The sequence below is a fragment of the Hirundo rustica genome, chromosome 9 (genome assembly GCF_015227805.2).
Source record: "Hirundo rustica isolate bHirRus1 chromosome 9, bHirRus1.pri.v3, whole genome shotgun sequence".
NCBI lineage: Eukaryota > Metazoa > Chordata > Aves > Passeriformes > Hirundinidae > Hirundo > Hirundo rustica.
The window spans coordinates 16172127-16283474 of NC_053458.1; the positions used below are offsets into that span (position 1 = coordinate 16172127).

Here is a 111348-nt window from a genome sequence, read left to right on the forward strand (position 1 = left end):
TGTTCAGCTCCCTTACCTCGGGCCAGCGCCAGCAGCTTGGGACCCGCTCCTGTGAAGTGGGGTTGGCTTCATCGTGCTGCGGTGTGCCCGCCGACACCATTGCCCTAGGACAGAGGGCAGCAACCATTTACTAGAGAAATAAAATCTCTGAGCCCTAGGTGATCAACAGATAAAATATTCTCCTCTTCCACGAATATTCCAAGCCCGGAGCACCCCAGCCACCTTTAGGCTTTGCCTGCCCGAAGGGGAGAACAGAGCTTGTCAAGAAGGTGCCTCGTGCTTCCGCCGCTGTGCATTGGTTGGTTAGAGAGGCGCGTCGGCCCGTGGTTTCCGTCAGGGAGCATCAGGCCCTTCGCGCAGTGGTTTTAAATGGTGTCCCGTTGGCCTACCGACCCTACTCTTCCTTGTCGCGGTCCCCAGGCAGGCTGACTCGGGTGTTGGATGCCTCCGGAGAGCCCGGGCAGCCCGAGGAGAGGCCAGGCCCTCATCTGAGCTAACACCAGGCACGACACCTGGGAGACAGGAAGGGGAAGCCGAGCTGCCCACAGTTGCAACAACGGGACTAGTAGGTTCCAAAATAAAAGCCTGGCAATTGGGAGCGATTTAAACAAGGGCAACGTGTCATGGAAACGAGGCTCATCCCTTAAACCAAGGGTTAACTGCCACAACAAACTCTTCGGGACAAGAGCAAAATCCCCGTCTCTTGAAACCTTCAGGACCACGAGACTTCGACGTTGGCACGTTTTACTCGAATACAAATTATTTGGCTTAATGCCTAAGGCCTGGATGGGATAATACGGCCCCGTAATGCGGAAGGTCAGGCAGATGATTTAATGGTCTCTTCCGGCCTTAAGAGACGCTAACTTCTTCCCTTTCCCGCCCGCCGGCACCGATTCACCCCCTTGGCCGCGGTGCATGTGCGGGAAGCGCCGCCCTTGGAGGGGCCCTGCTCCGCCCTCTCCGTGCCCACCGAGGAGCACTGCCCGGCAGAAAGGGGCTCGGAGGCGTCCCCTCCCATCGCGGTGTCGCGGCCATTGCCCCCTTTGCCCTGCGGGGAGCGGGCAGAGCTGCCCGGCCGCGCAGCACACGAGCGGTGCGGGACGCCGTGTGCAGCAGGACGGGGGATCCCCAAGAGCGAACCCCGGCGCTGTTCGGTGCCCGCGGGGCTGCCACCCTGAATGACAGCCAGGCGGGATGTCCCTTCGGCACGGTCTGCCCCGGGAACCCTGTGCCCATCCCCGCAGGGCCAAGCCCTAGCAGACGAGACGTCATTTAGCATCGCCCCCGTCTCCTTGCAGGGAGCGGGCGGTGGGTCTGAGGTTGCTGCTCCAGGGAAGGGGGAGGACTGTCGGCGCCACCGGCTCCCACGGCCCCGGTCCCGGGCGGGGAGGGCTGTCCCACCGAAACGGGCAGGGAACCTGCGGCTGAAGCACTGCACGGAAAAACGGGGGCAACCTGCCGGTTCCCCCGGGCGGAGAGGGGTGTCTCCGGCGGGGAGAAGCCCAGGCGCCGCTGCCCCCAGCTCTCGTTGCCCTGGACACTTCCAGGGCTGCTGGGGAGTGCCGTGGGGCCAACAGTGGCTGCCCGAGCCCGTCCTTACCCAGCGCTCCCAGGTAGCGCGAAGCGCTGGCACGGCTGTAGAACGAGCGATTACGTTTACAGTGCCCGGACCGGAGGGACGTTTACAACAAAACAGTCCGGATTCCTTAGGACATTTTCTCTTCCAGCTGCTTTCTAAATATAGTGCACGGCAATGCACTACCCAGCACCGTATCCTCGCTCTGCCACTTAAGGAAATTCAAAGTCAAGCTAGAGGGGGAAAAAAAATAGATAAACACAAGACAAATTTAAGAAAATCAAAATTAAAATTAGCATCGAGTATTTAAAATCCGGGTCTACATTGGGGTCAACAGAATAGCGAAAAGGACCGACTAGTCGTATTTTAAACCAGCTGTCTTTTCTATAGGGACTGTTGTATACCTCCTGACCCATCGATAGCTTATTAATACTATTTAATTCTGCAGTTGTTTCTGTTTAAAGAGTATTTGGAGCGAAATGTTTCTTTTGTTTATGATCAAAGAAACGAGGTCTGGTAATCTTATGTTTTATCTTCCTAACATATGGAAAAGCTATTTATCCCAGCCAATCACAATAAAGTGAAGAAAACCCCATTTTATGGAAAGGTATATATCACAAGTTTGTTCATCATTAAAGATATGATTACCAGTGAAAACCCTCCGAAAGTGGCACATTTATGATTCCAGGAACAGATGGGGACATCCATTTTCCTTGCAAATACTTTTGAAATTGCTCTACTGGTAGCAGTATAAAAATGATATACAGATGCCAGTGCCAACGAAGCCGGGACAAGAGGTCCAGATTTACACAGTAAAAGCTTCACATGCGCTCTGTCAGCTTTGATTGATCTGCGCTATACCTCAGAAACTTGTTGACTGGGAAAGGAAACAGCGCAAATAATTCACTGCAACAAGGCAGATAATTCACCCGGCCAATCGCTCCGCTCCGCTCCTCCGGGCGGTGACATACGAGTCCTCCTGCCGCACAAAGAAGCATCATTCTCCAGCGTGAACAGCGGTCGGTGTCACGGAGGGGGGAAGAGGGGGAGAGAGGAAAGAAAGGTGGGAGAAGTGAACACAAAAGGAAAAGCGAGAAAGGAGTCGCTTTCGGGTAATGGGCACAGCCGCCTACCTTTTCCGTGCTGAGCACAGGCCGAGCCATTCAGCCCCAATTGTCATTATCATATTGATTAAGTTCATCAGAGAGCAATTTTAGGTTTAACGCCAGCGGATTGGGAGAGGGAGCAAAGAATTATCTAAGAAAAGCACAACATTCTTACCTCAGGGACGTTTCCCTGTTCCAGTTCATTGAGGGAGTTGATTAAGTTTAAATGAAGCAGACACTGGATAAAAGTAAGGGTATTGACCACTGGGCAGCGCGGTCTGCGCTTGAAAAGGCCTGATACATGCAGAAAAGCAAGATTTGCTAAATGCTCTAATCTTCAATCAAATCTTACATCAATACAGACAAAGTTTGGTAATGAGAGATTCAATGAAGCATGCGGGAGAAAGAATTAATCCTCTTGGTCTAAACTGGGTTCAACTTTGAAGCCCGCTCCGAAGGAAAGACAGTTATCTAAATGCTAAATAAGAAACTTATTGTACTTTTCATGGCATGCTAATCTTTTGTCTATTTCATCTCTATTATTTGTATGCTTATAGGCGGCAGTTGTCATGGTGATTATATCAAACCACTTCTGTGCGGATGGCTGCGAGGAATCAGGGCCTCCCTCCAGCCGCCCGCCGGGGCCATCCCGCCCGCCCGGCGCTCTGCGCGCCCGCGGCAGCGCTCCGCACCCGCGGCCGGCCCCGCACCAGCCCCGCCGCTCGGCCCGAGGGGACACGGGCGGGGCAGAAATCGCCTCCCTGGCACCGGCGGCGTTTTGACAGCACCGGCCCCTTCCTCTCTCCCTCCCCCCCTGCATCATCCAAGCCGCAGGAATGTCCCTCCATGAAGAGGTACTCTTTTCCCCATTCTATGTGGGGTTTTTTTGTTGGTTTTTTGGTTTTTTTTTAAATTTTTTTTTTCCTGAGCTTGCCTTGATAAGCTTTTGATGTCACAAATCAAACACTCGCCAGGAGGTAGATAATGGGGAGTGTGATCTCCTGTATTTGTACATAGACAGCGCTTCTGCACCGGCGCTGCCTCGAACCAAACTCCCCGGGCTTTGTTGGACCATGCCCGCCGGCCCCGGGCCCCGCTCCCCGCTCCCACCCGGGCCGGGGCAGCCCCTGACAAGGGGAATTCAGATTCATGTTATGCAAATGCCGAGGTGAGTGCAGGCACTCTAATCGCGAAGGGTTTGAAGAAAGAGAAGAGGGGCCGGGGATAGGGGCGGGAAGAGAGGAAGAGCGCAAGGATTTATCTTTTTTTTTACTGCACGTTGCGGGCACTTGAGGCAGGCAACCGGCCCAAGGGCAGCGCTGCGGCCGGGCTGGGGCAGCGGCCGCCCACGCCCAGCAGAGCCGGGTAGAGCTGTCGGGGAGGAGGTGGAAATTCCCAGGGCATCGATCTTAATTTCTCTGCCGGTACCCATGAGGCGCTCACAGAGGCTTTTTGCACAGCCCCTGAGGCGAGGGAACCAACTCAAATAGATGGGTGCGGGATAGAGGGGGCCTTCCCCCGGTTTGTTCCCTGAGACATTATAATCTGAGCGCACAAGGGTAGCACCGGAGCTTTTATGTTTTTTACAAAAGTTGCCAAATTAAGGTCGGATTAGGGCTCCATTCAGGATTTGTGGGCTCTTTAGAGCCTGGGACCTACCCGTATAGCCCGCAATGCTTATGAACAGCTTAAAAAGTAATAAAAGAGGGAGTGATCCCGATAGAAAGTAACATGTATAACTCTTATTAAAGGAGCAGCGAGCGGGGCTGTGAACTTGAATAACTGTTTGAACTTTAATTTGTTCATTAACAGGATTTGCCCCTGACTGTGAATGTTATTACTTCCCTTAAAAGCGAGGTGCAAATGCAAAGCCATAATGAAAGAGCCTGGCAAAAAGTTAAACGCCTCGTAATTACACCAGCCTCATTGAAAACTTAAAGTAACACAAAAGTGAAGAAAACGGGAGCCGGGCTGATACTCCACCAGCGCCCCAGCCTTGCACGACGGTGGCGTTGAGCACCGGGCCCCAGCTCCCGACCCTGCCAACTCCCGACAGCTCATTAAATCCGTCGTATGCACAACAGTTGTGTTTAAACAAGTTTTAATCCCCTTAAAACATTAGAAGAAAATTCCATGTTTTCCTCGGTAGGGGAAGCCCGGTTTATTCCTCTGACTGTCCTAAGCCTGGAGTGAAACGCGGTATCTGAAGTCTGAGATAATCTGCATGTTTGTATCCTGAACAGGGCACATCAGCTCCTCTTCTACCCCATCACACCAATAGGAAACGAAACTCCGGAGCACCGGAATAAAACAAACTACTCCTCCTCTCAGATGGTATCTGACTTTGTACCGATGCGTTTGCCAGTTAGCTCCGCGCCGACTCTCGTTTCATCTGTCAGTTATCCCTTTCCCGAGCTTGTCAACTGCGTTTTTATAGATTCGCTTGTGATCTGCATCCTTCCTCAACAGGAACGTGTAGCCAGGTCGCAATTAAATATACAGATACAGGAGCTGTTAGCAAGATTCCACCCTCCCATCCGCAGCCGAGGAGATGATTGCCCTGTCACTTCCCCTTTAGACTTAAAGCGCCTTAAAAGTCACCGGCGGAGCGCCGCGTTCGGTAGCCCGGCGCTTGCTTTGTCCGCCTCTCCTCGCCACCGACGGCTCCTTTGAAGCGCTCGTTCAGCGGCTGCCGGCCGCGCCCGGGCCCGCCCCGCCTCGCACTGCCCCTCACTGCACTGCCCCTCACTGCACTGCTCTGCACCGCACCTCACTGCCCCTCACTGCACTGCCCCTCACTGCTCTGCTCCGCACCGCCCCTCACTGCACTGCCCCTCACTGCTCTGCTCTGCACCGTCCCGCACTGCCCCTCACTGCACTGCCCCTCACTGCTCTGCTCTGCACCGTCCCGCACTGCCCCTCACTGCTCTGCTCTGCACCGCCCCGCACTGCCCCGCACCGCCCCGCACTGCACTGCCCCTCACTGCACTGCACCGCCCCGCACTGCACTGCCCCTCACTGCTCTGCTCTGGACCGCCCCGCACTGCCCCTCACTGCACTGCTCCTCACTGCACTGCCCCTCACTGCTCTGCTCTGCACCGTCCCGCCCTGCCCCGCCCCGCACTGCCCCTCACTGCACTGCCCCTCACTGCTTTGCTCTGCACCGCCCCGCACTGCCCCGCACCGCCCCGCACTGCAGTGCCCCTCACTGCACCGCCCCGCACCGCCCCGCACCTCGGCCGTGGCGCGGGCTCAGTGACGGGTTTGGCCGGTCTTGGGGCGCTCCCCACGCCGGGGAGACGCGCCGAAAGCGGTGGACAAGAAATGCAGCCGTGCCCTGGCAAGGCCTAAAGCTGCCGGACAAGCGGGGCTCTGCCAACCCCCGCGGCAGGCGGCACCTCCGCCGGCCGGTTGCGCTGTCCAGCCTCGGTGCGTGTGCAGACTGTTCCCGATCGAACCAGGTTTGCAGTCGTGTTTAAGACCAGAGGAAAAGCAAGACGGCGCCTCATTGAGGAAGCTAGTGTGAAAACCCTTCTATTAGTTTAAAATGCTTTCCTACTTCGACAGCTGCCTCATCATAAGGAGGTTCTACTAAACACTAACAACTGGAGCCGCTTCAATTAGACCACTGAAACAAATCCCTATTTTATAATAGGGTTTTAAGCACCATTAAACTAATTAAAAAAAAAAAAAAAACAAACAAACCAAACAAACAAAAAAACACACCACTCCACAAAACTGTTTTATCGAACTGATACTCAGGAAAAAAATTACCATATTATTCACAAAGCAAGTAACTTCCACACTACTTGCCGATTGCAGCGTGGACAAGTCAGTACTGTCACCCCAGGGAAGACCTTAAAACCCAGCAAACCCAGCTACCATTTGGGAAGCAATAAATACAGCCTAGGCTTGACCAAGAAGACATCAGGCAGGACGGGGATACCATTTTCTGTACTTCAACTCATCAGAATCTTTGTATTAACTTGGATGTGGAATGAAACTTTCTAAAATAACCAGGTCCCAAGACGTAACATCTTAACCAAAAAAACCCCACGGTTCTTCTACACCATCTTCGTCTACATCTGTAGATAAAGCAGCAGACTGGGCAGGCCATGAAGCATGGAGCACGTTTCCTGCAAGAAACAGGACAAACACAGTGCCATTCAGTACCACACCTGAGCGGCCTTCAGCTCCCACCGTCCTGCCGCTGTATCACAAAACTCTGCGCACAAGCGACGGGACAGTTACCTGATAGCGTCCTTGAACGGAGAGTCCCAGCCTTCTCACCAAGCAGACAAAAAGCGTTCGTGGCAAGGGTTGCTACACTGTAATCTGGTTAGAAAACAGTACGAGAGCGTGCTGGGAACAGGAGCCTCACCTTGTCCTTGAAATGGCCACACGCCAGCACAGGCTGCTGTGCTCCTGTGGCTGTACTGCGATGCAACTACACAGCACTTCTCTCAGGATCAGGGCAGGAACTATCACTGCGTTGTTAGTTCCCCCCGTCCAGTCTCTGACGACTGCTTTAGATTTGAAGACAATTTGATATACCACAGATACATCCAAGGCTTCATCAGGCACCGATTAAATTGTTCAGCTTCACCACGTGGGCTTGATTGACCGCAACCTTGGAGCTGGATGTGGCCCTCATAGGAGCACCACAAGCCTCTCTGTGAACAGGAGAGCCTACCTGCAGGCTGGCGGGAGGGAGCGTGGCACAACGGAGCCTGCAGGAGCACGCCCCTGCCTGTCCCCAGAGCCCCCTTGGGCACAGACGCTACTGAAGCTCCTCAGAAAGCAACCGCTCATGGGAAAACAACACCCTCGGGGGTTCATAGGCCCGAGGATGTGTCACCTGCTGGTCAAGAGCCCGTCAAAGTCAGAGAAGATTTTTAAAACTGAACAGGCATTTTTTGGCTCGCAGGAGTTTGTTTTTACCATGGGCACGCCAGGGTGCTTACCGCTCCCAGCAAGGCTGGGGTGAGGGTTAGGTCTTGGGGGCTTGTAATCGTGGTACAGGATTGCTTTGCCACAGCTCCTCCGGGCTGGGGTGGGTTGGAAGATGAACCTTCTGGCTTCTGCTCCGGTATGTCTCTGGCACCCGCACCTTGAGAGACAACACAATGCTTTAAAATAAGCACTGGAAGATTAATCCTCTATGTATTTCTGATAATATAATGCATGCAATTCGACCGGCAAGATAAATAGATCGTAACACATTTATCAATCAGCATTTTACACAACACATCCTGCTTCTGTGAGCTAACCTTGTCTTCAGAGTTGACAGTTCCCAGCACCATCACTTTGAAGCAATGAAATAGTGAGACAGCAATCTACTGAGCCATAATGTACCTCTGAAAATAAGTATATAAATACTGTTCAATGCATCTGGGGTGGATTTATGAAATAGTCAGGAGTTAAAATCTTGATATATTAGCAAAAATAACTAGCCCTTTAAAGCCAAGAAGCCCTTAGGCTGTAGTGAAAATCACTGATGTAGGAAAAGCATCTGTATCTTGATGACAGTACTATCACACACAGGGAAAAAAAAAAAAAAACCACACCAACATGAAACTGTTTTTTTCCTTTCCTGTGGGTAAACAAAGCGAAAAATCTTGCGATTTTGCACCAGATGTGTGGAATGCTTCCTAGTGAAGGGTTTGCATTTTAACGTTCGGTTATTAGCGATCCAACTTTATACTGCCGCATAAAAACGCCTGCTTCTTCACAGAGAAAATAAACAAGAATAATAACAAACAAAAGCAAGCCCCCGCCGGGCAGGGTCTGCAGCCTGCGCCCCGGGGGTGCGGCAGCCTCCGGGGCTCCCGGCGCTGCCCGCGGCACGGAGGGAGATCCGCGGTGCCACGGATTTACCCCAGCGCCCTCTGCGCGCACAGCCTTTTATTTTGTTTTAAATAAAAAGACTATTGCGCTCTGTTGTATTTATTTATTTATTTATTTATTTTTTTGGATTTATTTTTTTTTCCCGCGCGGGAACTGCAGGCCGCAGGTATCGGTAGCAGCAGGGTGGCACCTGCGAGCATCGCCGGCGCTACCTCGCCGCCCGCCCCAGCGCCGGGACTGCTGTCCGCGGCCATCCGAGTCCCCGCTCTAGCTCAACAGATTTATATGTATTTGTTAGGGATAATGAATCTATCTATCTATCTATCTATCTGTCTATCTATCTATCGTTAGCCAGGCTCCCAGCAGGTTGCGAGGGGACAAGGGAGCCTGGCGGGGCGGCGATGCCCGCCTCAGCGCCGAGCGGCGCGGCTGGCGCTCGGCGGGCGCGGGCCGGGCCGGGCGCGGCGGCAGCGGGAGCGGTACTCACGGTTCTCCCGGTACTCCCGGCCCTCCCGGTACTCACGGTTCTCCCGGTACTCCCGGCCCTCCCGGTATCCCGGCCCTCCCGGTACTCGCGGCGCTGCGGGCCGGGCCCTGCCGAGGGACGCGCAGCGGAGCCGCCGCCGCGGGAGCGGCGCCCCCTGGCGGCCACGGGCTGAGGCGCCGCCGCTGCCGGGACCGCTGCCACCGCCGGTGCCGGTGCCGGTGTCGGCGCCGGTGTCGGTGTCGGTGTCGCTGCCGGGGTCGGTGCCGCCGAGGCGGGGCCGTCCCGCCGCCCCCGGTGTCCTTCCCGTGGCCGCCGCTCGTGCCGCACTGTCCTCGGGCTGTGGCGATCAATTAGCGCCACCAGGTTAATTGCCTCGCACCGCGTCGTGGGGGAACACGCGCATCGGGCGCCCGGGATGTGCCCCAGGGCCGCGCCCGCAGGCCCGCTACTGTCCCCGCTACTGTCCCCGGTGCCAGCTCCCCGCCGGGATCCTCGCCCGGCCATGACCCAGCTCGCCCGGCCCGCTCGCCTCCCTCGCCTCGGCTCGGGGAGCCGCCCGCTCCCTCCCCCCTCCCCGCATCTGGAATCAGCAATCAAGAGCCCAATTTTGTCATTTGGAAACACTAATTATCTAATCACGCCACGCTGCAGAGCGTACTTGTCTGCCCAATTAGCTAGGACAATTATTAAAATTCGGGGGCCTAATTATGTCTCAATTTAATGCTGGCAAACTCGCGCGCAGCGCAGTAATTAAAATCCTCCCCTCGCCTCTGCCTTTAGGGCAGCGGCTGATGGGACCTGTCAGGGGCCGCGCCGCGCCGAACCAGCCGAGCGGATTGTGCTACATGACCCCGCATTGTTAAGTGTGTCAACATATTAACCTGAATTCCCTTCAGCCCCCGTAATCACATTTGGAAGGAGGACGAAAAGGGGCTAAAACATGAAGCATTTTATTAAAAAAACATAAATTCTTTTAAATTAATGCTGTAAGAGATCTGACGCGGCTTGAGCTACCAAACGCTGCAAGTCATATAAGAGTGGTGCTTCTAATTACCAGTAAAGGAAGGTTTGCTCTTCTCTGTTAAAAAGACTTCCCTCTCCTCTCATTTAAAGCAAATGATCTTTCTTTTGGGTAGTGTATTTTTAAAAACCCAGCTAGTTGGCTTCCAGTGATAAAGTTGATTACCAGTTTTTTGTTTGATGATGGAGCACAAGTGAATATTGACTTCTGTGAGAATCAAACAGACGACCGGAGGCATAAATAAAACGGTCAGGATTTAACACTTGAAAGAAGTTAATAAAGTTGAAAATTAAAAATCATAATATTGGGATAATTTCCAAATATTTATTTTTGCTCCGTTCTCAAATTTGATAGGAAGTCAGTGCTAAAACACAGGGAAGGAATGGAATTAACCCTGTGATCTGCATTCCTGCCCACGGTAGCACAGGCGCCTGCCGTGGACAAGAAGCCCAGAGCCCACATCTCCTGGCAGTGGGCACTAGAAGGCTGCTCCTCTGGCCTTGCTGGCAGAGGCAGTCCCTTTTAGCACGTCCCTGACTGCTGAGGAAGGTGGTACCCTCATCTCCGCTTACTGAGTTCTCTGGTGTTTGGGACTACAGAAACAAACCTTAATTCCCTGGGCAGGGAAGGGGAATTGGCCTGGTGTGTGGCAGGGAGGGGGAAAAGGGGCCTCTTCTCCCACAGTGCGTGCCCTACATCTTGGGAAAGGCCCCACTCCCAGCCTCCTCAGATGGTAAACCAAAGTGCAAATCTGTGTTCTGGCTTGTTCCAGTGGCTGTCAGCGTGTTTTCCTCTTGTCAGCAGCGATTGACTGGTCAGGTTCACCCTTGTACAGCAATTGTAACAGCTCATTGACAGACTAGTGACCCAGCCAGACCTGATAATGGAAAACTATTGATTTCTGTGGGCTCAGCAGTTCTAAAATGAATGCCCAATATAATGTCATCAGCTGTCTCGGACTCAGATATCCCTCGGACTTGGATGAAGAGACCATTGCCTATCCTGAAAATTTACTCACAAAAACCACACGGGATACAAACGGTGGAGTGGCCTCTCTCAGTTCTCCCCCTCTCCCAATAAGCCACGAGGGATCGATGTCCAGGAAAATGTCAGGAAACCACAGCCCAGATGTGGTGGTGACTCCAGCTGTCCCTTTAACCGAGGAGGCCTGGCAGTCTCTCCAGGTTTTAACCCTTGCCCCTGGAGAAGGAGCGTGTAGGTGAGTGACACCGCACTCCACACCACCCACCAGCCTCCGGAGAGCGAGTAACGCAACGGGCACGGGGGCTGCCGCGAGATGTAACCCACAGGGATGACAGTGAACTCCCACCTGCGGGAAAGCAGAACGGCTCGGACAAGTCCAGGGTGCTTAGGTTAATCATACCCCCTCCTGTGTCACAACAAGTGCTCTGGGCTGAGGAGGATGTCAGGTAACAACGATAAAGCCTGGTTAATAAAAATCCAGTAATGCAAGGTGGAATTTTAAATTTTTACAGCAGCCCTCATAGAGTTGAGATGATTTGGGATAAAAAAGTATTGCAAGTCCGGTTGAAATTTTGGGAGGGGGAAGATCAAGGTTTAAAGATTTGTAGAATTGGATGTTTGCCATAAGCAACATCATACATCATTTTAAAAAGGAAGAGACATGGGTATGGGTATTCTTGGAAAATGTTTAAGTTGGGAGGAAAAAATCAATATCTCAAAGATTCAAAACCTCAAAGCGTTTTTTGGTCTTAGGGAGCCGAAGTGTGGTCTGTCCTTCCTTAGTAGCTCATCGCACACAGATAAAGCAGCTGTGACTTCTGTGTCCCTGACAGAAGTCAAACCTCACTGACACACTGGCACGTCAGGAAGTCAGTGGGAGGTTTACCAGCACAAGGTCTACAGAAATTTGGATCAGACAGATACTGGTTTTCTGTGGTATACCAAGAGCTTGCAGGAGAAGTTTTACTATGCCCCAAATCTCTTCCTCTGGGGCTTGGAGCCTTCCAGAACTTAAATTCTTCCAGATGAACTAAGCTTCCTGTAAGGGGTGGGAGGAGGAAACAAAGATACTTACCCTGGCAGATGTCAGCAGACATTTAATTCAAGCTCTAACACCAGTGGAGATTAGAACAGCTTTGTGATCCTGGCAAAAAAAAAATCAAGTGACCTTGGGGAAACGTATTTTTAATTATGAACAACTGGTCAGTTTTATCACAAAAATACCAGCCCTTCTTGAATGCACTTTCATCTTTTGTAGCCTTCTGCTCAGTGTTTTCTCCCCACACATGCCTCATCCCCTCGTGCCGTTGCTGCCCATGACGTGCACATGTGTGTGCTGCCTTTGCCTTCCCCGGAGAACAGGCCCAGCTCCGTGATGTGCTGCATACTCTCGTCAGGAGGAGATGACTGCACGGATTACTCTGACATGACTGCTCCTGAATGCCTTCCAGTTTCTACATACTTTCATTTTCTACACGCTTCCCACTGCGTAGCCTTGGCTCCCTCTCCTGAAGACAGCTCCTGAACCCACCTATCTCCACTCAAGCTTTTACTTCGTGTTCAATTTCCATATGTTGCTTTCAAGCGTTTCTCTTCTTGGCATCCCCTCAGGGCCTGATCCTGTGAGAGTAACTGTGCTGCACCTGAGAAGTGTTAAACAAGGCTGTGAGAATTGCCAAGTATACTGTGGGGTTTGCTTTTTCAATGATCATTTTGAATTAAATGAAATGTAAATTTTTCATATCTTTGTTTTGTTTATCCAAAACGACCCCTGAACTTTTCCCATTAGCTAGAATGAGGAGCCCAAATCCCTCTTATTCACCTTGGAGAAGAGTTTTCCAGAGCACCAGAACCTCATGGGTGATGCTCAGACCCAGATGTCTTGTCCCTGGAGAGGCCCAGGTCTATTCTCAGCTCCTCTTTCTGCCCATTTCTCAGAACCCCACATCTCAAGTTAGGCCAAGCGTGGGTAACATCTCCACACGACTCCCTCCCTAAGTATCACAAATATGTTCAGGCCTTCAGATAAGAAGCTCCTGAGGCAGGGATTATGCTCTGTAGTATTACCGTTGTCATATTTTCCCTGTTGTAATGTTCCATGTACATTTATGTCATTTATAAAATACAATTAACAGAGCGGAATCCACAGTGGCCCAAAGAGGGGAATAACAGACACAGAGTAAGCACGTGCATTCCCTTCCTACAGCTATGCTGGCTGGGGTGACTCCCAAGCAGCAGAGGAGTAGTAAAAATGAAACGCAATTCTGAATATTTAAAAAGTATGACAATGTTGTCCATACTTCTTTTTCACTTAGCAGAGGCTTCATAACGATGTTCAGCTTTTCACCGCCTCAAGACACAGACCTGGCTCTGTCCTCACAGCACACCTCATCTCCTTCCAGTGACCTACAGTAAGTCAGAACTTCTGTGCCCTACTGTCCTGTGCAGCCACCAAACAAGCGTCCCAGCAGTCATCCAAAGTGGGCCTCGGGAAGGATTGCAGCAGGCATCCTCCTTTCCCGAGAAAGGCCACTCCAGTGTGGACCCAGCCGCGCTTCCTGAGGAGAATCACTATGGGACTAGCTGTCACTTGTTTTCAGTGAAAGGCATCCAGGGAATATAGAGCGGCTCTTATCTACTAAAGTTTCTAAATCAATATAAATATATATTTTACAGTGTTCACTATTTCAGAAGTGTGTACACACACCCCTCTACACTCATGCCTATTGTACCACCTCAGTGAGCTCTGCTCTGCTGGAAGTTATTGTATTGGGGTCACAGTCTGCCAGTATGGGCTGAGATTTTGTAGGCAAATGTCCCCCAGCAAAGCCCAAATTGTGTTTTTTAACATTTACAAATTGGTTTGTGCAAATAATTGATTATGCTCTCACGCAATGGATTGAAACTTAAGGGAGAAAAAAACCCATAATCAGATCAATCTGAAATATTATTTTCTGGTTCTCTTTGCTGAAACTAAAACAAACCCCATACATTCTGCAGTGAGGAGAGTGCTTTGTTTCATCCAAAATGTTTTGTTTCAGGCACATGAAACAGAAGGAAAAAAAAATCCTCAAAGATATAAGAGGTTGGATTCACCACAGCTGCTGTCATTCCCTTCTTATCCCCTAACCCAGTAATTAGGGCAGTGACCCAGGGTGTGGGAGATCCATGTTCAATCCCTTTTCTGCCTGAAGGGATTTGAACCTCCATCTCTCCATCTCCAAGGAGAGCTTTAGAGCCACAGTGCTGGAGGGGCCCTTCCCCGCTGTCTCCTTTCAGCTTGTCCCTCCTGCACAGGTGCTGGGCATCGCTGTGCCGCTTGGGTGCCCCTCTCAGCCGGCTGCAGCCCAGCCCCAAAGTCTGGCCTTCCTCCCCCCCCTCAGCCCTGTGCCTCAGTGAGGGCAGAGATGCTCTGTTCCTGAAACTCTGGAGGAGTCTCAGTGGGTCAGACCACTCTCAGCTACACTACACCAAAATGTTTAAGGTGCATCCATGACCAGACCGCTGAGCTGATCCGAGGTTTGGGCATTGATGCTGTAAGGCAGAATGTGAGTCCTTCCTTGTTCCATACCATAATACCAGGGCCTTCCCCCAGTAAATGAGAAATAAGCTAGTATTTTTATATATATATATATATATATATATATATATATATATAAAATTTACGTAAATGTCGTATTCCTCTAAGCCTAAATCTCTTCCAACATTACCAAACACACTTTGCTACTATTTCGATTACTGCCCTAATGAATTTTTTTGTCTATAATTATAAATTTCCCATGATGTTAGGAAGGATTGACCTTAACACGACTTTAGTAATGTGACCTTATTATGTTCTTGCCATCTTTTCTTGTACCTTTTAACTGTAATTAGCTTCATAAGCAGCTTACACTCACCCAGAAATTAGTTGTACAGTACTGAGTCTAAAGCTGAACACTTGAAACATTCAGCCTTATGCATATCTTTGCAGGGAAGTTCTGCACATAGTAGTTCACATGCATCATTTTCATGTCACCAGCGATCAGCTGAAGTTCTTTCTTCAGTTAGGAAAACTTGGCACCTTGACACCACAATTTTTCCAATTTTTAAATTAGAATAATTTTAATAGTGGTATTTAAAATTACTTTCTACTATGTATTGAAAAGATTATCCTCCTTTATTTGGTTTTTGTTCTATTGTTTCCAGAAGATAAATAAATTACAGGCACTTCTTAGGAGCAGACTTTGATTACTGAGAAGCCTATAATTTCTTGGTATTTGATAACCTTGTATTAGGGCTGACCTCTGGGCACTCTCCAGACAAGTGGCCACACAAGTCACAGTCAGAAAAAGGGATTCACCCACCCAAGTGTGAGAAGGACTCCTTTGTAATGAACATTAAAAAACCCCTCTACTTTCATCTTGCTGTAAGAGCCTCTAGCACAGCATATTTACAGAATAATAAAACAGAGCTTCAGGCCTTTTCTTCTCATACATCACTAACAGGATTCTCATACCACGCTTACATGCTCTGTACACTGCATAGTTTTTTGGCATCTTGCTTCTCATAGCGAATAGTCTCAAATACACCGAATGAAATAAATCTTCTGCTACTGTTCTCACACAAGAATTTAATCAGGGCACAAAACTGGCCGAGAATATCCCTGTGACGACTTCTGTCCCCTCCTCCCTCTGGGAGTTGCCCAGTCCTACCGTGGCACGCCTGCTTGCGTGACTCATTTATTGTTGCCTAGAACAAACCATTATAAGATTGCTGTTTATTCATGCTATGAAGAAGAAACTTCAAATGAAATCCCTAGTATCAAAAGCTATACAGATACAAAGCTGAGATGCTTCCCTATCAAAGAGCCAATGCTCTAAAGAGATGGGAGGTGGAAGGGAGGAGCAGGGCGTTTTCAAGTACAGTCATCAGAGCCAACTGTGTGCACAAATAAAGGGAAACCACTGCTCCCAGAATGAATGTTTTCTCTCCTTTGCACTGATTTTAGAAATTACTAAAAACTGTGGAGTTACTGGAGATAGAAATGAAAGTAATGAATGAATGGCTTGTCTGGGGAAAAGCATGAATCACACTCCATCAAGGTAGACTCAGGCTTTCATCTCAAAAGCAAGAAACATCTGGGACTTTTATAACTACTTATGCTGGTGGGAAAATGCTATTGAAAATTATCTGCATCTGATGTGCATGTGTGAATGGGTGTGTAAGCATGTATATATATGCTCATTGTTTCATTTAAAATTTCTATCAGTCAAAAATATATTGAATGTTACAGAAAAAGAAGAGTGTTTATTCTAAGTATGATAATATTATTCTGAGCTTGTACAAGAGAGGGAAAACCCAGAGTCTCATGCCGTTTTGGATCATAAGAAGGGGGTGGTATTTTGTAATGAAAGTTCAGAGAGGCTGTAAACACTGAAGGAAATCACTGAGCTCAGGCACCCTCAAGCCCAGAGATGTAGCCCTGGCCTGCAGACGCCCAAAGCACAGATCAAGGAGGGTGCAGCACAAAGCCTACAGGCCCCTGTCTTCTCTGGTCTGCAGCACCAAACCTGCCACAAACATCCCTCTGGCTCTCCTGAGACCTCTCCAGTAAGGAGAAATAAGGGCACTGAGGACTCAGGGCACAGGTTCAGAGGCATCCTGCTGCCTGTGTGGACCTGTGCCCACCCTTGCCCAGGAATGCCAGGCAGGGTTCCTGCTCCATTGCAAGCTTCCCTAGCAAACAGATTGCAAAGGGAAGGAAACCCCCTCTCATTCTGCTCTCTTATGTCTCCATCCCTTAGCTCAAATACAGTTTTGAAGTGATTCAGGATCATGGCCCAAGAGTCCACCCACAGAATGATGGGCAATTGCATTAGTGTGATCCTACTGCCATCCTGCTTTGCAGAGAAGTTGAAATGATAACCCTTTCATTGGCTACTGACAATCCCTGGCAGGAACACCCCTATTCCTAAGCAATATGGGGCACTTCCAGTTTAGTCTCACTCAGAGCACCAGATGCTCTAATTACATCATCCCGATCTTCTGTAAGGGAGTTTCGGATGAACAAATGCCACATCTGTAACTGTGACAAGCACTGTTTTTAACCACATCCACGATGGTTTTCTTTCAAAGCTCAAGAATCCTTTCCCAGCAGACCCATTTAATGTTTTTACATGACCCAAGAGTCTCAGTGAGGAGCTCCTGAGATACATTCACTTGTATCTGTTTACCAAAAGTTGAAGGCACATAAGGCTATGAACATTTCTTGCCCATCTGCTCCATAAATTTTTTTGTAAGGCTTATTGCAGAGCGCAGTAAATGAGTTATAGGCAGCCAGCCTCAGCTGTTGCTTTCCATTTTTGCCGCATTTGTTGCTCAGCAGGCTGCAGGTAAAGCCTGTACCTGCATCACCCTGCTTGATGCAGTCTCTGCTCCAGTGAAACTCTTAGATCCACTATCCAAATTACTGTACCTGCATCATCTCTTAATTAGTCGTCTACCCTGATATATACAGCTGCTGGAAATGACCCTGAGGTCTGTAAGTTATTTTATTAGAATATTATAGAAAACAGATGTTTTCCCCCTAATCCTGATGACATGTTTAAACACAGCCTGGGACAATTAGAAATACAATGCCCTGGAGACTAATTATCCATCCCTGACAATTTTCCAGATTATCCTTTTTTGTTCTCACATTTGATACTTGTCTCATTACCTGCCTCCATCCTCTTAGAGTGTAAAGAAAACTTCTGAAAAACAGTTCTCTCCCAAATTGCTCCAACAGCAGCAGCAGTAACATCCAACCTGAGAGACTGTTCAGAAATAACTGATCAGTTTAATTTAAATATTTAAATTAAAATATGTAACTTAGAAAAACTGTTTATGAACTTGTTATTTCTATAAAATATCCAGTTACACGTTTACAGAAGAATTTTGGCTAACAAAACTGTGTGGTCTAAGTAGAGTCTTACAAATAAGGCAACCATTATGCTTCTCTATTTATGACAAGCAAGGAAAAAATGCCAATTTTTTTTGCATTGTGCAATCAGAATGAGAGAGATGTGAGAAGACAATTCCCCTCAGAGCCAAGAGAAGAGCTGACAAGAAAAGCAGAGAGAGAAGTGTCTGAGATCAATTCTCAGAAAAGTTGTTTCCCAGGAGGAGCTGCCTTGCCTTCTGTTAGTGGCAGTCTCTGAGGAGCAGTGGAAATTAGTCCGTGATGCTTTAAAGGACAGCAACATGCACCCACACCAGACTTGGGAGCACACAGTAGGTGGCACAGGAAGTTTCGAAGCGCGGTGTCCCGGCGGTGCCGGGTCCCGTGTCCCCTGTCCCGGCGGTGCGGTGTCCCGTGTCCCGGCGGTGCCGTGTCCCGTGTCCCCTGTCCCGTGTCCCCGGGGTGCCGTGTCCCATATCCCGTGTCCCGGCAGTCCCGTATCCCGTATCCCCTGTCCCGTGTCCCGGCGGTGCCGTGTCCCGTGTCCCGGCGGTGCCATGTCCCGTGTCCCCTGTCCCGTGTCCCCGGGGTGCCGTGTCCCCTGTCCCGGCAGTCCCGTATCCCGTGTCCCGTGTCCCCTGTCCCGGCGGTGCCGTGTCCCGTATCCCGTGTCCCGTGTCCCGGTGGTGCCGTGTCCCGTATCCCGTGTCCCGGCGGTGCCGTGTCCCCTGTCCCCTGTCCCGTGTCCCGTGTCCCGGCGGTGGCAGATGGCCGCGGCAGAGCCCCTCGCAGGAGCACGGCTCTGCGGACGAGACCGTCCCACTCTGCTCTGTGGCCGGGCTGTCACTGAATGCAGCTCCGTCACGGTATTTAAATCACATTAAAGCTTTCTTTTATTACGTATCCCCTTGTGATTTTGCCTGGCTACATTCTAATTACCAGCCTTGCTGCAGCACACGTGGGTTCCACCGTACGCTTCTCCTCCCATTTTATGGCAAATGGCTTGTCTTGCACAATCCTAGGGAAAATATTGCAGTGCGATAACTCTCTCCTTTCATCTCGCTCAAAAGTGTAAAATGTTTTCTGTGGGGGGAGACAACAAAATATTCAGAGTTTCATTCATTTTTTAGAAACAGAAGATACATCTATTAAGGTTCCCCAAAGTAGTTTAATCACTTTTACTATTCTCTTATGTCATATCTGATCTTGAAGTATCAATATATTTTTTCCACATCAGATGTTAGCTTTTCAAAGATTTTGCAATTCTTTTCTTTTTTTTTTTAATTAAATCATTTTGCTTTTCTTATGTCCCACCTATTAACTTCTCAAATAGAGTATTTTGAAGAAGATGAATCTCACTAACTTCTCACGACTTACACAAATTTTTTTGAGCAATCTTTTTAGCAGTAGGCACAAATCCTCTCTCCAATTAGCTCCCAGCACTAATCTGATCAGAGATCATGTGAATTTTAATGGAGAACTTAATAATGTTCAAGAAAGCTTAAGAACTGGGATGTGGTTTCATTTGGTGTGTCCATAACCCCATCCTTGTCCATGGCTCTGCCATCCCCCATTTTCCCATTACAGCACCAATGATACCTAAACAACACTAAGATTTTATACTGCCTTTCTCTTGAGGAAGATCAAAACGATTTTGACTGCTAATCAAGTACCCATATGGTGAAAGGCTACATTTATACTTCCTATTTCATTTGATTTGCCACAGTTCCAGATAGATCCATGGTTCCTGGGTATGGGTCTGGAGATGGGTCTCATTAACCTGCGTGCAGACCACCTTCGGGTAGGGCAGTTCAGATCTGCAGTGTGAAGAGGGATAAAAATCTCACCTTTGCAAGTCTTCTGGAATTAAGGAAGAGTTTTAACAAGAACCTTTCCAGTTAAAAACAACACAACTAACACTTTCCTGAGGGCAGGGGAAAGGAACTGAGAGAGAAAGTACATGCGAGGAAAGTTAAAAAAAGAAATGGGAAAGTGCTCAGATTTGCTCTGATAATAAACGAGCTCCCTGTGACAGCAGCAAACAGCAGCTCTGGCTGCGGGCAGCACGTGCTGCAGTTTCCTGGCAGCAGAAACATGAAGCAGTTGAAGTTCTGAATACATCTGGTTCAATTTTCTCTAACGGCTCAATTTTTATTGTGATTCCAGACCTGTCAGGCTTTCTCTCTCTGTGCAACAGTGAAAACAGCAACAGTAGCACAGATTTTTAGCTTTAGTGAAATTCTCAGAGACAGAAAGCTGAAATAAAGCCCCTGTGGTGGGCTGACCCTGGCTGGACAACAGGTACCCACAAAAGCTGCACTGACACGTCTCAACTGCACATGGGAAAGAAATATAACAAGAGGCTTATGGGTCAGAATAAGGATAGGAAGGAATCACATCAATGGGCAAAAGACTTAACTCAGGGAAATTTAGGTGAATTTATTACCAATCAAATCACAGTAGGATCATAAGAAATGAAATGAAAAATCTTAAAACATCTTCCCCACACCAGCTCTTTTTCCTGGGATTAACATTTTCCCCATGAGGACTGCATTCTGTTCATCACAGGTTGTCTCTGCTTTTTCTCCCTCTGCAGAGGCAGGAATCCTCACATTTTTACCTCCTCCAGCATGGAGTCCCTCCTCTGAGAGACAGTTCTCCATGAAATTCTCCATTCTGAGTCCTTCCCACGGGCTGTAGCTCTTCATGAACTGCTCTATCATAGATCCTTTATGGGTCACAGCCTCTTTCAGGCATTCACTGGATCCAGCGTGGGGTCCTCCAGAGGCTGCAGGTGAAGCTCTGCTCCACCCTGGACCTCCACAGGCTGCAGGGGCACAGCTACCTCCCCATGGTCTTCACCACGGGCTGCAGGGGAATCTGCTCTGGCACTCAGAGCACCTCCTTCTCCTCTTCCTGCACTGGCCTCGGTGTCAGCAGAGCTGTGGCTCTCACACACTCTCTCCTTTCTCTGGCTGAAGTGGTACAGCTTTATCCCCTTAAATACGTTTACCCCCAGAGTCACTACCACCATCACTGATGGGCTCAGCCTCGGCCAGCAGTGGGTCCATCCTGGATCCATCCACTACTGGCTCTATTGGACATAAGGGAAATTTCTAGTGCCTTCTCACAGAAGCCACTCCATGACCCCTCCTGCTACCAAAAGCTTGTCATGCAAACTCAACACAGCTCCTAAATTCAAATGCAGCCTTGACTGCTTGAGTATGGGCGCTTCTCACAGGCCATTCAGGCATCTCTCTCAGACCAGTACTCTAGCTCAGTGCCTAGCATCAGCCAGCCAGGATTGACATTCTTAATTTGTTAAGGTAGGAGGAAAGTCTGAAATCTGTAAGACAAAACAAGATAAGCACCTTCAACTTCAGAAGAGGAAAAAAAAAAAAAAAAAAAAGCCCACTGTAAATCTGGGCACTACAGCAGCAAGTATCATACACATCCAGATTGTAGATACTCTACTGAAACACACGCAATGCTTTCTATTTCTAATGCAGCAAGAAGAAAAGTCTGGGCCATCACACAACTTCCACAGCCCAGCACACAACACACAGAGCAGCAGGAGTGACTGGAAAGCAGGGCTGACCCCAGCTGTCCCCACCCTTTATGAATGGGGTGCCAACTGCTCCATAATGCAGGAAATTACAGAAACCTGTAGGTTGCTGATTTTGCTGCTGGTAGTGGAGAGGGCTGCTCACACACTTCTTGCAGTTGTCCACCTAAATCTGAAATCACAGTTTAACTTCCTAAGAATCTCATGCCATCTATCACATTTATCTTTTATCAGTAAATGGGCTGAAATTATCTCCAATGTTTTTGACAGTTTTAAACAGATATCCCTGTTTTGCTTTGCTCAAAGAACCTAACCAGCTGTGTATTCACAAAAATCATTCAAGCAAATGCTCAATTTTCTAGATACTTCTGTGATTTCAGAAAGGCTGCCAGGAAAAAAAAAAAAACAAAACAAACAAAACCCAAACCAAACCAAACCAAACAAAAAAAAACCCCACAAACAAACAAACAAACAAAACCAAACCAAAACAAAAAAAACCCCACACCAAACAACCACGAAAAAACAAAACCAAAACAAACCAGTAAATTCAGCTCTGTGCAGACAAAAGAGAAAGGTAACTTATGAGTTCAGCTCCCAGCAGCAGTATCAAGGGTTGGTACCAACTCTCTAACTTGGGATTTTTGGTCTGTAACCCAAAATCACTCTAAAATCTAAACATTTCCTCCTCCCTCCTCCACTTAGGTACAGAGAGCTACTGTCTCTATATAAAATAAATCAAAATCAGGCCAATAGCTTTTTAAGAATACTAAGCAGTACTCATCTGTTTTCACAGTAATATAGGACTTTCCCAAAAAGCTTCATCACTGTTAGCCAGCGGTAAAATAAAATCCTAAAGAAAAAGATGAAAAATGAAGACAAAACCCCAAATGTGGATATAAGCAAAAACTGAGGAAAGGGAAAACCAACCAAGCCAGGAATGAAGATAATGAAAACGGTCAGGTTAGCAGCCCAGTGAGACGCGGCTAAGTACCGTTCCCAGATGGGAACCTGGGCCTGAGGGCAAAGAAATGAGTTTGGGATCCTGCGAGAACATTCACATTCTGGGTCAGGGTCTTCAGTCATTTGTTAGCGCTCACGGTCAGCTGCAGTCAGAGAACACTGGGTTGAGTAGTGGAGGTTATTTCAGTGAGAAGAGAATCTTTCAAAATAATGGATGTCAATAGTAAAGGAGAACATTTTTGGAGGTAATGAATGGCAATCCATCATGAACAGAACCCGAAAAATCAGATGTCAGTAGCAAATTCATAACTTGGGAAGAGCAGCTCATGTTCTTCCATGACTGGACTAAGTGTCTATGGATTTATACACAGCATTTAAACAGCTTCAGTGAATGAACTCCAGATGGCAAAGGGAACGGGTACAGATGACTTCCAACACAAGAAATTGGATTTAAAGCCTCTTTCCTCGGTCACTGCCTATCTCTTTAACAGTTTTGGGTGAAAATTCCTTCCCTGGCTGTTTGGCTAAGGATAATATTTGCCCTAGCCTCCTCTGTGCCAGAAATCCAAGTGCACCCCTGAAGATTTGGAGGCACAGCAAATGCAGCCATCAGCTACATTTCAAGGACTACAAAACAAGTGTCAGCCCAGGCTTATACTGTCTTATCTTTGCAGTTTCTCTTTCAACCTATGGAGTTTTTTTATTATTATTATTTTAAAAATATTTTCCCCTGCTTTTTATCTAAGTAAGGCTGTTTTCTTTCTCCTACTTTCACACAATTAAGTTTTTTCAGGGAAGAGACAGATGAAAGAATTATTTCTTGTCAGCAAGACTTGTACCTGGCTGACACACAATTCCTTATTTGGTTAAAACACAGATTAATGGTGTTAGTTTGCATTCTCCTTTATCAGTCTATTGTTTTCTGAAGCTGTTTCAAAGAGCACAATGGGATTCAGAGCTTCAGTATTTGTTGCTACAGCAGTGAGTATGGATTTGGCCGAGTTTTACAGAGAGCTACAAACATAATTCACAGCTGTTGCTGCTGACTTAAAAGATACATAATCAAAGGTTTAAATGCGAAGCTTTCAGTTTCCAATAAACAGATCTTTAAAAAGAGGTAATTATATTTAGGAACACTTACCCTGAGTATCATGTAAGCATGTTTCATGTTGCAGGTCTCTAACACAAAAGAAGGGTTATCATCACTTGGTACACAAACTTCAGATCTTATGAGTAAAAGGTATACTTTTAAATGAAAATATAGAATAGAAAGCCCCAAAGTGTTGTGATTTATACAACATAAGGAGTACAAGCACCTTGGAAGCTCTGAAAAGGCTCCAAGGTTCCCTTTGTTCCCTAACTGGACAGTAAGAGTTGGAATTTTGGAACCTGTGGGCTCGTAGTTACTGAGAGTTACTATTTGCTTGGGTTTTAATTGCAGCAAAAAGATCTTCCAGGGCTTCTGTAAAAAAGTTTGCCTCTATTTAGAGAAGAGCATTCCCACAGGAATGCCTTTGTTCCAATTTTTATTTTTAGCCAAAATAACTCCATGTCAGTCTTCAGGTAACCTGTGCAAACCACCTCACAGTCAGTGACACACTGCCCAGATCCCTCCACCTGCCATTCTGGCACACTGGAGCCACCTGCACACCAGCAAAGGCAGCCACCACCGCTTCCCAGAGGGGCAAGCACTGCAGCCAGACACCGGCTACTGGAATACAAGTTTGTTCTACTTGGTGGACTTGAGTATCACTAAGTTTTATAAAAAGGCTGTTGGCTGACTTCTGCTCAAATCTTAATCAGGGGATAGGGCACTAAAGAGAGATTTCTTAATTTATTTTTTTTAATATACAAGTTTATTAGCCTATAGCAAAACTAGAAATGAAAATGAGCAGAACCAGAGTTCAGCCTCAGCAAAACATAGAAGGGAGCCCCTCTCCAGCCCTTATTTAAAACTACACTCCCCAACAGTCTTTTATGCTGTATTTGATCAACCTGCATTTTTTTCTGCATTTTTTTTCTTACTGTGTGTGAATGACTGTGGTAGGCAATGAACCCTCTCATGCTGCAGACCAGGACTTGCAGAGCACCAGGCAGACTGGGTTTTTCAGTGTACTCCATCCAGGTACCTCTGGCAGACACCATGCAGCCAAAGCTGCAAGGAAAAATTGCTCTTAACTGGGAGAGAAGGCAGAAGTGAGACCAGATTGTACAGAGCGAAAAGTGGGCAGACAGGCACAGATGAGAGCCACTGTCACTTGGGATTCAGCTTCACATTTGGGCCCCTGGCTCTGGCGGCGTTCCCTCCACCATCAACCCTCATCCTTAGTCTCCAACACCGGAATGTAAATACCCCCCTTCTTGCCTCACCTCTCCAAATTTTCAAGTGGCTAGAGCCAGCAAATCTCCCCCGTGCATCACCACACAACTGCTCTGGTTGGGGGGGAATTCCCCAGTTAAATGACACGTGCAGTGCAGCTCACCTGCGAGCAATGGGAAGAACACCAAGAAGCCTGCAGTGTTAAAAAGGAACATTTTATTGCAAGAGATTACAAACCTGGCACTCTGGCCAAATGTTTTCATTACATCACAATTGCTACCCATGTATCAGGCAACAGCACCTACAAAGCATGGTGGATTGAAATATCTGAAACCATAATGCAGTCAGCTTTTGAAAGTAAGTACCACCCTAAAAAGTTTGGGGTTTTCTTTAAACAAACTCAAAACTATATAAATCAATTTTTAAAATATGAAACTGGTGTTTAAATATCCAGGCCACTAACTACTGTTCTAAAAAGTGGAAAAGTCTGTTAACCATAGTGCTGAACTAAACAGGGTTTGTTCACAGCCCATAACCATTTAGTTAAAAGCAAGTACTTGTCACTCACTGCTAATGTTTCCACATTTGTTCAGCCCGATTTATCTGCTGTAGGTTCTCAGAATCAGGTGGATTTAATGCATAACCCCTCTTTAAAGCACTGCAGGAAACCGAGAATCATAACTAACCCAGGAAAGGCATCACAGTCAAAATACCATTGCATCTTCCCATCTCAGTCCTGTGACGCTGATCTTTAGAAACCTCGCGTGCCCTTCTCTGAGCCCCAGTTCATAACTCGCGTTTCTCCTGCGAGCACTTACCTCAAAAAGCTTGGTGGTTTCCCTGAGCATGGCTGACACAGCAGGAATTAGCACAACTCGCCGGGCCCCGGACTCACACCCGTCACAGCGGCCATCGGGCCAGGCCGCGCTCGCTCTCCCTCCCCAACAGCTACCGACACGCAGCGCCAGTCCTGGGAGCCAGCAGCTCATTTCCTGGCACCGCTGCCCGCGCAAGGCGAGCCCCGAGGAAGAACCTGGATCTGCGGGCAGAGCTGGGCCCTCAGCCCGTGGGAGCAGTCCTCCTCACCGAGTTCCCCAGGCCACAGAACCTGTGCTGGGCAAACTGCAGCAGACGCCCAACAAGCGCTGTCTGCTCGCCTCCGCTTTCCACGCGTCCAGCCTCAACCTGCTGCCGCTTGGCAGCAGTTACCACGGGCACCTTAAATTAATCACCTATCCAAGGGTCTGCAGAAACATCTTGTCAAGGAATGCAAGCAGAGCTTTAATTTTTGAAGAGGATTTGGAGATACCACTGGGACTAGGGAATATAGGCCATCATCTTATGAAAAGTGTATCGGGGTGGTCTTCTACAATATTCCTGAGGCTACTACTAAAGAGACCTTTACCAGAAACTAGGATAACTTCAGAAAGAAATAGGACTGTGATAAAGAACCAAAATCAACCAAACAAAAATCACTGTGCCACTAGAGCCTCTAACCCAAAGCAATCTAAGCCAACCTGAACAGACTAACACTCGGCGTTTAGTTATGCAACTCTGAAAGTCCAGCTCTTTAGCACGGACTGCCACAGAGCCCCTCAAGCCACATATCATCAGACTGGCATCACAAAGTGACTGATTTAATTTACCCTCTTCTACCACATTATTTAGAATTTTGGTAACTCCAGAGAGGAGGATTTATATTTCCTTGTAGATAATGATAAAAAAATATCTATTTCCAAACAAGAGAAACTAGGAAAACAAACAGTCCCAACTAGAGGACTAGAGGCTAAGGACAACTAATAGTACTCTTTTTTTTTTTCCCAGGATTATTCAGCCTGTACCAACCACATATGCTATTAATTCAATAATTAAAAGAAGAGTTCTAGAAATCCTACATATTTTTTGAACTACACCACAAGGATCTGATGCCAGCAGGGCACACAGCCTGTCACTGAAAATCCTCTAGATTTTCAAAGATGTCCTCTAGAATCTCATTTTGGAAACTGACCAGCCCTAGAGTCACTGTTCTTCAGACACAACCTTGCATTTTAGTATTACATAAAGCAGCTCACTTTTGGGGGTTTAATGAATTAAATAGAATTAACTAGAGTTTTTAAAATTATTATTACTATTATTAATCTAATAAGAGTTTTTTGCTAATGCAAAATTCTGCACAGTATGGCTTCACCTTACAAGCATTCTTAACAACACTAGATAAATATCATTTGCACTTAATTAATTTTTTCATTTGCTAAACAGCCATAAAATATGGTGCTCTCACAAGCACCTTTTTTGGTGAGAAGGGTAAACAAGCACTCTATTAAAGCATTATAAACATTCAAGGTGATGTGATCACTTCCCTCTACTGTGTTTCAACACATTGCTTTAAATCGTCACATCATATAAAAGGTCCCACAAGTATCCACAAATTCAGAAATTTGTTAGTCTGCATACACATGATTTGTCTGCAATACACTTCAATATCCCAGTTATCTTTTCTAAAATCTCTAAAGTTTTTATTCCTCCAGCCTTTAAATGAAATTATGTAGATTTTCCAGGAGAATAAATTTCAACACGAAAGCTAAACTTAACTGTAGCAATTTGTACAGTTAAACACCTGACAGCACTAATTTAATGACAGCCTTGACCGAGCTAGGATGGCCTTTTCTGAGGCCTCTGTCTTGCACAGTTGTGCATTTTCAGCCCATCTATTCTATCAGAACATTAATAAGCCTCATGTCTTAAATCTGAACTCTGTGCATCCAGGAAGATAGACATTATTCATACTTTCCACCAATCAAATGTAACGTGTCTGTGAACAATTCAGTTTATTGCAAGTAAATGTACTTTTACTTAAGATCATGAGAAGATTCTAATCTCAAGCAAGACAAATCAATTCCACAAACTTAATTCACACAATGCAAATAAATGCTTCACATTATAGACATTTAGATTTTCTTTAAACCTTTTTATTTAGAGATTTTTCTGGTAAGGAGATATACCATAGGAAAGCAATTTCACTGGCAGTGAGGTATGTATATACTCTACCAAAATACTCCTCTTGCTTTAACTGTTTTAACTTTATTTACATATAAAGAAAATATCAATGCATATCCTTGGCTTAACTACAGTTTCTGTTACCCTATATGAGTAAAATGAAATGTTACTTGCATACAAAATTGATTTGTAGAGGAATCTAATTTGATTTAAACAAAAATCATGTTCTGAAGACAGTTTAAATGAACAAACACAATTCATCATGACCAAGACACCTGCACCATATTTCCATCCTCACAGCACATTTATTTCAATAATTCTGTAAGTAGGTCCTTAGCATGAGCATAGTGTTACAGTTTTCATACATATAATCACATCCAAAACAAGCTCTAAAATTTAAGTTGTAAACATTCTCTTCATATGTAGAAACATTTCAATCTGTGTTTGAATTTTCTAAAATGATCAATCTTTTAAACAGAATTATAAATGAAAAGCCTACTCTAACCGTGTAGTGAGCAATGCTTATTAGTACATTTCTACAGTGTTAAATAAAATAGTAGAGGCAAACTTCTGTAAGCAAGTCAGACTTTAAGTAAATTGTCATAAAAGTAACAAACTTGTTAACAAAAAGATGCTTTGTAATAAAGTTGGATTGAATCTACTATGTTACAAAAACATAAGGGTAAATACCATCTTTGTTGACAAGTAGGAGGTAGCATGGATGCACCACTTTATTGTCAGTGAGAAATGCAACTGAAGTAAAGAATATTTCCTTACCACAAATTTCCAGTATTATGTACATATTTCTCTTAGAAATTTGTTTAAACAAGTTTCCCTCCACTTTTTAGTACAAAAAGCCTCATGTGATTTAAAAAAAAAAACACTTACACACCTAGAGAGAATAGTACTAATTGCCCTATTTGAACGAAACAGTCTCTTGAACTATGAAGTACATGGTATTTAATGCCCTAAGTTGAGTAAATTGTATTAGCAGTTCTTGGTATTATACAAAACACTACATACATACAAACAAAATATAATAGTATCTTATTTTACTATGTAATTCTTTTTGGAATAAACAGAAACTTGATTTGGGTAACACTGAAGAGAACATGGTTTCTTTGTTTTATTAAAATCTGTCTTTTAAGTACCCATGTGCAACAATTTAAAAATGGCTGCCATACATATAATGGTCTTGTATTGATAGTGAACACAGTAACTGACAAAAACATAATAAACCTTAAAAACACATCTTCCACCCTATATAAAATATAAAGACTACTTACTGTAACTGTTAAGTATTCAATTTATTTTGATGTTACTGTAATCCACTTCCTCTATTTTCTGTCTTTAGCATTTATAAACATAATTTAGTGTAGCAATTTATTTTAAAAAATGATGAAGTATTTCAAATTTACATCCAATTAAAATTTAAAATGTTTCTGTGTTCTATGATGCTGCTTCTGCCATCAGCAAAGAAAATGAAGTTTCAGTAATTGAAGCAGGCTTTTTAAGTAGTGACGTGACCTCAACCATGCCAGCTCCAGTCCGTGGAAGATTTGCGTTGACAATGTGTCGCTGCAAGTGCTTTATCCAGTCTTCTTGAACAGACAAAGGTCCTCGAAAGACCAGACCACAAAACCTATGCAAATATTAAAATTAGTCCATCAAGATACATCTATCTCTACTGGAAAATTATAAAATAAAGACAGTGAGAGGAAAGTTTTAATTTTCTTGAAGTTTGTTTCTACATGTTTTACACTTAGTAATTGAGCTCATCAGTAGTAACTGTGAGCACAAAACCCTGCAGCTTATACAACTCACATTCTCACACCTTCAATGCCAGAAATAACAATCTGCTGTTCTTACATAAGGTTTCTTTTGAAGGACAGAATATTACTCAGACGTGACCAGTAAGATTTTAGCGAGAGAAACAACTGGCAATCTAACACCCAAGTGTGACTGAATCAAATCCTCATGTTTAAATTAATGAAAACAGGCAATTCCTTTCCCCCCTTATTATTCAATTTAATCACGAAAATTTACGGATACAATCATGACTCTTTTAATGACTAACATTAGTAAGCTCTTAAGAATGTATTCTTCCAATGAAATTAACACTATGTACCTGCATCTGAGTATGTAAACTTCATCAGCACTATGAGGTAATGGCAGCATTTTCTTCTTGCTTCCAGATCTTGACCTTGACTTCTTCTGCTTACAGTCTAAAGCTAGGAAGATAAATTTTCGTATGTGAAAGTAATACTTCAATGAGTGTTAGTCAGACAGAGATATTCAGTAAGAATTTCCTATAGCAATAATGAAGACATCTACCTCCTTGTTTTTCTATATTTAACTATAACATAAATCCAAACAATTACAGCTCATTCTAAGAAATATATTGGTGAAACACATGAAGCTAGTTTTTTTAGCTTAACATTGTGCTTGCTCTTTGAAAGACTAGGTAATTGACATTCAGCATTAAACTGTTGGTTTAGTATCAGCAGGCACCTACAAACCTGTTGCAGAATTATACAGAAGCTTTCATGCATAATACACAGTCAAAATCTCAGAACTTGTTTTGTAGTTTAAGTACTATCTTAAGACCACTCATGTTCAACCAAACAACTTTATGAAGCTCTAGCTTTCAGCTAGTACAATCAGGAATTTCTAGTTTGAATAAAACACTTGCCATTTGTTTTCAACACAAAGCAAAAATTTGTCCTTTTGTTCTAAGAATTTCAAATGAAGCCTCCCCTTCACTCCTGTCTGAATTCTAATGAAGCTTACAAAAATTATGTATTAGTCCTTGGGAGTGGGAGCTGGTATTAGGACAATCAACAGGGATGGCAAGGCCACTTCTTGAATTCAGTCTAAGCATTTGAAACTGTATGCATTTGAAAGTAACGTGTGTGAACAGGAAACACATAGCAAATGAGTTCTGATAGCTTTGAGGTCTGTATCTCCCATAAACAAATGTAATGGGAATCTGAAACAAAACCTGGAGATTCTAAGAAGCAGCCAAAGTGGGGGATGAGTGGATTAAACTGAGTTAATTTTGTTATGATGCAAACAGCTGATAAAGCTCAAGAAGTTTGTGACTGCTTGAACTGAGAAGCGTATCTAGCTACACTCCGAAACACAAGACACCAACAACAGAACTCCAACACAAAAACGTTTTGCAAACAACCAGTTACACCACTTCAACAAAAAATCCACAGAAACCAGAAAGACAGTACCAGGTGGTATTCTTGATACCAAGAAGGCATAATGCTATGCTACTGAAGCATCTTAACAGAAAAATGGGGGGAAAAAATGGTTACACTTGGCTAAAGTTTTGACTCCTATAAATATAAAACAGAAGAATTAACCTCTTAGCATTCTGAAGCATAAGACATCGTCTGGTGAGGTAAAACATGTTAATTTAAAGAACACACAGTCTTGATTGTATCCTTAATTTTTCTCATGCCCTCCAAATGAGCACCTCTCAAGCTTTTACCTTGTAGACCAGCTTTTAACTTGGTAGACATACCAGACGTTTCCCAGTTCTATCCCCAGACTTAAAGATTTCTACCTATCTAAAATTCAGAATGAATTTCTGAGGACCAGAGAACCAATAAAGTAAGTGGAAAGCAGACACCAACCTAGAGAGACTTCTTCAGATCAACATTAGGAAAATGAGATTTAACAGCATTTTTTTCTGACAGCAATAACAATACCAGTCTGGATAAAAGGGCAGTAACCCAAGGTGGCAGGGGGAGGGAGAGAGAAATGGCCAAGATGCTTCTGGAAAAGCATCAAGGGGTTCTTAATACTTTATTCTCTCACCAGAAACATATTTTTCATTTAATTAGGAAGAGAAAAGCTAACTATCCTATCAGGTAGGAACTACCACGTAAATAAATATTTTACATACTGCAACTTCAGTAACACCATCAGCAATGTAAGTAGATAAAATACTAGAACCCAAACACCCATGCTTTGAAGAGAACTGTTTTTATGAGGGGCAACTTATCTGCAGCAGTTATTACATCGAAAGCTTTGCCAATTTTGTGGAACATCATGGGAAGAAGGGAAACAGAAATTGGTATTATCCGAATGCAAACATGTCCACGAGTTGCATCTGATGACAATTAGCTGACGTCAGTTTATGTGAGTGGAGAAAAATAAGAAGCAGTAGTGACAACAAACTCCTAGAGAGGCCAACCTGCATCTGGAACAAGAACTTGCTGATTTGATGTTGGCAAAGATATTCATTCCCATCAAGAAATTTGATTCTACTCACATACATCTGGAGCACTTCAGAGAGCTTTCCCTTAAGAGCTGGTTTGGTCTTCTGCAACAGATTCCTGACACCCAATGGGTTTGTGTGCGTATAATCTTCTAAGAAAAAACCCCTCTGAACTAGTGTGCAATCAAACAACAGCAACACTTACAGAAATTGCCATAATGAACCAGGAGAGGTAGCTTCTACTTCCTCGAAACGTACTTTTTCCATGAACAATGAGAAAACAAGGAAAACAAAAGAAAGGGCATGTTCTCTGAGCCATTTATGATGGAGGCTCTATATAAGGGAATTGAACAAAGAGAAGAAAATATCACAGTAAAAGACTGTGGAGGTGGATGAGCCTCTATGGCCATTCACAGAAGACCACGAGAAAGGATTCAAATTACGCTATGAATTCTCAGAGCAATTTAGCTAAATTTGCAAGTAGATTTGCCCAAGCAAGAAGCTGTTATAAAGACAGAAAACACTAAGAACACTAAACCTGTGTTCTGCAACGGTCATTTTATGTTCCCTTTGTTTTCTGAGATGGTGAACATATTCTTTCACATTTTAGGGAGCTCAAAGCAGCACCCGTATGTTTTGAAGTTACTCCAGGGAAGACGGCAAGTGAGTGAAGGAGGAGGAATATCTGAGTAAAGTTCACTGAAAACTACAATTCGAACAGCAGTTATAAGACGTGTACCAGTAACCATCACATTCATTTCACTTTGTCTATCCAGACAGCAACAACTTTAAATAAAGTCATATGCACACGCTTGAGTACTCTGTTGATACAAAGCTTACAAGTGGCTGCAAACATCAAGTAAATCACACAACTGCCTCAGCCATTGCCTCCCCATAAAGTAGCCATGTTCTGACCAAAACTCAGTTCCTTCTTTTTCCATGTCTTTACTGTAACAAAACATGACCTCCTCAGAAAGTATGTTTTTATCACGTCTGGTAAGAGACCAAGGATAACTCAGCTCTAGTAAGATGCATGGAAACTGCAGCGAATTGCTAGAGAGGCAGGAATTGCATATCATTAACACCTACTTTGTAGTTATAACAGCTTCCAAACTATCATTCCTCATTCTCCATGAAGGCCTACTTCTTTTTGGAAGAACTGTCTTTCAAGTTTGGCCACCTGGTGTTTCCTAGTTGATAACTGAAAAACTTCTTGTAAACATCCAGTCACATCACTTCCTCAAACTGCTGATACATGATGGAGAAAAAACTCATTTAAAACAAAAGACTATCAAACTTTGGAGGAATCTCCTTGAGATACTTATGTACAATTTCAGACCACACTACTTTGAAAAACATATGCTAGGTAAAAATACTGTATACAAAACCCTCTGTGATGACTTATCAAGAAAGACAAGAAGATGGACATAGGTTTCAATAAGCATGCCTAAGTGAATTAACAGGTCACAACTAGAAGCCCTTTCATGCTATGACATTTGGTCTGCAGTTCCAAATTAAAATGCTCTGCTTCCTGATGGGCCCCAACATGAAATGCTTCTCACTTCATGAAAACTCAAGCTGGGTCTTTTATTTGGACTTCATTACTTTTGTCGAAGCGTACATAAGCTAAAACAAGCTGAATGATTGGACATAGAAATGGAACTAATTAGCCATTCAAAAACATTGCCAATTAAAAACTAAAAAATAATGAACTATCTTTCTTGTACATTTAGTTACTAATTTTCCAAATTCAATCACCTGCTATCTATCCTCATCACTACTGCACAGTGAAGTACATTAAAAAAACCCCTCCTATAATTTGCTCCCCATAGGATTTTACAGGATACTGAAAATCAGCTCATCATGCCAGTTGATTCATTATGACTGTAACATCAAAGAATGACACACAAAGCCAGTGGATCTCAGATTTCTGCACACCTGATATGCTGATATACAAACATTCCAAAGCTACAAGTTTGACAAAACAACATTTGAAATTATTTGAACACACAGTAGCCCTCATGAACTGCTACCCGTCACACTGTTGGCTTGAAGGCCAGACTCCTTGTTCTGTAACTTTGCTGTTCCCTCCCAAACTTCTGACAAAGCAGTCTCCACCTCCAGAAGCAAAAACCGAAGAAGAAAGTGGTGATTCCCAGAAGATGAAAGCCAGTAAGAAGAGACTGAGTATGTGAAAAAGAGTCAACAAAGAGAAGATGTAGAAAGCCAGGGTGCAAGAAGGAATCAAGAGCAAACTTGGGGAGAGCCAGGGCAGGAGGGAGCAAGAGAAAAAAAGAAAGGAAGCTGAATATACAACTCTAATGAAGAAGATTGAGATGCATTTTGAAGATTTTGTGTAGGTTTGTCCAATGTTCTAAAGATACTCAGAAAAAAGAAGGAAGTTGACCACCTGCTCTGAGAAACACCAATGTGTTGCTATACATCAAAACAGGCTTAAAAGGAAATGAACATCTATTCAAGATGAGCAATTAGGTCATTACATTGTTAAAAATTGGACTGAATAACAACATCAAAAGAAGTTCCAGCCAGATGTCTGAAGACACAGGTATCTGCTCTACAGTGGTTCTATAATGCATTGGTAGAGGCATAAATAAAGTTTAAAAAAGATTAACCTCAAACAGCCAACAGCCTAGAAACTTTCACTTCTAGGATGTTTTTCTTGAGTCCATTCTCCAAAGCTACCATTATGCTTAACTCTGTCTACTATACTGCTAAAACTGTCAAGTTACATTTGAAAAGAAAAACGGGCTAAGATTTAATGGACTATGATGACAATACTGACTGAAGAAGCAGGGCATCTGCTAGAAGAGCAATATGGTAACAGTCAATACCAAAAACACGTGTAGACAAATGGAAAATCTGAGACTAGTACATAAGCTAATGTAATGGTCAGGAAGGTCTCACTTTGGTGGCATGCAGAGATCACATATTTCTCATGTATTTCTCCTAATAAACAGTAGTACCTAGACAGGTCCCATAACAACTGCCAGATAAAAGAATTTCAGTGTTCATGTTTAGACACCGTTATTCTATTACAGCAAGAAACTGAGATAATTATTCAATTGATGTGACTTATTTTTGGTAGTTAAGATTTGCTTTAGACTAAAAGAAAGGCTTAATGATAAGAAGGAGCATGTATAAACATGTCCTCATTGTCTCCATACAATGGCGGAAAACCATTGAAGGTTCAGCTGTGGCTGAGGCCCAACTGAAGATATCTCGAAATTGCTCTCAACCACAACCATCTTTTAATAAGAAAACCCAAGATCTACCCAAGACCAACACTCATAACAAGTACTTGTGTGTACTTTAAAACTAGTGTGTACTAGTGAAATCTTGCATCAAAATAATTCTTTTCACAAAACTTTTACTATTAAGTGGAATAACAAATTGAACAACCGCTTAAAAGCGTATTTTTTGGTCTACAAGCCTTGCATTAAGCTTGCTTGAATGAGAAGTCAACGAGCAAAATTTAAAACCTTCACAGAGTTGCAGCAGAATAATGACTAAGTTCAACAGATATACATCAGCTGCATGATGTTATAGCTAGAACTCAGCACTGACTCCTTAAGTCAATGTTTTCAGCAACAGGCCTTTCTGCATGGTATAAGTTATTTGGCTTAACTCCAGCTTCTGACAGCAAAAGATTTTTTTTCCAACCTAATTCAAAACCAACTTCTAGGTCCAATGACACAAGACTCATGAGTTTTCTTTCCCTTCTTTTAAGAAAAGTGGTAACTATTCTGATGACTGTGCAACTACTTCACTAGCAAAATACGTTTCTTGGAGAAAACAAAAATCCCGGAAAGCACCTAAATAAGCTACCTTCACTTTTCCCACTTAGCAAAAGGGAAGCTAGGTACCAAGTGCTTGTCCAGGATTCAACCTATGTACTATCCTGTTTGCCAGTGTCTCCTCCTTCACTGAATTATTGTTATTAATGTGCAATTTAAATACATAGCTGTTGAAAAATACTTCCTCAGTAGGTATATAAAAGGAACTTACCACAGGGCTAATATCAAATCACAGCAGTGGTAACTGAAGATCTCTACCATCACCCTTCAACTAAATAAATATGAAAATTTTCAGAATCACTGACTCAAGGCATGTTCTTCTACATGTTAGGTAGTACTGTGTCTGCTGACTTCCTTCCAAATCTGCTTTGTTTTAGCATTAATGTAGTGCAACGTAAGACCTGACAGCCACAGGCCCATATTATAAAAGTAGTTCTTTTAGCCTTCTACAGAGAAAGCCTGCTACTCAGTTTGTCCTTCTTAGCATAATGAATTACATTTGCAGATAAAAAAAGGATTATGCATTTTCCAAGAGCATTATGTAAAAGTCTGTGTTTGTTGACACAGAAAACTGATGGTTGCCCTTCTTAATTACAGAATATTTCAGGCTTCACATCTCCAAATTTTCCTCATTATATTGCATCTCTGCTCCTCAATTTGCTGTTGATCATGTGAAGCCCCACTAATCTCAGCAATAATCCAAGTAAACTCAGAAACTGCCTACAGCCAAGCAAGCTGCAGGTCTCTGAAAACAAGTAAAAATATGACATATTAGAAGAATTTCAAAATGAAGTGTGTTTTAATAAAAAAAACATTAACAGCAGTGCCAAATGCTGTACCTACCCTCACTCAGTGTCAGAGCAGGTAGTTTTTGGGTTGTGAGCCAAAGACTATATGAAACCAACTACATGTAATATATTGTTAGAAACAGACAAAGTGCAAAATTACTTGCTTTTCCTATTTTACTGGAGTATTCTTTGTAATTATATGTACTAGACAGTAAAAACTACTTGTTTTAGCGTTGCCTTTTTTTTCTCCCCACCGCTTTCATTTCCGAGATACTTTAAAACACTTCATTAGACGGCCAACTATCTGGTTTGGAAGTTGTGATATCACAGGAGAATAAATTTAAGCAACCATCTTTTAGTTTTGCTTACATACCTTAAGTGTTGGATCCAAACTCAAAGACTAAGAATGAAAATCAGACATGAGAGTGGACAACAGCAACATACGTTTTCTTACAAGTTGCTGAAGTTTTACGGCAATTAAATTGTTTACCAGCAGGAGCTTCAAAATTATTTTGAATTGACATATGCTTTTGTCCAGTCTGATGAAGAAAATGTATCATAGACAGACTTGCTTTTACATCTGTAACAAAACATACCTGTCCCAGTCAAAAGTCCAGCACTCTTCTTTCGTGCATAAGCGCGTAAGTGGTTGGACAGGCTAACAGCACTTGTAAACGTCGTATTGCAATGCACACACGTTCTAAGCTTCACAGGCATACCTATCATTCAAAAGAAAACTATAATCCAGTTCTCTCTTCAAAAAATGAAATTCTCAAAGCGTTGTAAAAAGTTTTCTGCAATAAAGATGGTTTAAAATATATTCACTGCATTGACGCGATTGTTTAGTATATTAGAAGGATCCAAGTTAACCGTTATTAGTTTTCCACCTAGTGCTTTAAGCCAAACCATGTTATTTGAAAAAGAACAGAAAGGAGGCAACGTGAGCCCAGTAGGCTACTCTGAATTTAATAACTACTACCAAGCTCCTACAGATCTCCACATAATGAAGCTCTAATGCCAAAATACAATCCTGAAATTTGAACAGCACAATTCTGTTGAGAAATTTCAGAGCTTTCAGCATTTCCAATAAAGAGAATTTGAAAAGTCAAGTTGACAAAGTGGTAATTAAGTGTTTTACCCGTAAGACCAAAGCACTCAATACTAAAAATTAGGCTGCTGTTGAAGGCTCAGAGAAAAAGGTGGTAAAACACACCACTGAACAGCTGTTAGACAAAATATTTTGTTCAGTGCATTTTCTATTCATTACTTTAGATGCACAATTGATCATGAAAGTAAATTATTTGAAGTTTTTTCCTATAATCTTTGTGCTAAACAAATATCAACAAAGCAACATGCTATTTATCACACAAGAACAATGAAACAATACTGAACTCCTCACTTACAGACAAAGAAACCATTATAACTTATCCCCTGCTCAACTTCACCATAATATTCCTCCCTGCATTTTACCAAAGATATATTGTTTTGGTCAACTAATGTTTCAGGCTCTCTACTAATAAATTAGTAGAAGAATAAATGAAAAAGCTAAAACTACTCAGCTGAAAAGTCTCTGCAGGAAAGAAAGAATGCTATTCTCCAGCAGCTCACAGAAGACATGCTGTTTTTTCAGGCAAGTTACAGAAGAAGAACACCTGGTTGGTAAAAGCCTTTTTAAAACCAGAATTAGGAATATTTCCCTTTTTTAGGAAAAACAGAAGATTTTCAACTGGATGTTAAATATTTTCTTATTAACTCAACTGGCACAGTGCATTAGTTATCAAATTCTGTTACCTCAGCCACAGAAAACTATCGGGCCCCATTCAGAACTGTTAGTACTATGCGAGCATACGTTTATTTTTACTTGGTTGTTCTTCATAACCAAACAGGTTCTACCTAGTATAGAGCGGTAAACATTACACAGAAAGCAAAACAGTGTCAGGTTTGGCAAGCTATTCCTTGAGCATTGTTTTTCAAAACATTAAACCTGTCAAAGATACACTTCCTTTATCAAGCAACTTCCTGTCTTAAGGGACAACCACAGACGTACAGAAGACATAAAATGTAACTCCTTTCAACTTCTGCTGTGTCATTTTAGAAAGCCACCTTTCTTAAGAGATTTATTGCCACACTTTTATAGCCCCCTAAAAGAACTCCTGAGCACATCAGATTGTTGGGGTTTTTTGTTTAAAGGAAGAAAAGAATATAGGTGAAAAAGTACCAGGCACTGCCAGTTTTACTAACCTAGTTAATAACAAGAAAAGAAACAGCACCAAAAAAAGTCAGGGGTATAAAAATAAGATCCTGCTCCTCAATCTAGAGAATCCTGCAGTATTGGTGGTGTCCAACCAAGAAACCGGTAAAGTTCTACATACACATTAAAAAGGATGTTGTAAGAGTTCCCCAAGACTAGAAATAATTCTCATGTCACAAGTGAAAAACATCACCCTAAGAGCCTGCTCTATTAGTATACAGAGTAGCTAGGAAGGTGATTGTAGAATTGTTCCATTAGCACAATTCTCAGTGGAGGGACAATCTAGGTCCTTATTGGTCAGAGGCCGTGCATTGGAAACCTGCTGGCTACAACTGTATGCCAACAAAGCTTGAACCAGCACAGGTTGTCACTCAGGATAGACAGGCCCTAAGCAAGCATGAGTTTCTCACAGCAGCCACAATTTGCAACAAACAAGAATCAATCTATGTTGTAAGAGTATGTTTACCTAAAACCATCAGAATTAGTTGACAGTGATTCACCAATTTGCAGTATTATGCATTTATAATGGTATCAACAGTTCTGTTAGTTTGAGCTAATGCTGCCTTGCACAAACCTTGAAGACTTAAATGCAGTATTCCGAAACCAGCTGTTTTAATGCCCAAAAACAGGGCTGCAAGCCCAAACATTTCAGAACTGTTAAGTCTACCAAATATGCATGGACACTTCAATTTGTTTACTGCAGGATGCGTCTTCTTCCTTACTGAGGCTCACTTTGTGTCCGCTTTCAATTTGCATGCCCAGTCATATGCAGAACAGGAACTATATTCTGTGCAGAAACCCTTCAGTGCAGCTGAGGGGTTTTTTCACTATAGGAAAAATGTGTCAGAAATATTTGCTGCGCTACCTCTCGCAGTCAAGTGTCCTCTGGAAATGAAACAAGAATTAAATGAACAGAATCCCAAATAAAATACTCTGCACTTGCATATTTTCTATGAATTATATGATTCTCTGGAAATGTTGTCAAGAAACACCTTCTTACCTGACTGCATAGTCAAGTCCATTTTTTGTGGCTGATACATCAATGGACTGTCTTCATTTAATGGAAGAACACATTTCTGAACAAACCTCTTTCTTGCAGTTTGATTATGAATCTTTTGAGGGGAAATATCAGGATTCCTTTCTTCTCCTAACCTCTTGTTTTTCAGGAGTTCTATCAGTGTAAGTGACTGATTTCTTTTTTCATCATGCAGTACTGCTTTTGTTTCATCACATTCATTTAGGAAACTCAGCCCATCTTCTTCTGATGCCGACACAGATATATCTTCAGTCTTTAGGCCATTATGGTATGCTTCAAGAGGTATAACATTCTGAGATAAAAAGTCATCATTTGATGCAAATTTCTGAGCAACAAATGGTCTGGGAATAATACGGCGACTGTTCAAAGCCTTTAGGATTTTTTCATACTTCTCTTCATTTTGCATCATCTCATTCAGAACACAGATGGGAGACTTGTGTGCGTCCCACTTGGTTTTGCCAAGCCTCTTCAGGTGTCCTCGCACATGATTAGACAATCCAATTTTAGTATCGAACCAGCCACCACAGAGCTGACATGTATGCTCAGAGGAAGTTTCAGATTTCTCAATCGCTACAAAGAAAATAATTATAATGTTTTTTGACAATTATATAAACATGACAACTGCAAATCACAAGAAGAGAGGCTTTACAACAAGATAAAGCAAGCCCTCTTCAGTGCTCAGTAAATCTCTTTGTCCCCCCCCCTTTACTTCGTACCCAAGTGAAAAAACAAATCTTACCTTTTCTAACACGTTTAACAGGAGTCCCTGTTCCAGCTCTTTTAAAATGCTGCATTTTGTCACTTGTTGCTATCTGTTCTGGTGAAACAACATGACGGGCTTCATAGCTTAGTCCAGCTCTGTGAAGATGTCCTCTGACATGATTGGACAAGCCAACACCTGTTTCAAAGGTCGCTGGACAGTACGGGCACGACTTCTTTTCAAGCGACAAATCAGTCCAGTGGAAAACTGAATTATGCTTTGGCAATGCTGATCCTACATTTTCTAAATTCTGAGGATCATGCAAATCATGCAAGAAGTTACTACCCTCAGCATCTTCATAATACTCAAAATAAAAGCCATCATTTTGCTCATAACCAAGTGAAGATTTATCACCAGCTTCATTATCTTCCATTTTACCTTTGAATATGGGGAATAGGTTTACATGCTCCTGATTAATATCACTGTAAGATTCATCCTCCACAGACTGTGTAGTGTAATCACTTAGTTCAACATTATCCCATGAACTTTCATCCTCCGTTTCATAGCTGTCTTTTTTTTCAGCAGAGTTTAGTTTCTGTAAAACAACAACAGTCATTTTATGGAGAAAATCTGGATAGCAATCCAAATCATCTGTAACAGAGCCTTCCCTCTTGGATTCTTTAACCACTCTTTTTACAGCTACATGCCCATGATCTTTACAGCCTTCTGCCCTTTTGCAATCAAGGCTATTTGAATCCATGACAAAACAATTATTACTTGATGAAGAAAATAAATGTAAAGCACTGACAGATTTGGACCCTTCCTTTTTTAAATGCAAAGGATAAGAGTCACTAGATTTTTTAATAATCCTGTAGTTTTCATATTTGTGTCTACATAAATAATTACTTTTTTTGGCACTAGCTTTCTGCTTTGCTGCTTGATGAAAACATTTACGTTTTTGGTCAATGCTATTTCTAATAAAAAAGTTCCTGTTTGTAGAATTTAGATTGCACACACTTACAGATGACTGTGAAACGCTTTTCCGAGCCTTCTGTATCCTGTAGGGTTTCTTGTGAAGTTTTGCGAAGTTACTGGACTGTGAAGTAGAGCCAAATGATCTTTTTACATCCTGTTTTAAAGCAGAGTTCTTTGGAAATGTAGAAGAATGTTTGATCAACTGTTTTGTCCTGCTACGAAAATCTAAAGATTCTTCTATTAGGCTGCCTTTTCTTTTCTCTAGTCTAAGATGGCTACCAAAGGGATCAATGCATGATGCTGAATGCAAATATGCCATGTGTTTTTTTAAAATGCTTCTAGCTGAAGTAGCAAATGGACACAGCTTACACATATACGTCAGTGACTTTCTTGAAGATCCTAAATAAGGATCTTTCAAGGATGCCTTTTTCTGGTTTTTTCTCTGGGACAAGTCACTACCAAGAATAGAACATTTGACTACTGCTCCATGAGCGATCCCTCGATGGCATTCCAGTTCATTTTCTGTCACAGCCATGAAATTGCATTCCTCACAACAGTAATATCTTTTATCTTTTTCATGGGTCTTTGCATGCTGCACAAACGTTTTGGGACAATTGGTACCAAATACACACTGTGGGCATTGTAACCGTGCACTCCTACCCTCATCCTGTAGTTCTTTCAGCTCACGGATTTCTTCCATCAGTTTCTGCCTTCTTTCCTGGTGAATTATCATATGTTTAAGAAGTGAATTACGATCTCGAAATGTCCTTCCACATTCCCTACATGCATAGGGCCTGGGGACATTGAGATGCCGGAAATGACTGTTACCATCTAAATGGTACATCATGTGTCTATGCAGATGTTTCTTCTCTCTGAAGTTCACATTGCACTTTGTACAGGGATAAAATGATGGTTCATCAGTACTGAAAGTAGATGGTGGTTCAGAATCATCCTCTTCACATTTGTTTTTCAGAGTATTGGATAGGAAAGTGCTAGTGTGAACAGGAGAAGTATCTTCTGCACAGTTACTAGTGGGACTATAAATGAGCTGCTGGATAGCATCAACAGTTTCCAGCTCTTCATCTGTGGATTCAGGCTTTACTTTACTCAACGAGTATTTCTGTGGTTCTACTATTTGTAGCTCCTCATTCTGCTCTAAGAATTCAACATTTAATAGCTTTGATTTACTAGGAATACAACTGGTATCATCAAAACAGTCTTCAGTATACCGTGTTATTTTACTAACATCCATCTTCCTTTTCCGCTTCTTTTCTAGCCCTACCTTACAGTGAATGGGAGACTTCTCCATTGTTTCTTCATTTGTCATAAGAAACTGTATAAACTCTTTTTGCGGATCCCAGCTGGGATCACATTCCGATCTGAAGCCACCTGTACCTGAGGAAATGCCTGTTAATGTATCAACACAATCATCTTTTAGTAATAAATTTTTCTCATCCTCACAAACTTCTACTTGGTCTACTAAAGTGCTATCTACACTATTTCCTACTGTATTCTGTGAATCACAACCAATTGAAGCAGAGGTAGGTAGATTTTTAATGGAATGAGTCATGTTCTTAGCATGTGCTACATCGGGTAACAAAAATAGAACTTGGTGCTGATTTGATTTCTGAGTTGTACTCTTTGAAGGAAGCTGAAGATCATGAACCACTGTCAAAGTTGAGCAGGAATCTGCGAGATGACCTCCAGGCTGTCCAGTGGTTAATGAAACGCTGCCTTTATTCATAATGGAAGTCTTTGTTGAGGTGGAGTGTGAAACTGGTCCATTAACAGCAGTTCCTCTAGACAACATAAAGTTTTCACTAGAAACAGTAGGAGCACCAGTGTGTAAAAATAGAGAAGCCTGGCCTCCACTTAAGGCTTTTTCAGATCTGTCCCTTGATAGCTCCTCAGTCAGAGTCAATGTGTTGTTCTTCTGAAATGATGTGTCACTCTCTTCCGGTTTGGGAATGCCACCTTCTTCCTCAGATACAAAATTATCATCACATAGGATTTCTTCTTCTTTAGCACCAGTGACTCCAGTATTCATCTCTAAATCATCCATATTGCTGGTCTGTCCATTAAGTACATTTATACTAAAAAATAAACAAGAAAAAATCAGGTAATTGCAGAAATAAATAATGACAACTTCAATTTACAGCTTTTCTTCAGGATCACTCTTCACACTGTAATCTAAAAAGATGTTTTGAACTTGCCAAAAATCTACTTTTCATTTAGGATATCCCATTTATAGTGAATCAATGAAGCAATAAAAAAATACAATTTTTTTGTTATGCAACATTAATAACCATACAGCAAACTAGTCACTGCCAAATATCCCAGTTCAAAGAAACCTGAGACCTACACACAAGCAAGATGGGGAAAATTAGATTGTCAAAACAAACACAAAACATACATCCTGTATGTACATAAATACAGATTATCTTCAGTTGTTCTCCTGAAATAAAAGGAGTAAAGGCTACCCAGACATCTACTAGCAATTCTGTTTTTTCTTTAAACATACTTTCTTTAGGAAACTAAAACAGTCTTTACGTTTCTCAAGGTAGCACTTTTTTCGAAGTATTCCCATACAATTGACCTGATGCTACATGGAAGCCTGCAGAAGGAAAAAACAGAATGAAGCTGATTTTGAACATCTGATTAGTGACAGAGACACAGCAAAGGACCAAACTCACTGAGGAGACTAGACATCTTCCTACTCCCTTCTCACAAAAGGACACTCCTTGCTTTAAGACATATAAATCCCATTTGCTTATAAAGCTATTTTAAACAGTAAGCAAATTAAACAACATCTTAACAAAGGTGGGGAAAAAATATTGTAAGAACAAAACATTTCATTAGGAGTTACCCACCAGATGAAGCCACTGTGCTGAATCCAGAGTAGGACACTAACAATATCTTCCAGTACAGAGAACTACTGCATATTAATTCCCTGTGGGTGGCCTTGTCTTTCTACAAGTGACTCGTATTCATACATCACATCATCTATTCAATGCTTAGTGAGCACAAAAGAGTTGCCTACACATGAAAATGTGTGACCAACAGAAATATAAACTTTAGTCTACCTGACATTCGCTTTTTATATGGGTCCTCGGAACACATTGTGCATAAGGCATGAAACATTCATCTAGGAGTCAGGACATCTATATTTTACAGAAATCACGTATTTTACCCTTAGACAGTACTACTCACTTTGATCTTTTGGGGGATTTGATTCCTGCAATCACATAGTTTCATTTACTAATTAACATTTTGAATAGAACTCAGAAGGTGTTATTACCTAGACTCTTTGAATTAAGATGTTATAACTCACAACTAATATCCATGGCTTCCTGCAATGGTCCTTTATCGAAATCCAGGAAAATCACTTTGGACATCCTTTTTTCCTAAGGAGAGAAAACAAACTAGTTAAACAACACCAGTTTCATCTTCATACATAATGTCTTAAAATAAGTCCAGTATTTTCAATTCGACAGAATGACAGCTATCCACACAATTCAAAGCTAACTACAGATTCATGGAAGTTCTTTTATTGCACTTACTTTGTTTCAAATCAGCAAAAGGACAAAACAATTATTTAACCTCTTTTGAGTTTGTACAAAACAAACTTTAATGTAAGATAACTTACTTTTGCAGATAAAAACAAACACATTGGGAAGAGAAATACAATGAAATATGAAGCCATTAAAAAATATTTCCTTTGGTACTCCATCACTGAACTAGCCAATTTAGAAACATAACAATGCTGAGATCAGAGCCATAAAAAAATGTTTAAAGTGTGTGAAATATTTTATTGTATTATTAACTGTAACATACCTTTACCCAAATGCTCTACTAGACACCCCAGTTTCTCATCTTGCCATTTCTTGGATTTTCACTTTTCTTTCCCGTTTTGAGATGGGTCATTTTTCACTATAACAACTTCCAATAAGATCACATTCAAAGCTATCACCCTAAAATGGTGATAATGCACCACCCAGCAGGAGTCTTTACATCACCTACACAAGCTAGAAATGGGCAGTGCAAACATGTGCTAGGAATCAGTAATGCAAAAGTCAATTAAAAGAAGTGAAGCCTACAATGATGTACAACAGCTACAGCAATTTTACAACTCAATAATGTAAGCTTCATATAGTATCAGGCAGCAGAGTATAAAACTGTTCACAAAACATTTATAAGAAACTGATTGAGACAATTTTGCTTGGATTTTCCTTGGTTTATTGCTGCAGAAGCAGACAAAAGTGTGCTTAGTCAATCTGATAGCCTGTACTAGCTTTTCTCAACAGGAAGCAACGTTGCTAACGAAGTGGTAAATTCAGTGTTAATGAGTGGCTTCACTGTTACCACCTATGAGGTAAAACCTTGCATGTTCCAAGTTCCACCCATCTGTTCTGGTGTGAGGGGTTCAGAGGAAGAACAGACGCTTCCCATTTAAAGCAACTTCATTGGTACCCCCTGAACAGCGGGGAGGCAGACTGAGAATATTGTGCTGCTTGGAGACTGCAATCCTCATTATCAGAATCGCTCCTCAAAACTTCTCACAGGTTTACAAGATGAAGACAAAGCTATGCTCTACATACAAAACCATACTGCTAATGAATATTAGTGTTAAAGCTGAAGTTAGGAAGGTGGCTAGGACACCCTGTGGTCACCATTAAACTGAGATTCTCTTCAGAGTTATCAGAGAAATCTAAAGCATTATGTAACGCAATCTTGTAAGAGACTCCTCTCCATACTGCATATTTATGGAGATTGTGAACTACTCCATATGGGTATGATTAGAGGTCTTCTATGGTAATACAGGTATCCCTACAGATTTGAGTCTTTGAATCAAGCCTGAAACGCTTACTGTATCAATAATATCACTGCTACATTTTAATAATTTTCAGCTAATTGTAGTTTTTATTCTTATAATATTACATTATTATTTTTTCCAGCTAGCAAGGTGGTACAATTCACTGGTTTTTGTGTAGGACAACAATAATGAAGTAAACAATTTTAACAATGTGGCATTAGAGAAAACAGAAAATGTATTTTAAAATTACAATAATTTAGTCTTGTAGTAACACTGAACCAAGATGCAATACTTCAGTTACATTATCTACTCCAGGTGTCAGAATTAACGCAGCAACAATGATCGGTATAACTAAAGACACAATGCCATGTTTTTTGAGGAAATGTTATCATCTAACTTGTCTCTTGGGAAAAAATGAAAAATTGATCATTGTAATAATTAAGATGTAACCAAGGCTATGCAATATTCTTTGCACGCTTCCATCAGAGTTTTAAAATTATCTTCTGTATACCAGACCAGGATTACAAAATTATTAATTCTGTCAAAATACATAGCATTTAATACTTGGTGTATTTGAAAAATTAAAAATTGAGATCAAACTTTCCATTTGTTGAAATTTGTTGCTTATCATATCCACCACTAGGACTACATTACCTCAACTAGACAGTTGAGGTAATTTTTATGTAAGCAACTAATGCAATATACCTAGGAGATATATACATGTAAAAATGGTGATAGTGTCTCGAAAAGCCTACACAAGCATACACAATCCCAGCTCATACCTTTGAAACACACTTTAGATAAAGGCTAGGTCGAATTCAATTCAATTATCTCAGTTAAGCCTAGACTTTCTGCAATACACTTACCAGCGTTATTTTTGGTTTACATGCTATGCTATTTACTATCGAGAAATTTCATGTTCCAAAGAAGAAACAAACCAATTATTTATCCAGCTAAGCCTCATTCCACTCTCTATTGATTGATTTAAAATCTACCTAATTTTAAATACTGTTTTTATTCATAAAATATCTGTTTTAAAAATCATAATGTGTTCTGCAGATATGACCGCCTGTGGCCAGACAGTCTAAGCATTAAAAAAGTGTAAGGTCAGATCTATCTTCAAGCTGACAGATCATAATTTAAATGCCTTAAGCTACTCTTATTGTCATAAAAAATCTTGAACATCAGTATTTTTGCAAACTATCAGCACTTGCTATAACACCTTACTACACTACATCTTGAGGTTACTACAGAAGAAATGAGGTGATAATTGCATATTAACATAATTATTTGGTAATCCCTCCAAGCAAGCTTCCTAGGTCACTCAGTAATTCAGATTAGATGCAACCTTCCTGTCATCAGATCTATGCTGTCCACTTTCTGTTCATTAATAATTCTTTTTGATAGGAATGTACTTAAATCCATTGTTCTATGTACATTATTAATCGTATTTATTACCAGTAGGCTTATGACCTTTCCAAGTTCTTACTTCATAACGACAACCTCTACTATGCAGTAGGATCACACACCAAATTAAGAGCGCTGCCTTCATGCAATGCAGTTCAGTAAAGCTTACACCTCAGTGCCAAGCATACCATGCTGTTGCCTACTAGCAGTTGTAGGCAAGAGATCTGTCAGCCTCTTTTGTAAGCTGTGTCATTTTGTAGGTACTTACAATAAATTTGAAATGACACTGGAGCTGAAAAATTAAGACACAAGAATTTGGTTGAGTTTGTACAAAGCATGAAATGCCTTTATGTGTTCTGATATCAAGTTTCTCACTAAATTGATAAATATGAGCCAATGAGCTAAAAGCACAGAGCAACTATTAAGCAGCACAAAAATTCAGAAGACATCTCCTAAATGATTTGAATTTCATCAGCCTAGTTAAAGAAACTGAAGAAATACGGTGTCTTTCAGCAGTGCTGTAACAAAGTCAAAAATGTACCTGTCCTGTGCTAAATAACTCCTCATATGTCAAGTCCTTTAAGCAGATATGTGAATAGCCAGAATTCAAGGGATGGTTCAAATATTCACGAGACAGGAAGGGTGCTTCAGGTTTGCACTGCTCCCGTTCAGATTTTTCTTCAAGACTTCATTATGCAAATAGAGAAAACTAATAAAACCTATCATTTTTTCATAAATGTTCCTGTAATAAAGCATTCTCAAGTGACAGATTGTATTAAAGGTGATGGAACCAAAGTCACAGATTTTTAGGCAACAAACAGAAGACCAGAGGGAGTTTAAGTACATCATGGTACGGGACTAAAAAGGTATCCTTCTTTCATCTTGCCCCATCACAGTCTATCATCATAATCATGACCTTAATCATGGCAAACATCAAGCACAGAACTTCTGCCAAGAGAAAAAGGTTTAAGAACCTCTGGAAAATGAAGGTTTGTACAGAGTAATAGAGGAACTGGTAGCTTATCAGCACAAACCAGCCACATCTAGAGAAAACCCCAAACCTTAGAATACAGCTGCACAATATTTTTGCCTCTTCCATAGAGCAATGTACTGAGTTTATGCCTCAGAAGCTTTGGGTGTTATCTAGCAATATTAATGCCCCAAATCAATAAAATCACAACACCTTGATCATTAGAAGAATACCTATTACTTGTTTTCCAGTTTATTTCTTTTTAAAAAGCTATCCCAATCCACCCTTATTTCAGGCGGAAATAAAACTGCAAAGCCTGACAACTAGAGGACAAGTCAGTGACTCCTCTTCCCCCAGCTTCTATCTCTGTTTGCAAATTAAGCTGTTGAAAATACATTTCCTTCTGCACAGTAGAAACACTACTTGTAGACTTACTTAGCTTTGAAATCTACAAATGAACACTTCTGCATTTTTTCCAACTTCTGTAGCGAAGAGACAGTTTGTTTAATATGCATAACATCAGGAATACTGCTCCCCCACACCTTACATAGTCCACAGTTATTAATCTAACTATAATATGAAGAGTTCCATTCAAAACTAGTTAGCTTCAATACAATTCAAGTCCACAGCTGCTGACATAACAATACAAGCACTGGGAAACTCTCACAGCTAACTAGACTGCTATATGAATTTTTTTAAAGCAGTATGAAATATTACCAATGCAACATTTGTATTATATCTAAATAAATACAAAGTTACTGCCACCCACAGTATAACCTTTTTTTATAATGTTAGAAAGTTCACCAAGTTGTCAAGTATCTGCAGAAAAAGGTGACCATAGAGAAATTCCTAGTTAGAGAGGAGCCGTGACAAAAGCAGCTTGTTTTTTCAGTAAGATTATAATTGAGAAGATCAAACCCAAAGCTCACTTTTTCAGAAAGTTATTTTCCTTAAAATTAGTTCCTAATGCAACAATGCCTTCAAAAGCTCTCTGTCAGGTACAGAAAGGAAACCAAACATTCCTTAAAAATGTCAAAATTCCAGAAACTCGATTTCTGGTCTAAAACATGTAAGAATGATACATTAATATCTCATGTGAAAGGAAACTGAACAAAACTTAAGACCAACCATACAATTAGAAATCACAAAAGAGAATTCCATTACTGCCACCAGCAATTCTTAATCTTGCTCCTCTAGTATTGATTTGCTTGGGGAAATAAACCAGTTTGTCACAATGGGGGGCGTCGTGCTAAAATTCAATACTGAAATCAATAATAATAAACGACAATACAATTTTAGTGTCACAAGAACCACATGTATCACTATAAAAAATACTCCTCTGGTTTTAACTGCTCATGCAGCAGTTTAAGACGGTTTCATTGACAGGTGCTGAACTAGGTATTTCTAAAAGATGACTAGCCAGAACACAAAGCCAAGATGTTGAATCTGGTGACTTAAGAACAGTCACACACTGGCAACTCCACAGGCTTTGTAAGTCCTGCCCAGAATTTCAGAGCCCTGTTCACAGAGGACAGTCAGATACTTGCCTTCACGTTCCTGCAGCTCTCTAGTCTGGATTTTCAGTAGTGCAATGTAGTTTGAATTGTACACCATTAGCTCGACTAGAGATGAGAACCATAATTAAATATTGAATTGTCCTAAATGCAGACATACATGGTAACAACTAGAGAATTCCAATAAAGAAGTATTAAAAACAGAATTAATGCTCTGTGAAAATACACACTATTTCTCTTCTAACTGTTTGTTTACTTTTACATGCATGAATTCTCTTCCTTGATGCCATCTCACAAACCCACACACTTTTCTCTCTAAAGAAACTAAATGTCTGAGAAAACATTACTAATCTCTTTCAGCAACGTTAACTGTGTTTCTCAGTGAAATGTATTCCTAAACCTCAAGTATGGTACAAAAAAAAGCTTTTATTTAGACACAACACAATAAATAATATTATTAACCAGCAGCATATTAAAACCAGAAAGCTTTTCTTCATTACAGTCTACAAAAAAAAGCCCTGCTCCTATCCTTGCTGTGAGGTATCTTTATCTCACTGCCAAAAAATGAAGAGTTGTGATCAGTGGTACAAAGTGTGCATGGCCAGGAACTAAATCTGTACCCTGGGGCTGGTAGCAGGTCCCACACTGCTCAACATCTTCATCAACCACCAGGATGACAGGGCAGAGGGTACCCTTGGCAAGGCTGCTAATTTCACAAGACTGATAACAGCAGCAGGTTCTGATACCAGAGAGGGACCTCAACAGGATGGACAATGGGATTGGACAAGATGGCTACAGGTTCCTCCCGAATTCAACTGTTCTGTGATTCTGTTCTAGTACACTTTGCCACACAGTATCCCAATTCTTGCTTACTTTAGTCCTCTTTAGAGTGCTCCACAACAGCTCAGATTATCCACAATTTTTCAATTTCAAAATAGTAATATAGGCACAAAAGTATTTTTAAAAGGCTTCCAACTATCAACTTTGAATTTATCATTCTGACAGCTGAAGAAAATTACACCAAAATTATTAGGTATGCATTAAAAGCATGTTCTCGCTATCCCAAGTTATGTAGAATATGTTGACAGCAAAACTATAATTTGATGCTCCTCTCCCTTCTCCCTCTCTTCCAGAGATCCTGTTTTCCAGAGTTCTCTCATTAAATAACATTACCACTAAGTAGAGTAGTATTATCACACTCAAATATATAAACATGTATTTCCCAATTCCCACCTCATTTTCTAGTTATATTTCTACAATTTTAGAATTTTACACAGGACGAATCCCTCTTCCTCACCACCATATACATAAATACCTTCCTGATGTGTCACACCTCACAGAGGCTGCTCAGTGTTGACTCTTCAGGCAATACAGTAAAAGTATTTCCTCCTTACAGAACCCACCGCCCAGCAACGTTCATCTCCAGTCACACTAAGTGAGACATTTCACAAAGAGATTATATTTAGGAAAGTATCTGCACTCTTCCAGACTTTAAGATCACCACTAGAGTCCTTACATGGGGCAGTATACGAAAGATCCTGCTGACCATTGCAGAAGATTTTGGCTTGCAGAGAAGAGGAAATATTTTCAACACGGCATCATATACTGCCAAATTACTGTGCTATTCATTAGAATTATGCTTTTCTTTGCAGCAAAGCCAGTTTAAATAACTGCTGCCTTCTTCTACTCTGCCAAGTTCCTTCTTTCACACATTAACAACCATTTAGTTATCCAGTTTAAAAAGGCTGGGACCCAAACACCACTGAATCAGCACAGTTGAGAGGCAACAACGATGGGTAAGGGCAAAAACTTTTACTAGCTTTATTGACAGAAAAACCCACTGGAGAACCTTTTCCTAAAATCTGTATGAATAAATAAAAAGTAAAAATGTAGAGAACACTTTGTAAGACAAAAAAAGCAGCTTTGACAGTCCTCTATTAAACTGCAGAATGCAGCACTATAAAGAATTTTACCATGAAGCAAATTTTGTGTTCTAAGATTACTTGAACTAAACTACGCAACTGAAGTAAAATGCTAGACATAAATGCTAAAATAATTCAACTGGGGAACATTAAATACATCTTCTGAGAATACTATTAACACAAGCAATACTCTTAAATTGTGTATTAGACATGATATCCAGATTTTCCATAGAGACATACATATGCAAATTCTTCCAGTGGGTTAAATAAAAAGTATTTTCCTTTATAAAACACATAACTAACTTTCAGAAATTTAAAAACTAATCTACTCCTCCTTAACCTACAGTTTTACAGGATCAGCCACCTTATCTGCTCAGAGACAAGTCCTTTTGAAGCCAGGTACTGCCACCAAGTGGCAGTGAAATTTGGATTTGCAAAACCAATTATCTCTCACGTGGAGCATAAAGGAGTGAAAAACGTTCAAGCAGCTGCCAAATATGAACAATGCTCTGCTAACACAAGACATTTAAAAATTAATCAATGCAGAAGGCAGCTATCCAAATCTAAAACTGATCTTCAATGTAAAACAAAGGGGGTTCCAACAATTCGTTCCTTTTATTCAGACACCGCTTGTAAACACTTGGGTAAAGAAACCTTTTTTCCAATATAAATCAAATACATATCAATAAAACAATTAATAGTTAGGTGTTTTAAGTAACTTTATGCAAATCCCCAATGATTACAGCTATATCACAAGAGAGGTCTTATTTGCACAATTTCAGGAAAAAGTGAATTCTGTAACTGACATAAAAGACCTCTTAAGGTATAAATATCCAGCTTGTTATCTGGATAAACTACCCACTCAATCTACATTCATTAGTACATAAAGATCACAATCAGACTGAAAGATTTTTTTAAAAATCAAATATATTTGACTATTTTTACAGGAATATTTCACAAGTTAATTAAACAATATTGCTAGTTACCTGCATGAACTAGTTGTGAAGTGTCAATCCAACAGATCACAGGTGAAAACTTGAATGGCAACATGTTGCTGCTGCATAATGGATTACAAAGTGACTTTCTCAAAGATGATACTAAGAACACTTGGACCCAATTAATGCAACACATCTTTAACTTCAGAACGATTCTGACCTTATTTACTGTTATATTGAACAGAAGTTGTCATTCTTTTTATCCAGCATGACCTGAAACACATCTAGCAGTTTCTCATGATTTTTTGCTTTTTTGGCTGATAACCACTTGCTGTACAAATGTTAATGTAATCATAAATTTTAAGACTGTATCTCCTGCTAATGGAAACAGATTTTTTAATTTCTAAAGCATGGTATCTTTCCCAATTATAAAAATACTAGCTGAAACAAACACTCTGCTTTTACTAATTTAATTCAAAACCTTAGAGTAATGAAATACATTAGTGATATTCACTCACCCTTATGAGCGAACTGGCTCTTATCCTATGTTTTTTCAGTTATCAAGGATTAAAAAGCTAGTAAAATTCTAAGTAGCAGTACCAGGTAAGGCAAAAAAGCCATGTTGTTCCTTTTCAGATTAAGAACAAAAAATTCTGTTGACTTGGAGAAGGTTATTGTGCTTGCTGATGAAAGGACAAAATCAATGCTTTTAAAGGACTCAAACCTATCTAACATCGTACATGACCAGAAAAACATAAGTGAGAAGAAAAGCTCAGGTCAGTCCACCAACACTTGGGGTTTATTTCTTCATTTTTTTTAATTTAAAACAAAGAAGTCATCACCAGAAATGATTAATGGCAGAAAACTCCACTTCATGCTACCAGGATAATATGAACGAGATAAAAACTATATGAGATCCTCTCTGAGCCAAAGAAACAAAATTCCCACATACTAAAATTGATCCTGTGCAGAATTCTGTATATAACCTATCCTTCTTCAGTAGTCATGGTATTATTATTCACTAATTACATCCTTCTACTTTTAGGTAAAGCAATACTCAACACATTCAAGGCAGTTTCTGGAAGCAAGTTTGGCTTGTCTGGTATCTAAAATGCTTAAAATATGACCTCACTTCACTGTCCACACTCAAATTACAGGGAAATTCAGCACAAGCATGTAACTTCTTCAACCTATCCTGCTACACAGAAGTGTGGCTCGCTGCACTTCTACATGGAGACCTAGATTGTTTCTTCTTAACTTTCCCCTGTATTTAAAACAAGACAGATTTTCCTGTGGAGTTCAGCCATGCAGCTTGTAAATCAGAAATTTTAAGAATACTGTGGTTACCCCAATAAAGTACAATCACTGTTTGTTAACAGTATCTTATACCTGTGTATTTTCAACTAGTAACAGATTTCTTTATTTATTTACAAAAGTCAGGATATGTTATCTTTTGTGTTTGCATTAGGAACGTGAATGATTTAAAATCATAAAAACAAAACTCCAAACCCTTTACAAAAAAAAAAAGAAAAATCTATATCTATATATATATATATCTATCTCCCTACATGGAAAGCACACTAGAAGAATCTACAGGAAATACATTATGGTCACGTGTACAAGAAAAATGCTTCAGCAAGTAACTAAATCACATTTTCAGGTATTGCTTTAAAAGACATAAGCTTACACAAAAAGGCAAGTCTGCACTGAGTTGTGGGAGTGAAAATTATTGTTTAGAAATCTCTGAGATGCTGCAGCCACGACATTAATGAGAGGAGACTGAAGACACTGGCAGTTGGGAAATGCAGGTTGTTGTTGAAAATGAACTCTTTCAGTCATCCCTGCTGCCCCTCTCTGAAGCTTCTTCAGCTCTGCTATGTTGTTTTTCAGTCACCCAACTGGAAGAAGCAATACACACTGCAATGCAATGCAGCTATGGTACACCACAAATCTGTAGAACTGGATCTGGTTTTTGTTTTGTTCACCAAAAAAGCGCAATAAATCCACTGATTTACTGACTATTCAGTTGTCATTTTTACTGAACCCTGGGAACCTCAAAATCTCCTCCAAGCTATAGCAATACTGATCAAACGTCATTACACTGTTTCCATTTATTCTTTTATACATTTTTCTGTCCTCTTGCTGTGAATGCAATACTGCAGGCATTCTCCTCAGAGACCGGCTTTTTCCTACTAAACACAGATAACCACCATCATGATGAAAGGTCTTCAGAGTTTCAGTCAAAAGACTTCAGGCTTAAAATACACACTGTTATTTATATATTAGACTTTTCAACTAATTTTCTGTATTTAAATGCATAATTAGATAACACACAAATTAAAAAGAAACCGCATAAATGCCAAGCTTTAAGTACTGAAAGCATTAGAAGGCACAAGGAACAGTTTGAATTTTACTGTCAATTCAAGTCCCTTTTCTAGCCATAATTCTTGTTTTACACTCATCCTTAGATGAAGTATTTCCTTTTGCAGAGTTATATTAATTTGTTTTCTCAAAGCAGCACATTCCAGAAGCCAGCAAAGTCAGGCTAAGGCACTAAATATCTTCTACACAGAAGTATATGCATAACACAGCAGTAGAGCTTATTTTTAATTGTTCATAGTTCAGAAGACAATTAATAATCAAAGTCCTGAATCAGTTATACATGATACAAAAGATCAACACTCAACAGAAGAGTTATTTTAAATTCCCCACAAAGCACTCTTCTATAATCAGTATTTTAAAGTTGACAGTAACGGCTCTGAAGAAGTCTTAGTGGAACAGAAGATATGAACAAAGCAGTTCACATCTATTTTAAAATGTACATACTAAAATTTCAAGGCAATATTAAGTCCACATATTAACTGGAGCTTGGAATTGAGGAACAAACTCATTTAAGCAAATGGGATCTCCCTCTCACCTCTTCAAAATATCAAGTCGCTGCAAGCAGCTACATTCTGAGATGGCACATTAATCAAAGAGCAAGCAGGAAACTTGAGAAGACAGCTCTGGTTTGTTACAGAGGTCTCTATAGCAGAGTCCATCATGCCATGTCTCCAAAGTAGAGAATTCACTGAACTCTGGGGCCTTACCTGAAGATTCTCTCGAAAGACTCAAGTTAAAACAGATTAAAGCTCTTCGTTACATGTTTCACATAATTATATGGAGACAAGATTAATTTTATAGTTCAAATTATTCCTGGAGTAACAAGTAAATGGAAGAGAAAAAGATAAGCATCTTAATTATTTTTCTCAGAATAACAGAGAAAGGGGGTGGGGAGAAGGAGGAAAACGCCAGTTACAGAAAACTTTTCCTAGATGGACACTTTGCAATTGCAAATGGACACCTAAGTTCTACCAGCAGTAAATCTCCATAAACTCTGTCTTCCAAATAGCTGGCAAGTGGGTTCCTAATGACAGAAAGGGTGGGCAAAAACGCCAACAGAATGTCATTGTTTAAAACTTGAAATGCTATTCTGATAGTTGGTCAAATTTTCCCACGCAGTTATTTATTAATACAGTAAGTGCAAGTTTAACATGCTGCTTTTACAGTGCAAGGTACACCTTCAGTACTTTGAAACCAGGTGGATAATATGTAGAGGACAGTTTTAATTTAAAGTCTTCATAATTTTAGCTCTCAACACCTAGCAGAAAACCCTGATAGCTTTTTGACTATAATAATTTATGGAAGAAACACATAATTATCATAATAATATTAAATATTAAATATTAAATATTAAATAATGGGAGAATGTATTTTGCTCCTCTTCTGGTTTTGTAGAAGTAACACTGCACCATGACATCACATACACTGCATACATTACAGTAATCAAGACACAAATTTCAATAGAATTTTCACTGATCACTTTTCTGCAGGTTTAGCAGTATATGCAAATGACATTTTTTGGGAAAAAGCCCCACCAACAGGAAACTCCTACTCACCTTTGCTTGTTGGATTTACATTATGCTGTAAGATCCACTTCCACCTTAAAACAAACCTGCAAAATAAAACAAGAACTTACTGTACAGCTGTCATTCTTTTCTGCTTGTGTCCTAGACTATCAGACAAGACAGGCAAAACAGAGAGGTAGGAAATCCACAGCCATAAAAGTATTCTATCCTTTTGATCTCAGGGTAAAAGTATCAACATTCCAGTGGCCTTCTCTCAAACACATGTAATTTCCAAATAACAAGGAGGACTTTAAGCTGGAACCTTTCTAATTTCTCATCTTTTCTAAGGCAAAATTGCGTTTATGATTCTAAGGTTAGCTGGCCCACTTAAAATTTATAATTTTTTTGTCTGCAAGAAAGCTGATCAATGTCAGATGAACTTGTCTTGCTGATGTATCTTTAGAACTAACTATACAAGGTCATTTCTCACTTCCTATTTGGAAATTTTGAAGAGACTCCAAAAGCAACTGAAGCTGCACAAAAAGAAGAATGTATTTGGGTATGGTATCTCTAAAGAACTGGGTCTACTAGTGAAGACACAACTACCAGCATAGGGCTTTACAGAAAAGGTAGGTTGTTCTTATCTACATTAAATGTTTAGAAACCATCAAAATCGACTCTGAATGAAGTAACTACTGTCACACACTGTCCTTACCTCATTTTATTCACACAAAGCTTTTTGATTCAGAGTTCCCCAATCAATCTGCAATTGTCTCAAAGCCCCTTACCTAAATTACAAAGACAGACCTTTCAAAAAAGTCTGACTGGATAATATAAAGCAACAGAAGATAAGTATTTGAGCTATTCAATATACATACTCATTTCTCAAATACGATTTATTACAGAAAAAAATAGAATTATTTGGTCAGATTTTAAAGTATTATTAATTCACCTAGAGAAGCAGAAGTGTTACTTTCAAATAGCAGTGCAGATCTACTGTATGTTACAAAAAGTAAATGCAAAGCTAGAGTTTTATGCCCACAAAAATAACAGCCTCCATATACAAAGAGCAAAAACACCTTTCAAAAAATGAGAAAGGAAGTCAGTGGTCATGGCTTTACATGACTGAACATTATGATGAGCACTAAACCAGACATCTCAGTAAGGCTGTGCACTTCGGCTGGGGAGTGACAACCCCACTCTAACACTTCTCTCATTATGAACTATGACTCTGCTCCTGTGCAAAATGGCCTCAAACACTCACATCTTCTCAACTATGCAATTAACTAAGCATTAGCAATAACTGTTCTCAACATAGGTTTCATGGCTTGTGACTCAACTGCAGACAGAATCTCTCCATCAAAGGATTAAGCCCAGACAACTGCAGATCACTGGGGTGATACAGCAGTACAGTGTCATACCACCCACTACAGCCTTTCCATAGGAACACTTCACTTTGGAGCCACCAATTGACTTAGTATAGGGTAAGACCTCCCATTTTATGTGATCAATCTATCTAGGGGACATGTAGTCCTATATTCAGTGAAGGTGCACTTTGCAGAAAACTTAAATGCAAGTACTCTTACATTTCCATATAGTTTGGAGCACCGGGAGCTCATAAACCACGCTGCAGATAAATCTGGGGTTATTCTACATCTGGCACAGAGAGAAAGAGAAGGAAAAAGAGAAGGTGGGCCATCATAATCTGGATATTGTCCAGCTGAAGGAGAGGTGACAAGTTTCACAAAGAGACCACCAGCATGTAAACTGCTGAAGGACCAAAGAGCTGATCACTGTAGCACAGCATCAAAAACTTCCAAGGGCCCTACAGAACTAACTCCCCTTTTTGGGATTTCAAACCCTCTGGTGTACAAAGCTCCACCCAATGGGAGCTGGTACTTGCAGTGTCATGCAAACATCTTCATGAAGGCAACATAATCCACAGGGACACCAGACCTTAGCCCAAACTACTGATAGCACTGAGACTGTTTAAAGCCACCCACCTGTAGAGCTTAACCAGCACTTACATCTCCTCTCAAAGGTCTCTGTGCTGTCAAATAAGATTTCTCTCACTCCAGTATAAACTCTTAACACCTACAATTAATTTCAAGGGTGATGACATTTGAAATAACTGAGTGCCTGACATTCTTCACCAGCAGATTCAAGAAAGGTAATTCTCCAAAAAATTCCTGAGAGAAAGGCAAAGATTTCAACATCATAAATGCTTTTGCTTCAATCCGCCTCATTATCAGGAAAGGAAGTGGGCATGAAAGTTACTCCCCCATACCAGGTAATAGAAGAGGGCATGAAAAGGGACACAGAATTGAGTAAGAAATATAGTTACAGAGCATTCACCTGGAGGCCTCGCTATTCAAAGAGAGAGAAGGGGGACTACAGCAGAGAAAAAAAAAGGACTGCTGTAAAATGGTCAGGCTTCTGATTAGTGATAAGCAGCTTCCTGTTCTGATATGGGCAGCGAACAGGAAGTGGAAGAAAACTGAAATGGTGGGAAGACATCACAAATGCACCCTCAGTGGTAATAAATGAAAGAAGATAGACTGAAAACTCTTGCTATAATCAAGTATCTCCCAACAGCACATCCCCTCCCGCTCTGAGGAAAAAGTTTTAGAAACACTAGAATGCAAAGGTGTACAATAACAATAAGTAAGTAAAGCTTGTTGTAATCCTAAGAAGAGTTTTGACCCATTTGTTTACTATGCAGCCCTTATTTCATAACAGTTCCGTGTTGTAATTGACATTTCTACATCCGTCTGGGAAAAGACACCACCACCTTTAACTACCACCTTCTCCTGGAAGATTGCAGCTAGGAATGTAATTGATATGGAAGCTTTTTACGTGGTTTATTCAACAGGTTTTGTTTTGCTGTGTGTTGCTGTTTAACATAAAACCCGTTTTGCCCCTATAGCCGATTATAACTGTGTGGGAAGAAAGAGAGAGGAAGAAATAAAGACTAGAATAACTATACTATACAAACTACTTTTGTTGGTATAAACTGTGGCTAAACAGTCAATTCCACCAGCTTGACATAACATAGCAAAAAGCCTTGCAACTGTAGTCTTGACTTCACAGCTTAGAAAATCTGATTAGTTAGTCGAGAATGGCAGCTGCATTTATTAGGATATGAACATCCCAGCATTAAATTCTAAAACAGGGTGTGGAATAAATTTCATTCCAATATCTGTTGCAGCTCTGTAAAAAAATCTATAATCTTACAAAAATCTAACAATCCTATATATCAGTGCAGGAAAAAACAGCCAGCAGAAAGCAGAGATTACTAAGAAGGCTATTACAAGAAACCCAGGAAGTTCCTGCCAAAATTGTACATGCAGTATCAGGGATAAAGTAATTTCAGAAGACAACTGAAAAGGCCAAAAACTTAGCTGATGAGAGTCCTACATCAGTTGAAACAGATGAAAAGCTCTTTAAATACAAGCCTTATACTGCCATTTTCCAAATAAGTAGTCAGGAATGACCTTGACTGTACAAAATGTAGTTTCCTGCTTTCTGTTAGCAGAAGGAGCTTTCATTGTCTTTGATTTCTATTTAAAAAGTATAAAACCAATTTAATCTACATTCAGTAACCACAAATATCTAGAACATTCAGTGTAGATTAAATAATCATTTGAACTTAAACATGAGGTTTTCTAAAACCACAAAATTAATCCCTTTCAAGAATGTGTAGAATCCCTCAATCTATGCTATTCCAACTGTAGTTTAACCAACTAAATTATATATGCCACAATCCCATTCACCAAAATTAAATTTGTAAAGAAAAAAACATAATCCCTCTTCTTAAAATAGGTAATGAAGAGCAATACTTAAGACCAGGTACTATCCTGGAGCCTGAAATACCCGTAAGTCAAATTAAGCAAAAGCTTAACACTTTGTAACATGAAGAGACAAAATTTAAGTCTTTTTACTGGAGATGCTCCTAACTTCAAAGAATCTGCACTGAGCGAACAAAAGCACGCAAAGGACTGCAAGAGAGAAGACTGCCTCTTGCATTTTGAATCTCCTGCTAGATTTTGAGAGTTATCTGAAAAATAGTTCAAAGAAGTTACAATTCTTCCTCTGTCTATTCATCACAGTAAAAGCCACACGCACAGTTCCCAAAGCTGTGGTAGGGCTTTCACGTGGATATGTTGAAACCTCATTTTTCTACTCGTAGAAAGTTTTGCGTTTTGACAACACTCCATATGGGATGGTGAAGCACTTCAAGGAAACGTGTGACAGCATAGGAAATGAACACAACTGATCATACCTCAGACTGGGAAGCTGTTTCAGTCCAAACAAGATTACAAGTACTTGAATACAACATTAATAGGAGCATCACAGTAGGGAAAAAAGTAGTCAGAGAGAGTAGCTTGAATGGAAACAAAAGAACCTCTGTTTATAGCATCAATTAGGTCAAACAAGAGATTTAATGATTATTTCAAAAATGTGCATACCATAAATAAAAAAAAAAGAAAAGTCATCACAGCGAAAAGTATTCTAAGTAGGCAGGAGTTTGGACTAACAAAACATATTGGTTGAAAAAGTTATTTTTCCTTTCTATAATTAAACAGATCAGATGCAAACATTCAAAGATGTACACAACAGGCACACAATAAAGATGCAAAGATGTCTACAGAGAAGCAAGGGAAAAAAACAATTTGAGAGCTATTTACTTTGAGCATATGTTATCCAGTAAGCAAATATGTAACAATGAACACACAAACGAAAGCATCATAAAAGCACTAAACTGAAGCATCAGTTTGAAGATGGGAGTCCTGAAAACTTTTAGATTTTCAAGACCTTAAGAGAAAACATTAACATATTGTTTTTGAAGATTACTTATCAATGCAGTTTCTCCCCACAGCTAAGATGGGCACAACATTTTAAGTATCACTGACATTAAAAAGTTTACAGTCCATCAATACCCTATTAAATTGAATGGCATTCTTCACAATGAGATTTACCGTAAGCAATAAGTTACAGACAAATAATTCACCACTTCTATAATTTCTCTGCCTGTTTAAGCTACAGATCAACCTACCACTTGCATAATAAACATCCACATATCTTCAGTCACCCTTCAACCTATTCATTTTGACCACATGAACTAGCTCTTCAATTGCTGCACTCAAATACCTTAAATATAACAGCTTTTCTTAATTAGGGAAAGCTGAAGCACAGAATGACATCATCTCTCCATTCCTCTCCAAACTGCTAATGGCATTGTACACATCCTTGGCATCATCCTTGACTCTGAACACATTTCCGTTCATTATGCTGTCAGCAAAATCTCATCTGCACAGGAACTGCCTCTACCCTTCCAGTTATACAGTCATTCTGTGCCCAGTCTGAATTTTTATATATATATGTGTGTACATATATATCTATATATGTGTGTGTGTACATATATATATATATATTCATTCACCATACATCATCATGTAAGCTTAACCCAGAGCACCTCAAAATAGAGTGACATATCCTATGACTACAAGCACTGCAAAAAAAGTATTCCAGAGAATATTTACACAAAATCTTCCCTACCTCATAAGAAATTTCATTATGGTTCCTTAAAAATTTGTAGTCCAAGTTTGCACCTCCCATTTCTCAGCTGAAAAGTAACTGAAAATGCAAACCAGGAAAGCTTGATCACTGAAGCACTTTCTAATGAACCAACAGCCTTGAGTAAAAAACATGCATTTTGTGTCTTTTAAAAAAAAAAAAAAAAAAAAAAAAGCAAGCTTTTAGAAACGTCCAAGGCAACCTCATATTTGAAGGTTTGTTTTTAAAATACTAAACTGCACAGTGATGTTACACATTCGTAGCGTTGTCCTCTCCTTTTGCCAGAACTACAGAATTTTAATAAAAACATGAAGCAGGCCAAGTTAAGCATAAAAGCAAAACAAGTTTAAGCTAGGATTGTGTCCATCAAGTTAGAGCATCCCCTTTAGTGTACCACTAAGCAACCTCATTCTACAGTTCAAACATTTGTCTTCACATACTACTCATTTTTCTACAACTTTGAAGTTTTATCTTATGTATCTTTGGCACACATTACTGCAAATAGTTTATCAACCCCACATCTACCAAATGAATCCAGTGCCTTTTCAATCAAGGAAGTCCGACAGAACCAAAACCCCAAAAGATGAAAAAAGTACAGAAAAATGGGATCTTCTCTAGGTATAACACACATTACACATATGGGACTTTGATGAAGAGCAGACACAGTTTACTGTCAGACCATACCTGTCATCAATCTGCCACCTGTGGAATCCTGATAGAAACAGAAATGCATCAATTATTCTTCACACATTCACTGAACTTAACATATCCCTTTCCTGATGTACTGCACAAAATAACTCTGAAATTCCTCAGTATAACTGCAACCTATTAATCAAAAACCTCTAAGAAGTTTCTACACAATGCATACACTTACATCCTTATGAAATAAAATATAATAGTTTCCCAAGTAGATTCCACTCTATTATCTGACCCTCATTTATATATATTGATACTTATTTATAAATATTCAAACAAGATTTAGGTTGGCATATTTATTTCAAACTCAAAATATAAAAAATCTTTTAAAAAAAGCTTTGCTGCATGCAGAAAAAAAACACTCAGGGCTTAATTTCAAAAAGCCAGAATTATGTTACCAGATACTACATATTTTCTGAAATAGTATCTCTGTACTGTTTTTTTGTTCTGTTTTTTTTTTCCCCTGCAAGTTATTTTGTAAGGACATTACGTTTATTGTTAAAATTTAAAACCATTAAGCAATTTTTTTAGTGTAGTGAAGGCAGTAATGAGGTTTTAAAAGATATTTACTAGAAATTAGTTTCTCCACTAAACAGACTGGCATTCTAAAATGCCTGATGATATCTACTACATCTAAATGGATTAAAATATCTGTTCCCTTTAATGACACTTTCATTTCAAGGCAGTATCTCACACAATATTTCTTACAGTAGTTAAAGCAGCACATTAATAATCACGCCATCTTCTTACTGTAGCAACAATAATTTCTGGTAGCCATTTTCTTTCCAGCTTTAACACTGTTTCAAAGCCAACAGTCCTTCCTGCAACCTCTGTATAAACCCAAAGGCAGCAAACTGCTCAGCAGTTTTTTCTGGCTACACCCTTCAGATGCCTGCCTCCAGACCACCTGCAGCCCAGTGTACTCACCTATCAGTATTCTCTAGCGCTGCACTCGACTCAATTTCAGTTTACACTAATGGAAATCTAACAGCATGGCAGTTCCCTTTTTAAAAAACCCCAAACGAGCAACCCCCACATGTAGGAGACTGAACAGTTTGCTACTAAAGGATACGTTAAGGGGAGAGCAGCGGCGCAGTTCATTATTTTCGCCTGCAGGCGCTAAGAACTCAGCCCAGGACAGGATCACCAAGCCGCGGGCAGCGCCTCGGTCACCGCACCGAAACAGCCACCCAACCTCCGCAGATCACAGATTACAGCATCAAAGCCAGGGCTGGAGCCAAAACCAATTTCTTAACAGACTTATGCTGAATATCTCTGAACTTCCTACGTTGCAAGGCAAATTAGTGTACATACTCATTTCCGAGTCTTCCTCAGTTTCTCTAAAGTCTTCAAAATAACTAAACTTAAAACACTTTCTTGAATTAAGACTGCAATGCAGAATTTTAAAAAAGGTTGAGTCTAAAATCCTACAGCTCAAAATTAGTGATAAATTATTATTTTCTTCCTTCTGTAAGAAAAAAGAATTTTAAAAAAAAATCTCCCTTTCTTGCTATCATGACAGTTTGAAAGAAAGCAGTAACGAACAGAAAGTGAATTACATTAACATTTTTAACAGCAATAGCAGGAAACAGTGAACTGCTATTAGCATGTAAGTACCTCCTACAAAACAGGATCCTAAGCCCAAATTCAGCTCCTCACAAGTTTGTTCCAGTTGAAAGGGTAGCTATGCTGGGATCACGAGCTCTAATGCCTGTTGTTGTCTGTCTAGACAGCGTTTCTGACATTTCCTGACCATAGCAGGAAAGGGAATCTCCTGTTCCTACCCTCAGAGGAACTGTATTCTCTGTGGCCATGAAAATGTAAAATCTAACAAAAAATTCCTAGAGATTTCATGCACACTTTTTGTCAGTATTAGCAAAGCTTTGCTCATGAAGTGCTAAGGAATATCTCATATATAAGGGCTTACACTTAAAATGAAGGTAGGCTTATGGTGAACTCTGAACTGGAGTGGCAGAGATTTTATTCTGTATCCCCAGGACAGTACCTTCCAGAAGAGGACAGAGTAGACGTTCTGGAGTATCACTCCCTGTGAACAGCACTGCTAACTCTCAAACAGCCTTCTTCCTTATCAGAGGCCTAAGCTGTGACTACTATCAATGTTCCAAGATGAAGAAAATAACCATATAAAACAATCCAGAAAAAATACAGATTCCAAACCAATCACCTAAAAATATGAATTCCAGCACTGCCATTCTTCCAGCAAAAGCTTTTTCCAAATAAAAGATACATATATTTCATACATAGTTTTCAGACACTGCTTATCAGATTTGAAGTGAAGCTACAAAATGCTTCCCAATCAATATATATACACAAGCTATAATCTTTACACTCCATGAAAAGAACACTTTGGGGAGCCACATGTACTAAACCAGTAATGCAAGGATTTCCTTTCATTTTGCAGGAGCCTGCTTTTTGGTGACAGAGGAATGGTTCTGGTGAAGAAGGAAAGTTATAATATGCTGTCAAGACTATCACCTTAATAGCCACTGAAAATGTAAAAATCCATTCCTCGCTGAGCTGCTCAGTGTTCACTTTTGGTTTGGTGACCCTGTAAGTTTCCAGCATCGCCCATGGCCTACATAAATAGGTAAGAACTATTTCCTACCTTACCTAAGCTGTTGCAATGCAACATAATTAAGCCAGCTGTGTTTTATTTTATACCTTCATGCCAGAAAGCTGCACAAGTGTTTTCTGAATAGGACCAGCAAACATCTTACAACTGAAGTTACACTACCAGACCTGGCAAGCAAACTGGGGCAAATGCCTCCACATCCCTCTTTGAAATGTAATTTGTGACCATCAGTTACTGTCATGAACACTCAATTGAGCCAGTCACACCCACAGCTCAGGTCTGATACAGCATCCATGTCTCATTAGTAAGCTCCTATTCATGGTCCCTGTGTTCAATTGGACAGGGTCCAGAAGCTCTATTACTAATAAAGTCATCATACAGGAGTGTTTCCTACAGTAAAATTTCACAGAGTTTATTAAAGTTACTGCCTTCGCCACAAGATTATTCAATGAAAAACATTTTGCTATGAAGCAGGTGTTTCCAAGATCCACCCCCAGGACTCTACTCAAGTTATGCAGTACCTTGAGGTCTACTTTCTAAACTGTTTAAAAAACATCTATGGAGTCTCCATGCAAGATTGCAAGAAGATGCAGCAAGTCTATGCAGGCTTCACTTCAAGATTAGGGTCTCATTAACCTTTCTCATTTCAGCCTTGAACCCTTTAAATGCTTGTGGACTTGTTCACTTCCTTTTGTTTCAGGCAAAAGGTTAAAATCTTTTATTCTTTTGCTATTTGTTCTTCCAAATACATGAAGGCAAATGGAAAATCTTGGTATTTCCAGCATGCCACACCAGTTATTCTCACCTGTGCATATGCGGCCCAATGGCTGTCCTTAGGCATCTCATTTGGTTGGAGCTGAAGAATCCACAAACACTTGATTTGTCAGTTTTGCTAACAAGGGCAGGTTTCCCAACCACACTTTCAAAAGTAGCTCAAGAAACAGAAGAGAGAAGACAAGATACTCTTAAGACTCTTTCATATGCCTTACACTGGATTACCAGGGTAGCACAAAAGAACTGGATCTGCATGGGTTGGAATTGCATAAAATCAGAGTATAAATGGAACAAGTCTTTCACATCATTACTGTTTCAGAATGCAGACACAGTTTTTTAATTGAAGAAAAAACCAAAAAACTGTATGCTTCCCACCCTAAAAAGGACATAACCCCAAGACAAAAAGATTTTCTTCTAGCAAGTAAACAGCTTACGTTATTTGCAGTAATAACAAAGCTTCTTAAAACAAACCAAAGTCAGCACCAAAGATAAAGGAAACTTTGCCATTGTCTTGGACATTCACAGTTGAAATAAAACCCCCCTGAATACCTTGTTCAAAGGCTTCATAAATTCACAATGACTAACATGCCCTAAAAGCTTGGTGTTCTGCATCAATAGAGCTTCTGTGCCTTCTTTTGGGCTCATAAATACAACTATTTGCCTACTGATTGGACTCAGAGCTACTATGTTTCCTCATTATAGGGAATTCTGTAAGCACACAAGTTAGGTCTTCAAGATCTCATGTTTGTTTTCCACCGAAACACTGAAGAAAATATAACCAACACTTAAATGTTGAGAGAATATGTATGAATATGAAATCCGGTTTAAATGGAAAAAAGGAGCAAGAGTAACTTTTCCTAAAGTTTAAAGACAACATATAGAAGCACACTAAATTAAAGCAATTCTGATTAAAAGGTTCCAAACTTACTCAATACATACTCAATCAACTTTAAACAGCTTCAAAGAACAAAAGAGCCATCAATGACTCCGCAGAACTCTGATAAAAGTACAGAAATACATAAGGTATTGATACAAATTTAAGAAATAACCTGTCTTTATCCTCAGATTCAGAAAACAAAAGGAATTCCAAGAACAAATAAAACAGAAAACAAAGGAAGTCGCAACACAGAACAGGTCAACTTAAACTTTAAGCCTTCAAACAGCCTAACCAAAGTTCTTCCTTGAACCAGAAAACTCTGGAATTTACTATATTTAGAGGAAAATATTTTTATCTTTGCTTTTTTACATGAGGTATAGGCAGCCACAAACCACTCAAATTTGTACTTTAGTCTTGAAAAGCCAAGAGGGTTTTGGGGTGGAGGTTTTTTTGTTGTTTTGGGGAGCGGGGAGGGGGTGAGGGGGTGGGAATTGAGGTTGGTTTTTTACACTAATAGGATTGTCCTGTGGAAAAGTATTGGTAACTTTAACAGTTTTGCCTTCTTTCAAATAGCTGCCGATCTAACATCATACAGGTTTCGGGTTTTTTTCTGAATGCTAAAATCTCCTTTAAGGACAGGAAGAAATGCTAATGAATCTACAGTGACAGAAAACAGAACAGCCTCAAGCATGTAAAAACCAGAGCACTCCTTCATGGTTGAAAACAGCATTCTGGAAAATTACTTTAAAAAGCGGAAGAAAAGTTAAGGTAAAACTGTCTGTCAGAACAAAAGTGAAATCAGAGATATTACTTTGGACAAAAGCATCCTAGCTCCTAGTATTAGTACCACTAAGCTGGAAGAAAACTTTGATTAAAGAAGATGATGGAAACCACAACACATTAATCACTAATTAATCCTCCCTCCTTTAGTTTTACATCCTTCAAAAATAGTATGCATCAGCAGGCTTCAGGAGCAATTTACTGCAGTTTAGATGGACCTAAAGCCAAGTTACTAGAAATATATTAAACTGAACTTTATTTAAAACAGTAGCCAGTATCCTAAAGATCAAAGTGATCACCTTGCAGAAATCAAACAAACCTACTTTTCTCTAAATGGCTCCACAAGAAAAAAAAACCCAAACCCAAAACCAAACTCATCATTAATGCTCCAAATGACAGGAAGGAAGGTCCTGTTGCAATACTGCAGTACTTCTTATGCAAAACTGTCAACTCATCTCTCTAATTTCCTAATCGACACAGCTGAACTTCTGAAGACACCAGAGAACCTGGATGCCTTCAGTTTTACTGAATGCCAGTACATTATCCTAGATATTGCCTTCATTTAGAACTTTGTATGATGTTCCAAAACACAATATTCCAACTTTTAACTGTTTGTCTATATACAAATGTTTATAAATACCTGTAAAGACATACAGACAAAGAAACACAACTGCTTATTTGTTCTTGACGTAACTCCTTACTAGACAAAGTCATCCTCTCTGTCCTCCTCTGGAAACACTTCACTGGACTCAAAAATATAAGGCAAATTCCAAAGTTGTTTTTAGTGTCTAAAAGACATTTCTAAAAATGAATTATCACAGTACCTGTACGGTATTTTGAGAAATACTGCAAAGTTTTAGTTATACAGGAACGTGGATGGCTTCTCCTAAACATAATTTCTATTTTTTGCACTCTCCTTTGCGCAAAAATACGTTATGGCTTCTAGTGCTCGTTACTGCTGGTAAAACATTGAAAAGCAATAGCAGTCTCACCACTGATAGAGAGAGATACCTGGAGAACATTTTTTTTCTGGACAAGCTGTTCCTCTTCTTCTCCAAATCTCACACATACCAGGAAAGGAACTCTCATCCACCAGCTCTTTCAGCCGCATGCACAGCAGTGAGAATCACACTGAACTTCCTCAGCAAGTCTCACCACCTCCAAAGTTTGGGAACAAGGGCTTGGCATTTAGGGGGATATGGCACAGAACACTAGTGATGTATCTACCTTACTCTAAAACACTAACAGGAGGAAAGGTCCCCAAGAATCCACGCTAAAGCAACTCACCAGCAAGTCTACTACTTTTCATCACTGACCACTGTCCAACACAGTCAAGGCTTTACAAGGACACAGAAAAAGACAATCACTACCCTAAACCACTTCTGTAAGAAAACAAATAAAACAAATCCTCAATAGCTTCCCCAAAGCAAAGATCTAGAAAGACCATGGACAGTACATCTTTGGATATGGACCAACTATCTCTGGTTTATGTGACAACACAAGCAACCTTTCCACCTCAGTTTCTGCAGCATTTCAGCATTCCAGACATGCAAGTTCTACTCCCTCCCACTCTGTAATTACTCCAAACCAAATTTTTTCACTGCGGCTTATCTAGGTTAAGTCACCATCACATGTCTCCCCAACTCATCTTGCCCCTTTTACCCCAGCAAAAAAATTGTCACAATTATTTTTTTGTTAATAACTACCTGATTAGGGAGTTCTAACTGCCATTTTGTTCTCATCTTTCTCCAAGATGAGAAACTGTTTTAAAAGCTATTTCAGAGTGCTAATATTCATTACAATTCATACAACAGTGCGGTTATTTTCATTACACGGCACAGATTCTCAGTTTCAAAGTTTTGCCCAGGAACACAAAAGATCAGGTGATTTCAATATGTCAGTAAGTATGTTAAGAAGAAGGAAGCAAAAGAGGGCAGAGTACTCACTTCAGTGTGGGAGAGAACTGAGAGAAGCCATCTGCAGAACTGCCACTTCCCACTCCCTGTGATAGCACACACAATCAAGACTTTCTCACAGAAGATACACTCACAGCTATGCTATTAAAACAAAAATCCCAGCACTTCTGTGTGAAGAAAAGAAGTTATTTATATTGGAACTTTGCAGGCAGAGCCTGTCCTCTGTTGAAAATATTGTTTCTAATACCAAGCCGACTTAGTAGCAACAACAAAAATACAGCTGTTGGAAAAAAATACTCCCCTTCTCTCCCTTCCCTACCAATTATCACAGGGGAGAACACAGAATCTAGTGTCTTTGGCGAAGGCTCCTAAGAACATTTATAAGAATACACAATATTCGTATATGCATAAATACAATAACCTACATAAGTATAAACACAATAATAAACACAATAACCTAGAACCACTGTTCTGGTTGCTGGGAGCCTAATTTTAGGATAGAAATTCTATAAATTTCCAAACTCTTCTAACTGAGGAAGATAAATCAGAAAACTAAGTTAGTATCAGAGACAGTTCCTGAAATTCTGCAGTCACAGAACTGCTGTATATGCCCACATTTGAAGATCAAGAAAGGTATCAGCAACAAGCATTATAAATATTAAAGGCTTTCCAAAAGTAAGCATCAAAAATTATATCACATAGTGTTCCTAGAAGAGGTGAGTAGAAGCAGAAGCAAACAGCAGAAATATACAAAAGACAACCACTCCAGAAAATAAAAACAAGCTAAAATAGAAAAAAACCCTATCAACCAGAACACTCAAAAAAACCCCCAAAAAACCCAAAAAACACCAAAAAACCAACCAAACCAATGAAAACCCTAAACCATAACCACCACCCATCTCCCCACTGACTGCAGCCAGGCAAGTAACAGACACCAACCACGTCCTACCAGCAGCAGCAAGAAGCAGCCCAGAGCTGCTACACTTTACAAGTGGACATAAGGATCAGCTTTCCAAAAGCAGTCACCTGACCTCCTGCTGGATGCCTTTTCTGGAAAACTCACCCCTGTCCCTACCCAAAGAGCCACGCTGGGAAAGTAGATGGGATAAAGCACAACTCAATGCCATCTATGTACCAAAATATTCTGTGAAAAGGCAGGCACTCACTACTACATGTCAATGATTACGTTTGCTAAGGAATTCCTTGTCTTTCACTCAAACTAAAAATGTATGCATGAGGTAAAAGCCTGTAAATAAAGGTAAATTACACAAGAGATACTTTGCTGTGGAAAGTATTTTTACAAATGGGTGCTAACAGTTGATCCAGGAAACAGGGAAGGTAGAGTGAAAACAGGGAGGGTACAACGAGCTCAATTCATGACTTCAGCTACAATTGGACCAATCAATAAGACGCTGTAATTCCTCCCATCCTGTTTCCCAAAATGCATCCTCTCTCCTGTTCTACACTGTTTCATAAAAATGAACATTATCAAGTAGCCATTTAAGGCAAGCAAAAAATACAATCATTCATATACTCATAAAATAGTGTCCCTTTATGAAGAAAAAAAATCCAATAAGTATGATAAGTATCTAACTTGTACAGCATACTGAAAAGTTACAACACACTAACAACTGGCCTGAAATATTCTGAAACCAAGTCATCTAACCTTTATTCTGATTTGAGCATGAGCTTCGCATAAACTGGATTAAGTTTCAAGAAATACTGAATTACTAAATAGCCCACCATCCTTAAACTAGTTAATTATTTGTAAGACAAAGCACTCAATATCAATCAATAAACATCAGCTAGAAAATTCCATTTCCAGTATCTGGATTTAATATGAATCATTAGTTCCCATACCAAGAGCTTTACAATTACTTCTGCTGGAGAGAGAGTTCTGTGCAATCCCAAATTGCTCAAAAGTATTACATCAGTTAACATTTAGTGTAACCAAAACACACATACACGCTGTTAAGCCACTGTCTTCCCCCATTTAACCTCACTGGCAGTGAAAGGACACGGCTGCAACATTTTGGCAACCTAACAGAGGCTGTGTACAGTTGAATAGTGACAGAAAGGCAGCACAAGTTTAAAAGAACTTATTTTATATGACATTATTTTATAATATATTTCATTATGAAATTTTAAAAGAGCTTTCTTTCTCCTCTACCACTACAGGTAAATTCTGTAGATTTGGGGTAGACTTGGTACCAAGATGATGTATTCATTACATGACACTGAACTGCAGACTAGATAAGTAACAGAGCCTATCACGCTTTTACAAATTTTGTAAACAACACATAAGTTTATGCAAACTCACTACATGGTCTTTCTTGATGGAGAACTGTGATTTGAGCATCAAATTATATCCCACAGAATTACTGCACTGTAGAGGTGCACAGCATTTGAATCTGTTTTTACGTGCCCATTTCACATCCTTGTCATCGAACAGCTTTCCCACAATTCTGTGAACAATGTGGGAATGCCTTCTCCTATCACTGCTTGCATGAAAGGTTCCTATTAACTGATCTAAAGGACACAATGCATACAGGCATTAACATTTATGTGAGTTTTCTGTCTGGACTGTTTTGTTAATTAGGCACAAAAAGTATATTTTTCATGATACTACAAACTTACGAAATCCTTCACCTAATTCTGACAGTCTCTAAGTATATCAGCCATAATGACCAACAATCCCAATTTCAACAGGTAACTTCAGTTCTTTATGCAGCACCAATATGAAGTTTATATCTACATTGGTAAAAAAAAATGCAGCAAGGAAAAGTGTTAATTAACAAAAATCACCTTATAGGTTTGGCTTATAGGCAGAATGCTCAAGAAGACCAATGAATATATTTTCAGAGAAGACAAACTGGTTTTGGTCTATTTCACCAGGGATTCCTTTACACTCTGAAGTAGGGTGGACATTATTTTCATCTGAACAAATCCGGTTTCAGAGGTTATGCCAAGTTTACCCAGTCTAAAAATCAATTTAAGTGACTGCAACATTGTTTAATTTTACTGTCATTTTCTCAATCTCTGGATACATAACACAAAATGCTCTGCAATCCAAAGCACAAAGGAAACCAAATGAATGTGGCTTATAGTAACTAACACTGGAGCATTTAGTACTAAAAGAATAAAGGAAACAAAACAAGCAGGCAGCCCTCTGATAGCCACATCACTTGAACGTTGCTAAATTTAAAAAGTTGCTTGAAAATGTAAAAATATGAGGATGGTGTTACTGACACAGCGATCAGCAGCTGTCCAAACCTTTAATTCAAACCAACTTCAGGTGAAACCGCAGAGCAAGTGACATAACTATTCTGTATTTTCTCCAGTTCTAAGTTCTCAGAACTTTTAAATGCCTGAAAGTGTTTGAAACTAGTAACTGTGTATGCGTGTGCTTTATTACTATCAAGAATTTTATTCCTTTTTCAGTTCCATTTTCTCCTAAGTGACTTGAAAAGGCTTGAATTAAGAAAGTATGCACTAGCAGACTGTGCCAATACTTGCAAGCATAAGCACAAACTATTGCTCAAGGAATTCCACTTGACTTCAGTGTCCACACAAAATTCAGTTAAACTCTAAGGCACTGCCATTCTTGTTTTAATATCCTGCTTATTCAGCTGCTGATGCTCCTATTTCAATCACTCTTTTGTGTATTAAATAACCTCACAAAGATGCTCCAAGTGGGCAGGGCCTTTTTCTCCTACTAGCCAGGTCACCTGTTGAGAGTTCAACTCCCTTTCTGCATTAAGGACTTTCATACTTCCTAGTGCTACTAAGCATTAATCAGACACTGGACTTCATGAAACTTTAAAAGAAAATGTCAGAGCAGTACACTCTTGGTTGGGTTTTTTTTTTATTGTTTTTTACAGTAATATTTATCCAGGACTTTTTTTAATTTTTAAAAAAAATCACGCAGACTGAACAAAAGAAAAAAAATTATAAAAAGACAAGTCAAGTCTCTTTGGTGACATTATGGGCTTTTTTCGCTATAAAATTCCTGTTCATTGGGTAGGTCCTTTAGTAAAAATTACATCTGTTGGAATGAATACAAGACATCAAAAGAAACTATTCTAAGAAGATATTCTGAAGATTATTAATTTCAACTCTCACTGTAGCTCTCATTTAACTCTGCACTATATCCCTCTGCAGTTACATTATACAGGTTTGCAACATCAGCTCTGACTCTTAGTCAGTGTAACAGGATTGTCACACTGCACTGCTCTTTGATGCACTCTGCTTAAACTCTTCTGCAGAAAGAAAATTGCTGCATTTTCTCTGCACCTAAGTGAGCCATCAAAAGCGTCCCCAGATTTATTGTGCGTTGTCTAATCAGTCCATTTATTCTGTCCTCAAATCACCAACCTTTACACAAGTCAGGCAGTAAAGAATTCTACACAGAAGAATCACATTAAGTTACCAAAACGCTGAAGCACATCACTCTTCACTGTGAAAAATCTTCTCTTTAAAATTTGTTTTATAACTTGAACCAAAAATTCTGTTGCAATTTGTATTAAAAAACCCTGTCAATTAAATAATACGTTACCTCGTTATTCTATACAACATGAAATGACTTCTCACTCTAAAATCTGAGGCACATTCACTCCCCATATGCATTTGAAAGCAAACTTCCATGACACAATCTTCATAATTAAATTATGCCCTGGAAAGGGGGGCAGGAATCAGAATATCACCGCAAATGAGGTTTCGCTTTAAGGGCTAGAGCTGTACAGCACTGACAGAAACCTATTTTGATATATCATACTTGTTTTCCATTACCACTTGATCTGTCAGTTTACTGACCACACTACCAAGACAGAGGTATTGCAAATACGCTGAAGGTTACACATACGCCGTAAGAAGAAGAACTTTCTACATTTCACACAAGTTCCATTTGTCAAGATGATGCTTATCTCTGCGAACCGGTAACACAAACTTTGTCCGAGAAACCGCCAGATCCTGAAGCTGCTGGGAGGCGGAAGACACTACTTTAACACCAGAACTGGTAACTTTTCCCTCGCTGTTGTAAACCACCTCTTTGCACCGGGAGCTCTACCACCGCTCCCGGAGGGCACACCGGCCAGCGCGGCGGCGGGCCGGGGACTCGCCAGCCATTTGTAACGACACCAGGCGTTTCAGAGCCTCTCCGCTTCACGCCAAGCAGCAAGGCAACGAAGGAGAGGGTGAGGAGCGTACGCTCCCCCGTCCCAGGACGGCAGCACGACCTTTCGCGGGCCGGCTGCCAGCAGAGGGGGGCAGCGCGGGCGGGACCCGCACCAGGGAGACGCGCTGCGGAGCAGGCGGCCCCGCGGGACCCGCCGGGGCGGGCGGCGGCAGGGCACGGACTCCCGCGGGCCTCCCAGGGTGACCGCGGCCACCCTCGAGCGACGGCATTGTCCCTCCCGGCCGCCCCCGCCCGCGGGGCATTACCTGGCTCCCGCGGCCGCGCTGCCGCCGGCCCGGCCTCAGGCCCCGAGCGGCGGCCCCGGGTTGCCCGGCTCCTCCGCGCCTGGCAATGGCGGCGGCCCCGCTCCCCCTCCCCGCTCCGCGCTCACTGGCTGCGCCGCTTCATGTGACCGAACAAAACCCTCCTCGACACAGCCCTTTGTGTCCCACCCGGCCGGGGCACCGGGAACGCGGCTCGCCGACTCGGGGAGGCGGCGAGGGGCGCTTGAGGGGACGGAGAGAAGCGACGAGGCGGGCTGGAGAAGGAAGGGCCGGGAAGGGCAGTGCCTGCCGCGGCCGCTCCACCTCCGCCACGCCGCCGCCGCCCCGGCCCGGCCACTTACCGCGGCGCGGGCGGCTGCGGCCGAGCCGCGGTGCCGCACCAGGTCGAAGGCGGCCGCCATGTTCCTGATGCGGCAGGATGGGGCAGAGCCGCCCGCTCCACCGCCCGCCGCTAGGGCGGCCGGCCCGGCCCGGCCCGGATTGGGTGGGCTCCGCTCGGCCCCGGCCCGCGCCCCGGCCCGCGGGGTTCTGCGCCTCCCGCTCTCCCCGCTCACTCCGCGGCCGGGCGGGGGCGGCGGGGGCGCGATACGAAAAAATAAATCGTAACGGGAAACTCACGGGCTCGCCGGGCTGTGCGTCACGCCGGGGTTACGTCCTGCACGCGCCGTCGTGACGTCATCGCGCAAGCCTTCCGATCGCGCAAGCCTTCCGACCGCCCCGCCGCTCCGCGCGCACGCACGCACGCGCCCCGCAGGGGGCGAATGGCGCACGCGCACAGCGTCCCTTCCCTTCCCCCGCAGGTAGCGCGCGCCCCCCTCTCCGCCGCGGCAGGCACGCGCCTTTCCCGGTCCCGGGCGCGGCCCCGCGGGCTCGGAGGCACTGCCCCCCCCCCGCGGGCTCGGAGGGACCGCCCCCCGCGGGCTCGGCGGCACTGCCCCCCCCGCGGGCTCGGCGGCAATGCCCCCCCCGCGGGCTCGGAGGCACATGGCCCCCCCCCCCCCGCGGGCTCGGAGGCACTGCCCCCCCCCCCCCGCGGGCTCGGAGGCACTGCCCCCCCCCCCCCCGCGGGCTCGGACGGCACTGCCCCCCCCCTCCCCCGCGGGCCTCGGAGGCACTGCCCCCCCCCCCCCGCGGGCTCGGAGGCACTGTCCCCCCGCGGGCTCGGAGGCACTGTCCCCCCGCGGGCTCGGAGGCACTGCCCCCCGCGGGCTCGGAGTCAATGCCCCCCGCGGGCTCGGAGGCACTGCCCCCCGCGGGCGGTTCCCCAAACGTCGGGCACAGAACGCCGGCTGCCAGCGCGGCCGCCGCCCGCCCCCCGGGCTCCCCTCACCCCCGCCGCGCCGCGCGCGGGCGGCGCTTCCCACAGGCCTGGGAAACCAGGTCAGGTGCGACAGGATGTGCGCCGGGGCGCTCCCGAGCCAGCGGAGAGGCAGAGGCAGGCTCAGGCTCGGGCTCAGGCTCCTGCGGACGGTGCCAGGGCGTGCGGGGAGCCTGAGCGCAGCCGGCACGGCCCGGGGGCGGGAAGGCACGAGGTGACGAGAAGACACGTTCGGTGCCATCCTCTCCTCAGATTAATGCTGCTGAAGCAAACCCCGGCTCACAAAATGAATTCTCCCGGAGTCAGGGGAGAATGTTAAGGGCATAGAGACTGCTTAGATGGGTTAATTTTTTCCCTTCCTGGGCCCGGGGGATTTCACACTAGAGTGAGAAGCTGATAAAGGCAATGTTAGAGGTGTGAGCGGTGGTCAGAGTGCTCAGGGAGAACAGATGTCAGGACAGAGGAAGAGGTAAAACATAGCCCATACAATTCAAAAGGGAGGAAGAGGTAGGGCCAAGTACTGTCAATCATTCCAGCCTCTATTCCCAGAAAATACTGAAGCAAATAATCACACATCTTTAAGTACGTGACAACAAGTGAAGTGATAAGTTACAGCCAACATAGATTTGTCAAAAAAATCACATCAAGCCAAACTCATAGCTAGCTGTGACAGGATAATGGGCCTTGGATGTGAGTAGGGCCCAGTCGGTTATGGCTTGACTGAAGTTTTTGACACCATCTCAGAGAAGTCTTAATTGAGCAAGCAAAAGACATCACATAACGAAATTACTCCAGTGGTGCAAAACTACCTGAGCAATGTTTCATTGTGACAAACAGCAGGACAGCAAATACGGTTCCCTGGAGGTGGGTATGTCCTGAGTGCACTACCAGGTCTAATTATATGAGTGACAGAATACAGTTTACATGGATTGGATTTGCCAACAATGTCAAACTGGCAGAGCTGGAAGCATGTTACAGCACAAGAAAAGAATTTAAAGCCATCCTGAAAAAATAGTTGCAGAAATATGATGCAATTGAATAAATACAAGTGCCAACTTCAACATTTAAGCAGGAAAATAACAATTGCACAATTTCAAGACTAGGAACAGATGAACAAACACCAGGTTTACAGAAAAGGGGCTGGAGATCAGAGTAAATCACAAACTGAACATGCATCAACAGTGTCACACCATTGTGAAAAAAGCTGCAGTACAGAGAGATGCATAAACAGAACTGTCATATCTAGGACATAGGAAGAATTCCTCATCTTTAACACTGGTGAAGCCTCATCTGTATGTTCAGATTTGGCCTCTGCATTTCAAGAAAAAAAATCTTTTAAAAACTTCCAGTAGAAGATAGTACAGGGAACAGGGGGAAAAAAATCATGATTTTAAAAGATGTGACCCTAATTGAAAATAGGAATGTGTGAGATTTTTTTAGTCTAGAGGATGAAAGACCATGGGCAGAAAAATCCATTCACCGAGTCCACTGCAGAAAAGGCTAAAGATAACAGCTTTAAACTCTACTGAGAAATTTCAGTTAGACATTAGGAACAGTTCTGTTATGATACAGTTAAATAAAACTGGCATATATTCACTACAGGATCCTGGGAAAGTTATTAGTATGGTTCTTAATATTAAGTTGAATATCTGTAAGAAAAATATAGAAGCATTTGACTGCTGTGAAGTAATGGAGGCACACTAGGTAATAATTGTTTTCAGCATAATTTCAGCTGCAGTTACTATCCAGATACCAAATATCTGTTCTGATCCTATTTTTTTTCTGACAAAAGTGAATCTCAGAGGTATTTAAACATTTAATGTGTTGTCAAAATCTTATGCACAGGTGTAGATATCCCCTTTGGGAGTCTTTGTCATGTTACAATCAGTATAGCGATGTGGCAACATATGTCACATGCTCAGCTAATTTGCTAATTTATAAACTTTATACATCACTATAAATTCCACATTTAAAAATAATACGTGTGTTAGTGCTTGTGTAACCATCGTCTATCACAGCATTTGCTTTTCTTTGCTTTTTCTCCATGGTACCAGAGGCTAATATTCCCCAAAATCCATTAAATTCAGGGGCTTCTTTGGAGCTTGGCACTTAGGAGAAGGCGGTGTGAGTGGTTTATGTTGTGGGACTGAGACCCACCAAACTCAACTCATTAGAGATGACTAAAAGGCCATTAAATAGGCCAATTTTCAATCTCCACTGAGTTAGACTGAATTCAAACTGATAGCCCACAGGCAAAAGGCTATGAATTTCATTAAGACTACCCCAAAGCATTCAGTCCCCTAATGAGTGCTAATATTATTCTTCTGAGAATTAAGCTTGCTTTCTGAAAATACACATTTATAAAATCGAGTTCTAATTATTGTGGAGCTTGTAAGGACAGTTTTTCCACTGCTCTTAAACACAAGAAACATTATCATCTTGAGCAATCCACAGATCCTTCTAAGATTCTTACATCATGTGTGCTCCATGCTAACCAAAATACAAACAATTAAACTGTGAAAAAGCAAATATCAATAGTACCCTTATGCTTCTTGCTGAAAATCATATACTTTGTTGCACACAGTCATTTTAATGTCATCACACTTACTTAAATATATTTTGTCCCACAGAAGGTAAGATTTAAGGAACAGCAATTCTTGCTTCAATTCTGCAGTTAATAACTGAAGGAAATCACCAAATTCCGTAGAGAAGAAGATGCAGTGTTTTACTATATTTCACATCTATTTTGAACAAGTAAAATAATTACCATAAGAAAACCTGGACTTCAGTTCTAATGCTGCCAAATCCCACTATTTAATAGTTTAAAGGTATCTAACAATTTTTTAATCTCAATATTTGAACTAAAGAGGCCCAATTCCATTAGCACTAGTGGACTCTTAAAAATGCTTATGATTCCCATAATCTGTGGATCAAAAGAAAAATCCACATTTGGTGTGAATGAATAGAGCACAAAAATGCAGTATTTCATTAAAATGGCAGTGTGGTAAAAGATAATGTCCAGTGGTGTCAGAAGTCTTTTTTGATTTCTAATTCCACTTCTATTGCTATTTATAGTATGTGAAAAGTAGTAGATGATCTTAAAGGTTGCCTGATGGATTAAGAAGACTTGAGAAATAGATAAAAAATGACACAAAATTGGGATTGCATATCTGCACAAAATAGAAACTTTAGGACCAGTGAAGCATTCTAATGTCAGTAAAAAATATGTATGGCCAGTAAAGAACCAAACAATAACTTGAAACATTCTTGAAAGTCAAGCCAGATACTGCACAGCTGGCTTTTTGTTTGCAGGAATTCTGGCTGTGTCCTGTATTATTTCTCCACCAATGCAGACAAGGCCTAATAATGGTTAAAACAGCATTTGAAAATCTCGTGAGAGAATGATGCTGCGTAGTTCCTCCTGGTCTTCAACATGGCTATAAAAAGCTTAAACCAAGGCAGGTTCTTTCAAGTTAGCAGCAAAGTATGATTAACTGCAACCAATTTAGAAACTGTTTCTTCATATAAACGTTTTTGTAGCTGAAGCTGCAGACGGAGAGTTGGAATAGGTTTAAGCGGAAGCATTTTGAATCAAAGACTGCAAATGCCTCCTTGCAACACATAGCAAAATCCCAAATGCCTGGAGGGAAAAACTTTTTAATGATAATTTCTTACATTTCTATAGCACCTTTAATTCCCTAGGACCCCAAGCACTTCATTAACTCTATGCAAAAAGCTTCACCATGGAAATATAGCCACAATATTCATCATTCCTTGAAAACTTCACATTCAGTTGACACATACTCTGGTTATCCTGTGTACAGTAAATGAAACAACAACAGATAAAATATTAAGCTATATAATTTTGAGCTATAGAACAATTTAAGGTTGTATGGTTTACAAAATGCTGTCATGTAATGGATACATCGCATTTAACCCATTTTCCTCCTCCATTTACTATTTCAATCTCATCTTTATACCATGGCCCTTGGTAGAAAATTTTGTCTTCCACAGCATTTTCAAAATTGAAATGATTCTTGATGTCTGAGTTTCAGACAAAATGGTCTCTATAGGAAAAAATAGCATCTTTTATTAAACACACTATTACAGTCTGAAAAAGTAGTTTTTGGGTAGATTTTTGTTAAGGTGAGATTGTTGTACTAATAAAATCCCTTTATGCATAAAGCTTGTCTTGTCTTTGCCTTTAGACCCTTGTAACTACAAAAACAAGCACACAGAAAGATATGTGTGTTTCATTGCTCAACCTGCCAGAGTTTTTATTTACACTCTACAGAGATGTTTCTGGTTTCCTGGCCCTTATTACAATGCCATAATGTCGATTTCACTAATATCCACGAATTTAGGGATTCAATACACTGGTAGTTTCAACAAACACTAATCAACATTATTTCAATATTAGAATATTAGAAGAACTAAAAAAAGAATTATTTGGAGCGGTTTTATTTATTTCAACATTGTAAAAACCAAAAGGGAGAAAGTGACTTTTCCTAATCTTTTTTTTTTTTGCTGCTTGAGCTGTTGATTCATGTTTTGCTGGCTTGCTTGTTCCACAGGCTCTTTTGAGATACAGCTGTCAATGTTAATTACAGAGGATTGTCTTGTCTATTTTTCAGATAGAACAAAGAATGTATTTTATTTATAAACTTAATGTCTGCCATAAATCAAGATATTCTTGTAATCTTTGTCAATATGAATTAGACTTTTAGAATTATCAGAAAAATTATAAAAGACCAGTAAGAGCATACAGGTAAAATTAAAACCATTAACCATTAAACCTATGTCTCTCATAACAGTGATCCCAAGATAAGGTTAGTCCAGCAATAAAATATTTTGTAACAGAAAGGTGTTTAGACAGTGTGCCTAGGGAAGCATTACTGCTTGGCACTGTGGATTGCCTTTAGAAGTACCCTACTGTTGGAAGTGTTTGAAATCTCACAGCTAGGAGGAGATGGCTCAGATTACATAATAGGACAACTGCCACTCTGTTTTCCCACTGCTCAGCTCCTGTCCATAGGCAATGGTACGAAGATTTCTGCGTCTCTTGCTTAGACCTGCTCTCCTTGGCTAGGCTTGTGCTTGCAATTACAAAACAGCTTTTGTCAGGACAGCAGCTCGTTCCCAGCTTCCCACAGTCGTCTCCTGTTCTCAGTCTCACCACTCTGGAGTGTTCCTGTCATATGCCACTGATCACAGGGGAGCAGCTGCTGGGGCAGCACTGCCAGCCTCGCACACCAGGCTCCATTCTTAGCTGTTCCACAGGTAAGCATTATCAATTACAAATCCTGGGTTAATTATCAATAGTCATTAATTAACCTTAGTCCTCATCCTTATTTTATTTCATCAGGTGTTATTCTAATTCATCCCCCATTAAAAAGACAACAGCTAAGCCTACATCTGTGTTCTTTTCAGGAGGATCTGCCATCTCTCTTCTCATGTCTGAGTTACCAAGCTTAAGTCTCACAGAATTCAAAGATCACAAGAAAGCAGATTAGTTTAGGAAAATACCACCATACATTATAACACTGACCTTCTTAAAAACAATGCATTGACTTGGATAGTTGCCATTTGCATCACACACAGGAAACATTAATATATGAAAATATGCTATGAGCAACAAAACCATAACAAGTTTCTTCCTGAATCTGTTGATTAATTATAATTTAGTGTGAGAGGAAGAAAGCAATGGCAATAAACTGGCCTTCCAGAGATCATGGTAAGGACCTAGATCTCATAGGTATAAATTATCATAGCTTTGCTTAACTGATGATTCAGTTCACATTATAGTGCCAAAATGATACACAGGGAGAAGACAGAAATAGTAATTTCAAGATCCTTGTTTCAGGTGTCACCTTGGTAGCCATAAAATCCCCCTGCAGAGGTCACAGCACAAATTAATCCAGCTCCTACCACCATGGGCCACGTGCCAGACCTTTGCCACGACTGCGCTATGCTGGCAGAGTGCCAGCGATGAGAGGGGAACTGCACAAGGCCTAAGAGTCACGTTCTGTCTCCTTCAAGGTGTGTTGCCCCACTTCCTACATCCCCCTGTGACTAGCATCAGGGTCACACCTGCGGCTGCAGCACGTATTAGAGACCAGAGCAATGTCAAGGTGGAGAATCGGCGGCAGGAATCCTTTCAGGCACACTCCATCCCCAAAGCTGTGACTTCTCTATGTCCAGTGAGGGACACGGGCGGCACTACACGGGGAAGTCATCTCCCTCAGACAAAGACCAGTTCAACACCGTCCCCCAAAGGAAAAGGCTTTGCTAGCCAACCCCCACCACTTCTGTACTTCAAAGTCATCTGGCCAGATGGAAGCCAGGACAAAGATCCAAGTGAAGACATCTTCACCAAAACCCTTTGCCTTTAGAAGCAAGTTCCATATGTTTTAGCAGCACTTGAAAAATGAACAGTGTCTCTCAGCCGTCAAAATCATTGCCGGGCAGGATTTCAAACCGCCTTCTTTTCCCTGCAATTTCCTACTCCTCTGCCTGGTAGGCAATTGCTACATCAGCAATTCTGATTTCTCTCACTGTTGCATGGACGTACGCACCTTCTTGTCCTTATGCTTGACACAATTACAGACATGTTTATTATTGTTTGTAAAGTGCCAGAGGTTTGTGTAATGGGAAGTCATAGCAATTGTTTTGAAAGAAGTAAAGAAAGCAAAAAACATTTTACTACTTTTAATGTGGAAGTACTGGGGATCTCATTTCGTGTTTAGGTAAGATCACAGCAGCAGAAAGTCTGTTTGATATGCCATACCTTCTGTTTGTTTCTTAATTGTAAGGAGTTTGATTTTGATCAAGACAATTAATTATGAATATACCTGAGTTTTCCAACATCAGAGATAAAGGTTAAAAAAAAAACAAACTACAAAAGCCTTTTTAGACTATATTGTAGTGTATGGATAAGTATGTATCTTCAGGGCATAAAAACAGACATCTTTGTAATTGAATTCTGAAAAGGGGTGGGGGGGAAACTACATAAAACTGTGATAGTTCTACACAGTCTTAGAGTAAATATGTGATTGTGAAAAATTAGTTATTAATTTTTGTGGTTGGCATGGTTTGTTAACAAAAAAGAACAGACCAAGGTACAACCTAGGGTTATTATAATGACAGCATTGTTACCCAATAACTTTTTCCTTACCAACCTCCCTGCCAATCCCTTTTTATGTCAAAGGAAGAGGAGCATCTCTTAGGCTCCTCACTTTGACCACATCCATTACCACTCATGTGCCAAAAAGTATCTTCAGCAATGATCAAAAGCTTTATTAAAACTTCTGTTTCTCTCTTGTTCATCCAGTATTTCCATATCCCATCCCACTTAAACTCTCAGGTGAGTTATTTTGAACAGCAGTTCATATGCCATAATCTCATTCAGGAAATACTGTCAGGTTTGGGATTTGCAGGCAGATCTTGTATTATACCACTACTGGTTTTAGTGTGAAGCTTATATGAACATAAAGTGTCTCATTATAAGCTCATTGAAATAACTGCAAAGACTTTAATGAGTTTTCAACCAGGCTCTAAGAAAGAAAATTCTAGCACTAATTTTGCTATTAACAAAAGTCTTTGTATTTAACATAACAGTAAAATAGTTATTTCAGTATCCTGGAATGCATGCTGAGTAGAGGTTTCTCAGACAAAAGAAAGAGTGAGGAAACCGGGAAGAACAGTCATGTTCAGTTTTAAAATTTGTCCCAGTTTCACAGGCCTTGGCTCTGGGTTCCAACAAAGTGTGTGGAAATGGATTCAGATAAAGCTTTGGAAATGTATTTTTAGTTAGATCGTGCGGATAATTCATAGAGTAAAAATGGGCTATCTGTAAAAGCAGAAATAGTCAGCAGAGTAGTGTAACTTTGGGAATTTCAGCAGAAGCAGCTATATCTGAACATTTGGGAAGCACTCAAATCTGTCTATTAGTGTGTCAAATGTGTCCTTCTAATTCCATCCCAAGGATATTAGAATTTCTTTTAAAGAAGTTATGTATGAATTGTCATTCAAATATACCCCTGGCTTTTACTTACTACATTTATATTCTACTCTAAAACAGCATTGAAGTTTTTACTTACTCTGCATAAAAGAGAACCCTGCTTTTGAATTTTAACAGGAGACAGATAATGGCAGTTTAATATTTCATGTAGATGTCTTAATCAGCAAGTCATTTAACCCAATCAATGTAAGAGAGTACTTTTTAAAGTATCCCATTTACCAATAAGCAATTACCATGTTTTGTCACATTTTTATCAATTATGCTTTCCAAAAGAGGAGGGTGTCATCTCATTTGTGATAGTTTTAGGAAGCAGAGCTCTCCACAGTGATGGTTAAAATGGCATATGCTGGGGAAAACAGTGCTTATTAGGATTAATTTAAGACAATGGGTACTCACTAAGCCTGAATTGTGTATGATCGCTTCCACCATTAATGCATTACAGTTTATCTCATCCTTTAAAAGGAAATAATTATATATTGAGAATTCCCTTTTTTCCCTGACAGAATTTAAATCTGAGGCCCAAGGGAGGAGAACAGTAGCTCGAGGCATGCAGCCCTCCTGTGCTGCAGCAGGACAGTGCAGAGGGCCGTTCAGGCCAGCAAGTGCTACAAGGAACAGTGACAGCCCATCCTTTCAGGAGTTTCAAGTAGCAGGTTGTGGAAAATTAATGATGCCTGACTGTCAAAGCTTGTGTTGATCAAACAGCTCTGCAGCCCTCTGAGACCACACCCTGCTCTTGCTGCATAGGACCCAGAAACAGATGATCACAAGGCTTCATAGAAGTTCAGGGAGCTGACATCTGGTGTTAACAAGAGGCCCGGGCTAGAAATGAGGGTGAACATTCAGGACACAGAGCCACCATTTCTAACCCCAGGCGTACGGGAACTCTGGCCCCTTTGTAGCTTTTGTGCCAAAAAGGGTCACTGTAAAGTACAGCCTGGGGCAGCAGCAAGGGTGGGAGCTCCTGAGTGCAGAGATGTTGGGAATCAAGGTAGGGCAATCACCACACATGCACAGGGGCTGTGTTAGGTCTCCAGATCTCATAGGTACCTCTGTCCCAAAGCAGCAGGATACCATGTGAGGCCTTTCCAGTACTCATGTGACATCAATACACACACACTGATACCACATGCAACCCACAACCTACACACCCCTACCTTTATGGTAAAAACCTCATCCATGACCAGCCTTCTGATCGTGCTGCAGCAGCCAAATGGTCTCCTCCCTGGGATGGTGAGCACCTCTGTGGTCCCTCAGTCCATTCTGAGATGACCCACTCAGGCCTTCACTTCAGAAACAAAATATGTAGTGCTCTCTCCTTCTGCTTTGCAAACAATAGAGAGAAGGGGGGAGGGGTGTAATTCTTCCTTCTGGGTAGGAAGGTAGCTGATCCTTCTCTGGGTTAAAAGATGCAGAAAAGGCTTGACTTGTAACTGTAGCCTCCCAAATGTGGAAGAAGACTGTGAGAAGCCCGAAGGGTTTGCAGGTGGCAGCCCAGGGCCAGGTGGAGGGGGCTGCAAGGGGGATGATGAAGAACACATCACTGTTTACCAGAGGGCCACATGGCCAGCTGGTGCTGAACAGGGGTGGGCAGGTGTGGCACACACGCAGGTGCAGAGCTGCAGTGTAAAGACTAAGCCACATGGCTCTGTTGGAGAGATACAGGGGTGCTTCAGGGAAAGTCCCTGAGCAATGATGATCCAGAGTCTATGCATGTGGGGGAGAAACCGAGAAGGGTTCTGAGCCATTTTCCTGTAGCATCCCAGCTGAAGCACTCCCGGGGAGTCCCAGGGGACACATGATGCTCAGGCAACACAGGCTTAATGGTAGCACAGGAGCACTTTTACTGGACAGGACAGAACTGTTGGCCTGCCTACATGTGGCAGTTCTTTTGTTCTGAGCAGGATGAGGATATTTTACTTGCAGGGAGGGGAGGCTGACTGAACAAGTCCCATTTCCCAACAGAAGCAGGAAAATTAAATGGCTTGAGGAGTACCCCACTGGAAATGTCATGTGACTTATTACCTGTGCACCTAAAAGGAAAAATAACATAATATAAAATGTAGTATGTATCAACCTCAACTTAAAATGCCTCCTAGCTATGGAATCTCAGAAAACCCCCACAAACTCAAGCTTTGAGTTTCATTTAATTTAGAAATTAAAATTTTGATCCTTTTTTTCCCCCCTTATACTGGGCTGGGTTTGAAAAGACTATAAAAAAAGAAACTACCACAAAAGAGCTTGTAGAAGAACCCAAAATTTCTCCTTATTTTATATGTTACTTCAGTGGAACTTTTAGCGTAAGACTGGCCTGGTCCAGATTTGATCATTCTTTTCCAAGCCTGGGAGACTTGCAGGACTGCCTGTGCTTTATGTTCTGCTTCATGGGAATATTATTTTGATTTTTATTTTGCTAGTATTTAAAAGCACTCACTAGAAGTTCCTGCAGCTGTTTGGCCACATAATAACAGACAGCCTCTAATTCCTCATGCATGGCACTCAGTATGGTGTATTCAGAAAAAAGGCCCCAAACCTGTTCCTGCATTCTAATAAGTGTGTGTGTCACTTTGTAAGAGATCAGAATCCTGTCCAAATTCTGCAAAGTCTAACAGAACAACAGTTGCCAAATGACAAAACCTATCAGAAGACACAGACTAAAAAGGCACATCTTTGTTTCTGATCTTCACAGTGCCAGTACTGGCAAGAGAAACGTCAAGGCTTCCAAAATAAAGCCAGTTAACCACTGTAACTGCTATTAAATGTAAACAAAGACATAATAATAGGGTTCTTGGAAGCCAGTATATGAACATTTGAAACAGTAACTATGTATACAATTACTGCTTTGTTAACATTATTTACTCCTGGAACTGTGCAGCTCCACTGCCTGCGCTGGGAACACAGGCACAGACCTCTGGGACCTGCAGCAGGAATTCCAAGAGCATTTGTGCATATTTGTGCAGCCACAATGTGGAGTGGTGGGAGGAGAACAGGGATTGCAGAGATGTGCAGCTTCTTCCCCTTTACTGTCAGGCAGGACATGCACAAGGAAGCAGCAAGAGTACCTTCACTGTCCCTTCTCCCCTGCAAGTCCCCTTATCTTAGTAAAGGCCAGCAAGCCAAATTCATGACAGCAGCTAGTTGTTTTAAAGGCTCTGCCGCTGTGGCAGTAAGAAAATACGTACTGGCAGCCTAAACCAGGTAAAATTACTTGGAAGATAACATAAAAGTGAGAACTTAATGAGTATCAATTAGTATGTTAAAAATACAGCCATTTTTCTTGCATTGACCCAGCTGTTCAATAAATGCACTGTTCAGCACTGATCAACCATATGATATGGTAAATGAAGACAGGATTTTCCTATGAATTACGGTCTTGTCTGTACACAAAACCTGTATCCATTTAATTTAATCAGTAAAGAAATGGATGCAGTACCATCAACATGTAGACAAAATGGAGGGGGTAAAATGACATTATATGGGTCTACTCAATACTTACAATTTCAGCAGCCTTGTTCTTTGCAGGTACAATGCTGGCATTTTTCATCTGAGCACAAGCTATAATGATCCATATTGTGGATGTGAGGAATAAGACTGATCCACTATCCACTGGAGTACAAGCTGGTCTTTTGAGGAACTGCTAGAAGAATCCAAACAAAACTGTTCGTGCAGAATTGCACTGAACTGCTGTCTGAGACACGGCCATTATTGGAGTATTCCTGGTGCTTCAGCATTACAAAAGAAATACACTAAAATAATTAATTGCTGTCATTAAACTGTTGTGGTGTTGAACACATATTGCACTCAAACATATTGAATGTTGATAATTTATTATTTCAGGTTTTATGACAATGCCTCTGTGGTAATATTTCTGCAAAATCTGTAAGATATAGGAAGGGGAAGTCTGCACACTATAAAATGCCACAGAACTGAAGACTTGTCAAAACAAAATGAGCTATAAAAACAATAATATTCAAGCAACATCACTCTCATTAAACACCTAATGATGCCACAGGCATATTAGTGAGGAAACGCTCATGGGGCTCATGAAGAATTAAGAGGAAAAAAAAATAAATAAAACCCGTTCTAAAACCCCTTGCCAAGCTGTTTGTACATTCTGCCACAGGCAGTTTCTTGCAAAAGATGGAGATGTGAATGGAGACAGGCGGTGACTATTAGGTGCTGATGATGGTGAGGGCAAGCAGAACTAGATGCTAGAGATTAAGGGCTGCATTTTGCTTTCAGTTCTCTCGCCTTTCCCAACATTTCATAGTATTTAAATGAATCTGTTACATAAGGCATTCCTCCTGTCTGTGCCGCTCAGCAGCCATATTCTGCTTTCTGGTATGGATTGTCTTGGGAAGTTTGCCAAGCTGTGACAGAGCAGTGCATAAAAGGAAATCATGCTCATAAGCTGGGGGTGGGGAGGGCTGCAGGTGAACAGATTCGGTGCAGCAATATATATACATTCTCCTGTCTCACAGACCGAGGGTTTAAATGAAAGGGGAGCCACAGTGCTGCTTTAAAGAAGTGCACAGGGCTGCTAAAGACCCCAAATGTACCCTTAATTTGCTCCGGGGAGGGTGTGAGCATAGTGGAGCAGAATTGCTCAACACTACTCTGGCTGCTGCTTTGGCAGATTGGAAGAACAAAATACCCTCTCTTAAGATGCCAAAAAAGCCATATCCAGTTTTGGAGCACATTTGTGATACCCAACACCTCCTTTACACTAAGAAAGGATATAGACCTCTTAATTAAAGACAGAGGGAAACACAGGTGGGCACTACCTCTTGTAGGAGTAAGTTATTACCTGCCTGCTAGGACCTACCTGCAAGGTTTGGCATTTCCTATAGAATTCAGGGAATGCACTCATTATTAATATTGATTATTTAATTTATTTATTAATAGCCAAGCTCTCAGGTAGCTGTTGGCTTTTGATCTCTGTACCTCAAAATGCTTTATAAAGGAGATCATTACCAACAGAGGAACACAGACATCTATATTTGAGCTTTGGCATGGAAAGAGTGTCACAGTTCACCTGTAAAGTAGATTTGCCAGCTCAGCTTTACTCTGGCCACCTGCCCTGGAAACAATTAAATTATTGGGGGTAGGTGGAAGGATTCATAGCTGAAGTTCAGTAACACAAACATCTACAGGAGATAAGGCAACCCTACGCAATGTTGTGCCTGGCTGGAAGATGTGGAGGTCAAGGAGACTCAGTTTGAAGTCCACAACACTGCAGCAACCTCCAGATCAGACGAAGATTCATTACTACAAGGTACTGCTGTGGATTACTGCACTGAACACTTTTAACTGCTCCATCCCTGACAAAGATTTACTGTCCTTTCAGCATCTTCACTTGTTATAGTAAAAGACAGGTAAAGAAATGTGTTTGAGGTGATAAATTTTTTGGCAGTTTTGCACTGCACACAGACTAGGGGTTTTTTTATCTTAATGACCTGCAGCTGAAACAGATGTTTTGCTTTAGTGTTTTAAAGAAGCACTTCACAAAACTTAACACTAATTTATTCTTTCACAGTGCGTGGGGAGGAAAAAAAAAAACAAAAAAAAACTTGATATCATTACTCACATAACAGAACAATGTGAAAAATGGAAACAGATGTGTCTCATTTAAGCATGAATAAGAAGGAAGTGAAAGAAAAAAGATGATGATGTACTAGTGATTAAGAGAAATACCACAGCTTGGTTAAGTCAAGACAATTTCTTGTGGATCTCCAGTGAGTCCTGAAAGATCTTTCTAAGAACTTGATCCCTGATTCAGCAAGCACATGGAAGTGCTTAACTCCAGCTGTGGAGGTTGTCTCACATGATTAATTTATAATACTTTTGAAAGCTGTGTAGCCAAATGAATGCTTTACAGTTAGGAGTTGAGGGATCAATGGCATTGTTCCTGAAGACAGTAAGGCACTTACTGTTTTCAAAAACTACAGACATCGGAATTTGAATATCAGAATAGAAATAAAGTCAAACTCAAAATACATTGTTCTTGAAACATGAGTGTTTTGATTTTCTGCAGCACAGACAGAGAATTGCAAGATCCATAAACAGCAGCCAGGGATCTGCAGAGAGCTCCAGCTTTCCCCCTAAGGGGTGCAGCTCCTGGCAGGGATCAGGGATCTGATCTGCTTTGGCAACTGCCCCTCACCAGAGACTTGTCCCTGCAGAAAGAAAGGTCCAATTTCAGCTGCTGGGCCTTTCCCTTTAAAAATATTTTGTAAACCTTCAGTGACACGAGTTTCACTGAGGGAAATGCAACCCTTTAACCATTCACCACTGAGAAAAAAATTACTTGCAGGGATGCACTGAATCTGGGCAAGTAACAGACTGTTGCTGTATGTCACAGTGCCCCTCTATTTCTGCGTCTGGTGGGATTTGGGTGCAGACAAAGAACCCATCTTTCATTGTTGGTACTAATTTTGTCTTAAGCCTGCCTTGGATGGTTAAGGATCCAAGGCAGACCATTAGGCTCAGACAAGATTGTTCCCTCCCTCCCTCCTTCCCGAATAAAACCCAGACCAAGAAATGTGTTCTTGTTCCAGAGGCAATGCCATGGCTCCCAATGGCCTAGGGCTCTCACCACTGGCAAAGGCAGGACAATCCCACCTGTGCTCACAGCCAGGAGTGAGGTGCAGAGATTTCTTTCCTCCAAAGGAGATGCTCCTGGTATTTCCATTTCATCCAATGCCTACTCAGAAAGTTTTCACTCTTTATTACCCCAGAGCAAATGATCCTCTCTCCAGCCTAACTGAATTATTTTTGGCCCATCTGCAACGGCATGTCCTTACCCAACTGGAAGAAGTGTAGCTACTCCTGATGTTCCCAACAGGGAAAAAACGCAAAAGAAATGTTCAGATTCCCAATGAATTACAGCATTGTTAAAAAAATTAAATACTTTTGTTTCTAGACTGTACCAATTTAATAGGAACCACTGGGTAGAAACATACAAAAGTATAAAATTTCTTTTATGAAGGAATTCTCAGAAGGAAAATAAGGCTTCAAATATTCTTGTTTGACTTTTAAGGACGACATTTCAATTCTAGGAAACTGTCACTTTCCACTCAGCATTTTTAATATATAAATAATGTTTCTGATTTTGCCACTGATTTCAGCACAGTTGCTGAGAGAGATTTGGCTCTGTGTGCAGTCCACAGACTGTGCATGCAGAATTAATACTCTCGTTAACATTACTATATGCAAATGCTCCCAGGATGCAAAGAGAGATTTGTATTTCAGATTAATATTTTATGGGAGTTTTGTGTGTACATGATAAATGAATAAATGGAGGGACACAAGGGGACATGAAGAACATGTGCATCACGTGTGAGAACTGCATTAATTCTTAAATGTTTGCAATGGCCACAAGATGGTTAAGGAACAAAAAAGATTTATTATTGCAATTACATAGGCAGAGAGAATAAGGGAAGAAAAATGAGAGATCAAGGGAGTCGTTTCATGTTACAGTTTCTCCAGCTGCAGAGCTGGCTTCAGAGGTTCTCCAGACCCTCCTGCCCCCGTCCTTTCCACCCCATGGCTACAGATCCCCATGCCTTTAATTCTGCCAGTTCAACCATTTGCAGGATCAAGCTTCAAACCAGTTCTTAGTTACAACATAGAATCACACTCTTCATTTACTTGGTCTCTCCTTCTTTTCTATACTGAGGGCCAGGACCATATAAAATCTCAGCACTAATACAGTGCCGTGGATATGAAAAGATAGGCTTGTCAGGGAGACTGAGAAGAGATCTCAGAATCTGTGGGTCAAAAAGGAGACTTATGTGGGAAAAAATGTCACTGATTTCCTGCTGGTTTAGCTTCTGGGTCAACCCTTCCCTACCATTCCACTTGTCCTTATTCCACTGAAGCTTTATTGCTACTTTGGAATGACACGAAGCTCCCTCACATTTTATCTATAAGAAATGTAATATTGTATTTGTCCAAAAACCTACATGAGTAAAAGAAGATCCCTGAGGGGATATTATTAACTGCCTGCTACTTATCATTGATGGTTATTCTCTGAGACAACTCTCTTGTTTAATCTTTATGCTCTCGACAATAACCCTTCTCTCTTTTTTGATCAAGTGTTTAATTTTCTTGAAAGATTTTCTCCGACTTTAGTTATTATTGAAGGGGATTTTAATTTTACCCCAACTCTTTAATGGCTAAATCTTACTTATCCACTATTTCAAATAGGGGTATTTCAGTTACTCTAAGTAAATAGTTCAAGGATTTGGTCTTGATAGGTAGCTGGAAAATTTCAAATCAAAACAAAATTGAAATTGCAGTTTCTTTTCCACTTTGGAATAGAGTTTTTTGTCTCCCTGAATGACCTGCCAGTGTATTGGAATAAGAAATGGATACTGCTAGAGTGCTACAGAGCATACTCCCATGTCAGCACAGTTTCATCAGCAAGAGTGGCAGCCCTGTATGGGAAATCAGTTAGCTGGTTACTTCATCTGCAGCTGATCAAAGACAAACAAGATAAAGAGACAAACAAAGGAAAACAGTGATGTAGAATGTATTCTTACTTTCCTAGCCTCCACAGACAATATTATTGCTAAATTTCCTCTAATTGTTTATAGTAGAACTTTAAAGCAAAAAAAAAGAAGAAAAAAATAAAGGAAAAAACCCAACAAAACCAAAAGAGGTTCAGAAGAAAGCAAAGCCCAGAAACCCTTGAAACTTTTTTGCTGCCCCTTCTAACAAGCATTCTCAATCCTTCCCCGTTGTCACTGCATTCCACAGCACAGTTTAAGTCCAGATTATTGGTAAATATCTAATAGTATAACAGCAGCATTTAAAGCAGCCCATTGAGCATGGAAAGATTGCACCACAGGACTGAGAAGTCTTTTTGGAAGGCTTGTTTTGTTTTGTTAACCTGGGTACTCCTGTTTCAAATGACCTTGTTGTCTGTCATAATTACAGTTTACAACATTTTCCTGTTGCTGGAAACAATAAATTATCAGAAGGCTCATGATTTTTTCTGTATTCCCAATATTGGTTCACTGTCTTCTCTTGTCTGATCTGGATGTCTGGAAATGGAAACCCAGAGCATCAGTCTGCTCCCTGCCGTGCAGCCACTCTCCTTCCCTGGTTCCCATGTTCAAAACGGGAGCTTGGTACATCCTTCTTAGAGCCTGAAGCAAGACAGTCATTTGCTTATCTTCCTTGCTCCTTTTCCACAATAACCCATCCTCACTGCTAAACTCCCCCCCAGGCATGGACTTGCTCACAAGCTGCAATCAGAGGTGCTGCACAGGACACAGCTGCTCCATGACCAGGAGTTCAGGTGAGGAAAGACTTGAGTAAGCAGGGCCAAATGCTAGTTAGCAGTCACTAGAACATACAGATCTACAGCTATACATCTGAGCTGTATGTATCCCAGCCTGTAAAAACAATGTTGAAACACCTCCCTATTTCTCAAGAAAGTTATTAGGGTAATGAATGAATGCTCACATAACACCATAGTGTCAGAAAAATATTTTTCCTAAATCAACATGTTTTCAAATATTTCAGTTGATGGTAGAAGTTAATTTTACAAACAGGTACGACACAGACTATAAATGGTGACTAATAATCTCAAAATAATCCCCTTAAGGTTCTTCTAATATTGCAAAATCTTTCAGGCTGAGTATTCAATTCCCCTGTTGCATTTCTGTTGAGGCAGCTGGACTCAGCAGCCCCATTTGCCTTCTCAGCATTAGATGCCAGAGTACACAACAGTACGGGTGGAAAAAAAACACAGCAAGAGCAAGGTGTAACCACCAAAGAAATGGAGCAACAGATTTAAGAAGAGTATGATTCTCACAGCAGGTCAGCTGAAGTGGCAGCTGTGCATTTCTGGGCTAGTACCAAGTGTCCACTACCACCTTACAAGAGTATTGTGGCTTTAAATTTTATCCTGATTGACTCACATACATATTTTCTAACAGTACCATTGCTGTTCAAGGAGTACTGGTTCTGCCCCAGCACAGGACAAACTTCTCCGTTACTTAATTTTCCTATCCTCTAAGGCTCAAACAAGAATCTTTGTGTGCTTCACACTTGCAATCAAATCTTCCCTGCTTAATGAGCCATAGGCTGTTGCTCTGAAACAGAGGACATTAACAGTTCAGAATAAATAAACCCCTAGAGATTAATCACCTGGCTTCTGCATGGGCCCAATTCCAATCAGCAGATAGTGTGAAAGCAGAGAATCTCCACATACACTGCCTGACTGATAAGCATATTAGCTGGTCACTATGCCTGGCTTTGACAAGCATATAGCACGAGTCTTATTTCATTGCTTATTTCAAATATATACTAGAGGTCTCCAAATGTAAGTATATTCACAGAAATTAACAATATGCAGCCATTTCATGATTTTCCTAGTGTTCCTCTCTTAATGCCCCCGTAAAACAGTATCTATTTCATGCTTCTTGATTTTTGAAGTGACTGTTTTACTGCTTTCTGAACAGCACTTAACTGCTAGATTATCATTTCTGCATCCACCGTGCAGTAATCCTTGCAAAGACAGGGACCTCAATTCATCTTGAGTACTATACTTTGCTAGAAACTGCCCCCTAACCAAGTGTTTTCCTGCTCCTTGGTAAATCACTGGTAGCTTTATTGTTACTCAGTCTGACCACTGCATTTTGGTACAGAAGCCATAGTACTTAAAGGAAGCAGGATTAAGTGTTGGGCAAAAGGATGGCATACCCATTGAAAGCCCTTTGCCAAACTTTGAACATAGGCAGGACACAGTGCTTAATTTGCTGAAAACACAGAGAAAAGAAACAGCTGAACAACCAATTGTGCTGTCAGCACAGTTTCCCCCATTCCACTGCAAGGGAAGCTCAGAAAACACTAATGGAATAAGGCACTAAACAGTTAAACAGACTTGAAATGCTCCGATTTATGTAATGACAATACCCTTCCATCACTATAACCCACCTCTTCACTCCTGCCCACCCCAGCTCTCCATGGTTTGGAGCCTTTTTGAACAGAGTGATTCTAGCATAACATGAAGGAAAGACCAGCTTTATCTTTTGATCATTTCTTACTCATCTCCTTTCTCTTGCTGGGTCAAATCTCAGTCTCACTGAACTCCCGATTTAGCCTATAGCAGGTAACAGTGAATAATTTCATATATCTATGAGCTTGTTTCCCATGTTTCCATTTTTATAGCCCTTAGAGGCTACAGGAACATGCTGCTTTGATTGCCTTTATTTTATCCTTCCTATGGGTCATGTGGGTCAGTGGCATACCTGAAATAAACTGGGACTGTTATTTCAACCATCAGTCACTCTTCAGCTGGAAGGCAGAGTTCTGTTGGCAGGGAGACTGCAGAGCAAAGCAGAGGACAGTGGTGTCTTTGATTGTGACTGTGTACTTCAGCTCCCACCTGTTAACAGGTATCCATGGGCACCACTGTTCCCCTGGCTCTGTTTCCATCTGATCGCGTTGTGTTGCTATTGGAGCATTTCAGTAAACAGGACCCAGAGCAGGGCGTCTGCCTCTGTGACCATGCACCAAGGCTAAATCCTCCACAGATCAAAAGTCAAAAAAAGCGATGGTGTTTTCCTGAGCTGAGGATTTGTCCCTGCAGTATTAATGTTACTCTGCCACCAAGCAGGGCTCTTTTCAGGCGAGACGCTGAACAGCATTTGATTAAGGCCAATGTGAGTGGAGTGGGCACGGCACCACAAATTCCCCAGAAATGGACTTCTAGAAAGAACCACCTGGACGCTACAAAATGAGCCATAAATGTGGAGATCTTATAAATATAACAACACTTCAAACTGGACATCTTTGTAGCCCTTCAGTGTCTGTCAGGGTCACAAGCCCTGGAGCTGGGCATATTAATTCATCACATCTTCAAGGAGGCAAAACCACTGCTGAGAGGGATCCAAACATGTTTGTTTCATAATGACGCATAAGGACTCTGCCTGGAGTCTCCCAAACAAGCCTTCCCTTTCCTTCAGTGGCATGAGAACAGTGTGCACTACATGCTTTAAATGGGATTCAAGTCACTTTTTCATTGTTACTAGAGCAGGTACTGCTGGAGATAAAAGTAACTGTCTCAGAAGAGCAGGTATGACATCTGGTACATAGTGCCAAAAATAAATCTTTAACTTCCTCTCATACCTGCCAAACCTGTTCCAAGGAAATAAGCCTGGGAAATATTATGAATACACACTTCTCTCTGATTTCAAAGGAAGAACTGACCTATTTTTTCTTTGCCCAGTTAAAACAGTTCCTATGAGAAGATCAGTTTGCTAAAACAACAGTCTATGTTTGGAATAACCCCAATCATAAAACAAAACTGCATATGAACAAAACTGCATATGAAAAGGGCAAGTGGCCTGATGTTTGCACTGGAGGTAATTCACGCTAACACCACTATTTATAGTGCAGCAGCACCTTAGGGACCCAGCCATGCTCGGGACACCCACTTGGTACACACTATACAAACATGAAATCTGATAGTCTCTCCCGTGCAGTGTTCTCATCATATTGCTGATTTATGGAAACTGGTTCTGTAATGCCATATAATTTGGGAGTGGTTCTTTGTGAAATCATTTTCTCTGGTCGTATTTGTGTAGTAAATATTTTCCATATCCTTTTCAACAACTGACCTGGCTTACAAGAAGACAAGAGATTTGTGTATTGGCAAAGATGACCTACTTAAATCAGGAACAATTAAAGACCCAGTCCCTATTTACAGGCTTGTGTAAAGAACCACACACACACACACAAATCAAAATGAAGATGCCAGGAAATGTTTCTCAGTGCTTCAATTCTGGTCATACAGGAGGGTCTAAGACGGGGGGAAACAATAAAAGGAAGTGCTTGTGATTCATTATTAGCAAGGTAAATAGGACACATTTGGAGCCTGTCATCATCCTGATTGCTCATCTGCTTTTATTAGTCCTCATTCTTTATTCTTGTTGTCTTGTTTTCTGTGCTTGTCGTTAAAGTTAGTTATATTATAGGCATCTGTTTAGCATATTCTATACAAAAATGCAAATAGAGATAAAAACCACCCGTTAAATAAATAAATGCAGCTTCCATGTCATGTACATATTTGACTGCAGCATGTCAAACACAAAGGAATTATCACTTCCTAAGTCTGCATGTTCATTATGTGCATTACTTTTTTACCAGCAGATGGCAGTTTACTATTGCTTCAAATAGGTTATTTTTTAATGTCAGATGTTTCAAAGTCCTGCGTGGTTGTTAAAAAACTCTCAGCTAATTTCAAAACTAATTTTTAATTCAGTTTTTTTCTGCATGAACCTCTCTAGAAAACGTAATTGGAACCAAGCGATTTGCTTCAGTTTACAGTCCTGCCACTGACCAATGCTATGCACTACCTAGACAGTTCCCTGACAGCAAGTTCATGCAGAACCAATTATCCAGCTTCAAACACTCACTGCTGCTACCACCCCCTTAAGGCACACCTCACACTCCCCAACTCCTAGTCTGTGCTTGGGAAATCATGCACAACAGCAGAGGTGGCAGCAGCAACATGAGGGATGTGACTCCACAAAGAGGCCAGTGGTTACTGCTGTGCCGCTTTGAAACTGAATTTTAGGTAACAAAGAGTTAAAACTACCACCCGGGCAGTGCTGGCTGCCTCCTGCACTGCAGCTGAGGAGGACCGAGGGCAGCAGGGAGTCTGTGCCAGGAGATGCAGCCTACAGGGGTTTTCAGAAATCCTGCTGCTGCCCAAGGCCATCCTTTAACCCAGTCAGAGCTCAACTATGAGCCCATCTTGCCCTCCCTAACAGGGCTCAGAACGCGAGTTTTCCCAGAGAAATGCTCCAGCAGGGAGCACAAGCGAAATGAAGGGATGGGTCTGTCCAATGCTGCTCCAGCACCTGGGCATGGAATTACCCTGGGCATCAACTGACACGCTACAGACCTCACAGGCACAGCAGTGCTATTCACATCCTAAAACCAGGCACCAGGAACAGACTCATGCTCCAAGAGCCTCTCTCTCCACTGGCCATGTGGTGACATCGTTCAGTCTGTGTCAGCCCATCTTCCCTTCCTGCCCCCAAAATTCCCTCCCTTGCATCAATACCGGCATTCAGGTCAGCCTCGTGAGGAAATGTGGTAGCTCGCAGTTGGATTTGTTCCCTCATCCAACTCTGCCACCCACCATAGACAATAAATGCTCCTTTTGGCTGCATCAGCCACAGAGATTTGTACTGGATAAAAGCAATCACATGACTCCTGGCTTCCCAGAGGAACAGAACTCCTCTCACACCACAGGTGTGGCCCTTGACCGCGTGTATCTCAGGCACACACCCATTTCCGCCAGCTCGCCAGCCACTGATCACAAAGGTGGCTTGAAACACACTGTACAGAGGGTAGGATGGAGGAAAGGACTCCTGTAAACTGCACACAGGCTGAGGACAGACGGGTTTTGTGGCTGGACAGGGATTTTGCAACTCTTAAATTTGTTCCTTGTATTTTCACACTGGAGTGGCAAATGAGATCACTTTGCCTCTGTTAAAGAACTCAACAAGGCTAAGAATTCCAAAACAGAGTACTGACACACACCAGTTTGTACCCATCTTGGGAATGCAGTGTTTTCTTTTACAAGCAGTGCCACACAGTCCCTTTTAAATGATCTGCAGAGACACACAAATTCACTGGTGGTATTAAATTGGAAGTGAAAAACAACAGAGACAGCAGATGGATTACAAATGGCAAAGAGAAATGAGAAACAGAGGAAGGGGAAAAGAAATGTAACAACATTTGAGAAAGGCAGGAGAGCATTTGTGTGGAGAGCAATAAGACACGTATACATGGTATCAGGCACAGATTGACTAAGGGAGATCAAAAGCGTGCCAAGAGGAACAGCTCAGCATTAGGAGGAGAAAGACTAATAGTTATTTTCTCCTCCAAGCTGAAGACTCCTGTAGATGCAGGACACTGGATATACTTTGTGGTGAAGTCCTCATGCATAGAGCTGTTTGTAAAACAACATGGATACAGTTCCAACAGCCTTTTGTTGGAACAAAGAGCAAATGGAAGTATTTACGAACCACATAATGACTTTTGATAATACCTAAACAATCATGTAACAGAAAATACATGCTCTCTCTACCTCTCTTCTTCATGTGGACAACTGTGTAAGTAAAGGTGATATCCATGTGAATCTGACACCATCCTATCAACTTTTGTTTCCACCTGAGAAATCCTTTAAATAACATTCAGAGTAGGTTTAAAATCCATTATCACTCTGTTTGATTATTCCATTCCTAAGAGAATGGATTTCAAAATTGTATTTTCCAGCTGAAGATTAAAGAGCTAGTTCTAGGCTTCCTACCTTCTTTAACAAGGTAAAATTCCACTGCATCTCAAAAGCTAAGCTTTAATACAGATGAGATTCGCTGTCATTTCACTAAATGTTTGCTGCTAACATTTAGCATTCCCATTACTTTCCCACCCAAACCTCATCTACTCAGGCTGAGAAGCAAACTGGATTTCTTATACCCTCATGTTGCCTTTGTCTTGTGCTCAGGGATACCTGCCACTGTCGGACCCCAGCTTTTCTGCTCAGCTTCACAAAGTGAAAGCAGGTTGTTGCCTCAGGGCCTGAAGAGGGCAGCTTTTCACGCCTGCGATGCACAGGCACCCCGCCGACCTTTTAAGCAGCCTGCTGCCCTCCAGGGAGGCGGCTGGAACAGGGGCAATGCTGCTGGCTCACCGCATGGCACAGGTACAAACAGCAGCTCCCCACATCTGATGCTGTGCTATGTACTTGGCACTGGAAAGCAACACACATTGCTGCAGTGCAAGGCAAGACAGGAATCTTTCTACTGCACATCAGCAAGCAGTGGAAGTCCATTTAGCTAGCCTTGCATTTCTTATAGACACATCACCTTCATAGTGCAGGCAGAGTCACAGCACTTGCCTCTGACTATAGCGTACATCCCCAGAAACAGGGGTGGAGAGGAGACGGGGAGATAAGACAGATCTCTTAGCAGGGACAGAGCTGGGCCCTCTCAATCTCACCCTGCAGAGCCACAAACTCCTGGCCTTGCTGCTGGGGAAAACAGAGGGAAAAATCCCACATCCTGATAAGAGCAAAACTAAGCCCTGTGGATTTTGTCTGAGGTACGGCATTGCCTAAATCAGGTCTAACTGCCACGCAAGATAGGATGAAGAATCTCATAATTCCCCAGAATCTGTCCCAAAGGCTGAGCACTCTCAAGATTATGAGTGCTCATAATCTTGTGCACTGAGTCATATTAAATAAGTTCTAGGACTCAGCCTTTGTTTGCCACACTTCCTCCAGTGCACTGCTTTAGAAGGAAGGGTGAATGGCCATCTGAGCCTAAAAACCAGGGTGTGCATTCTCTTCCTCCACTTTCCCCAGGCTTTATACATAAAGCAGAGCAGGAACTAGGTGATTTATCTGCTGTCAGCACCTTCTACGTTTTTAAGTTTTCTGTCAGGGCACAGAAGAGCCATAATAATGAAGAACTTCATTATCTCACTTTCCATCAGATTTTCCACCTCCCTCTGTGATTTACCATGCCCAGATCTCTGCTATTTGAATGATATGGAAAACAGGAGATGAAGACTCAAAGCCTGCAGTTTTGCCTAGAATATGCAGCAAATAGAATCTAATTAGAAATTAATAATTATGAGCTATGTTACTCTAGCACAATTTGTTCTGCCCCGAAGTATCACTAGAGTATCACTTAGAAGACAAGAAGGTTTGAGGTGAAGTCTCTCAGTAGATACACAGCCGATACCATGTGGGGAGCAGCAGCCTGCAGGCTGACAGGACCGGGCTCTGCCGACCTGCAGGACGGGGGCAGAGGAGCCCACGGACAGGAGGGCTCCGAGACATTAAATACCTGCTGGCTGAGAGCCGGTAGAGCTGCAACAACCCCGAGGGGCTGGTCCTCATCAGCTGCGCGGGGCTGCGGGCTCCTTCCCGGCGGAGGCGGACGTGGGCGCGTCACGTGCGGCCGTGTCCCTGCTGCCCGGCTTCCTGCGGCCCTGTCCCCTCAGCCCTGTACCCTCGGCCCTGTCCCCTCAGCCCTGTCCCTGCTGCCCGGCTTCCTGCGGCCGTGTCCCTGCGGCCCTGTCCCCTCAGCCCTGTCCCTGCAGCCCGGCTTCCTGCGGCCCTGTCCCATCAGCCGTGTCCCCTCAGCCCTGTCCCTGCAGCCCTGTCCCTGCAGCCCGGCTTCCTGCGGCCCTGTCCCCTCAGCCCTGTCCCTGCAGCCCGGCTTCTTGCGGCCGTGTCCCTGCGGCCCTGTCCCCTCAGCCCTGTCCCTGCAGCCCGGCTTCCTGCAGCCCGGCTTCCTGCGGCCGTGTCCCTGCGGCCCTGTCCCCTCAGCCCTGTCCCCTCAGCCCTGTCCCTGCAGCCCAGCTTCCTGCGGCCGTGTCCCTGCGGCCCTGTCCCATCAGCCCTGTCCCTGCAGCCCGGCTTCCTGCGGCCCTGTCCCATCAGCCCTGTCCCCTCAGCCGTGTCCCTGCAGCCCGGCTTCCTGCGGCCCTGTCCCCTCAGCCGTGTCCCCTCAGACCCGGTTCCTGCGGTGCCCCGCGGAGGGCAGTGGCTTGGCCAGCAGGGAAAGGCCGCTGTCTCGGCACGGCTCACTGTGAGGATGTCCCTGAACAGCATCACTGCCTTTGCCTTTGGTTTGTAGAACTAAGTCCTAGAAATGAGCGTCCCCCAAAACGGAGCTTCCACACAACTGGATGCTTAAAGAAATTGCACCACAATGTGTATGATGAAGTTGGGAATTTCCTGAAGAAATTCAGGATTTGACTGTGTGTATAAAGGAGGCCTTGTCCCATCAGAAGTCAACCGATGACTAAAACCAGGAACAAACCAAACCTGGAGCGCTTAAAGAACAGAGAATACCCTCGAATGAAGCAAAGAGCTTGGGAAACAAAACAAAACCAAAACCAACCAATCAAGCAAAACCCCACCACCATAAGAGTTATAGCCCCTTTCACCTCCTAGCAGTATATAAACACAGTAAGGTCAAACCTAGACAGAACTGCTGAGTGTGTGGCAAGTTTTCTCCAAGAACCCGTGTTTTCAGTCCAGCATGTGAGATCTTTGCACAAGCTCCACACTCCTGCATTCTCGACATTTCTCCTTTGCTGAGGTGTGGGACAAACACAAGACCAATTCTTCAGCCAAGACTCATCTCTACGGCAAAAACAATGAACTAAGAATACACTCACTGTGTCAGCAAGTCCTATGCATCAGAAGAACTGCAAGGGTTAATAACAAAAGAAACGGCAGGATATACTGAGTTTCAGTTACAGCTTGTATACTGAAAGTAAGGATCCTTATTCAGGAGTGAATTTTACTCAATGAAACTCAAATTTTAAGTAAATGCAAATAGCCTACATGGAAAATGTGAAAAATAAACAAAATATCATTTAATTTAATTTGAGTGCCCAAGCAAGTAATTTTCAAGTCTGTTTAATGTTTAGGAAGAAAAAGCCTTCATTCAGTCTCTGCAAATGGTTTTACTTACTTCTGTGACTTTCCATCTCTTGAGGATAATTCACTCCTAATAAGACAATTGCTTAGATTTATTACCCCACTGAGGTCTTGTTAAAGATCTAACAAAACCCCTATTTAAATGAAAAGGACAATAGAATCTTTAAAGTCAGTATAGAGTTTAATTAAAACCTGAAACAGAATCAATGTCTTTATGCATTAGAAAAGCAAAAACAGATTTCAAAGCTGTTAAACTACATGTAATTGGCATAAACTATCCATTGAGCCAAAGGAAAAAAGGAAAAAAAAAAAAAGGTCAGACTATGGTATGGAAATTGGAGTCTATTAATAAATAAAAAACCTGATACATGTGCACAGCACCATATTTTTCCATGCATTTTTTTATTTGCCTAATTTGCTAAGCATATCTTAGAGCAAACATGAAACAAGTTAGCCGTTAAGTTGAACAAATTCAAAAGGGACAAAAAGAGACTGATTGAAATCGATGCATTAACATGAACCAGCATTTAAAAACGTTTCATAATGTTCCCAAAGAGAGCATGTAAACTGCAGCAGTCTCAGTGCAAAACTGCTGTAATCTGTGTTCCCATGTAATCATTATTCATACACGGGAGTATTCAGCTCCTACAATCATTTTTCATGCATAAATAGTTTAAACCCCAAAATCACTGACATAATCCACAAGGGAGGCCTCCCTTTTGAAAGTTACCATCTCGAGAACACTGGGAAGGAATGTGAAGCCAGATACCAGCCCATGTGCTGACCCAACTTTCCCGTAGAGAAGGATCTACGGGCAGCCCCGCTCCGACCGCAGGCACTCCCGAGCCTTCCCCGGCCCCAGAGCCACCGCCGGCCTCTTGGGTCCCGTTCGCAGAGCCAAACCCAGCAAGATCGCAGAGCCAAGCCAAGCCAAGCCTCGTCACTTCTCCCTTCCCCCACCGGCATGCAACGGGGACCTTGAACACAGGGAAGGGAGTCAGCCCAACAACTGCTTTCGGCACGCACCTGCCTTTTCAGGAGAAAATAAATTCTGAGACAAACACTATGCCATAACCTGTTTCTGCATTAAGGAAAAAGCTCTTTTGTTTCCCTTCTTTCTCACAGGAGGGGTGACGGGCTGGCTGGAGCGGGCAGACACGCGGATGGACTCGGTGCAGAGGAGCCGCACACCGAGGCGCTGCACGCAGCAGCGGCTGGAAACGGTGCCCCGGCTCGGCCGGCCGCTCGGCTGTCACCCGAGAGTGACAATGTAAGGGTCAGGAGGGAACTGTGGTGCGGAGTGGGTCACACACAACTCCCTCGTCTGGAAAAATCGCGAAAGGATGCTGTGTCACCTCCCCTCTGCAGCACATCAGCCCCTTGATAACCATTTAACCAATTTGGTTACCGTACACTGCAAGCCCACAGAGCTGGCCATCTTACGCAGGCCTCTCTTCATTTAAAACTGACAGCTCTTGCCGGTGCTACGGTATAGTCGGTGCCCTTGCTTTTAACTTACATTTTTGCACGGGTGTTCAGTACTTGGGGCTCCCTTTGTAAGTCCGGAAACACGTGCCCGAAGCAAGGGCACCAGGTGCCTCCGGGCCGCTGCGCCCGGGTCCGTGCCGGGGTCCCTGCCCGCGGGGCTGCGCCTCAGCTACCCAGGAGTGCCGAGACGGGAGAGCCCTGCAGACAAGCACCGTGGGACGCTCCACGGGTGCCTGCAGCACGAGCTGTGCCACGCCTCGGTCTCTCCGTGCGCCTGGTGCCAGCACCGAGGGGGAGCGCCCCGGCGCCCGCTCCGCACGGCCCCCGCGCTGTCCCCCCGCGGGTGCGCAGGGAACGAGGGCTCGTTCCACGCACGGTTCCTGCACGGCGGATGGGCCATTCCTCAGTGCGCCTCAGGCCGGCCGTTGTGAGCGCGGTAACGGAGGGGAAATGCCGGGTAAGAGCCCCGTGTGAGAAACATTAAAACACTTGGTGTGCGGTGCATCCTGGGGGTTATATTCCTCAATGACCTTTTTAAAGAAATACGGTCTGAAATCCCTTCTCAGGGCCTGTAGGAAGACACAGCTGTTTACAAATGGTAACCATTACTTGGAATTATATTACTCATTCCACTTGGTGACAAAGAGCTCATTTCCCATTCCATCCACACAAGGAGTGGAAATGTAAATTTAGTGCTGCTCTTTTTTTAGATCTTTCACTACAGATACAAAGCCTAGCACAGTTTTCAAGGCAACGAGGAATGCTATGAATGCAACTGGGATGAAATCTTGGAGCATCCAAGCCCTTTCCTCTATAGCTAACAAGCAGAACTACATTTTGGTGAGCTATTACTAAGCTCCAAATAAAAAATATTATTGAATATATATAAATAGCTGCCAATGACACTTCTAAGCAGGATTTAGGACCTCTGTTTCATTGATGTTATGTAGTTCACTTGCCACATACATGAAACAAAGGCTACTTTCTAGTTCAAGGATGAGTCAAATACAACCGTGGAAGCTAACATTTGAGTCTGCTTTGCTCTTTATACACGTGCACTTTCTTCTGTCAATAACAGCATTGCCAAGAGATAAGAGACAGGCTTCTCTAAAGATGATTCACATAACAACCTTATAGAACAACTGGCCTGGTACAACAGCTGAGTGACACAGGACAAGAGGAGCTCCACAGCATCAACAAGCTTTTCTGACAGATTTACACTTAGTGACTATTTTCATTACTGATTAGGTTTCCATGTCCTCACAAGCACATTCCAGTCATACTTCCAAAAGTATCTGGCCAGTCAGCACAACCTTGTATAGTAGTAGACAAAATGGCATCTGCATAAATTTGTCTACAGGGGAGAAAAGGCAAAATACAGGCATGAGGATTATCCCAAACTCAGCATTACCCTCAAAGCCTCAGTGCTTCATGTAAGCAACAGGTGGTTCCTAAAGCTGTGCCTTTGAAGGAGGCAATACTTTGTCCACTATTTTTCCTCCTGTTTTGCTTTTTAGTCATGGTATGTCCTGAAGTAAAAGTCTTAGAACAGATTCCCACTCCTGCATGAAAAATTATGGGAAGGAGTTTTTATAAAGATGCTTCTTTAATAAATGTATCCTGTTGGGGTAATGGATTGTTGTCCCTGTCCTGGAGGAGGCTGATGCCATGTGACTGCTCTGTGTGCCCTCTCTGATGCAGAGCTTTGGGACTCTCCTTCCAGGGCTGGATCATGATGTTTTCATGTCTCACACCAACTCTACCTATGGCTGCACTCACAGATTTTTCAGTGAATACTAACCTGACACCATATCAGCCCAGCATTTTCCAAGATAAGGGGTATGGAGGAATACAGAAAAAGTACTCCCTTCTGTGCATCATCTCACTCCAGGAAAGGAAACAATTTCTCACAGGGCTTAAGTAAGCAAAAGGTGAGGGCTACAATTAACTAGGGCCATAAATATAAACAAATATTTCCTCAGTGGAGAGGTAAATGTTTCAGCACTAACACCTGAAAGCCTGAAATTGGGTGACACATTTTCAAATCAGCCTCAGAGTGACAAACAACCCGAAGAAAAAGATGTAGCTACCTTGGAAAGTGTTAATGCAGATTAAATCCAGTCAATAGCAGAAGTCAGAGTTATTACTTCTTATGGTTCTCAGATCTTTTCTTCCAGAAGAAAAGCATTTTAAGAATGCAACAGATGCTTTGCTTTTGAGCATACTCCAGTAGATCTCAGTACAGCCCATACACATCTGAATAAGCAGGAGTTCATTCAAGTGAGGGAGCAGGCCTGTCCCACATCTTACCCACTTGCAGGACTAACACCCTTTATAGAGTTAACTCTATAAAGCTAAAACCAACCAAACACAACCAGGAAAAGGTAAGGCATAAGAGCAGTTAGCTAGCTCTTTTTCATCCTACCCACAAGGACCCGGAATCAGCAATTGTGTTTGGGTGGAAGTTTTTCTGTTTGATAAGCACACACACAGAATCCAGATTTATAAATGCAAGTGTTACTGGAATGGGAGGATAGAATTGTTCTTTAAATCACAGTCAGTCTGATCTGTTGGAGAGCTAAGATTAATAAAAACCTTGAAAATTAATGTTCCCGTTGTGTCACTGCAGGGTAAATCTTTATTTCCAGTCCTCCTTCCAATCTGAAAATTGCTGAAATAGTTCACAGAGGTGCCACAGACACCTGCTCTAGGAAACGTACCTTTCTCCTGTGACTTCCAAAGCTTGCTCTCTCCCACAAGCAAAATCCCAGCTCCTTCACAACACTGCCTACAAGATCTCCAGATAAATACATCTCCCTTCTCTACCCAGCTTGGGAGCATGAGGTATCCTCACCCCTGAGCATTGCTCAGTTCCTTTTAGAGGAGATACCTGGCCCTTCCAGAACACAGGAGGCAAATGGGTGCCCCCACTGTGGCTTTCTTCATGCCTGCAAAAGTTGCAGCAACAGAGTATAACAGGAGTGAGCTCAATGTTCTCCACCCACTCAGGAAGGGAAAGTACAGGAACATCACAAACAACTGAGGGGGACTTGGATTTTTCTTTGAAACAATCCTTTTATTTACAAAGACTGTAGAAAAGTCGTATTTTCTTAAGCCCAGTTGTTTTTTAGAAGCAGGAGGTATTTTCTTTGCTCAAAATTCAAAGAGGCACTCAAATGCACTAAGCATAAACATGCTTTTAGCATTTTATTAAGCAAGCTGCTTCTACTGCCACGACTGTTCCTACCTTACTGTCACCTTTTCCCAGTTACTCGCTAGTGCTGCATGAACATGCAGATACCCATCTACTAAAACAAAATGCAACAAAGCCTCTACCCAACTTTGGATGGATCTGTTTAAACTGACAATAACACCGCAAGTTACAGTAGGAACTATTTTTAAGTATTCTCAAGATAATACAATTAAATAACAAAACTAGAAAATATAAGAGTGTTCAGACAAGAACTTAAAATAACACCTCATTTCTTTTCAGGTTACCATTTGTTTGGCGCTACATTTAAATGCTGAAGAATGCTGGCAGGAAAAAATTTTTTTTATTCTTCTGCTGTGTCTCTAGGCACTGTAAGACAGTCATTCTGCAGCAGAACTTCTGCCAAAGTAGGCTCTGGTGGTGGAATGCATTTAGAAATGATGGCCAGATGATGGCACAGTAAACGTCCTTCTTTTGACGGGCTGTATGTGTCTCTTAGAAATATTCCTTGTTCCATATGCATGTGGAGGATTAGACACATACACTCCTCACACAGAACAACTACCTCCCAGAACGTCAGCAGAGTATTTACTACCAAATCCAGAAGGAGTTTGTGATTCTTACATTGTCCCCATTAATGAGAAAAATGTCACTATAGAAAAGCTCTCTCTTTTTTTCCCTTTCTTATCAAATCCTTCAAACAGCTGATAACTAGCTTTTATAGATTGGAGAGTCAGATGGAATTCTGAATCTATTATTTTACTAAAACCCCAGGGGTCAACTTATCACCTGAAAACCATTTTACATGGACAATTTGACTTTCATGTGGAGTGTCAGAACATACCCTAGATGGAAATCTAAAATAAATTATATGGAATAGTGCCTTCTTTGTGCTGAAATTTATCGGTCCCAGACTACAATAATTTTGAAAATTGTATCCCTTAAGCTACAGTGCTGAGATATTATTAACTGCTTGAACTAAAAGAGCAGGTCTGATCGGCTGCTATAAAGTCTATGGACAGAGACTAATTTCTATTGAACCACATGCTTATCTGAAGCTGTGTTCCACTATTGCAAGCTGCCAACTTTATTTTCTTCCAGAATACACTGCCCATCTTTTTACCATCATCCTCAGTATGCACTGTCACTTCAGCAAATCCATTCCAGAAGCTAAGAATGTATCTAGCTTCTGCTAATATGGTTGTCTGAGACAATCACACCCAGGAGACAGGGAGGGAGAACGATCCACTTGTACCTCTTATCTTCCTAACACAGGTTATTTTCCTCTCTAAGCAAGTCTCTGAAATGCATCTCTGGGATGTATCACAAGATAAGCATATAAATTCCATGGCCAACACTCTCTTTATCACTTCAGCCGCCATACTTTGGAAATAAAATTATTTGATAATGTGCTGATGCTTTGGTCAATGCACCTTTTACATCTGTTGGTACAATTTTTAGAAACCAAACTGACCTCAGAGCCTAAAATCATTATAATTGAGAAGATGCTGAAAATGATAAATGACACAGCTGCTGGGTGATTATTCTTTGAGGAGAAATTCCCAGCTAGACAGAAAAACCTTCCTTAGGCATAACACATAAGACACAAGGATAGAGTTCTGGGATAAAAAAGTGTATTTCCTACACCCAGGAACCTAACAACTCTGGACTACAACAGCTAAAATATTACACCACAACCAGGAAAAATAGTAACAAACCGTACCGCCTCATTTTCATTCAGATAATTTAATAGCCTTTATAAACTGAAATTGCTAAAAAGGAGGTTCTGATTTGCACATCCAAGTTTCTAGACAGTGCTACTTTCACTTTTATTTTACTAGACAGTGTCAAGCTCTCCATGAGGCATTCAAAACTAATGACAAATCACTATGAAAAATCAACCTCTCTAAGCAGAGAACTTATTGCTTCTGGTAATGGCATTCAGCTCACTAAGACCGTGGCCAGGCAGGAATTCGAAAACCAAGGTGTGGCAGGTCTCTTTCAAACCTTTTAATGCCTGTCTGCCCAACATCTTTCTTTTATTTTTGGATGGATCTCAGAAGCAGCAGTCAGTAAGTGAACACTTGTCTCGAATGGGTGGCTTGACTGCTTAAAGAAACACCATTAAAGGTACTGGCAAAGCACGATACACTATGAATCTGTGAAAATTATACAGAGTTTAATGGCAAGTTCACTGTATTACTTACTACACAGATTAAAGGATTAAAAAAGGTAGTATTTCTGTGTTTACTTTCATTACATCCTACCATTCATTAAAGTGACTACAGCAAGTTAGCAGCCTTTTTCTGTCATACCCAAACAACAGGAATTCTCTCACACCCCAAATTCACAGTACTGGAGATAAGGAAATGTGCCAAATTTGGAGGTTTTTACTTGTACTGATGAATATTCTGAGTACTTTTAAGAGTTTAAACTGATGAGATAAATGTTTTGGAATCTATTTTTCCAAATTACAGCTTAATTAGGTCAAAATAAGAAATCCATAATTTCAGAGGATAAAGCCTGAAACTAGCCTGAATCTATCTGGAAGTGTGATCAGGTATCAACATGCAGCAGCTTAAAACAAGTTACACAAGCTGACCTTATTACGTGTGAATAACAGGTTTCCAATGTAGAAATATGTATTTTTCAATATACTTTTCTGAGCAGAAATCGTGTCATTTATATGCAAATCAGATTATATTCTGCAGCTGATTCTTCTGTGCTGAAGCCATGGGAATTATTTGCACTTAATAAAGCCTCATAAATACGTTTTGCCTCTAAGTGGGTGGGGGAACAGCAAATATATCATAGCCATTTACAGTTACAAGCATCTTTTTATTTTGAAAGTTATATGCATCCTTTAATAGAAAGTTTCACAGTTACAAAAAAAACATTGCTTCCTTTATATAAACAAAATACCCTTACAGCCTTCAAAACAAAATATTTTGCCTTATTCCCTATGCTCAGCTATTTAAAATGTAGAAATTGCCATCTAGCCTCAGTCAAAAAGACATGCTAGTTCCACATGTTAAATACAGGAAGAAATTACTTTTTATTATATCTAGGCACTTTTAATATATTTCAAAGGACATATACTTTCTTTATGTTAAGTATGTCCACCCAGTACC

General features: G+C 41.7%; 2 protein-coding genes and 1 long non-coding RNA gene across 13 annotated transcripts; 1 reads left to right on the forward strand and 2 right to left on the reverse strand.

The window, feature by feature from the left end:
• Positions 1–6445: 6445 nt before the first annotated feature.
• Positions 6446–8038, reverse strand: LOC120756691 (uncharacterized). Its single transcript, XR_005702210.1, has 3 exons — positions 7953–8038; positions 6934–7792; positions 6446–6818 (listed from the first exon to the last, which is right to left on the reverse strand). It is a non-coding gene; the product is annotated as an uncharacterized LOC120756691 (long non-coding RNA).
• Positions 8039–24986: 16948 nt separating this feature from the next.
• On the reverse strand, positions 24987–76395 carry ZNF644 (zinc finger protein 644). Of its 11 annotated transcripts, XM_040073648.2 has the most exons (10): positions 76315–76389; positions 57078–57133; positions 44910–44982; positions 44100–44192; positions 41625–43671; positions 40643–41198; positions 39868–40473; positions 37213–37335; positions 29911–30013; positions 24987–29424 (listed from the first exon to the last, which is right to left on the reverse strand). In XM_040073648.2, exons 5-10 carry the CDS (start codon positions 43638–43640, stop codon positions 29232–29234), a joined length of 3597 nt encoding a protein of 1198 aa, XP_039929582.1. In that variant the 5' UTR covers positions 43641–43671; positions 44100–44192; positions 44910–44982; positions 57078–57133; positions 76315–76389; the 3' UTR covers positions 24987–29231. The 11 variants fall into 11 exon arrangements, with proteins under 11 accessions (XP_039929582.1, XP_039929580.1, XP_039929581.1 ...); XM_040073646.2 differs by lacking the exon at positions 44100–44192 and having other exon boundaries at positions 44877–44982; positions 76315–76395; XM_040073647.2 differs by lacking the exon at positions 44100–44192.
• A 62-nt stretch (positions 76396–76457) lies between these two features.
• Positions 76458–77333, forward strand: LOC120756564 (proline-rich proteoglycan 2-like). Its single transcript, XM_040073081.1, has one exon. It carries the CDS (start codon positions 76458–76460, stop codon positions 77331–77333), a length of 876 nt encoding a protein of 291 aa, XP_039929015.1.
• The last annotated feature ends 34015 nt before the right edge of the window (positions 77334–111348 follow it).

Coding starts and splice junctions, on each gene's coding strand:
- ZNF644 (XM_040073641.1), bottom strand. CDS start 43,640: ATGGATGATTTAGAGATGAATACTGGAGTCACTGGTGCTAAAGAAGAA. Junction 30,014..39,867: donor GGACTTGACTATGCAGTCAG/GTAAGAAGGTGT, acceptor TTATCTTCCTAG/CTTTAGACTGTAAGCAGAAG. Junction 29,425..29,910: donor GTTTACATACTCAGATGCAG/GTACATAGTGTT, acceptor ATATTTGCATAG/GTTTTGTGGTCTGGTCTTTC.
- LOC120756564 (XM_040073081.1), top strand. CDS start 76,458: ATGGCGCACGCGCACAGCGTCCCTTCCCTTCCCCCGCAGGTAGCGCGC.